The 144,179-nt window shown below is 38.4% G+C and overlaps 10 protein-coding genes and 1 non-coding gene across 12 annotated transcripts; 4 read left to right on the forward strand and 7 right to left on the reverse strand.

The window, feature by feature from the left end:
- Window positions 1-62,033: 62,033 nt before the first annotated feature.
- LOC110863912 (lysine histidine transporter 1) lies at window positions 62,034-64,855 on the forward strand. Its single transcript, XM_022113132.1, has 7 exons — window positions 62,034-62,271; window positions 62,689-63,072; window positions 63,246-63,639; window positions 63,730-63,835; window positions 64,230-64,321; window positions 64,527-64,595; window positions 64,695-64,855. The coding sequence occupies exons 1-7, from the start codon at window positions 62,102-62,104 to the stop codon at window positions 64,791-64,793; spliced, it is 1,314 nt and encodes a 437-aa protein (XP_021968824.1). The 5' UTR covers window positions 62,034-62,101; the 3' UTR covers window positions 64,794-64,855.
- Window positions 64,856-66,159: 1,304 nt separating this feature from the next.
- On the forward strand, window positions 66,160-72,170 carry LOC110865175 (DNA polymerase alpha subunit B). The gene is made up of 16 exons (XM_022114398.2): window positions 66,160-66,299; window positions 66,405-66,480; window positions 67,856-67,978; window positions 68,134-68,491; window positions 68,581-68,676; window positions 68,759-68,838; window positions 69,015-69,090; window positions 69,165-69,338; window positions 70,081-70,185; window positions 70,275-70,370; window positions 70,463-70,555; window positions 71,096-71,134; window positions 71,224-71,265; window positions 71,372-71,487; window positions 71,587-71,713; window positions 71,823-72,170. The coding sequence occupies exons 1-16, from the start codon at window positions 66,224-66,226 to the stop codon at window positions 71,967-71,969; spliced, it is 1,824 nt and encodes a 607-aa protein (XP_021970090.1). The 5' UTR covers window positions 66,160-66,223; the 3' UTR covers window positions 71,970-72,170.
- A 2,943-nt stretch (window positions 72,171-75,113) lies between these two features.
- Window positions 75,114-76,479, forward strand: LOC110865174 (uncharacterized membrane protein YuiD). Its single transcript, XM_022114396.2, has 5 exons — window positions 75,114-75,329; window positions 75,548-75,704; window positions 75,991-76,041; window positions 76,115-76,207; window positions 76,295-76,479. The coding sequence occupies exons 1-5, from the start codon at window positions 75,199-75,201 to the stop codon at window positions 76,361-76,363; spliced, it is 501 nt and encodes a 166-aa protein (XP_021970088.1). The 5' UTR covers window positions 75,114-75,198; the 3' UTR covers window positions 76,364-76,479.
- LOC110865173 lies at window positions 76,121-80,102 on the reverse strand. Of its 2 annotated transcripts, XM_035974485.1 has the most exons (5): window positions 79,499-80,102; window positions 77,891-78,322; window positions 77,541-77,814; window positions 76,645-76,801; window positions 76,121-76,227 (listed from the first exon to the last, which is right to left on the reverse strand). In XM_035974485.1, exons 1-4 carry the CDS (start codon window positions 79,922-79,924, stop codon window positions 76,650-76,652), a joined length of 1,284 nt encoding a protein of 427 aa, XP_035830378.1. In that variant the 5' UTR covers window positions 79,925-80,102; the 3' UTR covers window positions 76,121-76,227; window positions 76,645-76,649. The 2 variants fall into 2 exon arrangements, with proteins under 2 accessions (XP_035830378.1, XP_021970087.1); XM_022114395.2 differs by lacking the exon at window positions 76,121-76,227 and having other exon boundaries at window positions 76,446-76,801.
- A 3,352-nt stretch (window positions 80,103-83,454) lies between these two features.
- Window positions 83,455-86,170, forward strand: LOC118479538 (glutathione S-transferase T3-like). Its single transcript, XM_035974097.1, has 3 exons — window positions 83,455-83,959; window positions 84,049-84,547; window positions 86,119-86,170. The coding sequence occupies exons 1-3, from the start codon at window positions 83,578-83,580 to the stop codon at window positions 86,168-86,170; spliced, it is 933 nt and encodes a 310-aa protein (XP_035829990.1). The 5' UTR covers window positions 83,455-83,577.
- Window positions 86,171-86,733: 563 nt separating this feature from the next.
- Window positions 86,734-90,925, reverse strand: LOC110865172 (adenylate kinase 4). The gene is made up of 6 exons (XM_022114394.2): window positions 90,602-90,925; window positions 90,075-90,220; window positions 89,868-89,987; window positions 89,600-89,767; window positions 88,371-88,460; window positions 86,734-87,072 (listed from the first exon to the last, which is right to left on the reverse strand). The coding sequence occupies exons 1-6, from the start codon at window positions 90,699-90,701 to the stop codon at window positions 86,971-86,973; spliced, it is 726 nt and encodes a 241-aa protein (XP_021970086.1). The 5' UTR covers window positions 90,702-90,925; the 3' UTR covers window positions 86,734-86,970.
- Window positions 90,926-103,110: 12,185 nt separating this feature from the next.
- TRNAK-CUU lies at window positions 103,111-103,183 on the reverse strand. The gene has a single exon. It is a non-coding gene; the product is annotated as a tRNA-Lys (tRNA).
- A 268-nt stretch (window positions 103,184-103,451) lies between these two features.
- On the reverse strand, window positions 103,452-105,784 carry LOC110863911 (alpha-soluble NSF attachment protein). The gene is made up of 9 exons (XM_035974098.1): window positions 105,634-105,784; window positions 105,176-105,197; window positions 104,932-105,056; window positions 104,772-104,851; window positions 104,501-104,652; window positions 104,238-104,397; window positions 104,108-104,155; window positions 103,948-104,028; window positions 103,452-103,666 (listed from the first exon to the last, which is right to left on the reverse strand). The coding sequence occupies exons 1-9, from the start codon at window positions 105,782-105,784 to the stop codon at window positions 103,586-103,588; spliced, it is 900 nt and encodes a 299-aa protein (XP_035829991.1). The 3' UTR covers window positions 103,452-103,585.
- Window positions 105,785-117,052: 11,268 nt separating this feature from the next.
- Window positions 117,053-118,870, reverse strand: LOC110863910 (protein FAR1-RELATED SEQUENCE 5-like). The gene is made up of 3 exons (XM_022113129.1): window positions 118,707-118,870; window positions 118,182-118,625; window positions 117,053-117,958 (listed from the first exon to the last, which is right to left on the reverse strand). The coding sequence occupies exons 1-3, from the start codon at window positions 118,788-118,790 to the stop codon at window positions 117,824-117,826; spliced, it is 663 nt and encodes a 220-aa protein (XP_021968821.1). The 5' UTR covers window positions 118,791-118,870; the 3' UTR covers window positions 117,053-117,823.
- Window positions 118,871-124,103: 5,233 nt separating this feature from the next.
- On the reverse strand, window positions 124,104-125,207 carry LOC110944604. The gene has a single exon (XM_022186260.1). The coding sequence runs from the start codon at window positions 125,205-125,207 to the stop codon at window positions 124,104-124,106; it is 1,104 nt and encodes a 367-aa protein (XP_022041952.1).
- Window positions 125,208-132,968: 7,761 nt separating this feature from the next.
- On the reverse strand, window positions 132,969-134,553 carry LOC110865170 (F-box protein At1g67340). Its single transcript, XM_022114393.2, has 3 exons — window positions 134,333-134,553; window positions 134,075-134,237; window positions 132,969-133,981 (listed from the first exon to the last, which is right to left on the reverse strand). The coding sequence occupies exons 1-3, from the start codon at window positions 134,521-134,523 to the stop codon at window positions 133,289-133,291; spliced, it is 1,047 nt and encodes a 348-aa protein (XP_021970085.1). The 5' UTR covers window positions 134,524-134,553; the 3' UTR covers window positions 132,969-133,288.
- Between the last annotated feature and the right edge of the window lie 9,626 nt (window positions 134,554-144,179).

Below are 144,179 nucleotides of genomic sequence, written 5' to 3' on the forward strand. Positions count from 1 at the left end.
GAACCCGTACCTCAATTTCCAAACCCAGTCCTAGAACCTGCACCCCCAATGAGTGCAGAAAATGTCCAGGAACTTAGGACTTTTGGGGAGGAAATTTTAGAAAGCAGTGATAGAATGCGACAGGTGGGAGAACGCCTCGTATGGAAATACGATGAGCGTAATATGGATTTTTGGATGAATCCATATCAGTGAAGGTGATGGTAGAAACAGTAATAATAATAATAATATAATAATATATGTGTGTATGTGTTAGAAAAAAAAAAAAAACTACGGATGCATACTATTAGTATTGTAGTTTTACATTTCAGTCGGTACTGTAAATTTTATTTCTGTACTGGTGTGTATTGATGCATACTATATAAAAAGAGTAAAAGTCGCAATGCTCGACGCTTTTGGTTAAAAAGTGCGTGTCATGTGATTGGCTATATATAAATATTATTTGTGATATTAATATTTGGTAAATGTCTAAAATTCAGATGGCCGACGCGGGAAATCAAGAAAATCTGAATAACGATAACCAGAGTAACATTAACGTGGTTAATGAGAATTCGGACAATAATAACAACGGAAACCAAATGGATAATAGTGCCGTTCAGCATATTGTGGCACAGGGAATTATAGATGCGATGCCATTTATTATTCAAACAGTTCAGGAAGCGAATAATAAAAGTAAGCATAGCAGTAAGCGACCAACTGAACCAGAAAACAGCGTGAACAATGGACCCATACTTCAAGCGCCCGTTCCCAAAAGAAGAAGAACCATGCTACATGGTTGTTCTTACAAGGAATTCTGGTCCTGCAAACCAATAGAATTCTCGGGCAATGAAGGACCCATTGCAGCTTTACGCTGGATAGAGAAAACTGAGGCAGTTCTGAAAATAAGCAAATGTGCTGAAGAAGATAAAATAATGTTTGCTTCAAATCTGTTTAAAAATGCAGCCTTAGAATGGTGGAACACTATCCAGAGGAAGTGATAGAATTTATAACATGGAATGGGAGGAATTTAAGAATATGGTAGAAAGGAAATTCTGCCCTCCCAATGAAAAAGAACAGATAGCAAATAAGTTTCTGAATCTAAGAATGACCGGAGTAGACAGTAAGGGTTACACTACCACATTCTTTGAATATGCTAGAATAGTACCTACCCTTGCATCACCTGAACCGGTATTAATCTCCCGTTATATCTGGGGATTAATTGGAAAAATTAGACATGTAGTCAAGGCAGCGAGACCCCAAACCATAGAGGAAGCTGTAGAACTAGCCAATACCTTGACAGATGAGTTAATCCGTACTAGAGAAGAAGACCAGAGGAGAAACCTAACCCAAAGGCTTACTCAAGAATTCCGTTCTGGGAATTCCAATCGTAGGAATGTAGGTTCTACCTCTGCACCCTACTGCAAAGCCTGCAGAAAGAAGCATTCTGGAAGATGCTCTACTTACTGTAATTTTTGCAAGGCCCCAGGACACAAGGAAGAGAATTGCAAGAAGAAATCCAGTAATGGAATGTGCTTCAATTGTGGGGAAAAAGGTCACATTAGGACAAACTGTCCGAAATTGGCTCCAGCTGCAACCAACAAAAATCCTAAAAATGCCAGAGCATTCGTGCTAACTACAGAGGAAGCCAGGATGATTCCAGACGTAATTGCTGGTACGTTTTTAGTTAATGATATTTTTGCTAAAGTATTATTTGACTCTGGTGCAAACCAAAGTTTTATTAATACTTCGTTTTGCAAACTCCTAAATCAATCATTAACTAAACTACCACAAGAATGTCTAGTGGAAACCGCAAATGGAGAAACTGTTAAGATTTCTGAAATCTTGCAGGGGGCAAGAATAGAAATTTTTAATCAAAAATTTATGGCAAACCTTTACCTAATGAATCTGGTTGGATTTGATGTAGTATTAGGAATGGATTGGTTAATAGCCAATAAAGCCAGTATTTTATGTGATCAAAAGACAATTCAATTAAAATCACCAAGAGGTGAAAAGATCTCAATTAGAGGAGATAGACCTTTTAGATCCACTAAATTCATCTCTGTGATGAAAACTGCAAGTTGTATAAGAAAAGGATTTATAGTGTATTTGATTTCAATAATCACTAACACTAAAGGAAAAGAAGTAAAAGATATTCCAGTAGTGTCCCAATTTTCAGATGTCTTTCCAGAAGAATTGCCAGGACTACCACCAGACAGGGAAGTTGAATTCAGAATTCATCTGTTACCAGGAACAGCACCGATCGCCAAAGCACCTTACCGTTTGGCACCCGCTGAAATGCAAGAACTGAAGAAACAACTAGACGAGTTGTTAGAGAAGGGATTTATACAGCCAAGCTCATCGCCATGGGGAGCGCCGATTTTATTTGTTAAAAAGAAGGACGGATCAATGCGTATGTGCATTGACTACCGTGAATTGAACAAAGTCACGATTAAGAATCGGTACCCATTACCGAGGATCGATGATTTGTTTGATCAACTTCAAGGAGCTCGATTTTTCTCCAAAATCGATTTAAGATCAGGATATCATCAATTAAAGGTACAGGAAGAGGATATTCCTAAAACCGCATTCAGAACAAGGTATGGTCATTATGAATTTACTGTCATGCCATTTGGTTTAACCAATGCCCCAGCCGCATTTATGGACATGATGAACCGAATATGTAAGCCATATTTGGATAAATTCATAATTGTCTTCATAGATGATATTCTAATTTACTCTAAAAGTAAAGATGAGCATGCAAAGCACTTGCACTTACTTTTAAGTTTATTGAGAAAAGAGAAGCTTTATGCTAAATTTTCAAAGTGCGAGTTTTGGTTAGAACAGGTACAATTTCTCGGACATTTAGTTAACCATGAAGGAATTCATGTAGATCCAACGAAAATCGAGGCAATTACCAAATGGAAAACCCCAGAGTCACCAACTGAAGTTAGAAGTTTCTTAGGATTGGCCGGTTATTATAGAAGATTTATTCGAGATTTTTCTAGAATAGCCATTCCTTTAACTAAGTTAACCTGTAAATCTGTTAAGTTTGAATGGGGACCAAAACAAGAAGAAGCCTTTAGAATCCTTAAGCAAAGATTAACCCATGCACCGATACTAGCATTACCAGAAGGAACTGAAGACTTTGTAGTCTTTTGTGACGCTTCTAAATTAGGTTATGGATGCGTATTAATGCAACGCCAAAAGGTTATAGCTTATGCATCTAGACAGCTTAAGAGTCATGAAGGAAATTATTCGACCCATGATTTGGAATTAGGAGCCATAATTTTTGCCCTTAAGATTTGGAGACATTATCTTTATGGTAGTAAGTTTACCATATTCACAGATCATAAGAGTTTAAGATATGTCTTCGGGCAAAAAGAATTGAATATGAGACAGAGACGCTGGATGGAATTGCTTAGTGATTATGATTGTGATATCCAGTATCATGCAGGAAAAGCCAATGTGGTGGCTGATGCTTTAAGTCGAAAATATCACGAAAAGCCAAAAAGGGTACGTTCTCTTAAATTAAATCTACAAGTAAATTTAAACGAACAGATTAGAAAAGCACAAGAATCAGTAATCAAGGAGGATACTGAAAAATTAAAAGGAATGATTAAGGAATTTGAACAAGGAACAGATGGAATTTGGAGGTTCCATAAAAAGAGAATGTGGATACCTAAATTAGGAAATTTACGTCACCGTATATTAGAAGAAGCCCATAAGTCTAAATATACGATGCATCCAGGAAGTGATAAAATGTACCAGGATTTAAGGAAAAATTTCTGGTGGATAGGAATGAAAAAGGATGTAGCAGCTTATGTTTCTAAATGTTTAACTTGCTCACAAGTTAAAGCTGAACATCAGAAACCCTCAGGTTTGTTACAACAATTAGAAATACCAGTTTGGAAATGGGAATTGATAACAATGGATTTTGTTACCAAATTGCCTAAAACAAGAAAAGGTAATGATACAATCTGGGTGATTGTAGATAGATTAACCAAGTCAGCTCATTTCTTGCCAATGAAGGAAACCTTTAGTATGGAACAATTAGCCAAATTGTATGTAAATGAAATCGTTTCTTTACATGGCATTCCTTTATCAATTGTTTCCGATAGAGATAGCCGTTTTACTTCTCATTTTTGGTCAAGTTTCCAAAAAGCAATGGGAACCAGGTTAAATCTAAGCACAGCTTATCATCCTCAAATGGACGGACAAAGCGAAAGGACAATTCAGACAATGGAGGACATGCTTAGAGCTTGTGTAATTGATTTTGGAGGTAATTGGGACGAACACTTACCTTTAATAGAATTTTCTTATAATAACAGTTATCACACAAGTATCAATGCTGCACCATTCGAAGCACTTTATGGACGAAAGTGCAGAACCCCAGTCTGTTGGGCAGAAATTGGGGAAAAACAATTATCTGGACCCGAGATAGTACAAGAAACAACTGATAAAATCATTCAAGTCAAGGAACGACTGAAAACAACACGTGATCGCCAAAAGAGCTATGCTAATAACAGACGCAAACCTTTAGAATTTCAAGTGGGAGATAAAGTGTTATTGAAAGTCTCTCCCTGGAAAGGAGTGGTAAGATTCATCAAAAGAGGAAAGCTTAGTCCCAGGTATATTGGACCTTTTGAAATTATCCGAAGAATAGGACCTGTAGCTTATCAGCTACGACTGCCAGAGGAAATGGCAGGAATACATGATGTGTTTCATGTATCCAATCTTAAAAAGTGTTTAGCTGATGAATCACTCGTAGTACCTCTTAAGGATATAGAGGTTAATGAGCAACTCAAGTTTGTGGAGAAGCCTCTACAAATTGAAGATAGGAAAGTTAAAAATCTCAAGCATAAGAGATTGGTTCTGGTCAAAGTAAAATGGAATTCCAAAAGAGGACCCGAGTACACATGGGAACTTGAATCGGAAATGAAAAAGAAATATCCACACTTGTTCCAGTAGATCTCGAGGACGAGCTCTAAAACAAGGTGGGGAGGATATAACAACCCTTGGTAAAACCGACATCCTCATAATATTTCTGACACCCTAATATATATTGTAAATATATCAACTTGTCTTTATATGCACCCCGTATGTGAAAACCGAGCCCCAAGATAGATTATACTATATAAAATAAATAAAAAAACAATAATTATTAAGCTGAGGCGGGCCGCGTAGGGCCTCACCTCAAGCTTAAGTGGGCCGCGCGAGTGTGTACCAGGATATCGCCAAAACCCTTAGTTGATGCGGGTCGCGTACATGTTTGGGTAAGTGAAGGCGGGCCGCGAGCGTCCAGAATTGTGGCGCAGCCTTGGGCCGCCACGTGGCCCAACACGCGTTGAACCTAGGTGGTGACCCGGATCAGCTAGCCTAGACCCCTAGGCCATGCGGGCCGCGTAAGGCCTGGCCAAACTTCACGCGGGCCGCGAGAAAACTCGGATCAGACACTATAAATAGAAGGCAACGGCCTTCAGTCCATCTCGCTCACTTTCTTTCTTTCTTTCTAAATTTCTGAAGTAGTATACACTATACCCGGGCATTATACCCCCTAAAATAGCGAGGTTCTGCTACGATGTAAGTATTATAACCCCTGGAGACGTATTAGATACGCTGCCCGATTGATCTAGGGTTCCGTAACGGCTGTCGTGGTTCTGCCCGACGTAGTCGTTGGAATGCCGTCTCGGGGAGGGTATTACTAATGTTAAAATGGGTTATTATACTAACACACGTGCATTTGTGTAATTTATAGATTATCTCCAGGAAACCCTTATGAAAAACCTAAAACAGCAATGTGAGTGATCCTTCTTTTTATATACTCATTTTTGTGAGTAATCCTCTTTTTGTTAAATGCTTTTACAAAACCTTAAATACCTTTCCATGCAAATGACAGTTATTGAGTATTTGTAAAGAATACAATTATAGTGGGTATGTTGGGGTTTTGTATACAAAATTGGTTACTGGCGTGGTAACATCCCATATGTTGAGTATGACCGTACCACTGATGTTAATTGTGATGTCTTGGATACAAATGTAATTGCGGATGTGCCCTCAATACTGCAAATTGGTTTTTACTTAAACTTGATTAAACTGGGATTCACTCACCAGTATTTCCCACTGACAAAATGTTTTTAAAACGCGTTTCAGGTAACAAAATGTGAAAGCCAAATAGAAGCCAGCTGGACAGCACTGAAGGCTTGGAAAAGTGGCAATAAAGTTACCTAAGAATAAAATGGATGTTTTTATAAATAGGATTTATTCCTATGAAACGTGTGTATTGAAAACTTGGGTTTTTACCCATATGTTTAATGTTATAAAACATGGTGGTTTACTCTGATTAAAATATTTCCTAACTACGGTCCTGATGAAAATTTCCGCTGCCAAATTGGATAAATAAATGTGATACCACCGAAACTGGCTCACGGCCGCCCGTTCCCGGGAGATAGGGATCCGGGGGCTGTGACACATCAAACAATTCAAAAATTCGAACCAAATACAACATCGATTAATGAAAGCTATTGCTTACCGGTGATGGACATGAGTAGAATCGACGTCCTGGGTTATTGTCGGTCCATGATGTTCGAACAATGGCTAACTTTCCACATCGACAGGTTGCCATCTTCTATGGTTCCGGGAGAAACATGGGAGACAGGAGGAAATCTAGGGTTCCATGAAGAAGACGGTCGTTATTATTGAGGGAAAAGAGGAAGATAAAGTGGTTTTTATAATGGGCTCGAGGTGAAAAGACCAAATTACCCTCACGTGCTAAGCACGTGAGGGGTTTTAACAGAGAAATTTAACTTAAGTTAGGGCTGGGACCAAGCGAGTGCATTTTTGACAAGTTTTGGGACCACAAGTGTAATTAGTAAACCACTGGGACCAAGTGTGAAATTTTTGCAAATCACAGGGACCAACCAAGCATTTAACTCTAAAAGAAACTAACCAATCAAAATTACATCTAACTTCACCTACCAATCATTGTTCGCCACCTTTACCACCTTAACCCCCCTCCACGCTGGTGGAAAAACCCACGCCTACACCACCACCCACAACCACGTCGGGTCATGGAGCGGTGTGCCGTCGTGGTTGAAGCCTTCGTGCCAAAAACAACGCTCCACACGTGGAGTCTAAGGGTGATGGTATTTGGACATCTCAAAATTGTTTAGGTGTAGTATAGGTCTCATATATCATAGACGTAGTGTAACACCTTGAAAATTTGTGTCCAATAAAGTATAAACACGTGTCATAAGCTCTGAACGTGAGAAAGAATACTTTGGAGGGACTAAAGTTGACAAACGGGGAAACTATGTGAATATAAGGGTCCAAGGTGTCAACAATGGATAAATATATTCTAAAATAGCCCTACATAATGTTTATACCTTCCAACGAATAAATCATGGATCATACGAAGCGAAACATAAAGGAAAGTGAGGAATTATAAACTACAGGGGCTAAAAGTGTCAACATGTGCAAAGTTTACCTCTGAGTGACCTTTTGGCAGACCCGAAGCTCTGTAACGGTGAAATATACTCACTAGAATATATGGTTAAAATTTCATAAAGTTTCGTTATCGTATGAGAAAGTTATGATCAAATTCGTGTTCGAGGGGTTAAAAGCGTCAACATTGAATTCTATGGCCTTATGAGTGGTTACAAGGTTGGTCAAGGACTTAACCAAGTTAGTAAAAGTCCCAAGGCCCTTAAAAATAAGGTTAAGAGGTCAAAAATGCAAAAACAAAGCTTAAAACCACGTTACAAAGGACCAGGGACCAAAAGTGCAAACTTTGAAACTTGTTTGGCAGGTTATACAGGTCAGGCGGCCCGCGTTAGAATCCCTGGTAACCCCAGGCGGGCCGCATCAGACTCCCAGCATCAGAAATTCGTGGACATCTGCCATTCAGGCCTGTTAACCGACTTTAAATGCTTGTTTTCTTATACCAGAGCCTCTCCAATGGTTTTTCATGCATAGGGGGCACTTGTCTTGATCTGGAAGCACTTGTAGACCTCTTTGGCATGATCTTGTTGATCAAAGTTCACTATATAAGAACAAGAGTTTGTAACCATTTTGTGCATTCATTTGCAAAAGTTCACAAGTGCACTCCTGGAGCTCTCTGGACAGCAAGCACTCTTCCTTAGGCTCTCTAGTCTCAATTAGGACTCTTGTAAGTGTCCTTAACCCTTCCTAATTCGTTTTAGCTTACTTAATTAGCTAAAAGTCAAACCGTCGTAATTAAGGTTTGACTTCGTGATTAATTAAAATATGCTCTGTCAAATCACGAATTAAAAGTACCTTTAAGTAGGTAATTATGTGTGTAACAAACCCTTAAAAGGGTATTTCCAGATTCCCACTCTAACTATGCTAATTGTCGAGTCAAAGCTTGTTATAAAAAGTCAACAGAAAGGTTATTTGCGAATTAATACATAATTAGCAATGTAGGATGCATGCAACCTGTTTAATCATTAAAGTAACTTGGTAATTAATATAAGAATATATTCCAACATGTTCAACTCGACAATTTTCAGTTTAGGCTCGGTTTAGAACCGAAAGTCGCAAAGTATGACTTCTGCTTTGACTTTCAGTTCTGACCCGTTTAAGCCAAGATTAGGATTGCCTTAGAGCTTCTTTTGAACCTATTTACATGTTAGTATAACTCTCTGAGATTATACAACTTGGTTCATTAGATATCCTATTCACATGCATGTTTCCGTTAATCGCTTATATGTTGACCATTATGTCCATTTGACCTTAAAACGTGATTTTTGAAAATGTAAAAGGGTAGGCACCTTAGCTACTGATTTATAAACTTGCACCCAAAATTTGAAGTCAGTTTGAGGTCTGGATTAAGAGTTATGCTCAATAGCGTAATTAAGAGCTTCTTTACTAATTAAATGGCGTAAATTATGTATAGCCTATCAAAACCCGAATTTTTATACCAAACTTTTTACCCACTGATATAAAATAATATTTTGGGATTTTTGGAGATTTTTATTTATTTTTAGGCTGAGCATAACTTAGTGTTCTAAGATTAATTCGGTTTATGCCGGTTTTGCCCTTTTTAGCCATAAAATGAGTTTTACAAATCCTTTTGACCTCAAACCAATTTCTACTGATTTGTTATGATAAATAAATTATTTTGAGCTTTCTGGAATATTAAAAATATCAGCTTTTTACAGAAAACCCGGAAATGGCTCCAAATCGCCTTTTTAGGCATTTTTAACAATATAAGTGTGCTCTAGAACCTTATTAAGCTTAAAGGATTGAACCTACTGATGTAATTAGTGAAATTTTTATATTTTAAACAGTAGGCAAATTTTTTGAACTCAGAATTTCAGAATTGACCTTTTAGGCACATGTGAAATTACCAAAATGCCCATACGGTGCATAGTAAGGTTAAAGATAATAAATTTCACATAAATTTGATACCCTACTGTTATAACTTAGTAAATTAAGTATATTTACTAATTTAATCAGACCAGTAACTCAGGTTATCATTTAACCCTTTTACACCTTATAAAATGATCAAAACGCCCTTATGAGGCATAGTTTTGGTTTAAAATCATTTGGGGCATAATGGAAGGTATCATTCTGATATCACAACATATTTTAGGCATATTGACATCAGAAACTTGTATTTGACTCTTATGGTTACTCGTTACGCATATTACGCGTTCGGATCGGCTTATGTGACTAGTTTGGCCATTATAGCCGAAACGGGTTAAACCATATCTTTTTGGTCTCAAAATCCAGAATGTGATTATGTTACCCATATAAAACAAGTGTGCAAGCTTGTTGGGACAAAACCACATTCTAAAACGGTCTTCGCCTTATTGTGCACTTAAAACCGTAATCTTCCTTTATAACTAACTGGTCTAAGCTTAAGACCCGTTAGAATTCTAATAGGTTATTAAAACCTTAATTTCCAGATCTAGGAGCCCAGTAAAAGCTACGTGCACTCGTTATATTTGGTTTATACTTTGCTCAGTTAAATACGTTTAACTTATTTTCCCTATACGGGCTTGGGGTACGGTATATAAAATACCGCTTGGTCGGGGAATTGACCTTAACCGGTCTTGGTTATGCGCAGTCAAATTAACCCGTTTGAAAATGCTGTTTTGTTTGTTTAATGCCTTTGGGGGCTTAATGACCATGTCCCGGATATCCTTGGCATCATTCAAAGAATGGCCACGACCTTAGCACTCGGGTGTAGGCGTACACTCGTAGTGCTGTACAACATGTATAATCGTCGGTACGAGAGAAGTCTCGCGGCGGAATTATATTAAGTGGTGTGTCTATTAATCTTTAACCCGGCATGACCCGGGCTACCGAACACAGAACGAACATGTAATTCTTTTACAAGATTATTAAGCAAATAATTATCCCAAGTTATAAAAAGTTTTATGCCACGAGCATTTAAATCAATTTTAAACATTTTCAAAATGAGTCAGTTAAATTGTATTTACCAGTGTAAACTGACGTATTTTCCAAAAAGACTAAGTGCAGGTACTACGCTTAATAGGCTGGTCACTCCTTAAGCATCCATAGAAGTCTCGCAAGCTTAGGATGCATGAAGTCTGTTGAAATGAAGTTTCCTTTTTATTTGATTCTGCCTGTGGATTCTATTTCGACATTTTGTGATACTCGAATATTACAATAATTTAAGTTGAAATGAATCTATCTTTGCTTCCGCTGTGCATTATAATTTGTGTTGTTTGACTATGATGATATCAACTACGTCACGTTAATCCCCCACCAGGCCCACCGGTGACACGTGGAAATTCGGGGTGTGACAGGTTGGTATCAGAGCCAACACTGAGTGAATTAAACACTAGCCTGTTGTGTTTAGTCTCAGTGCACGAATTGCACATTCTTCGAGTTCCGAGTCTAGACAAAGAACATAGGACAAACTCTGTTTTGTTTTATTTTTGGGTCTTATTATTATATGTTGTTATTGTTATCAAAAACTTGTATGCAGGTCAACATGCCACCAAGATTTCTTCGCGGTCGAGGCAAAGGACCAGTCACGGGTCACGATCACGAAGCCGGGCCTTCGCACCGGCGTACCCCATCCATTACCATGAGCACTAGCCCACAAGAGCCGTGGAGGCTCTATGTCGAACCCGGGAGGCGGTCAGTCTCCCTCAGCTCTTCACCTTCTTACCAGCACTCCTTTGGGCCCCAATCGGAAAATGAGCCCAACGAACAACCACCCTCTTTCATACCTTTGCAGAGATCCAACTCTCACCACTCCTTTGGTGACCCAACCCCAGTTTTCCAAAGCCGATTCAACCCGGCCAACATTTTTCCAGAACCTGGAAGTTTTAACCCACTCGGACCGGAAGACCACTTCTCTGGGGAAAATGACATGGACGAGGATACTGATCCCATGGAGCCTGCTACAGGAACGCCGAACCACCCCATCGAAATCTCGGATGGGTCATCTTTCCACGGATCACCATATCGCGGTCCGGACAGTTACCAGGAGAGGTTCAAGCAGTGGGACTGGTACTTCACACCCTCTGAGCACTCGTCCCCATATCAGCAACAGCAGCAGCAAGATCCTTCTGAGGATCAACGATTTGTGGCAGTCACTCCGCCACCACCACCAGTGGAACAGCAGCCGCCTCCGGAGCCACCGAGGCGGAGGAGGTCAACCGCACGGATGTCCGTGCGAGGGGGTGTCCGCATCAGCACACCCCAACCATCAAGTGGCAGCCATTATCCCTCACTTCAGGAGGAAGAGGAAGAACCACAAATGGGGGGTCCATCAAACCCCATACCAGAAGTCAACTCAGTGCCTGTGGCACCTCCGTCGGGTTTTGACAACCCAATCCCTGCTTATGCCGGTTCCGCGGCATACAACCCGTTTGAAATGCCGGGCCACAACAGCTTTAACTATGCCAACGTGGACCCATATCAGGAGGCTTGGGATTACAACGCTCGACACCCTGAAGGGCCCTATGGTGGTCCTTGGACTACCGGGTACCCTCCATATGTGTACCAGCAGCCACCACCTCCTCAACCATTGTACCAGCCGCCGCAGCAGCAACTTATCCCACCAGAACGCCAGCAGGAGGTCCTTGAGAGACTGGACCGTTGTGAACGGGAAATCCAAACTGAGCGCAGACACAACAAAGGTTTCTTCAAAGGACTATCAGATTTGATCAAAGGAAAGTCCAAAAGGAGGGACCATTGAAGATCTTAGTATTTTAGTTGTAATCAGTCCCTGCGTGGACTTGTTGTTTCTGTATTCAGCTCCTGCGCGAGCTTGTCTTTTTGTATTCTGCCCCTGCGTGGGTATGTCTTTCAGTTGACCCCTGCGTGGGTTTGTTGTTTGTTAGTGTGTTTATTTGTTTGTTGTATTTCGCCCCTGCGTAGGCATGTTGTTTATAGAAGTCCCGTTTAGGGCAAGTGTTGTACTGTTGAATCTTTATTAATGAAATGTTGCATTTAAATTTTCATGATTATTGTTATAAATAAGTATATGAATAAACTTAAAATAAAAAGGTAAAAATGAAAATAACATTTCATAAAATAAAGAAGACCTACCATTAATTTAAAATGGCAAAATCTAAAAAGGGACAAGACCTAGCCACGTGTCATTTTAAGACAAGGCCAAGATGGTATCTCCATAATTAGATTCAGGTCCATAATTAACGTCTCAACTTAGGATTGATCTGCGTTATAAAGAGAATCTAAGGGGTAAAGCCTAGCCACGTGTTGTCGCAGACATGGCCAAGATGGTAGGACTTGTCTAGAAGATTCCAAATTCTGTTAACCCCTGTAAGTATGTTGACATACTGGGCAAATTGTGACACAGTAAAAGTCACATAGGCCATCATTGAAAATTGGGTTAATTTAAAATTCCCTGTAAGTAAATGTCCATTCCTTGAGAATGAAGTGCCTACGGGTAATAATTAATGTCCTAGGGACTAAGAGACAGTTTGAGTCTGCAACTCACTGTCTAGAATAAGGTAATGAACTGTGATTCAGACCCTAATACCTTGATTCTGTAAGAATCCGGGTTATAAACTAACACTGTTCTTGTGACTAAGTTATATGTTAATTCTTAACTATAATATAGGATTATAATACAGATCCTGAATTAATATTTGATTAATAAATTAACCTGCAATGGCTACTTAAAACCATGGTTAATAAAATACATAAAATACTGTATTAGCTGTTAAATAAAACCTTGCCCATTATTGTTTATATGTAGCAGTGAAGCTACATGGCTAGGTCGGATGAGGTAAATAGTCGTCCGGTGGAAAACCATGATAACGCAAAGATACAGTTAACTGGTGCGGAGTTGAAAGCACTGGTAGATGATGCGGTTACAAAGGCATTAGAAAGACAGTACAGTGAGTACAGTGGGACCCATAGTAGGACCTTGTCTACACCGCATATCAAATCCAAGACTCATTCGGAGTTACACAGCAAGCCACCTTCTGTCCAACCCAAGTCTAAAAAGGAAGAATCTAAGAAGGATGATGATAGAGATTCTTCCAATGAAAATGATAATCATTCCAAGAAGATCGTGCTTTATGATGCCCCACGTGCCAAGGGTTGCACATACAAATACTTTGTGTCTTGTAAACCCCGGGATTTTACTGGGGAGAAGGGGGCAGTGGACTGTATGACTTGGCTTGATGAGATGGAGACAGTAGTGGATATAAGCGGTTGTGCTGAAAGAGATATTGTGAAGTTTGTGACACAATCTTTCAAAGGTGATGCCCTACAATGGTGGAAGTCGCTGATTCAAGCCACCGGGAAGATACCTCTATACAACATGTCTTGGGAACAATTTGTTGCCCTGATCAAGGAGAATTACTGTCCCCAACACGAGGTTGAAAGGATAGAATCTGATTTTCTTTCCTTAGTCATGAAGAACCTGGACTGCCAGGCATACCTCACAACCTTCAATACCTTGTCAAGGCTAGTTCCCTATCTTGTAACACCTGAACCGAAGAGGATAGCCCGTTTCATTGGGGGTCTGGCCCCAGAAATTAAAGCGAGCGTTAAGGCCTCTCGGCCCACTACATTTCGATCAGTAGCTGACATATCTCTGTCCCTTACACTAGACGCAGTTCGACAGAGATCCCTGAGAGCTGCAGATGCCGAGAAACGAAAACGCGAAGATGATGGTTCGCGACGTTCAGACAATAAGCGCAAGGGCAATGACGACCACAAGAAAGGGTCGGGATCCAAGAAGGGAGATCAACAGTCGGGTGAAAAACCCAGGTGCAAAGTTTGTAAGAAGCACCATTTCAGGAAATGCAGGCAGGAGTCTAGATCCCAATCTCAGCAGAAACTATGTGGGATTTGTAAGTCCCTGGATCGTAAGGCATTAGATTGTAAGAAACTTAAGGATGCCACCTGCTACAATTGTAATGAGAAGGGACATATTAGACCCAACTGCCCGAAACTTGCCAAGAAAGTAGAAGAGGGAAAGAAGACTAATGCAAGGGTCTTCCGCATGGATGCAAAGGAAGCTATTCAGGATGATAATGTCATAACAGGTACTTTTCTCATTAATGATGTCTACGCAAGGGTATTGTTTGACTCTAGGGCGGATAGATCCTTTGTAGATAATAAGTTCTGTGAACTGTTGAAATTACCTGTTAAAACCCTAAGTATGAAATATGAAGTGGAATTAGCTGAACAATAGAAATAGTTTCGACTGTGTTAGATGGATGTGTCCTATCCATTAGGAACCACTCTTTTCCTTTGTCCTTGTTACCCTTTAAGCTAGCAGGCTTTGATGTAGTAATAGGAATGGATTGGTTATCGCGTAACCAAGCCCAGATAGTGTGCAATAAGAAGCAGGTAGTAATCAAGACCCCATCTGGTGAGCCACTCACTATTCAGGGAGATACTCAACATGGATTGCCTGAGCAAGTGGCTATGCTTAAGGCATCCGGATGCATGAGTAAGGGTTGTGTCATTTATATGGCACAAGTAACCATTAACAAGAAGAAGCCCAGGATCGAAGACATACCAGTCATTTCTGACTATCCCGAGGTTTTTCCGGAGGAACTACCTGGTTTGCCACCAGATAGGCAGGTGGAATTTAGGATTGACATCATCCCCGGAGCTGCACCAGTGGCCAGAGCACCATATAGATTAGCACCAATGGAGATGAAGGAATTAAGGACACAGCTAGATGATTTACTAGCTAAAGGCTTTATTAGACCTAGTTCATCTCCGTGGGGAGCACCAATTCTGTTCGTTAAAAAGAAGGATGGATCAATGCGTCTATGCATTGATTACCGTGAGCTAAACAAGGTTACTATCAAGAACAGATATCCTTTGCCTAGAATCGATGATTTATTCGACCAGCTACAGGGAGCGAGTTATTTCTCCAAGATAGATCTCAGGTCAGGCTATCATCAACTGAAGGTCAAGGAGGAGGATGTATATAAGACCGCGTTTAGGACTCGTTATGGTCATTACGAGTTCCTAGTGATGCCTTTTGGGCTCACTAACGCACCTGCCGCATTCATGGATCTCATGAACCGCGTATGCAAGCCTTATCTGGATAAATTTATCATCGTCTTCATAAACGATATCCTCATCTACTCGAAGAACCAAGCTGACCATGAGAAGCATCTTCGGTGCATTCTTAAGCTGCTCCATCAAGAAAAACTCTATGCCAAGTTCTCAAAGTGTGAATTTTGGCTTCGCGAGGTCCAGTTCCTTGGACATGTTGTGAGTGAACGTGGAATTCAAATGGATCCCGCAAAGATAGAAGCTATTATGAACTGGCAAGAGCCAAGGACACCTTCAGAGATTCGTAGTTTCCTAGGGTTGGCTGGATACTATAGGCGTTTTATTGAAAACTTCTCAAGAATTGCTGCACCCTTAACGTCGTTAACACGTAAGAACATTAAGTTTAATTGGGGGCCTAAGCAGCAAGAATCTTTTGATATCTTGAAACAGAAGTTGAGTAACGCTCCAGTGCTGACTCTACCTGAAGGCATTGAAGAATTTGTGGTGTATTGTGATGCATCACACACCGGAATGGGTTGTGTGTTAATGCAAAAGGGCAAGGTCATAGCCTACGCTTCACGTCAATTAAAGGTGCACGAGAAGAATTACACCACCCATGACTTGGAGTTGGGTGCCGTTGTATTTGCACTTAAGCTTTGGAGGCATTATCTGTATGGGACGAAGTGTGTGATCTATTCCGACCACAAGAGCCTTCAACACCTGTTCAATCAGAAGGATTTGAACATGAGGCAGCGACGATGGATGGAAACCTTGAACGATTATGATTGTGAAATAAGATACCATCCAGGAAAGGCCAATGTAGTCGCAGATGCTTTGAGCAGGAAGGAAAGAGTGAAGCCGATAAGGATCAATGCCAAGAGCATTGAAATTAAGAACAGTTTGAATGAAAGGTTGTTAGCTGCACAGAAGGAAGCTGTGTTGGAAGCTAACTATCCTGAGGAGAAATTAGGAGTAACTGAAGAACAGTTGTCCTACGACAAGGACGGAATGTTGAGGTTAAATGGACGAATATGGGTTCTTGTATATGGAGGACTTCGGGATGTTATCCTCAAGGAAGCCCACAGTTCCAAATATTCCGTCCATCCTGGAGCTGATAAGATGTACCAGGATTTAAAGGCAAATTATTGGTGGATAGGCTTGAAAAAGTCTATAGCTGCTTATGTAGCTAAATGCTTGACGTGTGCTAAAGTCAAAGCTGAACATCAGAAGCCGTCAGATTTGCTGCAACAGCCTGAAATTCCCACATGGAAATGGGAAATGGTGACGATGGATTTCATCACCAAATTGCCTAAGACGCCGAAGGGAAATGATACTATATGGGTCATAGTTGATAGACTGACTAAGTCAGCACACTTCCTGCCCATTAGAGAAACCTTCAGCTCTGACATGTTAGCTCAACTGTACGTGGATAAGATTGTGTCCTTGCATGGCGTACCAGTATCTATTATCTCAGATCGGGATACTAGATACACATCTCATTTCTGGAAGAGTTTCCAACAGTCTCTGGGCACTCAATTGAATTTCAGTACGGCTTACCATCCTCAGACGGACGGGCAGAGCGAGCGTACTATTCAAACATTGGAAGACATGCTGCGTGCATGCGTAATTGATCTAGGAGGAAGTTGGGACAGGCATTTACCATTGGTCGAGTTCTCCTACAATAATAGCTACCATACTAGCATTAAGGCTGCGCCTTTTGAGGCACTATATGGTAGAAAGTGCAGAACGCCCATTTGCTGGGCAGAAGTGGGAGATACGCAATTATCAGGTCCTGACTTAGTCTTCGAGACAACGGACAAGATTGTCCAAATTCGCGACCGCCTGAAAGCTGCTCGAGATAGGCAGAAGAGCTATGCGGATGAAAGGCGAAAACCTCTCAAGTTTGAGGTTGGCGATAAAGTTTTGCTCAAAGTATCACCTTGGAAAGGGGTAATGCGATTTGGCAAGAAAGGTAAGTTAAGCCCAAGGTATATAGGACCATTCGAGATCATCGAATGTGTAGGATCAGTGGCTTATAAGTTAAACTTACCTGAAGAGCTCGATGGTATTCATAATGTATTTCACGTCTGCAATCTGAAGAAATGTCTGGCCGATTAGTCGCTAGTCATACCACACTCAGATGTGCATATAGACGAGAGCTTAAAATTTGTGGAAAAACCTATGTCGATTGAGGATCGACAGGTAAAGAAGCTTCGGAGAAAGCTTGTGCCTATTGTCAAGGTGAAGTGGGACGCCCGCAGAGGTCCTGAATACACGTGGGAGCTAGAATCTTCAATGAAAGAGAAATACCCTCATCTGTTTCCTTAAATCTCGAGGACGAGATTTCTTTTAAGGGGGTGAGGATGTAACACCTTGAAAATTTGTGTCCAATAAAGTATAAACACGTGTCATAAGCTCTGAACGTGAGAAAGAATACTTTGGAGGGACTAAAGCTGACAAACGGGGAAACTATGTGAATATAAGGGTCCAAAGTGTCAACAATGGATAAATATATTCTAAAATAGCCCTACATAATGTTTATACCTTCCAACGAATAAATCATGGATCATACGAAGCGAAACATAAAGGAAAGTGAGGAATTACAAACTACAGGAGCTAAAAGTGTCAACATGTGCAAAGTATACCTCTGAGTGACCTTTTGGCAGACCCGAAGCTTTGTAACGGTAAAATATACTCACTAGAATATATGGTTAAAATTTCATAAAGTTTCGTTATCGTATGAGAAAGTTATGATTAAATTCGTGTTCGAGGGGTTAAAAGCGTCAACATTGAATTCTATGGCCTTATGAGTGGTTACAAGGTTGGTCAAGGACTTAACCAAGTTAGTAAAAGTCCCAAGGCCCTTAAAAATAAGGTTAAGAGGTCAAAAAATGCAAAAACAAAGCTTAAAATCACGTTACAAAGGACCAGGGACCAAAAGTGCAAACTTTGAAACTTGTTTGGCAGGTTATACAGGTCAGGCGGCCCGCGTTAGAATCCCTGGTAACCCCAGGCGGGCCGCATCAGACTCCCAGCATCAGAAATTCGTGGACAGCTGCCATTCAGCCTGTTAACCGACTTTAAATGGTTGTTTTCTTATACCAGAGCCTCTCCAATGGTTTTTCATGCATAGGGGGGCACTTGTCTTGATCTGGAAGCACTTGTAGACCTCTTTGGCATGATCTTGTTGATCAAAGTTCACTATATAAGAACAAGAGTTTGTAACCATTTTGTGCATTCATTTGCAAAAGTTCACAAGTGCACTCCTGGAGCTCTTTGGACAGCAAGCACTCTTCCTTAGGCTCTCTAATCTCAATTAGGACTCTTGTAAGTGTCCTTAACCCTTCCTAATTCGTTTTAGCTTAGTTAATTAGCTAAAAGTCAAACCGTTGTAATTAAGGTTTGACTTCGTGATTAATTAAAATGTGCTCTGTCAAATCACGAATTAAAAGTACCTTTAAGTAGGTAATTATGTGGGTAACAAACCCTTAAAAGGGTATTTCCAGATTCCCACTCTAACTATGCTAATTGTCGAGTCAAGCTTGTTATAAAAAGTCAACAGAAAGGTTATTTGCGAATTAATACATAATTAGCAATGTAGGATGCATGCAACTTGTTTAATCATTAAAGTAACTTGGTAATTAATATAAGAACATGTTCCAACATGTTCAACTCGACAATTTTCAGTTTAGGCTCGGTTTGGAACCGAAAGTCACAAAGTTTGACTTCTGCTTTGACTTTCAGTTCTGACCCTTTTAAGCCAAGATTAGGATTGCCTTAGAGCTTCTTTTGAACCTATTTACATGTTAGTATAACTCTCTGAGATTATACAACTTGGTTCATTAGATATCCTATTCACATGCATGTTTCCGTTAATCGCTTATATGTTGACCATTATGTCCATTTGACCTTAAAACGTGATTTTTGAAAATGTAAAAGGGTAGGCACCTTAGCTACTGATTTATAAACTTGCACCCAAAATTTGAAGTCAGTTTGAGGTCTAGATTAAGAGTTATGCTCAATAGCGTAATTAAGAGCTTCTTTACTAATTAAATGGCGTAAATTATGTATAGCCTATCAAAACCCGAATTTTTATACCAAACTTTTTACCCACTGATAGAAAATAATATTTTGGGATTTTTGGAGATTTTTATTTATTTTTAGGCTGAGCATAACTTAGTGTTCTAAGATTAATTCGGTTTATGCCGGTTTTGCCCTTTTTAGCCATAAAATGAGTTTTACAAATCCTTTTGACCTCAAACCAATTTCTACTGATTTGTTATGATAAATAAATTATTTTGAGCCTTCTGGAATATTAAAAATATCAGCTTTTTACAGAAAACCCGGAAATGGCTCCAAATCGCATTTTTAGGCATTTTTAACAACATAAGTGTGCTCTAGAACCTTATTAAGCTTAAAGGATTGAACCTACTGATGTAATTAGTGAAATTTTTATATTTTAAACAGTAGGCAAATGTTTTGAACTCAGAATTTCAGAATTGACCTTTTAGGCACATGTGAAATTACCAAAATGCCCTTACGGTGCATAGTAAGGTTAAAGATAATAAATTTCACATAAATTTGATACCCTACTGTTATAACTTAGTAAATTAAGTATATTTACTAATTTAATCAGACCTGTAACTCAGGTTATCATTTAACCCTTTTACACCTTATAAAATGACCAAAACGCCCTTATGAGGCATAGTTTTGGTTTAAAATCATTTGGGGCATAATGGAAGGTATCATTCTGATATCACAACAGATTTTAGGCATATTGACATCAGAAACTTGTATTTGACTCTTATGGTTACTCGTTACGCATATTACGCGTTCGGATCGGCTTATGTGACTAGTTTGGCCATTATAGCCGAAACGGGTCAAACCATATCTTTTTGGTCTCAAAATCCAGAATGTGATTATGTTACCCATATAAAACAAGTGTGCAAGCTTGTTGGGACAAAACCACATTCTAAAACGGTCTTCGCCTTATTGTGCACTTAAAACCGTAATCTTCCTTTATAACTAACCGGTCTAAGCTTAAGACCCGTTAGAATTCTAATAGGTTATTAAAACCTTAATTTCCAGATCTAGGAGCCCAGTAAAAGCTACGTGCACTCGTTATATTTGGTTTATACTTTGCTCAGGTAAATACGTTTAACTTATTTTCCCTATACGGGATTGGGGCACAGTATATAAAATACCGCTTGGTCGGGGAATTGACCTTAACCGGTCTTGGTTATGCGCAGTCAAATTAACCCGTTTGAAAATGTTGTTTTGTTTGTTTAACGCCTTTGGGGGCTTAATGACCATGTCCCGGATATCCTTGGCATCATTCAAAGAATGGCCACGACCTTAGCACTCGGGTGTACGCGTACACCCGTAGTGCTGTACAACATATATAATCGTCGGTACGAGAGAAGTCTCGCGGCGGAATTATATTAAGTGGTGTGTCTATTAATCTTTAACCCGGCATGACCAGGGCTACCGAACGCAGAACGAGCATGTAATTCTTTTACAAGATTATTAAGCAAATAATTATCCCAAGTTATAAAAAGTTTTATGCCACGAGCATTTAAATCAATTTTAAACATTTTCAAAATGAGTCAGTTAAATTGTATTTACCAGTGTAAACTGACGTATTTTCCAAAAAGACTAAGTGCAGGTACTACGCATAATAGGCTGGTCACTCCTTAAGCATCCATAGAAGTCTCGCAAGCTTAGGATGCATGAAGTCTGTTGAAATGAAGTTTCCTTTTTATTTGATTCTGCCTGTGGATTCTATTTCGACATTTTGTGATACTCGAATATTACAATAATTTAAGTTGAAATGAATCTATCTTTGCTTCCGCTGTGCATTATAATTTGTGTTGTTTGACTATGATGATATCAACTACGTCACGTTAATCCCCCACCGGTGACATGTGGAAATTCGGGGTGTGACACGTAGTATAGTACAATATAATATAAGCGTAGTATTGGCTGAGGCTCTGTATGGGTCTATAGATATAGTATCATGTGGGTACAAAGCGGGATTCATAAGCAAAGTTTATCCTAGAAAAATATAGGTAGTTGTTCATGTTGGGATTTGTGGTGGTTTTTTTAATGAAATGGTATTTTATTAATTTACTAATATCACATATTAATTACGGCAGAAGCGTGTACACAACTTTAATCCGATTAAACATCTCTTCAGTGATCCAATTACAATTCGTATAAACTATTATTTCAACCATAGATTGTTCGTGAAAGTCATACTTTTTTTACGAATACCGCATAAACCACATGATAGAAGCAACGGTTATCATGATAGAAAAAAAAGAGATAGGTAGGTGTTCATGTTGGGATTTGTGGTGCTTTTTTATTTTTAATAAAATATTAATTTATTTTAGTAATATCACATATTAATGGCGGAAGCGTGTACATAATTTTAATCCGATTAAATATCTCCTCAGCGATCCAGTTGTAACTCGTATAAAGTATTATTCCAACCAAAGGTTGTTCGTGAAAAACATACTTTTTGACGAATACCACATAAACCACACGAAGGAAGCAACGAACGTCATGCTAGATGACACGTTCACAAAACCAGAGCTCGCGGATTAACTCTTGAAACGAAATTCTAAGACTCGTTGCTCGAAAACCCAAAATATGAACAACCTTGAACTCCTTCATGGTTAAAATGGAAACCGGTTGAAACCCGTTTTTTCGGAAAGTCGCCAGAAGTCTGATGCGGCGATGGTGATCGCCAGCGGAGCATCGGGTACGGTGGAGGGGCAAGGTGGCAGATGAGCATCGGAACTTGTGGCGACACTGGGTGGTGCCCGATGGGTGTGTGGCGGCCCAAGGTGGCCAGGGAGTTGCAGAAGCTAAAAGATATGATCTCAAGTGTTCCAGGGGTAGTCAAGCCTATCCCAGAGATTGCAGATGGAAGCCATAAGGTATCTCGCTTTGCACCACCAATTTGTGATGCAGAGGTACCCAAAAGGTTCCATATCCCTACTATGAAGCTGTATGATGGTACAACGGATCCAGAGGAACACGTGGCACAATACAGGGAGAGGATGGAGATCAATCCTATCCCAGAAAAGTTGAAGGAAGCATGCCTATGTAAAGGATTTGGATCCACTCTTACTGGATCAGCTCTTAAATGGCTGCTAAGTCTTCCCCCTTACTCTATTACTTCATTTGCTAATTTAGTTAATTTATTCAATAACCAATTCTCTTGTAGTAGAAAATTTGAAAGATTAACTAGTGATTTATATAGGGTAACTCAAAGTCATAATGAATCATTAAGGGATTATATAACTAAATTCAGTAAAGAATCCTTGGACATTCCCAACTTGGATATGGCTACGGCTGTTGAAGCCTTCAAAATGGGACTGCTTAAGGATTCATTGTTCTATGATGATCTTGTTATGACACCATGCAGGAACCTAGATGAAGTAAGAACTCGGGCACTCAGGTTCATCCGGCTAGAGGATGACAAGAGGATCCAGGAGAGACAAGTAGGATCCTCAAAACAGGAGAAGCAAGGATCCTCCTTCAAGAGCAATAAGTTCAAGTCCTACCATAGAAATGACAACCAGAATGTGCATGCTGTTGACCAAGAAGAGGATGATGAAGATTATCCTCCAATCTCAGAATATTGTTTTTCCGTTGATAATCATGAACTAATCCTTGCAATGCAGAATTTAGGAGAAAAAGCTAGGTGGCCCAGGAAGAATGATAAACCATCCGGGACTAAAGACAAGTCAAAATGGTGTGCCTACCATGAGGATTTCAGGCATCTAACTGAAGAATGCATAGCTTTAAGAAAAGAAATTGGATATCTGTTAAGCAAGGGGCACCTAAAAGAATTGTTGGGAAGAAAAAAGCAAAGGACTCAGGATCCTGAAAGGATCCCTGAAAAGGCTCCAGCACCTCCGGCAAATGCACAAGTGATCAACTTTATTTCCGGAGGATCAGACATCTGTGGTACATCCTTCTCGGCGGCCAAAAGGCATGCAAAGGAATCAAAAATGGATAATGGAGAAAGACCTATTAGAACATCAAGTGTCTCAGAAGGGAAGATGATAACGTTTGATGAGGATGATCGCATTAACATTCAGGATCCTCATCATGATAGTTTAGTTATTACTCTCTTTATCTCTAACCATTTTGTCCGCAGGATCCTTATCGATGGAGGAAGCTCAGTGAACATTATCCAGCTTGATGTTCTGAAGAAAATGGGTATCCCAGAATCAGACATCACACCAAGATCCTCTGTGCTTGTGGGGTTCAGTGGAGAAATGAAGAAAACTCTGGGGGACATCAAACTCCCAATCTACGTGGAAGGATTACATAATTATCAGAAATTTTGTGTTATTGACTGTTTATCTTGTTGCAATGTTATCCTTGGCAGGCCTTGGATACATGATATGAAAGCAGTCCCATCCACCTACCATCAATGTGTGAAGCTCCCTAGCCCATGGGGAATAATCAAGATCGACAGTGATCAGCAGGAGGCTAAGGATTGTTATACCTCATCCATGAAGCCAACCTCGAAGCCAAGGGAGCAATAGCAATTACAGTATCCTCCGAGGAATGTCTTGGAGGCAAGGGAACAAGATGTGGATGAAATCCTCTTGGATCCTAGTGATCCTGAATCAAAAATCTATATCGGATCAGGGATCCTTGGCAAGATGAAAGAAGATATGATATCCTTCCTCAAAAGAAGAAAGTCTACCTTTGCATGGAAGCACGAAGATATGACAGGTATATCTAAGGATATCATAACTCATAAACTTGGCATTGACAGGTCTATAAAACCAATCCATCAAAAAAGGAGGAAGTTTGCACCAGAAAGGAATGCCATTATCCAAGAAGAAGTAGAGAGACTACTTCGAGCAGGTATGATCAGAGAGGTAAAATATCCAAAATGGCTAGCCAATGTGGTTGTTGTCCAAAAGAAAAATGGAAAGTGGAGGGTATGTGTCGATTTCACCGATCTGAATAAGGCATGTCCCAAGGATCCTTTCCCATTACCCCACATTGACTCCATGGTGGATGCAACGGCGGGACATGAACTGTTGACCTTTATGGATGCATCATCTGGATTCCAACAAATTCAGATGGAACCATCTGACCAAGAGGATACAGCCTTTATGACCCCAACAGGTTTGTATTGCTATATTGCCATGCCTTTTGGATTAAGAAATGCAGGTGCAACATATCAAAGGCTGGTGAATATGATGTTCAAAGATCAAATTGGACAAACTATGGAAGTATACATAGATGATATGGTAGTCAAATCAAAGAAAGCTGAGGATCACCTAAGGGATTTGGAAGAAGCATTTGATATCCTTGATAATTATAACATGAAGCTTAATCCTTCAAAATGCCACTTTGGTGTTAAGGCAGGTAAATTCCTAGGATATATGGTAACTCAGAGGGGCATTGAGGCAAGTCCGGAGCAAATTAAAGCACTAGTGAACATCAAGTCCCCTGCCAATGCTAAGGATGTGCAAAGGCTAACAGGCAGGATAGCAGCTCTGAACAGGTTCATATCAAAATCCTCAGAAAAATGTAAAGAATTTTACGATATCCTAAGGAAGAACAAGAAGTTTGAATGGACTGAGAAACATGAGAATGCTTTACAAGCCCTTAAAGAATATATGTCCTCAGCACCAGCATTATCAAAGCCCGAAAAAGGAGATGTGTTATCCTTATATTTGGCGGTATCCTCAACCGCTGTAAGTGCTGTCCTTGTTAAGGATCATGAAGGTACACAATATCCTATCTACTATGTAAGTAAGAGTTTACTTGATGCCGAATCCAGGTACTCACACCTCGAAAAACTTATTCTTGCATTAATCATGGCATCAACTAAGCTAAGGCATTATTTTGAAACCCATACTATTGTTGTTAGAACTAACTTTCCAATTAAGAATGTCCTCAGGAAACCAGAGATGTCAGGAAGAATGGCTAAGTGGGCAGTAAAGCTTAGTGCCCATGATATAAAACATGAGCCAAGAACAGCCATTAAATCCCAAGCACTAGCTGACTTTGTGGCTGATTTCAGTAGTACAAAAAGAAGCAGAATTGGAGGTTCAACAGCTGGATGAGACCAAGGATCCTTGGATACTACACACTGATGGATCCTCAAATGTCAAGGGCACAGGGCTCGGGATACTACTAAAATCGCCACAGGGGGACATAATACCCCACTCCATAGCCTGTGAGTTCCAAGCAACTAACAATGTGGCTGAATATGAAGCCTTAATTGCCGGCTTGCAAATTGCTAAGGATATGGGGGTGAAATATCTTAAAGTATATGTAGACTCATTATTGATCACCAATCACTTTAACGGATCCTATGCTGTTAAAGGTGAAAAACTAACCAAATATTTAGAGATAGTCAAAGAATTGGCATTCTCTTTTGTCTCTTTCAGCTTAACACAGGTACCAAGGGAGGATAACACGGAAGCTGATGCATTGGCCAACCTAGGATCATCCTTAAAGATTCCAGAAGATATAAGTATCCCTATCATCCATATCCTGGCTTCTGCTATTGAAAATCAGGTGGCCATGGAAATAGAAGAGGATACTGCAGTAATCCCTAGTGAAGAAGCTCAATCTTATGCAGGATCATGGATCTCACCAACCATGAGATACTTGCAATACGGGGAGATTCCGACGGGAGAAAATCCTAGAGCTTTCAGGATTAAGGTATCTCAATTCACAATCCTAAATAATGTGCTATATAAACGATCTCTTGCAGGACCATATTTAAGATGTATCGAGGATCCTGAAATTAAAGAAGTGTTGAGAGACTTCCATGAAGGAGATTGTGGAAACCACACTGGGGGCAGGGCATTGTTCTCAAGGATCCTTAGAACAGGATACTACTGGCCAACCATGAAAAGGGATGCTATAGAATATGCTAGGAAATGTGATCCTTGTCAAAGACACAACAATATCCTTCATCAACCAGCTGAACTGCTACACCCTATACCATCCTCTTGGCCATTCATGAGATGGGGGATGGATATAGTTGGCAAGCTCCCTAAAGCACCTGGTGGAAAAGTATTTATGCTTGCCATGACTGACTACTTCTCTAAGTGGATAGAAGCTGAAGCCTTTGCTCAAGTCAGAGAAAAAGAAGTTATATCCTTTATCAAAAGAAACATTATAACTAGATTTGGCATTCCCTCTGAAATTGTAAGTGATAATGGTTCACAATTCATTGGAAGCAGAACCACTAACTTTTGTGACAGTTGGGGAATTAAGATGATAACATCAACACCAGTTCATCCACAAGCCAATGGCCAAGCAGAATCATCCAACAAGATCATCATCAACAATCTGAAGAAGAAGCTAGGATCCAAGAAGGGAAAATGGGCAGAGGAGTTACCTTATGTGTTATGGGCTGATAGGACAACTCCCAAGAATGCCACTGGTCAAACACCTTTCTCTTTAGTATTTGGGGCAGAAGCAGTGATCCCAACAGAGATGGTGATCCCAACTGCTAGAACAAGTGCTCGTGATCCTGAAGAGAATGCTACAATCCTGGCTCAGGATTTGGATACTATTGAGGAAATCAGGGATCTGGCTAGGATAAGAATGGCAAGCTACCAACAAAGAATGGCTGGTGCTTACAACAAAAATGTTAGGATAAGGAAGTTCCAAGTCGGAGATATGGTGTTGAGAAAAGCATTCCAAAACACTATCAATCCTGCTGATGGGAAGTTAGCACCAAAATGGGAAGGCCCTTACTTGATTGAAGCTGAAGCAGGAAAGGGGGCATACAGATTGCTAACTATGGAAGGAAACTTGTTACCACGAGCCTGGAATGCTGTTCACTTAAAGAGATACTTTATGTGAACATGATCCTTCAAGCATGTGATCCTTACACTGAAGTATCCTCGAAGGATCCCGGTGATGTCAGTGATCCTTACTCTGGTAATGTCCTTATCTTAAAACTATTACATTTCCTTACTTTTTACCTAAGGATAAGGATCATGTATCTTTCATCCTCTTCTCACGAACCATTTGAGTTATGATAGTTCAGGTATCTTCAGCATATCGTTAAAGCTCTTCGAAAGCACCACAGATCCTTGGGTTCAACCCCAGTTATCCTTGGGATTATCCCCAGTTTCCGCCAGCAGCGCACGATGATCCTGATATAGTTCACGTCTTTGGGACCAGTACCCACTCCCGGGGCTGACAACCTCATCGTACTGGCTATACCCAGGATCCTCCGTATGATGGTAGACGTACCATACATCCGTTCCTAAGGTTTCTAACGTTTTCACGTTAGCTAAGGTTTTGACATTTTCATGTCACTAAGTTTGGATAGTCGCCAGTAAGGGCCACACTCCAGTTTACATACGATCCTTTGGGCTTGTCCCCAGTTATCCTTTGGGCTTGTCCCCAGTTATCCTTTGGGCTTGTCCCCAGTGATCCTTTGGGATCATCCCCAGTTATCCTTTGGGCATGTCCCCAGCTACTAACTTATCTTTTACATTGGCTTAGTCCCAAGTCATGTTTCATTTTTCAGGTTTTTAAAGTTAAACACATAAGGATCCTTAATCCTTATTATCCATTAAAATCTCATCTACGGTTATCTTGATTAAAGGTTAGGATCCTAACTTGGATCCTCATGTATGATCCTTGACTATTTTGATTATACTAAACAACCCTTACACTTTGACAACTAAACCTATGATCCTTGAAATTGATTGCTTCAGATATTTTCAGTGTCAGGATATTTGATCTAGGATCATATCCTAAAATTATTAAACATGGTTTGCTCAACTCTTGTTACTCTAACAAGTATGTTTCTAAAACAAACTGGAAAATAAAGAGGATAAATAAAGGATAACAACACGAGATAAGCCAGAAAGATTAAAGTTATTTTATTAACAAAAGGATCTAAAACCCTTTCAAAAAGTTGTCAAAATTGCCAACCCACATTTCTACCAGCAAAACGTGGCCCGTCCACATGGGTTGGCAAAGGGTGTCCATTGTCTATGCGGTCTTAGCAGGTGCAGGAAATTAAAGGCGGCAGGATCACAAAGGCTTCATCCCCCAAACAGAGGATCCCTCCACCATTTGCGATCCTACCTATTGTCCAAAGGATCCATGATCCTTAACCCTAAAAACTATTGTTTAAGTACAGACCATCATTGTTTGAAAACACCAGCAACCACAAAAACCACTACCAAATTTTAAAAATTGGGCTCCGGCTATGTCTAGAAATTTCCATCATTGCCCAATCCTGCAGCTCAAACTTTCGCTGCACCATCACCACCAGCTCCACTTGCTTCCCCCTGATCCTTGCCAGCATCACCACCTTCAAGCATAGGGATATCCTCAGCATCATCATCATCCTCCAACTCTGCCAGCCTTGCCTTCCAACCTTCCACGTCCCATGTGCCTTTGTCAAAGGAAGGATCCTGAGCCTCCGTAGCCATTTGCAGCTGGATCTTATACATGGTTATCGCAGCAGAGACCTTAGCATCCTGGGTGATATCATGCTTCTCGTAGTCAAACTTGATCAATGCTTTGACAGCTTCATCCTTGGTAACCCGGAGCTCCTTCTCAAGATCAGCTATCTTGAGATCCTTCAGCACACCCATCTGTTGGAGGTCGGCAATTTGGCGATCTTGATCTTCGACGTGGTTAACATAAGTCTCTATTTCAGTAAGTTTCTGCAAAAACAACAAGATATGACGTCAGACATAGGTGATCCTCAAAAACCATCAGGATAACCAACAGGGGCAGTGATCCTAACCTCGTTGACAGAACCAAGAAACTGCTGGCGGATCAGGGGAAATCCTTGAAGATCCTCAGAAGCCTTTCTCTTCTTTCCCTTACCCCTAATAGGAGCTTTAGGGGCAGAAGCAGAGGGACTAGCAGCAGGGGTCTTCTTTCTTGAAGACTTGACATTGGCAAGTTCATCAATCCCGAACTTGGAGGCAGACTTGGCAGACTTAGCAGGTTTCCCAGCGCCTACACAGTCAAAACAAGATAAGTTCCCTTACTAACTAAACAGTCTTACGTATAACTTACTCTTTAATAAGGATACTTACTTGACATAGTGGCAGATGCGGAGGATACTTCTTGTGAATCTTGGACGGTGACTTGAAAACTTCTGGTCTCAGGATCAAGCTTTTTGAAAGCTAAAACTCTCTCTCTTGCAGCAGGAGTTAACTTGAGATGAGCAACGGATATGGCTGCACAAAAGACAAAGAAAACATTAGTGATCCTCATCATGAGAGACATATCTGATAGTGATCCTTCCAGGATCCTCTATCCTACCATGAGTAGCCCACTCATTGGGCAGATCCTCCCCGTTAGGGATGGTATCTCTCCTAACAAAGAAGAATCGTCGCTTCCAGTTGGTATCATTTTTTGTGACCTTAAAAACAGGGTGATCCTCTCCAACTTTCCGTTTCAACAAGTACCGACAAGAACCGAACGTGGTAAGATCATATAGTTCGGCCAGCTCCGGCATCCCTAAGTCGATCCCCTCCTGCTCAATGATCCTCTCAAGGGTACACAGAACCCTCCAGATCATCGGCATGGCTTGGATATAGGACATGCCGGTCAGAGAAAAGAAGGATTGGGTGAAGGCTGGAAAAGGATATGAATATCCTATGGTAAACGGAGTAGCAGGAAAGGCCACCCAGGCGTCGGAAACGAAATCACTCAGAGCGGTGGGAGTAAAAGACTTGAAGACGGTATCCGCCGGAAAACAGTGACGGATCCTATCAAGATGAGCATCAGTGAAGCAGCACCTCTCCGTAGGAGAGTCTTTGACGATCCCTTGGCTTTTCAGGGGACTGCTCTTCTTGTGATCCTTGTGATGGGAATTTCGGAGCAACATACTCTCGGCAGGGTAAAAGCAGAAAACAGAGCAAGAGAGGAAAAGAAGAGAATACCTGATTGATCTTCGGTTGAGATTATAAAGGGAGTATATCTTGAATTTAAATGCAGATTGATCCTAACCCTATCTCCTATTTATAATCATGATTTGCAGGGATGTCACCTCAATGACGTAAAGGTTGCAACGGCTAGTTCGAGATTAACGGCTAGTTATCCGAGTTGTTCGTTGCAGATAAAGATCAAAGCAAAATATAACTCATTAATTTACAATAAACTCCTTATATTTTGGGGGCAATTGTTAGGGCTGGATTTTTACAATACATGATCCTCACGTGTGATCCTAACCAGTGATCCTTGTTTCTTTGGCAGATAGTGATCCTCAGCAGAGTTCCAGGATCAGGATCACGGACCATCATAGGATCCCCATGCTAACAGTTGCTTTCGTTGAATTTAATGTTGTTTTGCAGGACATCTAGCAGGATCCGCTCTTAAGCATCACAATCACAGGACGCGTCTTTACAACTATAGCATGTGCTTAATCGGAGATGGACGTTGTGAAGGATATGGAAACTTGGCATGATTTAAGGGCGATAATTTAGGCTAGATTTACTTTTGTTTCTAAAGGGGTAATAAGCTGATTATTAGTCTTTTTACCTAAAATAGGTCACCTACACTTGTATATATAACACTCTTCCCCATTCGGAAGGACACACAACACAATTCTCACACGCTTAGACACTCGAAACTATAGTGATCCTTGTACCCAGCTCATTATCATCCGAAGTTGTAACTATTTTTCTTATATAAAAGTTTGGTGATCGGTAGTTGCCATCACCCGAGGTTTTTTATGCCGGAGATCATACATTGATCAAGGGCTTTTTCCTCGTATAAATCATTGTGTCTTTGCATATTTCATAGTGAAAGTGATCCTTTACTTTTTTAACAAACCAAGCATCATACCCCGTTTACATAGAGTTTGGTTGCATTATCCTTTGTGTGATTTTTGACCAAAACAATACCTGCTCGTAGTAATCTTTCTACTTCTTCCTGGATAATGGCATTTCTTTCTGGTGCAAACTTCCTCCTTTTTTGATGGATCGGTTTAACTGACCTGTCAATGCCAAGTTTATGAGTGATAATATCCTTAGATATACCTGTCATATCCTCATGTTTCCATGCAAAGGTAGATTTTCTTCTTTTGAGGAAGGATACTATGTCTTCTTTCATTTTATCAAGGATCCCTGATCCGATGTAGATCTTGGATTCAGGATCATCAGGATCCAAGAGGATTTCGTCCACATCTTGCTCTCTTGCCTCCAAGACACCCCTTGGAGGATACTTTAATTTCTATTGCTCCCTTGGTTTCGAGGCTGGTTTCATTGATGAGGTGTAACAATCCTTAGCCTCCTGTTGATCACTATCGATCTTGATTATTCCCCATGGGCTAGGGAGCTTCACACATTGATGGTAGGTGGACGGGACTGCCTTCATATCGTGTATTCAGGGCCTGCCAAGGATAACATTACAACAAGACAAACAGTCAATAACACAAAATTTCTGATAATTATGTAATCCTTCCACGTAAATTGGGAGTTTGATGTCCCCCAGGGTTTTCTTAGTTTCGCCACTAAATCCTACAAGCACGGAGGATCTTGGTGTGATATCTGATTCAGGGATACCCATTTTCTTCAGAACATCAGGCTGGATAATGTTTACTGAGCTTCCTCCGTCAATAAGGATCCTGCGGACAAAGTGGTTAGAAATAAAGAGAGTAATAACTAAACTATCATGATGAGGATCCTGGATGTTAATTCTATCATCCTCATCAAAGGTTATGATTCTTCCTTCCGAGACACTTGATGTTCGAATAGGTCTTTCTCCGTTATCCATTTTAGCTTCCTTTGCATGCCTTTTAGCTGCTGAGAAGGATGTACCACAGATGTCTGATCCTCCAGAAATAAAGTTGATCACTTGTGCATCTGCCGGAGGAGCTGGAGCTTTCTCAGGGATCCTTTCAAGATCCTGAGTCCTTTGCTTTTTTCTTCCCAACAACTCTTTTAGATGCCCCTTGCTTAGCAGATATCCAATTTCCTTTCTTAACGCGATACATTATTCGGTTAAATGCCCAAAATCCTCGTGGTATGCACACCACTTCGATTTGTCTTTAGTTCCGGCTGGTTTGTCATTTTTTCTAGGCCATCGGCTTTTTCTCCTAGATTCTGCATTGCAAGGATTAGTTCATGGTTATCAACGGAAAAACAGTATTCAGAAATTGGAGGATAATCTTCATCATCCTCTTCTTGGTCAACAGCATGCACGTTCTGGTTGTCAGTTCTGTTATAGGATTTGAATCTGTTGCTTTTGAAAGAGGATCATTGCTTTTCTTGTTTTGAGGATCCTACTTGTCTCTCCTGGATCCTCTTGTCATCCTCTAACCGGATGAACCTGAGTGCCCGAGTTCTTACTTCGTCTAGGTTCCTGCATGGTGTCATAACAAGATCATCATAGAACAATGAATCCTTAAGTAATCCCATCTTGAAGGCCTCAACAGCTGTGGCCACATCCAAGTTAGGAATGTCTAAGGATTCTTTACTAAATTTGGTTATATAATCCCTTAATGATTTATTATGACCCTGAGTTATCCTATATAAATCACTAGTCAATCGTTCAAATTTTCTGCTACAAGAAAATTGATTATTGAATAAGTTAACTAAATTAGCAAACGAAGTAATAGAGTAAGGGGGAAGACTTAGCAGCCATTTAAGAGCTGATCCAGTAAGAGTGGATCCAAATCCCTTGCACAGGCATGCTTCCTTTAACCTTTCTGGAATAGGATTGATCTCCATCCTCTCCCTGTATTGTGCTATGTGTTCCTCAGGATCCGTTGTACCATCATACAGCTTCATAGTAGGGATATGAAATCTTTTGGGTATCTCAGCATCACAGATTGGTGGTGCAAAACGAGATACCTTATGGCTTCTGTTTTGGTCAAAAATCACACAAAGGATAATGCAACCAAACTCTATGTAAACGGGGTATGATGCTTGGTTTGTTGAAAAAGTAAAGGATCACTTTCACTATGAAATATGCAAAGACACAATGATTTATACGAGGAAAAAGCCCTTGATCAATGTATGATCTCCGGCATAAAAAACCTCGGGTGATGGCAACTACCGATCACCAAACTTTTATATAAGAAAAATAGTTACAACTTCGGATGATAATGAGCTGGGTACAAGGATCACTATAGTTTCGAGTGTCTAAGCGTGTGAGAATTGTGTTGTGTGTCCTTCCAAATGGGGAAGAGTGTTATATATACAAGTGTAGGTGACCTATTTTAGGTAAAAAGACTAATAATCAGCTCATTACCCCTTTAGAAACAAAAGTAAATCTAGCCTAAATTATCGCCCTTAAATCATGCCAAGTTTCCATATCCTTCACAACGTCCATCTCCGATTAAGCACATGCTATAGTTGTAAAGACGCATCCTATGATTGTGATGCTTAAGAGCGGATCCTGCTAGATGTCCTGCAAAACAACATTAAATTCAACGAAAGCAACTGTTAGCATGGGGATCCTATGATGGTCCGTGATCCTGATCCTGGAACTCTACTGAGGATCACTATCTGCCAAAGAAACAAGGATCACTGGTTAGGATCACACATGAGGATCATGTATTGTAAAAATCCAGCCCTAACAATTGCCCCCAAAATATAAGGAGTTTATTGTAAATTAATGAGTTATATTTTGCTTTGATCTTTATCTGCAACGAACAACTCGGATAACTAGCCGTTAATCTCGAACTAGCCGTTGCAACCTTTACGTCATTGAGGTGACATCCCTGCAAATCATGATTATAAATAGGAGATAGGGTTAGGATCAATCTGCATTTAAATTCAAGATATACTCCCTTTATAATCTCAACCGAAGATCAATCAGGTATTCTCTTCTTTTCCTCTCTTGCTCTGTTTTCTGCTTTTACCCTGCCGAGAGTATGTTGCTCCGAAATTCCCCTCACAAGGATCACAAGAAGAGCAGTCCCCTGAAAAGCCAAGGGATCGTCAAAGACTCTCCTACGGAGAGGTGCTGCTTCACTGATGCTCATCTTGATAGGATCCGTCACTGTTTTCCGGCGGATACCGTCTTCAAGTCTTTTACTCCCACCGCTCTGAGTGATTTCGTTTCCGATGCCTGGGTGGCCTTTCCTGCTACTCCGTTTACCATAGGATATTCATATCCTTTTCCAGCCTTCACCCAATCCTTCTTTTCTCTGACCGGCATGTCCTATATCCAAGCCATGCCGATGATCTGGAGGGTTCTGTGTACCCTTGAGAGGATCATTGAGCAGGAGGGGATCGACTTAGGGATGTCGGAGCTGGCCGAACTATATGATCTTACCACGTTCGGTTCTTGTCGGTACTTGTTGAAACGGAAAGCTGGAGAGGATCACCCTGTTTTTAAGGTCACAAAAAATGATACCAACTGGAAGCGACGATTCTTCTTTGTTAGGAGAGATACCATCCCTAACGGGGAGGATCTGCCCAATGAGTGGGCTACTCATGGTAGGATAGAGGATCCTGGAAGGATCACTATCAGATATGTCTCTCATGATGAGGATCACTAATGTTTTCTTTGTCTTTTGTGCAGCCATATCCGTTGCTCATCTCAAGTTAACTCCTGCTGCAAGAGAGAGAGTTTTAGCTTTCAAAAAGCTTGATCCTGAGACCAGAAGTTTTCAAGTCACCGTCCAAGATTCACAAGAAGTATCCTCCGCATCTGCCACTATGTCAAGTAAGTATCCTTATTAAAGAGTAAGTTATACGTAAGACTGTTTAGTTAGTAAGGGAACTTATCTTGTTTTGACTGTGTAGGCGCTGGGAAACCTGCTAAGTCTGCCAAGTCTGCCTCCAAGTTCGGGATTGATGAACTTGCCAATGTCAAGTCTTCAAGAAAGAAGACCCCTGCTGCTAGTCCCTCTGCTTCTGCCCCTAAAGCTCCTATTAGGGGTAAGGGAAAGAAGAGAAAGGCTTCTGAGGATCTTCAAGGATTTCCCCTGATCCGCCAGCAGTTTCTTGGTTCTGTCAACGAGGTTAGGATCACTGCCCCTGTTGGTTATCCTGATGGTTTTTGAGGATCACCTATGTCTGACGTCATATCTTGTTGTTTTTGCAGAAACTTACTGAAATAGAGACTTATGTTAACCACGTCGAAGATCAAGATCGCCAAATTGCCGACCTCCAACAGATGGGTGTGCTGAAGGATCTCAAGATAGCTGATCTTGAGAAGGAGCTCCGGGTTACCAAGGATGAAGCTGTCAAAGCATTGATCAAGTTTGACTACGAGAAGCATGATATCACCCAGGATGCTAAGGTCTCTGCTGCGATAACCATGTATAAGATCCAGCTGCAAATGGCTGCGGAGGCTCAGGATCCTTCCTTTGACAAAGGCACATGGGACGTGGAAGGTTGGAAGGCAAGGCTGGCAGAGTTGGAGGATGATGATGATGCTGAGGATATCCCTATGCTTGAAGGTGGTGATGCTGGCAAGGATCAGGGGGAAGCAAGTGGAGCTGGTGGTGATGGTGCAGCGAAAGTTTGAGCTGCAGGATTGGGCAATGATGGAAATTTCTAGACATAGCCGGAGCCCAATTTTTAAAATTTGGTAGTGGTTTTTGTGGTTGCTGGTGTTTTCAAACAATGATGGTCTGTACTTAAACAATAGTTTTTAGGGTTAAGGATCATGGATCCTTTGGACAATAGGTAGGATCGCAAATGGTGGAGGGATCCTCTGTTTGGGGGATGAAGCCTTTGTGATCCTGCCGCCTTTAATTTCCTGCACCTGCTAAGACCGCATAGACAATGGACACCCTTTGCCAACCCATGTGGACGGGCCACGTTTTGCTGGTAGAAACGTGGGTTGGCAATTTTGACAACTTTTTGAAAGGGTTTTAGATCCTTTTGTTAATAAAATAACTTTAATCTTTCTGGCTTATCTCGTGTTGTTATCCTTTATTTATCCTCTTTATTTTCCAGTTTGTTTTAGAAACATACTTGTTAGAGTAACAAGAGTTGAGCAAACCATGTTTAATAATTTTAGGATATGATCCTAGATCAAATATCCTGACACTGAAAATATCTGAAGCAATCAATTTCAAGGATCATAGGTTTAGTTGTCAAAGTGTAAGGGTTGTTTGGTATAATCAAAATAGTCAAGGATCATACCTGAGGATCCAAGTTAGGATCCTAACCTTTAATCAAGATAACCGTAGATGAGATTTTAATGGATAATAAGGATTAAGGATCCTTATGTGTTTAACTTTAAAAACCTGAAAAATGAAACATGACTTGGGACTAAGCCAATGTAAAAGATAAGTTAGTAGCTGGGGACATGCCCAAAGGATAACTGGGGATGATCCCAAAGGATCACTGGGGACAAGCCCAAAGGATAACTGGGGACAAGCCCAAAGGATAACTGGGGACAAGCCCAAAGGATCGTATGTAAACTGGAGTATGGCCCTTACTGGCGACTATCCAAACTTAGTGACATGAAAATGTCAAAACCTTAGCTAACGTGAAAACGTTAGAAACCTTAGGAACGGATGTATGGTACGTCTACCATTATACGGAGGATCCTGGGTATAGCCAGTACGATGAGGTTCTCAGCCCCGGGAGTGGGTACTGGTCCCAAAGACGTGAACTATATCAGGATCATCGTGCGCTGCTGGCGGAAACTGGGGATAATCCCAAGGATAACTGGGGTTGAACCCAAGGATCTGTGGTGCTTTCGAAGAGCTTTAACGATATGCTGAAGATACCTGAACTATCATAACTCAAATGGGTCGTGAGAAGAGGATGAAGGATACATGATCCTTATCCTTAGGTAAAAAGTAAGGAAATGTAATAGTTTTAAGATAAGGACATTACCAGAGTAAGGATCACTGACATCACCGGGATCCTTCGAGGATACTTCAGTGTAAGGATCACATGCTTGAAGGATCATGTTCACATAAAGTATCTCTTTAAGTTAACAGCATTCCAGGCTCGTGGTAACAAGTTTCCTTCCATAGTTAGCAATCTGTATGCCCCCTTTCCTGCTTCAGCTTCAATCAAGTAAGGGCCTTCCCATTTTGGTGCTAACTTCCCATCAGCAGGATTGATAGTGTTTTGGAATGCTTTTCTCAACACCATATCTCCGACTTGGAACTTCCTTATCCTAACATTTTTGTTGTAAGCACCAGCCATTCTTTGTTGGTAGCTTGCCATTCTTATCCTAGCCAGATCCCTGATTTCCTCAATAGTATCCAAATCCTGAGCCAGGATTGTAGCATTCTCTTCAGGATCACGAGCACTTGTTCTAGCAGTTGGGATCACCATCTCTGTTGGGATCACTGCTTCTGCCCCAAATACTAAAGAGAAAGGTGTTTGACCAGTGGCATTCTTGGGAGTTGTCCTATCAGCCCATAGCACATAAGGTAACTCCTCTGCCCATTTTCCCTTCTTGGATCCTAGCTTCTTCTTCAGATTGTTGATGATGATCTTGTTGGATGATTCTGCTTGGCCATTGGCTTGTGGATGAACTGGTGTTGATGTTATCATCTTAATTCCCCAACTGTCACAAAAGTTAGTGGTTCTGCTTCCAATGAATTGGGAACCATTATCACATACAATTTCAGAGGGAATGCCAAATCTAGTTATAATGTTTCTTTTGATAAAGGATATAACTTCTTTTTCTCTGACTTGAGCAAAGGCTTCAGCTTCTATCCACTTAGAGAAGTAGTCAGTCATGGCAAGCATAAATACTTTTCCACCAGGTGCTTTAGGGAGCTTGCCAACTATATCCATCCCCCATCTCATGAATGGCCAAGAGGATGGTATAGGGTGTAGCAGTTCAGCTGGTTGATGAAGGATATTGCTGTGTCTTTGACAAGGATCACATTTCCTAGCATATTCTATAGCATCCCTTTTCATGGTTGGCCAGTAGTATCCTGTTCTAAGGATCCTTGAGAACAATGCCCTGCCCCCAGTGTGGTTTCCACAATCTCCTTCATGGAAGTCTCTCAACACTTCTTTAATTTCAGGATCCTCGATACATCTTAAATATGGTCCTGCAAGAGATCGTTTATATAGCACATTATTTAGGATTGTGAATTGAGATACCTTAATCCTGAAAGCTCTAGGATTTTCTCCCGTCGGAATCTCCCCGTATTGCAAGTATCTCATGATTGGTGAGATCCATGATCCTGCATAAGATTGAGCTTCTTCACTAGGGATTACTGCAGTATCCTCTTCTATTTCCATGGCCACCTGATTTTCAATAGCAGGAGCCAGGATATGGATGATAGGGATACTTATATCTTCTGGAATCTTTAAGGATGATCCTAGGTTGGCCAATGCATCAGCTTCCGTGTTATCCTCCCTTGGTACCTGTGTTAAGCTGAAAGAGACAAAAGAGAGTGCCAATTCTTTGACTATCTCTAAATATTTGGTTAGTTTTTCACCTTTAACAGCATAGGATCCGTTAAAGTGATTGGTGATCAATAATGAGTCTACATATACTTTAAGATATTTCACCCCCATATCCTTAGCAATTTGCAAGCCAGCAATTAAGGCTTCATATTCAGCCTCATTGTTAGTTGCTTGGAACTCACAGGCTATGGAGTGGGGTATTATGTCCCCCTGTGGCGATTTTAGTAGTATCCCGAGCCCTGTGCCCTTGACATTTGAGGATCCATCAGTGTGTAGTATCCAAGGATCCTTGGTCTCATCCAGCTGTTGAACCTCCAATTCTGCTTCTTTTTGTAGATCACTACTGAAATCAGCCACAAAGTCAGCTAGTGCTTGGGATTTAATGGCTGTTCTTGGCTCATATCTTATATCATGGGCACTAAGCTTTACTGCCCACTTAGCCATTCTTCCTGACATCTCTGGTTTCCTGAGGACATTCTTAATTGGAAAGTTAGTTCTAACAACAATAGTATGGGTTTCAAAATAATGCCTTAGCTTAGTTGATGCCATGATTAATGCAAGAATAAGTTTTTCGAGGTGTGAGTACCTGGATTCGGCATCAAGTAAACTCTTACTTACATAGTAGATAGGATATTGTGTACCTTCATGATCCTTAACAAGGACAGCACTTACAGCGGTTGAGGATACCGCCAAATATAAGGATAACACATCTCCTTTTTCGGGCTTTGATAATGCTGGTGCTGAGGACATATATTCTTTAAGGGCTTGTAAAGCATTCTCATGTTTCTCAGTCCATTCAAACTTCTTGTTCTTCCTTAGGATATCGTAAAATTCTTTACATTTTTCTGAGGATTTTGATATGAACCTGTTCAGAGCTGCTATCCTGCCTGTTAGCCTTTGCACATCCTTAGCATTGGCAGGGGACTTGATGTTCACTAGTGCTTTAATTTGCTCCGGACTTGCCTCAATGCCCCTCTGAGTTACCATATATCCTAGGAATTTACCTGCCTTAACACCAAAGTGGCATTTTGAAGGATTAAGCTTCATGTTATAATTATCAAGGATATCAAATGCTTCTTCCAAATCCCTTAGGTGATCCTCAGCTTTCTTTGATTTGACTACCATATCATCTATGTATACTTCCATAGTTTGTCCAATTTGATCTTTGAACATCATATTCACCAGCCTTTGATATGTTGCACCTGCATTTCTTAATCCAAAAGGCATGGCAATATAGCAATACAAACCTGTTGGGGTCATAAAGGCTGTATCCTCTTGGTCAGATGGTTCCATCTGAATTTGTTGGAATCCAGATGATGCATCCATAAAGGTCAACAGTTCATGTCCCGCCGTTGCATCCACCATGGAGTCAATGTGGGGTAATGGGAAAGGATCCTTGGGACATGCCTTATTCAGATCGGTGAAATCGACACATACCCTCCACTTTCCATTTTTCTTTTGGACAACAACCACATTGGCTAGCCATTTTGGATATTTTACCTCTCTGATCATACCTGCTCGAAGTAGTCTCTCTACTTCTTCTTGGATAATGGCATTCCTTTCTGGTGCAAACTTCCTCCTTTTTTGATGGATTGGTTTTATAGACCTGTCAATGCCAAGTTTATGAGTTATGATATCCTTAGATATACCTGTCATATCTTCGTGCTTCCATGCAAAGGTAGACTTTCTTCTTTTGAGGAAGGATATCATATCTTCTTTCATCTTGCCAAGGATCCCTGATCCGATATAGATTTTTGATTCAGGATCACTAGGATCCAAGAGGATTTCATCCACATCTTGTTCCCTTGCCTCCAAGACATTCCTCGGAGGATACTGTAATTGCTATTGCTCCCTTGGCTTCGAGGTTGGCTTCATGGATGAGGTATAACAATCCTTAGCCTCCTGCTGATCACTGTCGATCTTGATTATTCCCCATGGGCTAGGGAGCTTCACACATTGATGGTAGGTGGATGGGACTGCTTTCATATCATGTATCCAAGGCCTGCCAAGGATAACATTGCAACAAGATAAACAGTCAATAACACAAAATTTCTGATAATTATGTAATCCTTCCACGTAGATTGGGAGTTTGATGTCCCCCAGAGTTTTCTTCGTTTCTCCACTGAACCCTACAAGCACAGAGGATCTTGGTGTGATGTCTGATTCTGGGATACCCATTTTCTTCAGAACATCAAGCTGGATAATGTTCACTGAGCTTCCTCCATCGATAAGGATCCTGCGGACAAAATGGTTAGAGATAAAGAGAGTAATAACTAAACTATCATGATGAGGATCCTGAATGTTAATGCGATCATCCTCATCAAACGTTATCATCTTCCCTTCTGAGACACTTGATGTTCTAATAGGTCTTTCTCCATTATCCATTTTTGATTCCTTTGCATGCCTTTTGGCCGCCGAGAAGGATGTACCACAGATGTCTGATCCTCCGGAAATAAAGTTGATCACTTGTGCATTTGCCGGAGGTGCTGGAGCCTTTTCAGGGATCCTTTCAGGATCCTGAGTCCTTTGCTTTTTTCTTCCCAACAATTCTTTTAGGTGCCCCTTGCTTAACAGATATCCAATTTCTTTTCTTAAAGCTATGCATTCTTCAGTTAGATGCCCGAAATCCTCATGGTAGGCACACCATTTTGACTTGTCTTTAGTCCCGGATGGTTTATCATTCTTCCTGGGCCACCTAGCTTTTTCTCCTAAATTCTGCATTGCAAGGATTAGTTCATGATTATCAACGGAAAAACAATATTCTGAGATTGGAGGATAATCTTCATCATCCTCTTCTTGGTCAACAGCATGCACATTCTGGTTGTCATTTCTATGGTAGGACTTGAACTTATTGCTCTTGAAGGAGGATCCTTGCTTCTCCTGTTTTGAGGATCCTACTTGTCTCTCCTGGATCCTCTTGTCATCCTCTAGCCGGATGAACCTGAGTGCCCGAGTTCTTACTTCATCTAGGTTCCTGCATGGTGTCATAACAAGATCATCATAGAACAATGAATCCTTAAGCAGTCCCATTTTGAAGGCTTCAACAGCCGTAGCCATATCCAAGTTGGGAATGTCCAAGGATTCTTTACTGAATTTAGTTATATAATCCCTTAATGATTCATTATGACTTTGAGTTACCCTATATAAATCACTAGTTAATCTTTCAAATTTTCTACTACAAGAGAATTGGTTATTGAATAAATTAACTAAATTAGCAAATGAAGTAATAGAGTAAGGGGGAAGACTTAGCAGCCATTTAAGAGCTGATCCAGTAAGAGTGGATCCAAATCCTTTACATAGGCATGCTTCCTTCAACTTTTCTGGGATAGGATTGATCTCCATCCTCTCCCTGTATTGTGCTACGTGTTCCTCTGGATCCGTTGTACCATCATACAGCTTCATAGTAGGGATATGGAACCTTTTGGGTACCTCTGCATCACAAATTGGTGGTGCAAAGCGAGATACCTTATGGCTTCCATCTGCAATCTCTGGGATAGGCTTGACTACCCCTGGAACACTTGAGATCATATCTTTTAGCTTCTGCAACTCCCTGGCCATAGCATGATTGATACCTGTATCCTGCATGAATCCATGGTTAGTGGTAAGATAATTATTTAAAGTGTTACCTCCCATTGAGTTCAAGTTCGTGAATCCATATTGCTGGGATTCTGGGATAATGGAGGGACCAGTGGAAGCAATGGTCTGCATTGGAATGAAGTCCCCTTGATGGACATCTAGACTTCCTGTTTGCAAACTTTTTAGGGATCCTGGCATCTGGAAGGATCCTGGTATTTGGGATGATCCTGGAACGAAGGAGGATCCTTGAACCTGGGACGATCCTGGAACAAGGAAGGATCCTTGAACCTGGGACGATCCTGGAACAAGGAAGGATCCTTGAAATTGCTGTGCTGCCGGATAGGCTCCTGAATTCATGAAGGATCCCATATGCTGGGGATAGGATCCTGCCGGCTGAAAGTGTGGGCCTGATGCCTGAGTCATTGCTGTTGATCCGAGGTGCAATCCTCTTGATTCTCCCATAATTTGCACGTCTGGAATTCCCGATGGCTGAGAAGTGATCATTGGAGTATCAAAGCTCAAGGATTTGGGCATTAGTGGGGAATGATCCTCTGCCGTTTTCTTTTGTCTTTTGAGATCTCCAATTTCCCTGAGGATCATGTCATTAGTTTCATCCTGCTGCTGTATGCGATCCTTCATCTGCAAAATCAAAGTAAATACGTCACTAGTACTGGGAGTATAAGAATTCATAGCAGAGGAAGATGGAGGTTTAGAATTAGTAGGAGTTGGTCTCTTCTCAGCATTCTTCTGGGATCCTGCCGGTGGAGGAGGCAGAGTGTTCTGAGACGAGGTGACTGCAGACATCGCCGTGGACATGTTTTTCAATGAAGAAGCCATGTAATTCTTTGAAATGATTTCAAACAAAAGGTTTTCTTATGAATGAAGCACCAATTGCCCCACGGTGGGCGCCAAACTGTTTTGGTCAAAAATCACACAAAGGATAATGCAACCAAACTCTATGTAAACGGGGTATGATGCTTGGTTTGTTGAAAAAGTAAAGGATCACTTTCACTATGAAATATGCAAAGACACAATGATTTATACGAGGAAAAAGCCCTTGATCAATGTATGATCTCCGGCATAAAAAACCTCGGGTGATGGCAACTACCGATCACCAAACTTTTATATAAGAAAAATAGTTACAACTTCGGATGATAATGAGCTGGGTACAAGGATCACTATAGTTTCGAGTGTCTAAGCGTGTGAGAATTGTGTTGTGTGTCCTTCCGAATGGGGAAGAGTGTTATATATACAAGTGTAGGTGACCTATTTTAGGTAAAAAGACTAATAATCAGCTCATTACCCCTTTAGAAACAAAAGTAAATCTAGCCTAAATTATCGCCCTTAAATCATGCCAAGTTTCCATATCCTTCACAACGTCCATCTCCGATTAAGCACATGCTATAGTTGTAAAGACGCGTCCTGTGATTGTGATGCTTAAGAGCGGATCCTGCTAGATGTCCTGCAAAACAACATTAAATTCAACGAAAACAACTGTTAGCATGAGGATCCTATGATGGTCCGTGATCCTGATCCTGGAACTCTGCTGAGGATCACTATCTGCCAAAGAAACAAGGATCACTGGTTAGGATCACACGTGAGGATCATGTATTGTAAAAATCCAGCCCTAACAGGTATGATCAGAGAAATGAAGTATCCAGAATGGCTGGCCAATGTGGTTGTTGTTCAAAAGAAAAATGGAAAGTGGAGGGTATGTGTCGATTTCACTGATTTGAATAAGGCATGTCCCAAGGATCCTTTCCCATTACCCCACATTGACTCCATGGTGGATGCAACGGCGGGTCATGAACTGTTAACCTTTATGGATGCATCATCTGGATTCCAACAAATTCAGATGGAACCATCTGACCAAGAGGATACGGCTTTTATGACCCCAACCGGTTTATATTGTTATATTGTTATGCCTTTTGGATTAAGAAATGCAGGTGCAACATATCAAAGGCTGGTGAATATGATGTTCAAAGATCAAATTGGACAAACTATGGAAGTGTACATAGACGATATGGTGGTGAAATCCAAAAAAGCTGAGGATCACCTAAGGGACTTGGAGGAAGCATTTGATATCCTTGATAACTATAATATGAAGCTTAATCCTTCAAAATGTCACTTTGGTGTTAAAGCAGGAAAATTCTTAGGATATATGGTAACTCAGAGGGGCATTGAAGCAAGCCCGGAACAAATCAAAGCATTGGTAAATATCAAATCCCCTGCCAACGCTAAGGATGTGCAAAGGCTAACAGGCAGGATAGCAGCTCTAAACAGATTCATATCCAAATCCTCAGAAAAGTGTAAAGAATTCTATGACATCCTAAGAAAGAATAAGAAATTCGAATGGACTGAAAAGCATGAGAATGCTTTACAAGCCCTAAAAGAATACATGTCCTCAGCCCCAGCATTGATGAAACCAGAAAAAGGAGACGTGTTATCCTTATACCTTGCGGTATCCTCAAAAGCAGTAAGTGCAGTCCTTGTTAAGGATCATGAAGGTACACAATATCCTGTCTATTATGTAAGTAAGAGTTTACTTGACGCTGAATCCAGGTATTCACACCTTGAAAAACTTATTCTTGCACTGATTATGGCATCTACTAAACTAAGACATTATTTTGAAACCCATGTTATTGTTGTTAGAACTAATTTCCCAATTAAGAATGTCCTCAGGAAACCAGAGATGTCCGGAAGAATGGCTAAGTGGGCAGTAAAGCTTAGTGCCCATGATATAAGATATGAGCCTAGAACAGCCATCAAATCCCAAGCATTAGCAGACTTTGTGGCTGATTTCAGTAGTGATTTACAAAAGGAAGCCGAATTGGAAGTCCAGCAGCTGGATGAAACTAAGGATCCTTGGATACTACATACTGACGGATCCTCAAATGTCAAAGGCACGGGGCTTGGTATACTACTAAAATCGCCACAGGGGGACATAATACCCCATTCCATAGCTTGTGAGTTCCAAGCCACTAATAATGAGGCTGAATATGAAGCCTTAATCGCTGGTTTACAAATCGCTAAACATATAAGGATCAGGTATCTTGAGGTATACGTGGATTCATTGTTAATCACCAATCACTTTAATGGATCCTATGCTGTTAAAGGTGAAAAACTAACCAAATATTTAGAGATAGTCAAAGAATTGGCACTCTCCTTTGTTTCCTTCAGTTTGACAAAGGTACCAAGGGAGGAAAATACAGAAGCTGATGCATTGGCCAATCTAGGATCATCTTTGAAGATCCCAGAGGATATAAGTATCCCCATCATCCATATCCTGGCTCCTGCTATTGAAAAACAGGTGGCCATGGAAATAGAAGAGGATACAGCAATGATCCCTAGTGAGGATACTCAATCTTATTCAGGATCATGGATCTCACCAATCATGAGATACTTACAACACGGGGAGATTCCTATGGGAGAAAACCCTAGGGCTTTCAGGATTAAGGTATCTCAATTCACAATCTTGAATAATGTGCTATATAAGCGGTCTCTTGCAGGACCATATTTAAGATGTATCGAGGATCCTGAAGTTCAAGAAGTGTTAAAAGACTTCCATGAAGGAGATTGTGGAAACCACACTGGGGGCAGGCCATTGTTCTCAAGGATCTTAAGGACAGGATACTACTGGCCAACTATGAAAAGGGATGCTGTGGAGTATGCTAAGAAGTGTGATCCTTGTCAAAGACACAGCAATATCCTTCATCAGCCGGCTGAGTTTCTACATCCTATTCCATCCTCTTGGCCATTTATGAGATGGGGGATGGATATAGTTGGCAAGCTCCCTAAGGCACCTGGTGGAAAAGTGTTTATGCTTGCTATGACTGACTACTTCTCCAAGTGGATAGAGGCTGAAGCTTTTGCCCAAGTCAGAGAAAAGGAAGTTATATCCTTTATTAAGAGAAACATTATAACTAGATTTGGCATTCCTTCTGAAATTGTATGTGATAATGGTTCCCAATTTATTGGGAGCAGGACTACTAACTTTTGTGACAGTTGGGGGATTAAGATGATAACATCAACACCAGTCCACCCACAAGCCAATGGCCAAGCAGAATCATCCAACAAGATCATCATCAACAATCTGAAGAAGAAACTTGGATCCAAGAAGGGGAAATGGGCAGAGGAATTGCCTTATGTGCTCTGGGCTGATAGGACAACCCCCAAGAATGCTACTGGTCAAACACCCTTCTCTTTGGTGTTTGGGGCAGAATCAGTGATCCCAATAGAAATGGTGGTTCCAACTGCTAGAACAAGTACCTGTGATCCTGAGGAGAATGATGCAAACCTGGCTCAAGACTTGGATACTATTGAAGAAATCAGGGATCTGGCTAGGATAAGGATGGCTAGCTACCAACAAAGAATGGCTGGTGCTTACAACAAAAATGTCAGGATAAGGAAATTCCAAGTTGGGGATATGGTATTGAGAAAAGCATTCCAAAATACCATCAATCCTGCTGATGGGAAATTGGCACCAAAGTGGGAAGGCCCTTACTTGAATGAAGCCGAAGCAGGAAAGGGGGCATATAGATTGCTAACCATGGAAGGAAATTTGTTACCGAGAGCCTGGAATGCTGTTCACTTAAAGAAATATTTCATGTGAAGCAGGATCCTTCTGGCATGAGTGATCCTCACATTGGAAGTATCCTTCAAGGATCCCTTATTTACATATCTTCTTATTTAATGATAAGGATCATGAATCCTTCATCCTTCTCTCACGAGATTTTGAGTTCTGATAAGTCCAGGTATCCTTAGCATAATGTTAACAATCTTCAGAAGCAACTCAGATCCTTGGGCTTGTCCCCAGTTATCCTTGGGCTTGCCCCCAGTTTTCGCCTGTAGCGCACGATGATCCTGGTATAGTTCACGTCTTTGGGACCAGTACTCGCTTTAGGGGCTGATAACCTCATCGTACTGGCTATACCTAGGATCCTACGTATAATGGTAGACGTACCATACATCCGTTCCTAAGGTTTCTAACGTCTTCACGTTAGCTAAGGTTTTGGCATTTTCATGTCACTAAGTTTGGATAGTCGCCAGTGAGGGCCATACTCCAGTTTACATACGATCCTTGGGCTTGTCCCCAGTTATCCTTTGGGCTTGTCCCCAGTTATCCTTCGGGCTTGTCCCCAGTGATCCTTTGGGCTTGTCCCCAGTTATCCTTTGGGCTTGTCCCCAGTTACTAACTTATCTTTTATATTGGCTTAGTCCCAAGTTACGTTCTACTTTTCAGGTTTTCAAAGTTAAACAATTAAGGATCCTTAATCCTTATTATCCATTAAAGTTTCACTTATGGTTATCCTGATTAAAGGTTAGGATCCTAACTTGGATCCTCAGGTATGATCCTCAACTATTTTCAATTTCATTCATTAATTGTTTAAATAACCCTTAGACTTTGACAACTGAACCTATGATCCTTAAAATAAACTACTTTGAAAATTTTCGATTATAGGATATTTGATCCAGGATCATATCCTAAATTTCTTAAACAAAATTTGCTTAACCTTTCTCACTCAGGCAAATATATATCAAAACAATTAGAAATTAAGAGGATAACAACACGAGACAAGCCAAAAAGATTAGAGTTATTTTATTAACAAAGGTTTAAAACCCTTCATAAGTTGTCAAAATTGCCAACCCACGTTTCTACCAGCAAAACGTGGCCTGTCCACATGGGTTGGCAAAGGGTGTCATTTGTTTGTGCGGTCATAGCATGCAGGAAAATAAAAGGCGGCAGGATCACAATGGCTTCATCCCCCAAAACAGAGGATCCCTCCACCATGTGTAATCCTACCTATTGTCTGAAGGATCCTGGATCCTCAACCCTAAACCTATTGTTCGAAGTTACAGACCATAATTGTTTAAAAACATCAACAACCACAAAAAAATTGGGCTCCGGCTATGTCTAGAAGTTTCCTTCATCGCCCAATCCTGCAGCTCAATCCTTCGTTGCACCGTCACCACCAGCTCCACTTGCCTCCCCAGCATGATCCTTGCCAGCACCTTCAAGCATCGGTATCTCCTCAGCCTCCTCATCATCCTCCAACTCTGCCAGCCTCGCCTTCCAGCCCTCTACATCCCATGTGCTCTTGTCGAAGGCAGGATCCTAAGCCTCCATAGCCATCTGCAGCTGGATCTTATACATGGTTATTGCAGCAGAGACCTTGGCTTCCTGGGTGATCTCATGCTTCTCATAATCAAAATTGATCAGCATTTTGGCAGCATCATCCTTGGTGGCCCGGAGCTCCTTCTCAAGATCAGCTATCTTAAGATCCTTCAGCACACCCATCTGTTGGAGGTCAGCAATTTGGCGATCCTGATCCTCGACGTGGCCAACATAAGTCTCTATCTCAGCAAATTTCTGCAAGGAAAACAAGGCATAACGTCAGAAACAAGTGATCCTCAAAACTGTCAGGATAACAAACAGGGGCAGTGATCCTTACCTCGTTGAAGTAGTCCAGAAACTGTTGGCGGAGCAGGGGCAGACCTTGTAAATCCTCAGAGGCCTTTCTCTTCTTTCCTTTACCCCTAATAGGTGCTTTAGGGGCTGAAGCAGTTGGGCTAGCAGCAGGAGTCTTCTTCCTTGCATATTTGACATTAGCAAGATCATCAATACCGAACTTTGAAGCAGACTTAGAGGATTTTCCAGCACCTACACAACCAAGATAAGATAAGTATTCTAATTAAACTTGAAAATCCTACATAGAATTACTTTTTAAATGAGGATACTTACTTGACATCGTGACAGAGGCAGAGGATACTTCTTGAGAATCCTGGGTAGCAACCTGGAAAGTTCTTGTCTCCGAATCAAGCTTCTTAAAGGCCAAAAGTCTCTCTTTTGCAGCAGGTGTCAACTTCAGATGAGAGATGGAGATAGCTGCACAAAAAATAACAGAACATCAGTAACCCTTATGCTAAAAGATAGGTCCTACGGTGATCCTTCCAGGATCCTCTATCCTACCATGAGTAGCCCACTCCTTGGGCAAATCCTTCCCATCAGGGATGGTATCTCTCCTAACAAAAAAGAACCGTCGCTTCCAGTTCGTGTCGTTCTTGGTAACTTTGAAGACAGGATGATCCTCTCCAGCTTTTCGCTTAAACAAGTATCGGTGGGATCCGAAAGTGGTAAGATCATACATCTCAGCCAACTCCGCCATGCCAAGGTCAATACCCTCTTGCCCAATGATCCTTTCAAGGGTGTATAACACCCTCCAGATCATCGGCATAGCCTGGATATAGCTAATGCCGGTAAGGGAGAAGAAAGATTGGGTGAATTGGGGAAAAGGATACGAATATCCTATCAGGAAAGGAGTGACCGGGAAAGCTACCCAAGTCTCGGAAATATAATCGCTCAGAGCGGTAGGGTCAAAAGATTTAAAGAGGGTGTTCGCCAGAAAACAATGACGGATTTTGTCAATGTAAGGATCAGTAAAACAACACCTCTCAGTGGGAGAATCCTTGATGATCCCTTGACCCTTCAAGGGACTGTTCTTCTTAGGATCCTTGTGCGGGGAGTTCCGGAGCAACATCTTTTCAAGACGATGGAAAGAAAAAGAAAAACAGAGCAAGCAAGATAGAAGGAGAAGGGGAATACCTGTTCAATCCTCTGATCGCGGTTATAAAGGGAAGAGTTCTCGAATTTAAATGCAAACGATCCTATCCCTATCTCTATTTATAATGATGATTTGTGCAGGGCTGTCATCTTATGACGTCAGATCGCAACGGATAGTTCATTCTTAACGGCTATATATCCGTTGAGTTAGTTATAGATAAGATTCGGCAAAATATAACTCGTTTATATTACATAAATACTCCTTATATTTTGGGGGCAATTGTTAGGGCTGGATTTTTATGACCTATGATCCTTACATGTGATCCTAACAAGTGATCCTTACTTCTTTGACAGATAGTGATCCTCAGAGGAGCTCCAGGATCAGGATCACGGATCATCCTAAGGATCCTCACACTAACGATTGTTCTCTTTGGATTAAATGTTGTTTTGCAGGAATTACGAGTTGGACTTGGTCTTAGCAACGTAAACAAGGAATCTGTCACGCTAATTTTGCACATGCATAATCAAAGATGGACGTTATGAAGAATATGGAAACTCAGCACAATTCAAGGGCGATTATTTAGGCTAAATTTACTTCTATTTCTAAAGGGGTAACGAGCTAGTAGTTAGGTGATTTACCTAAAATACGACCACACACACTTGTATAAGTAGCACTCTTCCACATTCAGAAGACACAACACATTTCTCACACGCTTTAGCACACGATACTATAGTGATCCTTGTACCTAGCTCGTTACCATCCAAAGTTGTAACCATTATTTGTTATATTGAAGATTGGTGATCGGTAGTTTCCATCACCCGAGGTTTTTTATGCCGGAGATCATTTATTGATCAAGGGCTTTTTCCTCGTATAAATCCTTGTGTCACTTGTGCATTTTACATTTGAGTGATCCTTCACTTTGTTCATCATACCAAGCATCATTCCCCGTTTACGTAAAGTTTGGTTGCATTATCTTTAAGTGATTTTTGACCAAAACAACAACATACACATAGGATATTTACACCAGTCCTTCCAACTAATATCTACACATGCTGATCCATTTTTATACCATCCAAAACCTTTCGATTTAATCTCCATTAAAAGATCATGCGGACTTCTCCTGATCTGATTGAAAACTAACTCGTTCCTGCTTTTCCAGATACACCAACACAAAATAATAACCAACCCTCGTATAATCTTCTTCATTTCCCTCCCCCCTGATTTGTATTATGAATATCCATAAGATCTTTGAAATCAAAAGCAAAGATCGGAGGAATGTTGCACCCAGCACTAAAAGCCGTCCACACCCGAATAGCCACCGAAAAAGCAGTAAACGTCTTGCAAGATCTAATTTGGTGTACCCACTTGTGTTATGGAGGCTAGTATTTATACTACCTTATACCCTTTGTATTTCAACTCAAAATACTAACCACTATATTTATCCAATAAATATAATAATATGATTTATCTAATACACAATATTCACAATCCTTTATATTGATATCTATAAAAATAATAATATTATTTATCTAATGAATAATCTTAATGATCATCCATTATTTAATTAACTTTTAATTAAATAATCAATTAAATAAATAATCATTTCAGAGATAATTATTTCTCATAAATATTTCTCTAAGTATTTATTTCCGTTACACTGCTAAAAACTGCAATGTGGTTGTTAGGGCAGGATTTTAATGACCTGTGATCCTTACATGATATCCTAACAAGTGATCCTTGTTTCTTTGGCAGATAGTGATCCTCAGAAGAGCTTCAGGATCAGGATCATGGATCATCCTAAGGATCCTCATACTAACGATTACTCTCTTTGAATTTAATATTGTTTTGCAGGAATTACGAGTTGGATCTGGTCTTAGCAACATTATCAAGGAATCTGTCGCGCTGATTCCGCACATGCATAACCAAGAATAGACGTTATGAAGAATATGGAAACTTAGCACAAATTACGGGCATTTAGTTAGGCTAAATTTACTTCTATTCCTAAAGGGGTAACGAGCTAGTAGTTAGGTGATTTGCCTAAAATACGACCACACACACTTATATAGAGGGCACTCTTCAGCATTTGGAAGACACAACACATTTCTCACACGCTTTAGCATATGATACTATAGTGATCCTTGTACCTAGCTCGTTACCATCCGAAGTTGTAAACATTGTTTGTTATATTGAAGTTTGGTGATCGGTAGTTTCCATCACCCGAGGTTTTTTATGCCGGAGATCATTCATTGATCAAGGGCTTTTTCCTCGTATAAATCCTTGTGTCACTTGTGCAATTTTCATTTAAGTGATCCTTATCTTTGTTCATCACACCAAGCATCATTCCCCGTTTACAAAGAGTTTGGTTGCATTATCCTTGTGTGATTTTTGACCAAAACAGTTTGGCGCCCACCGTGGGGCAATTGGTGCTTCATTCATAAGAAAGTTTTTCTGTTGGTGATCATTCCGGAGTGTTGCATGGCTTCATCGTTGAAGAATACCTCCACAGCGATGTCTGCAGTCAATTCATCTAATGGCATTCCACCTTTGCCTCCACCACCAGCTGGATCTTAGAAAAATGCTGAGAAGAGACCAACTCCTATCTTCTCTAAACCTTCATCTTTTGCTCTAACTTCTTCTGCTCCCAGTACTAGTGATATATTTACTTTGATTTTGCAGATGAGGGATCGTATGCAGCAGCAGGATGAAACTAATGACAGGATCCTCAAAGAAATCGGAGATCTTAAAAGGCAAAAGAAAACGGCAGAGGATCATTCCCCACTGATGCCTAAATCTTTGAATTTTGATACTCCGATGATTACTTCTCAGCCATCGTAGGTCCCAGACATTCAACATATGGGTGGATCAAGAGGAGTGCATTTCGGCCCAGCAGCAGTGACTCAGGCATCAGGATCATATTTCCAGCCGGCAGGATCCTTTACTCAGCATATGGGATCCTTCATGAACCAAGGATCCTCCTTCGTTCCGGTATCATCCCAGGTTCAAGGATCCTCCTTCGTTCCAGGATCATCCCAGGTTCAGGGATCCTCCTTTGTTCCAGGATCATCCCAGGTTCCAGGATCCTCTTTTGTTCCAGGATCATCCCATGTTCAGGGATCCATTCAGATACCAGGATCCTTGAAGAATTTGCAAACAGGAAGTCCAGATGTCCATCAAGGAGATTTTATTCCAATGCAGACCATTGCTTCCACTGGTCCCTCCATCATCCCAGAATCCTAGCAATATGGATTCACGTCCAATGTTCCTAACTTGAACCCGATGGGAGGTAACACTTTTAATAATTCTCTTACCACTAACCATGGATTCATGCAGGATACAGGTATCAACCATGCTATGGCCAGAGAACTGCAGAAACTGAAGGATATGATATCAAGTGCTCCAGGGGTAGTCCAACCTATCCCGGAGATTGCAGATGGAAGCCATAAGGTATCTCGTTTTGCACCACCAATTTGTGATGCCGAGATACCCAAAAGATTCCATATCCCTACTATGAAGCTGTATGATGGTACAACGGATCCTGAGGAACACATAGCACAATACAGGGAAAGGATGGAGATCAATCCAATTCCAGAAAGGTTAAAGGAAGCATGCCTGTGCAAGGGATTTGGATCCACTCTTACTGGATCAGCTCTTAAATGGCTGCTAAGTCTTCCCCCTTACTCTATTACTTCGTTTGCTAATTTAGTTAACTTATTCAATAATCAATTTTCTTGTAGCAGAAAATTTGAACGATTGACTAGTGATCTATATAGGATAACTCAGGGTCATAATGAATCATTAAGGGATTATATAACCAAATTTAGTAAAGAATCCTTGGACATTCCCAACTTGGATGTGGCCACAGCTGTTGAGGCCTTCAAGATGGGATTGCTTAAGGATTCATTGTTCTATGATGATCTTGTTATGACACCATACAGGAACCTAGACGAAGTAAGGACTCGGGCACTCAGGTTCATCCGGCTAGAGGATGACAAGAGGATCCAGGAGAGACAAGTAGGATCCTAAAAACAAGAGAAGCAAGGATCCTCTTTCAAAAGCAACAAATTCAAATCCTATAACAGAGCTGACAACCAGAATGTGCATGCTGTTGACCAAGAAGAGGATGATGAGGATTATCCTCCGATTTCTGAATACTGTTTTTCCGTTGATAACCATGAACTAATCCTTGCAATGCAGAATCTAGGAGAAAAAGCCAGATGGCCCAGAAAAAATGACAAACCAGCCGCAGCTAAAGATAAATCAAAGTGGTGTGCATACCATGAGGATTTAGGGCATTTGACAGAGGAATGCATCGCATTACGAAAGGAAATTGGATATCTGCTGAGCAAGGGGCATTTGAAAGAATTGTTGGGAAGAAAAAAGCAAAGGACTCAGGATCCTGAAAGGATCCCTGAAAAAGCTCCAGCCCATCCGGCAGATGCACAAGTGATCAACTTTATTTCTGGAGGATCAGACATCTGTGGAACATCCTTCTCAGCAGCTAAAAGGCATGCAAAGGAAGCTAAAATGGATAACGGAGAAAGACCTATTCGAACATCAAGTGTCTCGGAAGGAAAAATCATAACCTTCGATGAGGATGATAGAATTAACATCCAAGATCCTCATCATGATAGTTTAGTTATTACTCTCTTTATTTCTAACCATTTTGTCCGCAGGATCCTTATTGACGGAGGAAGCTCAGTAAACATTATCCAGCTTAATGTTCTGAAGAAAATGGGTATTCCTGAATCAGACATCACACCAAGATCCTCTGTGCTTGTGGGATTTAGTGGCGAAACTAAGAAAACCCTGGGGGACATCAAACTCCCAATTTACGTGGAAGGATTACATAATTATCAAAAATTTTGTGTTATTGACTGTTTGTCTTGTTGTAATGTTATCCTTGGCAGGCCCTGGATACACGATATGAAGGCAGTCCCATCCACCTACCATCAATGTGTGAAGCTCCCTAGCCCTTGGGGAATAATCAAGATCGATAGTGATCAGCAGGAGGCTAAGGATTGTTACACCTCATCAATGAAACCAGCCTCGAAATCAAGGGAGCAATAGCAATTAAAGTATCCTCCAAGGGAAGTCTTGGAGGGAAGAGAGCAGGATGTGGACGAAATCCTCTTGGATCCTGATGATCCTGAATCCAAAATCTACATCGGATCAGGGATCCTTGGACAAATGAAAGAAGACATAGTATCCTTCCTCAAAAGAAGAAAATCTACCTTTGCATGGAAACATGAGGATATGACAGGTATATCTAAGGATATTATCACTCATAAACTTGGCATTGACAGGTCAGTTAAACCAATCCATCAAAAAAGGAGGAAGTTTGCACCAGAAAGAAACGCCATTATCCAGGAAGAGGTAGAAAGATTACTACGAGCAGGTATGATTAGAGAAGTGAAGTATCCAAAATGGCTGGCTAATGTGATTGTTGTTCAAAAGAAAAATGGAAAGTGGAGGGTATGTGTCGATTTCACTGATTTGAATAAGGCATGTCCCAAGGATCCTTTCCCATTACCCCACATTGACTCCATGGTGGATACAACGGCGGGACATGAACTGTTAACCTTTATGGATGCATCATCTGGATTCCAACAAATTCAGATGGAACCATCTGACCTAGAGGATACGGCTTTTATGACCCCAACCGGTTTATATTGCTATATTGCTATGCCATTTGGATTAAGAAATGCAGGTGCAACATATCAAAGGCTGGTAAATATGATGTTCAAAGATCAAATTAGACAAACTATGGAAGTGTACATAGACGATATGGTGGTGAAATCCAAAAAAGCTGAGGATCACCTAAGGGACTTGGAGGAAGCATTTGATATCCTTGATAATTATAACATGAAGCTTAATCCTTCAAAATGTCACTTTGGTGTTAAAGCAGGTAAATTCTTGGGATATATGGTAACCCAGAGGGGCATTGAAGCAAGCCCGGAACAAATAAAAGCATTCCAAAATACCACCAATCCTGCTGATGGGAAATTGGCACCAAAATGGGAAGGCCCTTATTTAATCGAAGCCGAAGCAGGAAAGGGGGCATATAGATTGCTTACCATGGAAGGTAATCTGTTACCAAGAGCCTGCATTCCTGTCCACTTGAAAAAATATTTCATGTGAGCAGGATCCTTCTGGCATATATGATCCTTACATTGGAAGTATCCTTCAAGGATCCCTGAAGCATCAATGATCCTTACTCTGGTAATGTCCTAAGCTCGAACTCTTATTTACATATTTTCTTATTTAAGGATAAGGATCACGTATCCTTCATCCTTCTCTCACGAGATTTTGAGTTCTGATAGTCCAGGTATCCTTAGCATATTGTCGACAATCTTCAGAAGCAACTCAGATCCTTGGGTTCAACCCCAGTTATTTGGGCTTGTCCCCAGTTATCCTTGGGCTTGTCCCCAGTTTCGCCTGTAGCGCACGATGATCCTGGTATAGTTCACGTCTTTGGGACCAGTACTCGCTTTAGGGGCTGATAATTCCATCGTACTGGCTATACCTAGGATCCTACGTATAATGGTAGACGTACCATACATCCGTTCCTAAGGTTTCTAATGTTTTCACGTTAGCTAAGGTTTTGGCATTTTCATGTCACTAAGTTTGGATAGTCGCCAGTGAGGGCCATACTCCAGTTTACACACGATCCTTGGGCTTGTCCCCAGTTATCCTTGGGCTTGTCCCCAGTTATCCTTTGGGCTTGTCCCCAGTTACTAACTTATCTTTTATATTGGCTTAGTCCCAAGTTATATTCTATTTTTTAGGTTTTCGAAGTTAAACAATTAAGGATCCTCAATCCTTATTATCCATTAAAGTTTTACTTATGGTTATCCTGATTAAAGGTTAGGATCCTAACTTGGATCCTCAGGTATGATCCGTAACTATTTTTAATTTCATTCATTATTCATGTGAATAACCCTTAGACCTTGACAACTGAACCTATAATTCTTAAAATGAACTACTTTTTGGAAGTTTTCAACTATAGGATACTTGATCCTGGATCGTATCCTAAATTTCTTAAACATAATTTGCTTAACTTTTCTCACTCAGACAAATATATATCAAAACAATTGGAAATTAAAAGGATAACAACACAAGATAAGCCAAAAAGATTAGAGTTATTTTATAAACAAAAGTTTAAAACCCTTCAAAGTTGTCAAAATTGCCAACCCACGTTTCTACCAGCAAAACGTGGCCCGTCCACATGGGTTGGCAAAGGGTGTCCATTGTTCACGCGGTCATAGCAAGTGCAGGAAATTAAAAGCGGCAGGATCACAATGGCTTCATCCCCCAAACAGAGGATCCCTCCACCATATGTAATCCTACCTATTGTTCACAGGATCCTAGATCCTCAACCCTAAACCTATTATTCAAATACAAACCATAATTGTTTTAAAACATCACAACCATCAAACCAAAAAATTGGGCTCCGGCTAAGTCTCGAAATTTCCATCATTGCCCAATCCTGCAGCTCAATCCTTCGCTGCACCATCACCACCGGCTCCACTTGCCTCTCCACCCTGATCCTTGCCAGCATCTCCACCCTCAAGCATCGGGATCTCCTCAGCCTCTTCATCATCATCAAGCTCTGCCAGCCTCGCCTTCCAGCCCTCTACGTCCCATGTGTTCCTGTCGAAGGTAGGATCCTGAGCCTCCATAGCCATTTGTAGCTGGATCTTGTACATTGCTATTGCAGCAGAGACCTTGGCATCTTGGGTGATCTCATGCTTCTCATAGTCAAAGTTGATCAGCATTTTGGCAGCATCATCCTTGGTGGCTCGGAGCTCCTTCTCAAGATCAGCTATCTTGAGATCCTTCAACACAGCAACTTGTTGGAGGTCAGCAATCTGGCGGTCCTGATCCTCGACGTGGCCAACATACGTCTCTATCTCAGCAAATTTCTGCAAGGAAAACAAGGCATAACATCAGAAACAAGTGATCCTCAAAACTGTCAGGATACACAAACAGGGGCAGTGATCCTTACCTCGTTGAAGTAGTCCAGAAACTGTTGGCGGAGCAGGGGCAGACCTTGAAGATCCTCGGCTTCAGAGGCCTTTCTCTTCTTGCTTCCTTTTCCCCTAATGGGTGCTTTAGGGGCCGAAGCACTTGGGCTAGCAGGAGTCTTCTTCCTTGAGGATTTGACATTAGTAAGATCAGCAATACCGAACTTCGAAGCAGACTTAGAGGATTTTCCAGCACCTACACAACCAAAATAAGATAAGTATTTTAATATAATTCGAATTCCCACATAGAATTACTTCTTAAAAAGGATACTTACTTGACATTGTGGCAGAGGCAGAGGATACTTCCTGAGAATCCTGGGTGGTAACCTGGAAAGTTCTTATTTCAGGATCAAGCTTCTTAAAGGCCAGGAGTCTCTCTTTTGCAGCATGAGTTAACCTAAGATGAGAAACGGATATAGCTGCATAACAAGAAAACAACAGAACATCAGTGATCCTTATACTAAAGGATAAAGTCCTACGGTGATCCTTCCAGGATCCTCTATCCTACCATGGGTAGCCCACTTCTTAGGCAAATCCTTCCCATCAGGGATGGTATCTCTCTTCACAAAAAAGAACCGCCGCTTCCAGTTCATATCATTTTTAGTAACCTTGAGAACAGGGTGCTCCTCTCCGGCTTTTCGTTTGAACAAGTATCGGTGGGATCCAAAAGTTGTAAGATCATACATCTCACCCAACTCCGCCATACCCAGATCAATCCCTTCTTGTTCGATGATCCTTTCAAGGGTGTATAAAACCCTCCAGATCATCGGCATAGCCTGGATATAGCAGATGCCGGTAAGGGAGAAAAAGGACTCGGTGAACTGAGGGAAAGGATACGAGTATCCTATCATGAAAGGAGTGACCGGGAAAGCTACCCAAGTCTCAGAGATATAATCGCTCAGAGCGGTAGGGTCAAAAGATTTAAAGAGGGTGTTCGCCGGAAAACAATGACGGATTTTGTCAATTTGAGGATCAGTAAAACAACACCTCTCAGTGGGAGAATCCTTGATGATCCCTTGACCCTTCAAGGGACTGTTCTTCTTGGGATCCTTGCTAGGAGAGTTCCGGAGCAACATCTTTTACAGAAGGATGGAAAGAGAAAGAAAAACAGAGCAAGCAAGAGAGAAGGAGAAGGGGAATACCTGTTCAATCCTCTGATCGCGGTTATAAAGGGAAGAGTTCTTGAATTTAAATGCAAACGATCCTATCCCTATTTCTATTTATAATGATGATTTGTGCAGGGCTGTCATCTCCATGACGTCAGATCGCAACGGAAAGTTCATTCTTAACGGCTATATATCCGTTGAGTTAGTTATAGATAAGATTCGGCAAAATATAACTCGTTAATATTACATAATTACTCCTTATATTTTGGGGGCAATTGTTAGGGCAGGATTTTAATGACCTGTGATCCTTACATGATATCCTAACAAGTGATCCTTGTTTCTTTGGCAGATAGTGATCCTTAGAAGAGCTTCAGGATCAGGATCATGGATCATCCTAAGGATCCTCATACTAACGATTACTCTCTTTGAATTTAATATTGTTTTGCAGGAATTACGAGTTGGATCTGGTCTTAGCAACGTTATCAAGGAATTTGTCGCGCTGATTCCGCACATGCATAACCAAGAATAGACGTTATGAAGAATATGGAAACTTAGCACAAATTACGGGCATTTAGTTAGGCTAAATTTACTTCTATTCCTAAAGGGGTAACGAGCTAGTAGTTAGGTGATTTGCCTAAAATACGACCACACACACTTATATAAAGGGCACTCTTCAGCATTTGGAAGACACAACACATTTCTCACACGCTTTAGCATACGATACTATAGTGATCCTTGTACCTAGCTCGTTACCATCCGAAGTTGTAAACATTGTTTGTTATATTGAAGTTTGGTGATCGGTAGTTTCCATCACCCGAGGTTTTTTATGCCGGAGATCATTCATTGATCAAGGGCTTTTTCCTCGTATAAATCCTTGTGTCACTTGTGCAATTTTCATTTAAGTGATCCTTATCTTTGTTCATCACACCAAGCATCATTCCCCGTTTACAAAGAGTTTGGTTGCATTATCCTTGTGTGATTTTTGACCAAAACAATGGTGAACAATAATATTTAACTCTTAAACACTATTCCTTATTTATCGTCCAAAGTATAACTCTTTTAATCATACCATTTAATTAATCGTGATTAGGACATCTCGTATCCAACAGTTCAAGTAACCTCAAAACTAAAGAAGCAACTTAAAGAGCTCAAGTCTTTAATAACAAAATCTTTATGAAGATGTGCAACAAATGTATGTATAACTTCGTCATTTCCCGTTAAAACAATATCATCCACGTTGACAAACAAGGAAGCATCTACCTGGCTACATTTAAACCAGTGGCAGACCCAGAAATTATTGCTGGGGATGCGGATAATGTGTTCAACCATATTTTAAAGGGGTGCGGTCGGTTTTTTTTTGCCTAAAATATACACTAAATTTTTTTTTTCAAGGGGTGCGGCCGCCCATCCTGGCCAAAGGGTAGGTCCTCCACTGATTTAAACCCAAGGTGAAGGAGAAACGTACCAAGACGTTGAAATCAAGCCTTTTGGAGCTTGTTTTATACCACAAATAACTGACATACATGATTAAGAGTAAAGGAGCTTGTTTTATACCACAAATAACTGACATACATGATTAAGAGTATTCTGGTTAATAAAACCTGGTGGTTACTCCACGTATACAGTTCAAGTTTGGTTGCCATATTGTAATTTAGCTTTGCCATTATTTAATGTTATACGCAACTTTATTTATAGATTTATGAACAATATCCTTTAAATTTTCTAACCCATTTATTACAATATACGAGCACCTAACCTAGTTTGTTATATATAAGAATGACTCTCCTTTAATCAAATCAAATCTCATTTAATCTCCTTTGATTATATACCCATTTTGATATCATGTGGTTCGTGAGATTCCAACGTATATAGTAGAATGAATCTCCCATTTTGATACCATGAATCTCCTTTAACTGAGGAGATTACACAATATTTACTTGACATAAATATAGATTCTATATTTATCGGCTATTAGTGAAAAGATATGTTTGTAATTACTCAACGAGTTGTCTGAAAGTCATTACTCTCGTGGTCATGCTCATGGTCATCGTGGTCCTCCATATCAGCGCCATATCACCCACTTTTAATCCATCATCTAAAACCACTACCCTAAGGGTGCGGTCATGACAAAAACCAATATTCTCTTATTTTAATTTCTTTTTATGAAAAGATAAAGGAAATATTTAAAAAGGAATGGAGACCCACGATTGCCATGGTTTAATCAATGCAAACCATGGTGGATAAGCCAAGAGGATGGTGTAGCAATAGCTATAGGGTGTGGTCATGACCCTCGTGACCACCGGCCATGAACCTCCACGTCAGTGCCATGTAACCCATCTCTAATCCACCATTCAAAATCACTACCCTAAGGGTGTAATCATGACCCAAACCACTAGCCCCTTATTTATTTTAATTTATCTTTGTTTAAAGAAAAATGAAATGATTTCTTGAAAAATGGAAATGAGGACCATGGTTGTCATGGTTTAATCCATGCAAACCATGGTAGATCAACCAAGGGGGTGGTGCAGCCTTCCATTCATGTTCATAGGTGGCGAATCATGTCCCAACCATTGGCGAAGCATAGTGGGGGCGGGAGGGGGCGGCCGACCCCCCGAGCTTTTCGCTCAGTAATGGAGAGTATGTAGTTTTCGTATAGAAACTTTTGGATATATACGTTTTCGACCCTCCGTTTTATTGAAATATTTGGGTATATACGTTTTCGACCCCCTGGTCGGAAATCTCAAACTTCGCCACTGGTCCCAACCATGACCCCCACACCCTTTAGCCTTAATAGTTCTACGTGGTGATCGATGACCCAACCTATGCCCCACACCATTCAGCCTAAAACAAACATGGAGAAGATATCGGAAATGATCTGTCAATGTTGATCCTTTCTTTCTCTATCTAAAAACTTTCCGTTATGGATATAGGAGAGAATCAAATCATGGGTCTGTGTTTCTTTCCTATATATATCACTCCTCTATTTGCTCCATATTCCACACCAAACATATTCAAGAAAGTAGACACCAATGGCGTCTGGTTGTGATTCAAGGACTGCTGAGGAAAAAAAACTTGATGAATGGCTTCCGGTCACTTCATCAAGAAACGCAAAGTGGTGGTACTCAGCTTTTCACAATGTCACTGCCATGGTTGGCGCCGGTGTCCTCAGTCTTCCTTACGCGCTATCGGAACTTGGATGGTATGTCCTTTTCGCTTAGGCGTGTAACCGAAACAAATGTTCATGAACAATTGGTGAACTGTTCGGCTGTCTATGTTTGTTTATTTAATAAACGAACGTGAACAAAACTTTTTGTTTATTTAGTTAAACGAACCAGCATGAACACATGTCTAGTTCATATATTTATGTGGTGAACGTTCATTCTCTTAAGGAGTGAACATGAACAAGAAAACCCTATGGTTTAATTGTTTGTGTTTGATTGTTTGTTCGGTTAAAGTTAAATAAACGAACATGAACATGCTCTGTTCGTGTTCGTTAGGTTCGTTTACAAGCCTAACTTCACTTCATTTTTATTGTGCTGCACATAAGATGTTCAATAAAAATCCCAAGATAAGTCATTTCCTTTTTAAGACTTTTATGTGATTTGATACGACGCAGGGGGTTTGGAATCACGGTGCTGTCCATGTCTTGGGTTATCACATTGTATACATTGTGGCAAATGGTGGAGATGCATGAAATGGTTCCTGGCAAGCGGTTTGACAGGTACCACGAGCTCGGCCAACATGCTTTTGGTGAAAGGCTTGGGCTCTTTATAGTTGTTCCTCAGCAACTTGTGGTGGAAGTTGGTACATGTATTGTTTACATGGTTACTGGAGGTAAATCTTTGCAGAAGTTCCACCAATCGGTTTGTCCCGATTGTAAACCTATCAGGACAACTTACTTCATCTTGATTTTTTCGTCGGTTCACTTTGTGCTTGCGCACCTCCCCAACTTTAACTCCATCTCCACAGTCTCGTTGGCAGCTGCTGTCATGTCCTTGAGGTATAAAACAATTCATAATTTCTAATTTCAGTTTGTTATAACACTAAAAAAATAGAAAATAAACACTAAAAAGACCTAAATTATTTACATGAAAAAATAGATTTATATTTAAATAATTATAATTTTTTAGTCTAGACACGTATCGCTTGCTAACTGTTCATGGTGGATTGCAGTTATTCAGTAATTGCTTGGACAGCTTCTTTGGGTAAGGGGACTCAAGAGGATGTGGACTATAGCTTGAGGTCAAAAGACCTTGTCGGACAAATGTTTGGCATGTTCACCGCTTTGGGAGATGTGGCTTTCGCGTATGCTGGTCACAGCGTGGTCTTGGAAATCCAAGCAACCATCCCTTCGACTCCTGAAAAGCCATCAAAGGGCCCAATGTGGTTAGGTGTTGTCGTTGCATATATTATTGTCGCCGTTTGCTACTTTCCTGTTGCGGTTATTGGATACCATACATTTGGCAACCTCGTTGATGACAACATCCTCATCACTCTTGATCACCCAAGATGGCTTGTTGCCATTGCTAACATGTTTGTCGTCTTTCATGTCATTGGTGGATATCAGGTATGACTAAAGACTAGACGTCTTAAGTCCATTTCCCTTAAATCTAACATGTTTTTTCTTTCTTGGGATGACCGGAATTTCTGTTTCTAGATTTTTTCGATGCCGGTGTATGACATGATTGAAACCTTTTTGGTGAAATCAATGAAATGCAAGCCAAGTGCTACCCTTCGATTCACCGTTCGTACATCATTTGTTGGTAAGACTTTGATGCCATTTTTAAGTTGTCCAAAAATGGGCGGATTGATCATTGGGTTGGGTCAGGGAGACCCAAATTGCTTTCTATTCAAATACTTTGTAAGTTCTATTTGTTCAAAAAATATATAATTGCTATAGAAATGTAATATTTTAAATAAAGCAATTTAGGAGGTTATTTGAATTGCATAGACATTTTGGGAGACTTTTGACCCGTTTAAACTAGTGTCATTGTTATTTTTTTTTTACCTATTGGACCAAGGACAGAATAACCCAAATCGACTGACTCATAAATAAATATGTCAAGATGGTCACATCTACTATTTTTTTGAGCAATATGTTTTTTTTTTTTTTTGCTTGTGGGATACTTTTCCATTCATCTATTGGGGCATTTGCAGCTATTACCACTTTTATTGCAATCACATTTCCTTTCTTTGGTGGTCTTCTTGGATTCTTTGGAGGTTTTGCATTGGCACCAACAACCTATTATGTAAGTTCTTCCTTTCAAGTAAATCATCATACCATTAAAATCATTTCATCCTGCAACCATGTTAGAGTAAATGTTAAAAACCAATCCGGATCATTCTCAAAAACTAAATCAACGGACCCGTTAAAACCTATAACCGTTTAACTTGATAACCCAAAGAGATCTAGAAAGTGCAAGATTTACGCATAGTGTTTTCTGTTGCTTGTAGCTTCCTTGCATAATTTGGCTAATAGTCAGGAAGCCTGAAAGGTGGAGCATAACTTGGTGCATAAATTGGGTAAGTCAAAACAAAAACTTTTTTCTTTTAAACAATTTATGCACATATATATGCAATGTATTATTATGAGTTTCCTGATTGGTGTCACTAATGTTATAGATTTGCATAGTGATTGGTGTTCTATTAATGATTCTGGCACCCATTGGAGGCCTAAGGTTAATCATCAAGTCAGTTGGGAGCTACCAATTTTACTCATGAAAGTTGAGATTAAGATGGATGTAAGTGTGATACATCCAATTGGTGGATTGTTAAGAATTTGATGTGGGCATCGTGTATATTTTAACTTTGTTATTGATATTGATGGGATTTGATGATGATGATAATGATAATGATTGTGTATATTTTAGATGCATGCATTTTAATAACTTATTTAGTTTTTTGTTATCCTTATATCCGTGTAATCTGAACACGACCCATTTAACCTATTTATCTCAGACAAGCCAAAGGGTTAGCATGTTTTAAATTGTTTTGTGGGTTGTAAACAAGACAAGTTGTAATCGAGTTGTTAACGTGCTCCAATAAATGTGTTAAATAGGAAGACATATTGAATGCGTTAAACATTGCTTTAATAAAACGAGTTAAATATACCATCACGGACTCTAACTATTTACGAAACGGATAATCTTAAACTTGATTACTGTGTTTGAGAAAACTATGTTAACAATAAGATTGTTAGGTGAGGGGCCATTTTGTCCTCCAACCATCTTCATTCGTTTTATTTTTATTAAATCCTTAAGAACTAAAAAAATTGTTAACAAACTCGATGATTCCAAGCCCAAATCGTACCGTCAAATCTAAGCACGTTCAAACTTAATGAATACTTCTTTTAGAAGCCCCAAACCCACAACTCCTAAAAGCCCATTTCATAATATAAGCACGTTAGTTTGTAAACGATTGACAAGTTGTAATTGAGTTGTACGCGTGTTGCAATAAAATAAGCTAAATGGAAGGATAGATTGACCTATCAGACATATGTATTTTTTTTATTTTTCTAATTCTAGTTTCAAATGTGTTAACATTTTTTAACGAAACGAGTTAAATATATCAACACGAACACTAACTGTTTATGAAACAGATAATATAAAACTTGCTTATTTTATTGAGAAATTATGTTAACATTTAGATTGTTTGGTGAGGGTTTTTTTTTGTCCTTTCATAGTCTTCATTCGTTTTACTTATTTAAACTTCTACATATATTCTTTCGTATTGTAAACTACTCCTATTACCACTAGTGTATCGATACCAATGTTGTACAAACAGCAAACCAAACCTGTGCCAACAATCAACCGAACAACATCGCTATTGGTACCTATATTCATATTTATGCGTCTTGGTTTGGTACGACCCGGCTTATGTAATTTTCAGTATTTCGAACTACCGTACCGGACCGGATTTATACTCATTAATACCTCCAAATTCTAAAATCCGTTAACAAAGTTGATGAATCCAAGCCCAAAACGTACTAGACTTGTCTAAACAGGCCCACAACTTAATAAACACTTCTTTAAAAGCCCAAAATCCACTCCTTATAAAAAAGCCCATTTCATAATTTACACAAACACCGGACCATTTTTTCGCGCCATCTTCTTTATTCATTTCCCTCCAACTAGCAAGAACCCTAGATCGCCATGGAAGACCAAATTAGAGCTGAATTCAGAAAGAACAACTTCGTTCTAGTCGAAGAAGAAGCAATACTGCAGAAATGTAACACAGATTTGCACTTATTTCCCTGTATTTTTTAAAACATTTTTTTATTTTTATGTTTCGTGATATTGATTACTTTTCAATTTGTTTAACTGCGGTTCTTAGGTGTCACGTTTTGCATAAATTACAATCTCAGTCCGTCGGACCTTGTTTCGAGCTGGGATCTGTACTCTATCAACAGGTAATTATGTGTTCGATTTCGTTAGCTTCTGTATATGATTTCTGAATGTTAGGTGTTAGTTTTTTAGGCTTTTAGCGAAATTTGCTTCGTCACTGTTATTTAATAAGTTAGATATATTTTAACCTTGCTGCTATATGCAGTGATTTGAGCTTGTTTGACCAGTTTAGGACTTAGGTATAACACTTAGGCTGGAGGGTGTGGGAGGGGCTTTATCAACGCCATGTCACACAGGGGCTTTAAGGCCTCTCCCCTTAACTTGAAGGGTGTGGGATAAAGCCCCTTCAAGCTATAGCCCCCCCCCCCCCCACCATTTAACCAATCCTTCATCGATAAAGCCATTCAGTCTTCGTTACCATCTTGGTGAAACGACCATGGCGCCCCCTCCTTGAAGACAGCGGTGTGGGTGGTGGCGCCCTCCAGGCGCTATGGGAGGTGAGGTGGCCGCGGTGGCGCCTTCACACCCTCCGGCCTAGCTTAAAATCACAAAACTGTGTTGTATAGGTATAACATTTTCCATTTGGACATTTGGTACCACAAAAATTTGTTAAGTTTGAGATTCGGGGGGTCGGCCGCCCCCTCCCGCCCACTAGAAGCTGCGCCAATGGGTAGGTAATACATGGAGTTTGACTGTGAGGGGGCTTGGTCTGTGTGTCAGTTTGTGTTTGTGTTAACTATAGTTTGAGCATGCATTATTAAGAACGGCAATATGGTTGACGTTTTATAAGTAATTTAGATAGATGCCTGAGACGTCGAATGCGACCTAATATTTAAATTTTTGTATTCAATCAGTATGTTGTTAAAAAAACATTTGTGTAACATCATTGTCATGTCATTGACAATGTACACTTGTAGCGTCATGTATATTTTGATAAGCGGCCATTTGAATTTTTTAACAGAAACTGATGGTGGTGGTAACTGTTAAATTACAGTGAGTTGATTGTTAAAGTACGGAAAACACAATTGGTTTTTATTTGTCTTGCTATATGCATTTGTTTAAGATTCTACTCAGTTAAAGAGATTTTTTCTCTACTAAGATGTTAGATTTGTATCACAGGGGATTAAACTAGTGCAGAAAAATGATGAAATCGACAGTCGTATATTACAAAGGACTGTGTCATTGTATAACCGTATATTCATCTTCAATGTTTAACAATGTAATATATGTCACCTGGGAGGCTGCCTTAACAGGATTTTGTTTAAACAAGTTACGTTCTGTATTTTTTTTATGTTTTAAGATACTCTATTTTTGCTTATGGGTACAGTTCCTTACATGCCTGGAATTAAGATCGTATTTATGTTTATGCCTTTTTACCAAGTTAACCAAGGAAGTATGTCTCTTGAGGATGTTAAGGTTGTATATATATGTTTTTGACAGACAGCTAGAATTAATAGTATCAGACGCTCATATGGATGCATTCAGACAGCAACTACAAAGTGAACAGAAACAGGCTATTATTGAAAAAGAGCAAGGGCTACACTCATACACAGATGTCACGATGTAAGCTTTTTATACAGCCTGAATCTTGTGCTTCTTATTTGATTGTTTTTCTTTTATACTCATTAATATCTGGACCTACATTATAGCCTTTTCTTGTCGTTTGTCAAAAAATTGTGTGAATGAGATGCAATTAACAACCTCGAGTTTTACCATAGGGAGATTGACGATGATAATGAAGATGCTAAAGAGGTGGTCCCCGCTTCTCCAACTGTTCAAAAAGACGTTAATTTAGATTCTTTTGACGTGACGCCTCTCACAAATGGGAAAATACATTCTTTGGGGAGACCTTTAGAACTAGTCACGCCATTTGGGCAACGAAAGGACAAATTTGTGGTACACTCCACACTCAATAACCTACCCACAGTCGATGATATTAAAAAGGAACACGGTGAAGAGAATTCCGACGATGATGTCATCAAAAGGGTACAACCCATCAAAAGGTGTTCGCTTGAAATTATTGGTTCCCAGCCTGCACGGGGATGTAGGTACATGTATGACAGGATAGAAGATAAGGTAAAACCGTAAATTTTAATTCATTTGATTGCTTTTGGCCACCTTGTTCATAAATTTTGAGGACTAATTATGTTGTTTTTGGCAATTAGTTCAATTATCTTGAAGATCGGATCATGAAATATTCAGAAGCACTGGTTGCATCCCAGCTTTATGATGAACTTGTGGATCCTTCTGTTGCTTCACAAGTAATTCTTTTCTCTTTTTTTTCAATCAATTTAGCAGTTTTTAGCTGTGACACATTTCTTGTATTTGTTATAATCTTTCCAGAAAACTATATTCTCTGTTGGCATGATTTGCTGTGAAGAAGAAGGCCGTTTAAAGGAAAAACCAATCATGCTCCAAAGCAGGTACATTTCAACTTTGAGACACATCATTGCGATGTATCTTTTTCTCTTTTGTTCAACTTTTCGGAGGTGGTAAACGGGTGGGTCGGTTCATGGTTTGAAGTTTGAACCGATTATCCTGTGCGGGTTGATCATATCATTCATATGGCCTCTACTTTGGTTTTTACCTGTTTAAACAGTGTTGAGCATTCCGGAGGACAACGTGTGCGTCTTGAATTACAAAAATTGGAGCAGTTTTCTATTTTCCCAGGCCAGGTATACAGTACCTTATAACGGAAAAACATTAAACTGAAACATATTAAAATAAATTCAAATGGTGCATTTGACAGGTGGTGGGTGTTGAAGGTCATAACCCCAGTGGACACTGTCTGATTGCAACAAAAATCGTAGATTACGTACCATTGTCGGTTCCTGATGATACTTTTCGTGAAACGAAGAGACAAGCTGTGGATCAGGATAACCAGCTTGTTGATCCATCTGATGTGTCATCAGATCTATCACTGGTGGGTAAGCTTGTTATTCAGGAGACTAATTGCCTCTTCTGACCTGTTTGGCGTTTACTTATGAAGGGACTGATTTGGGTTGTGTTTTATTAACACGTCAAATGGGTCGAACGGGTTGATAGTCATCAAAAGTGTATTCTGATGGCATAAACTTCCTACATCATTTATGCAAAAAGTTATGTTATTATTAAAATATTTCAGTTTTGAAATCATATTTGACACTTTGATAATATATTTTTGAGGAAAATGTCATTTTTCGTCCCTGAGGTTTGGCTACAATTTTCGTCCAATGGTTTGTTTTTCCACATCCAAAAGGTTTAAAATCTTGCCAGTTTCATCCAGCTCGTTAACTCCATCCGATTTTTTCCTTTTTTGTTAACTTTTTAGGGGTATTCAGTCTTTTTACATAAAGTGAAAAAGACCAAATTGCCCTTTAAATTAACAAAAAAGACGGAAATACCCTTGACTTAATGGAGAAAATGGATGTTGTTAACAAGCCGGATGAAAAAGGCAACATTTCAAACTTTTTGGATCCAAATACGGAAAAACAAACCTTTGGACGAAAGTCGCAAAACTGGTCAAACTTCAGGGACAAAAATGACATTTTTTAAAAACTTTGGACAAAATATGTAACCCAACATGTAATAAAATTTTATCTGTATTGGCCCACACATTTTTCACCTCTACATAAAACTTTCTTCTAGGGTCTGATTCTGTAAATTTTACTTGTCACTTTGATCAGATTATTGCTTCGGGTCCTTTTACCACAACTGATAATTTATTCTTTGAGCCTCTATCTGATCTTCTAACATATGCACGACGAAAGCAGCCCCAGTTGCTTGTACTGGTGAGAATTAGCAACTTTTTTAAATTTAATCGTGTAATATCTCGAAGTTCTTCTCAAGAAGTTAGCCCGATATTTAAATTTCTTTACAGTTAGGACCGTTTATCGATTCTGAACACCCCGAGATCAAGAAAGGAGCTTTAAACAAGACCTATGATGAATTATTCCGTCTTGACGTTCTTAAAAGGGTAAGATTGTCTAAATTGCTTTCCTGTTTTACCCCTTGAGAATTTTATTGCTCGCTTTAACTTGCCTTTATATGATAATAATACTTCTGTAGCTACAAGATTATGTGGAATATATGGGTTCTGCTGCACGTGTGATTCTGGTGCCATCGGTACGTGATGCACATCATGATCATGTTTTTCCTCAGGTGATTTATAGCTAATGAAATATTTTAATACTTTTATCAGAGTAAAATGCCATTTTCTTCCTTGAGGTTTGGCCAGTTTTGTGACTTTCGTCCAAAGGTTTGTTTTTTTTTGAATATGGATCCAAAAGGTTTGAAATATTGCCATTTTCAGCCGGTTCGTTAACTCCACCCATTTTTCTTCCTTAAGTCAGGGGTATTTTCGTCTTTTTTGTTAACTTAAAAGGCAATTCGGTCTTTTTCACTTTATGTACAAGCATTTAGCATAATGTACAAGTATTGAAAAGACCGAATTGCCCTTTAAGTTAGCAAAAAAAAAAATGAAAATACCCGTGACTTAACGGAGAAAAATGGATGGAGTTAACGAGCCGGATGAAAATGGCAAGATTTCAAACCTTTTGAATCCAGACGTGGAAAAACAAACCGTTGGACGAAAGTCGCAAAACTGGCCAAACCTCGGGGACGAAAATGGCATTTTACTCTTTTTATCGTTTAGAAATTTGTCACTAAAGTCTTGGTTATGGTATCGTTCTCGCTCTGCAGCCCGCCTTTGATATCAATCTAGCTGATATAAATGATCAGGTACAATTTCTATTTCTTTTATGCACGTAAGTTACTTTGGGTGGCTATACTAAGTTACTGAATTTCATGTTCGTTATTATTTTACGCAGATTACTTGCATTACAAATCCCGGAATCATTTCAGCAAATAAGGTAACTCCATGTTTATGAACACTTTATTATAACTTATAAGCAAGTGCTCTCAAGGCTTTTTTTTTTTTTAAAATTCAATTAAACTTACCTTTTATTGATATAAAAGGTGAAAGTAGGCTGCTGCAGTGTGGATGTACTGAAACAACTTAGTACAGATGTGGTGTCGCGGGGGATCAAGAATCGAATGAATACGCTAACAAACCACCTTCTGAGCCAACGCAGGCACGTTTTTTCGATATGACAATTTACCATCGAGATACTTTTTTCTCATACTATATTTACTAGAGGCTGCAATTTCGACTCATTTACTTTTGAATACAGTTTCTATCCGCTATACCCACCTGCGGAAGACACTCCTGTGGATTTATCACTCGCCCCAGAAGCTTTTCAAATGTCGGTTATTCCAGATGTTCTCATCGTCCCTTCAGACTTGACGCAGTTTGTGAAGGTAATTCACCAAACCATAATCACAATATCGAAATCTCTTTATTTATTTTTTAATATTTCTTGCATCTTTAATAATTACTGTTGATGTATACAAAAAAACGTATGTATAGGTTTTGAGCCTTGAGGGAACGAGTGAAGTGAAATGCATATGTGTGAACCCAGGAAGATTAGCTAGAGGTGAAGGCGGTGGTCATTTTGTAGAAGTTAATTTCCATGGTAGTCCTGATTCTTCGTCTGCTTCGGTTATTCGAATATAGAAGAATCCTCGAGCAAAAGTCAGCTGAAAGTATTACAGTTTCGGTAGCAAGAACATCAATTAGTTCCAGAATGTTTTTAAATTCTTGCTATTTTTTAATGTTTCCAGGACAACTATTTTATGTGTAACAAGTTAGTATCAAGTTGTAATTAATATTGCTTGAGTAAGTTATACTGATTGTGTTAAGGCCATAATTCGCTTCTGTTCTCGACTATTTAGAAACTTTGGATATGTCTCAACTATTCTCTTTTGACTATTAGATTTGGTTTTATGGTTACTTTCTGGTTACATACACACTTGAGAGTTCCGTACATAACTAACAATGAGTATATATTGAGTACAGAATTTGTAAGAATAACATTACATATAAGTATGTACTTACTACTTTAAACCTGATATAAACATTTTTTTTACAAAAAAAAACATAAAATTGTATACAATTGTTTTTTAAAGATGATGGGGCTTGTTCACGGTTATGATATATTCTGATAGACAGCGATGAATTACTGGATAAATTATAGGAAATCTAATAATTAGGTTGATTACTTTTTCTTTATTATTTATTTGTTTCCTTTTTCTGTAATGTTCTATGTATAGAACTTTATGTTTTGTATTTCAATTCAATCAATAACAATTCAAATTCTGTGATTTATCTTTGGTATCAACGCCTTTTTTTTCTAACCCTAAAACAACCTGCAGCCGGCTCCTTTTCCTACCCCTACCTTCCCTTCCCCTCTTCTTCTTTCAATCAACAACAAACCACCCAACTACCTTCATGTAACGCTCCGCATTTTTGTACTTTTCGTATTTATAAAGTGTAATCGTATTTTTATTTTTTTGGAAACTTGTAATCATATTGTATTCGTATTTCGTTTCCAACTTTGTAATCCGAGGCTTTGATCATAATGAAATTCGCCAACTAGATGTTCAAAATTCTTTTCTTCACGACGAATTAAAGGATGATGTTTATTTACGCCAACCACCTGGCTTTATTGATGCATCCAAACCTGATCATGTCTGCTTGCTGCATAAGTCCCTCTACAGACTCAAACAGGCACCACGCACATGGTTTGAACGCCTCAGTAACACTTTGCATCATCTGGGTTTCACTGGCTCCAAAACGGATCCCTCACTCTTTATTCTTAACAATGGTGGAACTTTGGTTTATGTTTTAGTCTATGTAGATGATATTAGCAACAGCACTAATGCTATTAATGATGTTATTACAAACTTGGGCACCTCCTATGCAATCAAAGACTGGGAGACCTGCACTATTTTCTGGGTATTGAAGTTATTCGTCATGGCAGCCACTTAATTCTCTCCTAGCAAAAATATATTTCTGACATGATCCAGAAGGTAGGTTTGTCAGATTGCAAACTAGTTCCCTCTCCTATGAGTACCTCTCAGATTCTCACTCACAATGACAGTCCAACTCTTGCTGACCCAATCAAGTATCGTAAAAAGTGGGGGCTCGTCAGTATGCTTCCTTATCCAGACCTGACATTAGTTTTGTTGTCAACAAAGTATGTCAGTATATGCAAACTCCCACTGAAAACCATTGGTCGGCTGTTAAGCGGATATTACGCTATCTGAAAGGTACTTCTCATTTTGGCCTTTTTATTCGTCATGGTTGGGGTTCCACCTTACATGCCTATACCGAAGTCAACTAGAACTCAACTTTGCGAACCTTTTCTGATGTTGATTGGGTTGGCTGTCCCGATGATCGTCGCTCCACCGGGGGGGGGGGGGGGGGGGGGGGTTGCCATATGCTTGGGATCGAACCTCATCTCATGGAATGCTAGGAAGCAACACACAGTATCTCGCCCTTCTACCGAGTCTGAATATAAAGCCATGGCTGACACTGTGGCTGAATTAACATGGCTAGAGGCCCTTTTACAGGAACTTGGAATTGCCTCAACAGTCACTCCTACGCTTTGGTGTGACAACTTAGGTGCCACGTACTTGTCTGCTAATCCTGTTTTCCATGCTAAGACAAAGCATGTTGAGTGTGATTATCATTTTGTTGGTGTGACAACTTAGGTGCCACGTACTTGTCTGCTAATCCAAGTTGCAGGTCGTTCCCCGCCCTCAACTTGCGGGAGGATGATAGACAATGATGAATTACTGGATAAATTATAGGAAATCAAATGATTAGATTGACTACATTTTCCTTATTATTTATTTGTTTCCTTTTTCTGTAATGTCCTATATAGGACTTTATGTTTTGTATTTCAATTCAATCAATAACAATTCAAATTCTATGATTTATCTTATTTACATGACTTTATATTCCTAAAGTAGTAAAATTTAAAAATACGTGTTATACGACTCGTTTCAAGTTTTAAACTATAAACCGAACTGTGAACCGTCAACCCCAAAAAAACCGAAACATGTAAGCGAATCAGTGGATTGTTCTTAAGAGTCTAAGCGAAATGAAAGGATAAGAGTTTAGAGTGAGAATGAGAGAAGTGGACTTACTTTGGGCTGAACAAGACTCTCCTTTTATAGGCAGATTGCTCTGCCCAAGGGAGCCTTGTGTCAGCTGGTACCTTCTAGTCTTGGTAAGCTTATCCTCCCCTGACGTTGCTTGCAGGGTTAGCCTTGTCTCTTTGGGTAAGATTCAGGTTTGTGTGTCTCGATGACACCTTTATGTGCTTTAGGGAGAAGTCTAATCAGTTTGACTTGCTCATGAGTTCAAGTTCCAAGATTGTACAGTAACTTTAGGTCCCTGTCACCAACCGTTGGTGCATTAGTTTCTCGCTGGGAACTTCCAGTTCCTGACTTTGAGCTTCTTGGTTTCAGTTTATGTTTAGTATTCTTTATTGTTTATTTGCGATTGTTATTAACCTTGGTTTTGCTGACTGTGATCTCCGAGTACACACGTCATCATATATATTTACAAATTGTGTTCGTCATTAAAAAAAATAATTAAAGCGGAAATACTGTGTTTTTGAACAAATATTTAAATTGGATTAAAACTATATGTTTATGAGAAAATAAGTTGTCCCTAATTAATAAAGAACATATATATTTAATAACTTGTGAATTGGTTAGCATGGCTTTGGAACGTCCTTCCGGCAATGAGGCTGGTATACGTGGAAATGAAATGAAATGAAATTGTATTCTCTTTTGTTGCTTATACACTGAAACCATCATCCTCTCCTCCTTCCTTTGGCTTTATAATATTCAGATCTCAATTCAATTCATTTGATTATCTTTCTTTCAAAAACATGAGATTGATGGGTGAACGGTCAGGATCCACATCAACCGGGGATTCATCAAATGTTCACATGAATTACCCTCTCCTTTCTGCCCTTCTCGCCTTCGCTTTCGCCCAGTCCATTAAGGTCTTCACCACCCGGTAATTCTCATCTCTCATTATTGTTTTTTTTTTACATTATTTACGGTTAGTTTGAATGTGTATGATTAGATCTTTTGTGAATCGGATGACGTCATTGGTGTTTCTGCATGCATGATGATATTGCTATGTTTTGAAAGACATTTTGTAGTACTTATGTAGTTGTTAGTTTTATTATTATTATGTTTCCTAAGAATGTTAAAACTGTCGTAGATATGCAGGTATAAGGAAAAACGATGGGACGTTAAGCAACTTTTGGGATCAGGTGGCATGCCGTCATCTCATTCTGCAACCGTCTCTGCTCTTACTGTTGCTGTTGGATTTCAAGATGGTGTTGCTGGTACTACGTTTGCAATTGCCCTCATATTAGCTTGTGTTGTACGATCTCTCTCTCTCTCTCTCTCTCTCGTTTTTATATATGCTATTGTTTATAATCTACAAGTATTGTTACCTCAAAAAAATATGTTAATTGTTATGTTCTGGAACATAGCTTAGTCAGTCGTCATTGATCTTGTAATTTATTATTATCAAACGAAATATAAAAGGCGAACATGTCTCAACAAACAAACAAACAAACTCCCATTACCTTTCTGCTATTTGTTTGATGAAAAAGATATGATGTTACAGCTAGTAATCTCTTATGAAACGGATCGTGTTGTGACAGGTAATGTATGATGCAACTGGTGTACGGTTGCAAGCTGGACGCCAAGCAGAGGTTTGAACCTTTTATGCATTAGAAGAACAATGCCATAATTACTGTAATAATTTTTTATGCATTAAACTGTCAGCTTTTGAATCAACTCGTATATGAACTTCCTGCCGAACATCCATTGGCTGATACCAGACCACTGCGTGAACTTCTTGGTCACACCCCTCCACAGGTCAGAAAAAAAAAACATGCCTTAAATAGAAACATTTAAAGTTATAAAACATTTGTGGGGTTGGATTATAATGATGTTTCTTAATAGGTTGCTGCTGGTAGCTTACTGGGACTTGTTACAGCTGGAATTATTCACTTAATCTCACATGTTAATTGACCTCTGCAGTGTTATTGTTCTCTATGATGAACAATACATTATTCTTTTTATATCCTTCATTCTTTTCATGTACATTCTTGACGATCGGAAAAATAATGCTATATTATTTTTTAAGCATCATGGTTTTTAAGAAAACAATATAAATAAATTCTTCCTATAACTTCTGAGAGCAGGCCACTGCTTCGCTAATTACAAAAGTGGAATGACAAAATTACCCTCCTAACTTGGATTTAAGGCGTATATCTAACTAGATGTGATAATCCAACTATGAACAAGCTTACAAGCATCATGGCAATCTCTCGTATGTAAATACTGTTGTTCGGCCCAAAACAAAGAGAACGAGAGACAACTCGATAAAGAAAATTGTGTTTATCAGACTGCGATCCACGGTCCAACCGTACAAAGTAATCCCTCCAGGATTGTTCTGCAGATACATCACTGCACAAAGTTCAATATCATATATCAGAAGGTGTGAATTTAAGAACTCTAAATCAAAAGTTTGGCCTAAAAAGTCAACCATTGTCCCCTCATTGTCAACTTTATGCCCAGAAAACAATATAGAGTAAGACAAAACCGAGAATAAAGTACAGTTAGTGTTCGATTCGTGTGTGTTAATGTTTGTCTTTTATACTTGGCTATCCATAGATGTGGCAACTTTGACCTGTTTACTTATGAATGAGTTGATTCAGGTCATGTTCTTATCTCTAATGGGTCAATCGGGTTGAAAGTGGTCCAAAGTGTATTTCTAATGTATATCGCTTCCTAAATCACTTTATTAAACGAAACAGATTAATACCGTAATAATATTATGTGTTGTAAGTAACTAATATTATGTATTGTTAACAGGGGCGGACCTAGGTGAAGCCCAGGGTGGGTGGGCGGGCGCACCCCTTGAAAAAAAGTTAGTGTATTTAAGGCAAAAAAACCCAACCGCACCCCCTGAAAATATGCTTGAACCACTCTTCCGCACCCCCAACAAATAGTTTCTGGGTCCGCCATTGATTGTTAACACAAATTATTTAGAAAAACCGGTGTTTTGGGTCATAACACTTACTAATCTTCATTTTGAAATTCAAGACCATGCCTCTATCCGCCGAGGTCTAATTGTGTTCATCAATCAAACATATTGTGGTGTTTGTTTTTACGGTTTAGGGTTTAGGGTTTGTGATATGCTTACCAAATGCTTGTCTCCTATGGTACGAAGACAAATAAGAAGCCAGTTGCGTGCTAGTAGGAAGTGAGCTATAGTTCATCGCCTCCAAATCACTTTCCGAAGAGACATCACTTATCGGTACATTAGGAAGTCTCATGTTTGAAGTATCATCCAGACCACACGATGCCAAAGCATGCCACCTAGTTGCTAACGCCGCAACGCCTTGAGCTCGGTGGGAAATCTTCGCAGCAGCGTTTAAACAAAGAATCAACCCCACAACTTGTGCGATAGATGACACCTGGCATACACAAAGATATACTCAAAATATGTAATATTGAATAATCAGAATGGTTCGGAGTTTTCTTTAGACTTACTGCAAAATCGCCGCCATTTATGAACGTTACTTTATTACCGAACTCAGTGATTTGAAATAGCATTGCGAATTGGCTGGATGTGACAACGGAAAACACAAGAAGGAGATAAATTCTGAACCTATGACTTATCTTTGATAGATCATGGCGTAAACGGGCATGTTCTTCTATTAATACCAAAACATCGGGTTCTGTATCCAAGAGTCTTCCATAATCGTCAAAATGAATAATTTGCAAATAACAGACCAAATGGAAGACTAGACATGACGATAAATAGATGAAGTTTACGTATGCCCATGAAAAAGTCAAGGCTACTAGAATGCCGAAAGACTTCCACCATGATTCTTGGTGCATGTATGTCACACGAATGAATTCGCGTGTAATCTTCAAGAACAGACATGGTAGAACCCACAGTACAAACAATCGTATAGACTCCTGTCGGAAAGAAAAGATTTTTTTAAATCTCTTTAGTTTATGATTGCTTAATTTTGATTGTTCAATATCAAACAATCACTATTGAAATGAACATCCAAACAAACCCCCCCCCCCCCCCAAAATGCTAAAATCATCATTTCCATCTTCTTGCCAATTTCCAAAAGATCAACAGTTTTCAAGTGCAAAGTACATTGGTTTTATACTTGGTATTACAAAGCGTGTGGTGCTCCATTGCGTTTTGATCCCAAAAGCCGATGGATGCTCGAAGACCAAGCATCACATATGCAAGGCATTCGTTATTAAAAAAGATACTAAAATAAATATTATTAGATAAAATTTTAACTTTTAAAAACCAAAATACAAGATATTCTCATCATCTTGGTGAGATTTGTTCACGCGATGGTCTAATTTGTTCAAATACGCAAACCCATGGCTTAATCGATGGTCGGATTTGTTCAATCTAGCGTCTGAATTTTTCAATTATATTTGAAAAACTCATAGACCCGTTGCAATCAATATTCTACTTTGTTCAAATACTAGTAAACTGCATAAGTCACCGCATAAGACAACATCACGCATCAGATCGCATCACATGCGCACGTTGTAGCGATGCGATCTCATCACCACATCATGTGATGCCCACACTATGCCAGGGCCGGCTCAACCATTTTGGTGGCCTAAGGCGAAGTAAAATCTTGTGGCCTTTTTCCCAAAAAAATGTATGTAATTGAAAGTTAAACTTGAAGGGCCCAAGTGTAATTGTTTGAAAGATTGTGTTAAAATTTAAAAACAAGGAAAAAAATTACTAAACCAGGGATTCGAACCCAGGTCTCACCAACATACATACACAAAACCACTACACTACCAACCATCAATCTGTTGGTAACCTACACCCTAAATATTTTATAAATGAACTGTGGTTTCATCAAATTATGAAGGCCCTATAGTTTTGGTGGCCCAAGCCTCATTTGGCTTACCCTTGGGCCGGCCCTGCACTATGCGCTTCTAATGCGCGCATTTTAAAACCAAGGTTATCTGAATGGCTTTAATCATCATGAAAACCAAAACAACCAAACTTTGTGCCAAAAACTCTTCATGTCATCATCAAATTACAATAAATACAGCCTATATATACACATATAAGTATGTGTGTGTTGGAATTGGGAAATTACTTACAGAGATCATCTGAATATACTCCTTTGAAAACCTTTCAACATGCCCATTATACTGATCAACAAACAGAAACTTTCTAATCCCATACTTCCTCAAATTATGTGAAAGACAAAGCAGAGCAACAGCTGCCAAACAAGCATGTGAAGCCACAATAACAAGCTCAAACCCTTTGATCTGGTACTGATTACAACTCAAACAGTTAGCAGTTAACAAAAGTATAACCACAGGAATCACAACCCCAATCACAAAAAACACCACCCAACAAATCCCACATCTCAAAACAGAAGATTGATCAAAACCCAATGAAGATAAATAAAGTTTTAAGCTTTGAAGGCTTCTATCAAGATGGGTTTCTTGATAGGTTACAAGTAGAGGGGTTTCTTGTTTGGATTCCTGTTGTTGTGTTTGGGTTGATGGATGGTTTGACATTTGATCTTGAAAGAGGGAACAAGATTTGTTGTGTTTGTATGTATGTATGTATATGATGGTTGATGATTTTGATTAAAAGGGAAGTCATTTGGATTATGGATGGAATGCTTTTAAAGAGGAGAAAGGTCGCTGCTTCAAGTTTCTATGTTGAATCTTATTCTGACAACTTTTTTTTTTCATAAGAATCTCGGGACTTTTGTTCACTTCATATTTAATGCCATTAAAAATAATATAAATAGGATTAGGTAACATCACACCCAATTTCCCGCAAACATATACACATTATATCCGAAACTTTTATAATTTTTATTTTATATTCTATTAATACTATAGTAGTGGTTGTATGTAATAATATTTTTAATTTTATGAAGTTAAGAAACACGAAATCACCGTCACAGCTTTTCAACCTAAATCTGTAATGGAGAAGAGAGAATACGGGGATGTAGAGATGACCGGTAAGAAAAAAATCTTTTATTTCTAGCAACAAAAGTGTGGCAGCTTCATATTTTGTGCCCTAATATCTCTTTATATAGGAGATCTGGGCCTCCCCTAACCTCAATGGGCCAAGCCCAGTTAGGGGTTATCTTTACAAGTGCCCAACCCATTGTAGTGTAAACTACATCCCGTTGGGCCTCGCGGTTGGGTTAGTAAGCAATAATAATAAATATTAATATAAAAAGCGATAAGTAACGGAAATGTCCGATCGTTCAGGTCGGGTCCAATACCATGCCCGATCAGAAGTTTTAATTTATTTTGTGAGATTTAAATTATAATTAGTTTAGAAAATTTTAACCTTTGTAGCGTAGTTATTGATAGCGTTGGCAGGGGAGGAGCTTAGAGGAGGCCGGACAGGGCCTCGGCCCGTGCGGTTTTTTCGCTCAGTAGTGTTAAATTTCAGGTTTTTGAGAATTTTTTCAAATGTGTATTGGTTCGGCCCAGGCTGATTTTATCTCCAAAAAACATCAGCCCATGCTGAGTTTTAGGTCAAGATCCGCTACTGAGCGTTGGTAAAGTTAACAGTGAAGTCAAGAATTATCTCTATCTCACGAGACAAAGAGGTGTTCTTGACGAGACAAACGAATTGAGTTAGTGCAATACATTTCTTGTCTCTTCATAATACAAACGATTAAAATGTTATGCCGGTGCCATTTTAATATTTTTTTAGTTTTCAAGGTTTCGTCCTTCAAGATATAAGAATCTCTTTTTTAAATCCACAACACCTCCCTACTAACACTCCAGCCCTTCAACTATGTCGGTGTCCTATTTTATAATCCTCACTGTATCGTTATGACGAGCTTATTCTGAGTATAACTTTTCGCTTATAAGAGAACAAATACCGAACACAGAGCTTGAAGAATCTCTCTGGTTTGTACTACAAATTTAGAACAATTCATGCCTTTTTATGGAATTTAATGTATTAAATTAGAGAATATCAAGCTTTTCAAAAAAGAAATCGTACATACATAATAATTTTAAATCATTTTTCTGATTTCCTTATTACCATGAAAATAATGTTAATGATGGCGAAGATCTATTTGCTAGGATATGCCAAAAAAATGCTCCTCCACAGTGCATATTTTCATTTCCAAAAATGTCCATTGTCCACTATAATAAATTAATTTATATTTGGACCCTTTTAATAGTTTCCTCACCCTTTTTTGCACAAATCTGTCTCAATAGAGGTTACAAATCATCCTTTATTACGGGCCGAAATAGTGTTATTGAGCACTTTTTTTTTTCAATCGTTTAAATCTTTTATAAACCATTAATGGATTATATTACAAGACAATGTTATTATATGATGATCATACAATATGCATTAAAAATAGAAGTTGAAATGAACCATTACTCCATTTTACGGGATAACATGTAAATGGGATGGTGAGGTAATAATACCTATTATAGCATCGCTATCTAGACCGGATTAAATACAAGAGAAAACTTCATATATCCTCTGCAAACTTCATTAATTTCATATATACGTACCAAATTACCAACCCAAAATGAAAATTACATACATCACTTTCTTTAATGTTAAAAGTATCATATTAATCTGTTTAAAAATATTTTTAAAATAAATTTCACAATGTTAAAAATATCAGGTTAATCCATTGCTACTTATTTTTTTAACATTTTTGCGTTTTATATGTTTTTTTTTTTCATTTTTAAGGTCTTTTATGTTTTTACTTAACTTATTTCGAATTAGAGTCACAATCACCAAGATGTAAAAAAATGCTACTTTTGAATTTTTGATGTAGAAAAATTAACTTTTGGTGCATTATTTATTCTTAATTAAGAACCAAATAATCCAGCTATGGTTCTTTTTTCTGATTGTAGATCAACTACTTTTTTGTAGGTATTGTCAAATAATACTACAATACAACTTAAAGTGTCCAGAGTAAAATCTTTCAAGTCAAACAACAAAGTCGACAAAAAGCATCTATTTAGATTTTTTTTTTTTTTAGAACTGCAGCAACAATATATTAAAAGAGGCAAAAAAACTTCCAGCGAAAGGCTGGATAACATGACAGAAAATGCAAGACACAAAAAGCAAAGAGCAAGCAAAAAACATAAGAAAGAAAAACAAAACAGACACATCACTAACAAAAACTATTACAAGGGTCTGTTTGACCCAGTTGAATAGAGTCGAAACAATCTCTTCCATGATAAAATCTGCACTTCGAGTCACGCCTTTAAAAATACGATCATTTCTAGCTTTCCAAAGACACCACATACCCGTATAGATAATCCCCAAAAATAACTTGTGCGTCAGCGACGTTTCCGCATTTTCCGCTTGTAACCGCAGTTGACCAACACTCATCAACCCGGTGAAATCCCATTGCACCCATACCGAAACCTTCCTCCAGACTTGCTTCGCTGTCTCGCAGTCAATGAAAACGTGATCAGTTGTCTCCGGCACATTCGGACAATGAGCGCAGTCACCCGACACAAGACACACCCCCCTCACCATAAGATCAAACACAAAAGTTTAAAATCAACTAATGACAAATGGATTAATGAAGAGAAACATCATTTGACCGAGGTTTATAAATCAAAATGACGTTTTATACAAACTTAAGACATTGAACATTTTTATAGAAAAAATATAAATTTTATAAATTTATCTATCGACAGCTTACCAACCGTTGTCATTTACTCCACTTTTCATCTTTGTTATTTAATTTTATATGAATATGAATTCAATAATCTTGTCCCTAGTAACACGATAACCTTTAGGAACCAACAAACAAAATTTCAAACACTAATATATGCTTAAAATCAAGATGTTGAGTGTCTGTACAATCCATTATAAGACCAAGCGTAATGGGGCGTTTTTTTTTTAAAAAAATTGCGCGAAAACGCCCGAAAACGCCCAACCCCCTATTACAGGGGGCGTTTTACGGCGTTATTTTCGAAAAAAATCCTCTCCGGCGTTTTTAATATAACGCTTAAATCGTGTGGGGGCCACCATTTTCGACCGTTTTCAAACGGTCAAATTCTTTTATTTTTTTTTTTAATTTAAAATAATCCCCACTATATATATTTACCCCACATTCACACCATTTTTTATACAAAAACTCACTATCTCTCCCACTTTCTTCCAACTTTTATAAAAAAAAAAAAACCCACTTTCTTCTAATTTTTATACAATCATGCATCCATTCCGCCCTCCTTTTGGTGTCCCCGCTAGACCCGCAAACCCGAACACAACCCAACCGCAAACCCCATACAACCTTCAAGACATGGACCCGAGCTTTTTAACTTACGCGGCTTACTTGAGTGGCGCCCCTCCGTTTGTTCCTCCCACTTTCGGTGGGTCTCAACCGTCACAACCCGAAGCCGAACCCGATGTGGAAGTCGTACCGGAGACGCAACCCGAACCGGTGCAAGAAACATCGAAACGCGGCAAAAGGTCGCATAAAAAGAAAGATAAGGACGCACCGCGGCGTACAAAAAATATAATCAAATGGACGAAGGAAGAGGAATACGCGTTGACTCGGGCGTATGTCGACATTTCGGAGGACGAAGAGACCGGTAACTATTTTATATAAATATTATTTTACTTATTTTGTTAATTTATTTTTTAACAAACAACTTATTATTAATTTTTTTTTTTTTTGTAGCAAACTTTCAAACGGGCCCGGTTTTTTGGGATAGGGTTCGTGCACTCTTCTTTAGCACGTGGGGTCAAGGCGAACATCGGGACAAAGACTCCATTTCTAGCAAATGGACCGACATCAACAACAAGTGCCATGCGTTCCAAGAATGTTTTCAACGTAACTACGATAATCGGCCGAGCGGTGAAGGTGACGTGGGGGTTTTAACGAAGAGTTTGGAGGAGTTCGAGAGAACAAAATGCCCTTTCACGTACTACAAGTGTTGGGAGCTACTACGAAAAAGTCCAAAGTGGGCGGTAGTTAACCCAATGACGTCTAGTAGTAGACGTCGGGCTAAAAGGTCAAAAACATCATCATCCGTTGACCCGTCAACTCCGACATCGGATGCCCGCAATGTTGATTTAAATGAGGCGGTGGACGAGGACATTCAAGAAGAGTTGGTCCGACCCACCGGTAGAAGAAAGGGAACCGGGAAAAAAACGGTCGAGTCGTCTTCCGATCTCGAGTTAAAGGATGATTTCGAGGAGATGAACCGTCGTCTCCAAGACATTCGAGATCTCGGCCACCAACGTTATGAGATTATGAAGGAACGAGTGGCCGAAACAAAAAAATTTAACGAGATGCAAGAGGCGAGGCAAATGGAAAAGGACATCGAGTTTTTGTCCAAACCTATCGACCACCTACAAGGCGATGCGTTGATCCTTGCGCAAATGCGTCGCCAAAAAATTAGAGAAAAATATGGACTCTAGATCATGTTATTTTTTTATGTTTTTTTTTTTATTTTTTTCAGCTTTTTTTCTGTTTTTTTTTTATTTTCTGCTTTTTTTTTATTTTCGGTTTTTTTTCTGTTTTTTTTTTATTATTTTTTTCAAGTAATGTAATTTTATTTTTAAATTAATGAAGGTTATTTATGTTTTAAATTAAAAAAATAATTGTGAAATGATTGTAAAATGATTGAATGGGGCATTATACCCACTACACCACTTTTGCTATAATGCCCCCTTGCTGACTAGGACGTCACGTGTCGTATAATGCCCCATGGTGGGGGCATTATAAGCTTCTACCACTACACATGGTCTAAGACCATGTGTAGTGGAAGGGGAATATAGTGCCCCCACCCTAGGGCATTTTACGCCATGTGGCAGTCCAGTCAGCAAAGGGGCATTATTGGGCGTTTTCTAAAATGGGGTGTAATGGGGATGGGGCATTATTGAGGCATTAAATAAAATAAAGAAAAAACCCCTAAAAAATCTCATTGGTCAGTCAACCCTCCCACAATCCCTTTAGGCGTTTTATATATCACGCCAAAGCAATTCTTTTTGAGCATAATGTCCCAAAATGCCATAATGCCCTATGTAATGGGAGTGGGGGGCGTTTTTTTTAAGCATAATGCCCACATAATGCCCCACTATGGGTGGTCTAACGATATTACCAAACACCTACTTTTTCATTATCTAATAATGACTCATTTCATTCCACCTCTCATTCCTACGCACTACCTAATAGTTAATACCACATAATTGCTACATCAAAAACTATAAATAGAGAAAATAAATAGTAAATGAACTGAACCCGAGCTTGAGAAACTATTGGGCTCATGTGTCATTTACACCCAAAGCTAATGGTTTGTATTGTACGGTGGTCATTCAAGGCATCCAAAACACATGATACTCTTATACTAAACACTGTAGCAACCTTGGTTGTTGCAAGTAGGGCTGTCCAAACTGCTCGACGATCGAAGATCGCTCGACGATCGCTCGAAAAATGCTCGAAAAATGATCGTTCGATTCCCGCTCAGTTTGTAAATGAGCCGATCGGATCGGTTCGATTCAAATTCAATCCGAGCATGAGCAAAGCTCCGCTCGCTCGACGATCGCTCGGTTTCGCTCGAATTATTTTTATTAATAATTAATATATATATATATATATATATATATATATATATATATATATATATATATATATATATATATATATATATATATATATTATAGATTTTATAGATTAAAAACCCAAAAAAATATAATACCCAAAAAAAATATATATTATGGTTTCGTTTAATGCTTGTGTTTATAGGCTAAATGTTGATTTGAAGTTGAATTTTGTGGATGAAGATGATCAAGCTTAAAGAAGAAGTTTATGGCTTTTGAACTAAATGACAATTTATATTCGCACTTTATTTTTAGAACATTTTTAGAATCATGATTTGAGTTATGTATTGCTTTTGTTAGTAAAGTGTTGGACATGTTTTAATTAAGTTAGAATTTGTTTTTGTTGAACGAAGCCTTATCATTCAATCGAGCGAAAACGATCCGCTCGATTTTTTTTAGGATTTGATAAAAACCGAGCGAAACTGAGCCGATCGATTCAAATTCAATCCGAGCATGAGCATCACTTTTGCGCTCGGTTTTGCAAATTTGATCCGCTCGGATCGGATCGGTTGTAAATCAATCCGAGCATGAGCATACCCTCGATCGGATCGGATCGGTTCATGAACACCCCTAGTTGCAAGGTGCAATAATAAACACCCAACAATTCAACTGTATGCCAACCTAGATTCTGGATTGGTAAATTCCGATAAGTTGGCCCATAAACCACCAATTAAAGCCCGGCCCATGTTGACGACCGTTTGCAGAAACCCTGTAGAAAGTGTATTCCGATACACCAAAAAATAGTTCTTTATGCCAAACAAAGTTGTATTTTACCGGTTTATTATCATATAATAACCAGAAGAACATTCAGACAAAAAACATGAAAATGGGTTTTATTCTGTTACAGTCTAAGTTTCTGTGGCAACTCAACTCAACTCAATCCATAGTTCTTGGAAAATGAAAATCGTAGCGGGCTTCAATGTTGAAGCGCTCCAACATTGTATCGTTAGATAACGTCAAGGAAATCAAAAACGAAAAAAAAAAAAAAAAAACAGCATCAACTCGACAAAACTTTCTGAACCTCCACAGTCACCTCCTTTGGTGGTTTTTCCGCAGGTAACTTTGCAACCACGCCCTTCTTGCTGTAGTAATCTATAACCTGCAGTTCAGACACACACACGACATATATTTGAGTTCTAATCTTTATTCCTATGTACATTTATCAGTTACATCCATGGCTTTAACCTTTAACGTATCAGTAACAGTTTAAATCCTAATAATGATAACGGTAACTAGTTACAGCTTACAAGTGTTAAAACAGAAAATTGGTGAAACTTTTGAGTTTGAAACTTATATAATCCTCCTATTTCAACTTAAGCACCATATGTGTTCAATAATTTTATTATGAATTTGATTTAGGTCATGTTTTGATCTCTAGCAAGTCGAATAAAAAATTTAGCTTAAATAGAAAATGGGTTGTAACGGTCCAAAGTAGCCCAAATTAGTGTTTATAAGCATACGAATAGGACTGCAAACGAACCGAATGAACACGAACAAGACCTTGTTCGTGTTCGTTTGTTAAGAAATAATGGTGTTCACGAGCTGTTAATGAACACTTATCAAACAAGATTTTTCTGTTCGTGTTCGTTTAATAAGGAAATGAACGTGTTCATGTTCGTTCGTTAATTTTATGTAACAAACACAAACAAATGTCATAAACACAAACGAATGTTCATGAATAGAAACAAACATATATTAAAAGGTAGGTAATATGCAATACACTAATATTTATTAAACATTTTATTAATGGGAATTTTGAAGTATTTAACTAAAATATAAAAATTAAAAACCCTAATGAATTGTCGAACACAAACGAGCAGAAAAGAACATAAACATAACCGAACGTTTACGAACATAAACATAAATGAACGAACAGGGCCTCTGCTTGTGTTCGGTGTTCCTTCATTTTAGTTAAACGAACAGAATCTCTAGTTTGTGTTTGTTCATTCACTAAACGAACGAACACAAACGAACATCCCGGCCGAACGGTTCACAAACCGTTCGCTGAAAGTTCGGTTCGTTTGCAGCCCTACATACAAAGTCTAAAGTATGTATGCATGCCAAAAAGTGTAAAAAAACTCATATCTGACTCATATAATTATTTATAATATATGTATGCATGCCAAAAAGTGGTTGCGGGTTAATAGAACCCATATTAAAAAAAAAAATTACCCCTAGACCCATTACCCAACCCTTTTGGTGAGATGTTTGATGTTTCAAGTTGAAATGGCCTACATACCAACTTTCATCACCAGAAATAAAATGATATGTATTATTAGTATTAATACATACTCGACAGGGATTATTGTTTTGTCTATTGTGGAAAGGTATTATAAATATATATGTTACAGCCATTTAGAAAATTTTTGGATATTTAACAAATAAACGAACACTTACAGGCTCTGTTTGGCGGTGAAAAGCTTCCAACCTTGATTTGAGAACTGCTGCAGTATCATCCTTCCTTTGCATTAAAGGCTCTCCAGTAACCTACAAAAATAAACAATTTGATGCATGTATTAGGTCGGGTCTTATCATTAAGCACACCCAAAGTGTATTTTTAATGCAAAAACCTCCTAATTCACGTTTAAACTAATATCACAAATAAGGATGATACTCATGATAGGCAATTACACATTTACAAATTTTCCTTTTCAGTACTAAAGGGTTATTTGAGATATATGATTAATAATCAAGTATTTTTCTTCTAGTAAAAGAGCAACTATGCTGTCAAAGACACAAGGTGTAGGCGAGGCGCATCGGCCCCGCCCGGAGCCTAGGCGCAAGGCGCAAAAAAAAGCATGGGCTTTTTTAAGAAAAGCGCACATAGAGAAAAAAAATATAAAAAATATGTTATGCTTTGAAAACAAATAAGATTCCACATATATAAAAAAAAAAAAAAAAAAAAAAAAAAAAAAAACTATTATATATGCCATTTAAGATCATGTAGCTAATAGTTAGTAGCAAAAGTTTAGGACTTATACACACGTAGAGATACCAAAAGCTACTAGGACAGTAGGACTTATACAAACGTTTGCGGTTACTAAAACATCTAAACTTATAGTTCATCATCAATCATCAAGACCATCATCAAAGTCATCAGAACTTCCATCAACATCAATTGGATATTCAGCTTCGGCTCGCCTCACTGCGCCCGAGCGCCTAGGCGCGCGCCTTTTGCGCCTGAGCACTGTTTTTTACAAAAAAGCACATTTTTGCGCCTAAGCTACCACCAGGCGCTATAGGCGCACTTCGCTGCGCCCGAGCGCCTTTTGCGCTTTTGACAACTATGAAGAGCAATACTCTGTAACATCTTAACATTATTCATAGTCATTGCACATCTTAAAACTATTCATATACACACACACGAAGTAAGAAATCTTGTCAGATTATTTATTCAACAAACACCTTCAAGTTGAGAAAAAGGAGTGTGCATGCTACTAATCTCATTAAAACTGCAACGTTTGATTATAAAAATAACACCTGACTTTCAGAAGTCTCGATTATTTGTCGAAAGGCCTAGAATACCCTTCAGGGATGACAACATGAAGAGCTTTCTAGGCTTAAATCAACATCACTAATGTTGACAATCAACATATAGAGATGAAATCACAAAACGAGAAGCTTACATCATCAATGCCGGGCACCTTGGGAGGTGCAAACTTTGTGTGGTATGTCCTACCACTTGAAGCATGGATCCAACGGCCGGTAATCCTCTCTTCCAAGATGGAGTCATCAATTGCAAAATCAAGCACTTTGTCAATCTTCGTTCCTTGCTTCGCAAGCATCTCATCAAGCTGTAATCAAGATAATATTCATTTAAACTATGTAACATGTCAATATTTCTATCCTCTTATAAGATGTGAACAATTACAGATCGTTAAATGATCACGAAACCTTCTCTGCTTGGGAAACTGTTCTAGGAAAACCATCAAGAATGAATCCTTTTTGACATGATGGCTTCTTCATTGCTTCATCAATGATCCCAACCACCAAATCATCAGACACTAGTTCCCCCTAATTATAATCAAAAGGAAACAACTCAAAATCAAGACCATATGAATCAAACGAAATGACGATACGTTAACTCGGTGTACAATGTACCTTCTCCATGGTTTCCTTGGCTTTAATCCCGAGTGGAGTTTTAGCCGCAACAGCCGCTCTCAACATATCACCTGTTGCCAAGTGGCACAGGCAGTATTCATCCTTAATAATCGGCGATTGGGTACCTTTTCCCGACCCGGGTGGACCTACAATTTCATTCAGTTTCTCAGAGACATTTCATCGAACACATGGACTGCATTACCCAAGTCGATCTTAACAGCACAACAAAACTCCCACTAAATCAAAACCAATCAATGTAGCCCTTCTTAAGATAACAAATTAAAGATTCACAATTGATTCCAACTATTAACACCTAATGAATAATAGAGTCTCGTTTAACTATCAATCTATACAATAAAGTAACAAACTTGAAATCAAAACTCATGTATTTATGAAACATAAAGAATACCCAAATTGTAAAACGTAAAATTAACAACTATGGGACCTCAATTCACGGAAACAAATACAGATCTCAAAAAACAAAACCCTTAAACCTGAAAATATAATAATAAAGTTAAATAAATTACCAATAAGAATAAGGCGTTTGTCTGGCTTGGAAGAACACTTGAATCGGCGAAGGAGTTCAGTCATCATATCCACCGAAGGTACATCTTCCAAAGAAGCCATTTTTTTGCCGATTTGTGGTGCAGATGAACAACGGTTGACGGAGGTTTTTTTATAGAGGGGTAGTAGGTACACCCACCACCTGGAATAATAAAGAAAGAAAGAAAGAAAATGTGGAAGGTGGATGATGTAAGTCAAGAGATATAGACGTGGAGGAAGAAGAAGGCGGGGTTTTCAAAGCATTGGTTGATCACTCCTTTTGCTTTTTCTTTGTTTGCACTCTATACAAGATTAGATTAGATTAGAGCCCTTTTTAGTTTTGGGACCAAATCCCTGATCCCGAAAATTTTGATCCTGAATTTCACTAAAATTGGGTACCGATACCGATGTGTTGGTACGGTAGTGGTATATTAAGGTAAAATTCGGTATTTTACCGGTATCGTCTCGATACCGCCCCGATCCTGAAAATGCCAAAAAATGGATACTGTTTCCGGTACCGAAAAAATTCGGTACGGTATTTTCGGGATCGGTACGGGATTAGAATCGGTATTTGATACCAAATGCTCATCCCTAGTTTTGCCGATAATTTTTCTTTTGAAAAGCTAGCTAGGGTTTTTAGAAAGGTTTGTTTTTTTGTTATCATTTTGTGATATTTTATACAAGAGGCCTAATTACAATTTTGGTATAATAGTGTGGTGATAAATTTGGTAAAAAATTGGAGTTAGGTTGCAATAAGTTAGAAGCTAAATGGGTTGTACTAAAAAGAATGTTATTTTGTTTGTGTTAAAATAGGTTTCAATCAAATTGGAGTTGGCTCAAAATTCTTAACAGTTGATGAAATTCAACAGTAAACAAACACGAGTTTGGTTCACTAGGATGACCTTTTTTCTTCATGTATGGATGTATGTTTAAGGAATGAAGTTTATGAAACGAGTCATCATATAATCATAACTATAATCATACTCAGTAAATGCTACCAATAGCAAAGTTAAGGTAGGGTCTGAGAGGGTAAGATGTAGACAACCTTATCTCTACCCCGTAGGAGGGGCTGCTTCCAGTGAGATCCCCAGCTCGATAGTAGTTTTGCATCAAGCCTTGGACATAAGGCACATAACACTCAGCAATTTGGACAAAAGCCTATTAGTGCATGTACCTCTTTGTCTTTCGGCTATCAACGCCACCACATGATACATGATTAACCGTCCCTCGTTTTTTAACGTTAATTTCATGAAATTAGTCAAATAATGTTAAAAATTAGTGTACTTTCACTTTTGCCCCCCCTAGGGCCCACACATATAAACATTATATGCACATACTGCAAGCGGAGCGTCATAATTCGTAATTCATAATTCATTTAAAAAGATAGAAGGGATACATAGGAAGAAACAAGGTTAGATATTTTGTTATGATTGTGATCTTAACTCACTAAAGGTCTATAGTAAGGCAATGTTACAAAACATTTTCACTTTATCAAAAAGATGATAGATATGAGTGGTTGTGACACCATACAACAAAGGGTTGAATTCATGACTAGCTTAATGTTCGTGGGGTGGTTTGAATTTGCACTGCCCTTTGTGTCCAAACACTATCACAACTTATCAATTTATGAGAGCAAGACTTGTATCACTTGGTATAAGTTAGTATTTATGATATATATAGGAAAAGGGTGGCTCTACCTCATGTTTTCTCATTTACAAAAGAGGTGATTATGCTAATCTTTTTAGTGAATACAAAATTGCACCATCTCTTTCATGAGATTATTACACAAGATATAGTCTTTATGTCCTCTTTAGTATCCTTGACAACTTCAACATACGGGGAATGGGGATTGCTGCCACACGTTGTCTCCTATTGAAGTTTGCCATCATGACTACTGTTAAACCTGAGTACGAGATCAAAGATAATACAAACGAGATTTACAAATTACTTCTACTATTTTTTTTGTGAATGAATAAAATTACAAGATTCAAGTACTATAAATACTGAAAACAATATAATCTTATTAGGACTCGTATTCTTGTTGATACTGATCTTAAACAATTAGAAACTAATTAAATATAATACAAATGACAATTCAAATAATAATTAAATACATTTAATTACTATTTTACTCGTTTAGTCCTTCGACTTTAGATCTCCTACATACCACCCTTTTGAGATCATCTGAACCTCCCTGTTGATGTTGTAATTTTGTCACTCTCTCTCAACATCAACTTCTGTAAGTCTCTATCTTAATCTTGACTCATTCTGCCTCGATGTGTTGCACCATCATCGGTAAATACATAGCCTCCACTAACATCTTCAGTAGACACACAACATCATTATCGGTACTAACATTACTTCTTTTGATAGTCACAACTAAAGAGCCTGAGCGACACACGCTTTGCCTTGACCGAAAAATGTGTTTTCATCTGAATTCGATCGGTAGTCACTGACTATGTGACCCTTTTGATAGGACTTCAAGAGACCCTCGAACGCCTTTCAAGTAGCCCTCAAACTATTCTTCAAACCCACTTCAATCGAACCTTTGAACTTGACCAACTACAAAATTCAATTAACCGAAAAAAAAGGTTAACCTGCCAACTGTCTTCAACCGAATTGAATCAAAAGGTTCACCAAGATCTAATCAGGATCTTTTACTACTGCCTTTGAACGAGTTTTCTTGTTTTAGTAAGCCTACTAAACCACCCCAACACAGGGAGATTTAATCATCCCGACACACGATGATGGCATATCATCATTTAAACCTGCAACATCAAACATTGATCTTGATAACTAGGAGAGCCTTAACCGATAGAACTTGTAACTAATAGAAGGGTAAACAATTGCGACAGTCTTCACCGTCACTGGTTCGCCATTGACCCACTGCTGCTCCGACTTTCATCGTCCAAAACATCATAAAAATTAACCATCTATAATGAAAATTTTGTCATCCACCAAGAACTAGGGGTGTGCAGGTTTGGTTCGGTTTTTGGGCAAAACCGAAACCGAAATCTCTGTTTTTGGTTTTTGAAAACCGTTCAGTTTCGATTTTACACCGGTTCGATTCGGTTTTTCAATTATTTCGGTTTTTGGAACAAAATTATGTAAGATTCAAAAAATAAAAAATATAATTTAAGAATTTTTATTTTATGTTTACATTTATGTCATTATATTTAACCTTTTTAATTAATATTGTTCACATAAACCAAACTTTCTAATATATTTTTACTAGGTTAGAACCCCGTGTATTACACGAGTTTAATAAATGTAATTTTATATACTAAATAAAAAAACAATATATTTTTATAAACCTCATTATTACACCTGTTGAATAAATATAATTTTATACACTAAATAATAAAAAAATATTTTTAAGAATCTCGTGTATTGTGCGGTTTGAATAAATGTAATTTTATATACCAAACAATAAAAAAAATATTAAAAAAACCATGTGTATTCATGGGTGGAAGAAATGTAATTTTATATGCTAAATAATAAAAAAAATTATATTAAAAAATCCGTGTATTATATGGATTGAATAAATTTAATTTGATATAGCAAATAATAAAAAAATGTTATACCTTTAAAAACCCTGTGTATTACACGGGTTTATCTATTGTTTAAAAAAATCTTTCTAAATCAAAATGGATTTTTTATTATTTTTTAAGTTAGGTTAATACTATTTTAAATTTTTGGTTTGATTAATAAGTTGTTTAATATAATTTCTCATAGTTAACAATAATAACATTAACTGTAAATAATATGCATATTTATCTACTGGTAAGTGAAACAATGCTTTTTAGTTTAGATAAGTCTTTACGATTTGAAGTTTTAGTTTAGATAAGACTTAATTATTTGAAGTTAAGTTTATGCCAATGATTTAGAGTTGATAAGATTTGTATTTATTTAATTAATATTTAATAATTTAAATTAAATAATAATTATCTACAATTAAGGATGGTCTAGAATAATGACAAGTGTCCCTTTATTGGTTTCTTTTATTATATAGTACTAGCGGTAAGACCCGTGTGCAAACACGGGTCGTTTCTTAGAAAACCATGCATAACACATATTGACAGAACATATAGATATGTGTATAGGTATTGTAGCAAAACGTGTTATCTATTATAACTAAAAAACAAGTATAAGTAAATATAAAAGATATTTAACAAACTTAATAAAAGATGTCTAAAGGATGTCTAACAAACTTAATAAAATTCATCAGTTACATATGATTATTTCAATTCTCTTATTCAAAAAAGAGAGTACATATGAAAGATGTCTAACAAACTTAATAAAATTCAAATACAACTTAACTTTAACAAACATTAACTAAGAACATACGATCGCCTGCCTAAACAACACACATCAAACCTCATTCAAGAATTTGTTACGCAGCAACATGTCCTTCGCTACATGTTGTGATCTGATTAAATATAATCTCCCTATACAACAGATGATATGAAAACCCTTCTTTATTACTGATTTTTATTTCTCATCAACATCTCCCTAATTTGTCCTTTGAATTGTAATTCAAAGTTCAAGGAGAACATGTCTTCTTCATCATCCCTCTCAAGTTGAAGGTCCAACAAATCTTGGAGATCGTATGCATTCAGATTATATGCACTATCCATATTAATCTCTTCAACACTACCATCTGATCTGATCAAAGTCAATACTTGGGTTTTTGAACATGACTTCCACTTTAATATTTTTGGATCAGTTGGTTTTCTTGGGCAAAAAATTATTGAAGATGAGTTTAGTGATTGTGTTCTGCTAACTAAATTTACAATTGATTCAGACAAATCAGATGATGAGAGAAGGTTTTTTGGAGTACCGATTTTTGGAGACAGAGCAGCAGTTGTAGGATACACTGACTTTTGAAGAACATTTGAATGTTCAGCTCTATCTTCTTCCAGCTTTTTGTAGGTCTCAACAATTTTCAGTTTAGACCATCTGGCAATGGATCTAACTAGACCATAATCAGCAGCCACAAGCTCTGCTCTCATTCTTTTAAACTTCAATACCTCATCTGAATCCACTGTTTTGGCTTTCTTCCAATTAGATTGAGTTGGCTTTACCAGAGGATCATTGTTCATTTTTGTGATTCTATCGATATGAGTTTTTATCTTACGTGTGGAGATGATTTCTGGTGAAGGGTAATGTTTTGGTAGTGAAGATGACTGTATGGGAAATCTTTGTGACGTTGGAGATGCTTGGATTGTGGTTGGTGTAGTAAAAATGATCATGGCAGATGTTTGAGAAACTTCTGCTGAAACAACTGGTGTCTCAGCAGCTGTTTGGTAAACATCTGCTGATACTTTTGTGTTCCCAGCATCTATTGACAAAATGGGTGATGATGGTGTGGAAGGTATTTTCTCCTTCTTTTGTAGTGGTTTTTTAGGTTGAGCAGGCAATACAATTTCTGTAGGATTAGCTTTTGAATCTGGTGGCAACTTTCTCGATGAATCTTTCTTCCCCTTTTTGGGATCATTATCATCATCATCGTCTTTCTCAAAGATTGATGTAGAAGTGGAGCCAGTAAGTTCCAACAGATGTTCCTTAATGTTCATAATGTCTGCTTGTGTGTCTTTATACCTGGCATCAACCAAATTTCTGATAAATTCCAAACTGAAATTGCGGTTACTTTCAGCCAAATTCTTCTGAACTTGAAAGATGGGTTGCATAGAATTCCAAAGCTCATTGGCAATTTCCTGTCTGCTAGGTTGACTTTTAAAAAGTTCTATCATCTGCTTAATCAATTCTTTCATTTCAGCAACATCTGTTTCGATGTTAGACACTCTAACCGTCAAATCCTTATAAGTAAATTCATCACCTACTTTAATAGGATCATCTGAACTGCCACCTGTAATGATTGTTTTTATTTTGATAACAGGAGAAGTCTCCATATCATCAGAAACATATGCGTCTTTTTCTTCGTTGTGGGGACTTCCCGGTGAAGCAGATATTACAGTTGTAACCTCATCAGTAGTTGCCTTCAAAGGAGTCTTAATGATGTAACCACTGTCCAACTGATCACCAATGGGTTCAACAGTTGTAGTCGCTGCTCCACTTAAACTACCACCAAAAGTTTCGTAATACTCAATAGAGATAACATCCTCAACCGTTTGTAGAATAGAAGATTTAATTGGTTCAGACGCAGTCATTTGTTGCGATCTACTATCAATAATGTGTGCATTAGAGGAACTGTTTTCTTTCTGAAATTCAATTGCTTCTAACAGAGGTAATATTGTTAATGGAACTTGAGCCGAGGGTTGTGGTGTAGAAAGAGTGATTGCCCTGGGAGAGGGACTTTTAAACATACTTTCATATGAAAGCTCTACTTCATGTTGTGGTGTCCCTGTACTTACAACATGATCCTTTTGTGACGATACATGAGGAGTTTGGATGGGTTGAGATCTTTCCAATAACTGTGAAAAAGTAGCAGCAGTGGTTTCAAGTGACATTTGTGTTGTCACTGCATTAACCTCTGGAATCTCATCTTCCAGAGGAACCTTTTTATTTTGTTTGGTTTTGATGGACTTTTTGGATGTAACAACTTTCTTTTTGCGTTTTCCTGGTGTGTGTTTCACAACACCAGTTGTGGTGTCATGATCAGCATGAGCAGTTCGCTCACCAACAGAAGTTTGAGCAACTGATGCAGACGCATCTAAAAGAGGCTCGTCTCCCTTTTTTACAGTTGTTGAAACTTTTGACTCTTTATCCATAAGTTTAGTAAAAGTTTTACTTGTAAAACTATTTATTTGAAAAGCTACACCTTGTTCAAAATCTATTTGTGACACTTGTTTTCGTAGGTAGAAGCTTAGAAGTCTGGAATACAACAAAAAAACATTACTATGAACACATTTTTTCAATTTTTTCACATTTTTCACATTATTCAACAAATCAGAAAATAGTGCTTTTGATAAATTGTAATCAGATTTTGTTAAAATAGCATAACCCAAATACTGAATGTTCAAAGGTATCTCATTAAATGCGGTGGTCTTGGCTGAGAGACAAATTAAAAGAGTATGAAACAAAAATTTCATTGGCGGAGGGAAGTTTCGTTTGTAGATAGTAACTTCCTTTAATTGTGCATCATACCCTCTTTTAATGAACTTTGTATGAAGTTCACATTTTTCAAACTTGATCTTACCTGCCAAGTCGTCCAATTCAAATGTAGTGGAAATTGTAAAGGGACAAATTCGTACCACACTTTCCTTGACCTTAGATGTGATGGCAACTGGATTATTGTCTTCAGCCTCTATTTCAGCATTAAACCAAAATTGTCGGAGTGTTTCTTTATGAACCGGAGCATCAGCAGTAAGAATTGATTTGTATTTTGATGACGTTAAAAGGTCAATTATTGAGTGATAGCTGGTATTTTTGCTAGTTTTCTTGAAGATGGGGAGGTACTTGTGAGGGTTTTTGATGTTCAGAGACATGATCGGAAAAGAATGTGATTTGGGGATGAAACAGGATTTAAATTGGAGGATTTTTAATATGTTGGAAACTGTTTTTAAGAATTTTGAATTCGAGACTGCAGTGGTACAACCTCGATTTAGGGATGAAACAGCTTTTATATAGAGAGAAGAAGTGAATGCTGATGTGGCGGTAATTACAAATATTTGATGGCTAAGATCTGTCCACGTGAGAAGCTCTCTTGCGCCAACCGATGACAGTTGTTTGGAAACCTCTGTTGGTCGTTGGGAACAGTGTGAGTCAAACAGTCGTTAGATAAACAGAAGTTATGAGAACAGATGATAACTTTCAGCAGTTGTTTTATTTTTAGCTAACATCTGCCCACGCCAGAATCTCTATTGCATAATAGATGACAGTCAGCAGTTTAGTAAATCAACAGTCATTAGCATAAACAGAAATTATGACAACAGACGGTAACCTTTAATAGTGGATGTATTTTTAGGCAAGCAGAAGTTTCAAAAACAGTTTTTTTTCAATCGGTGTAACTCAACAGTTGTAATTCTAACATCTGTTATTATCCCAACCATTGTTAGTGTCAAATCCTCTGTTAAGCATTTTAAGATTGAATATCATTTGTTGTTCGTTAACATCTGTTGACCCATAGCAGACCTTTGCATATTCAGACATTTATTCATCAGCAGATGCTCTCTTTCGTCAGACTTTAGACACAAATACACACCTTTATAACACAAAAATATACGGTAAATCCTTCCAAAAAATTGTTGTTGATAAAAAAAACTATATAATAATACTTATAGCAGACGTTATATAATAATACTTATTCATCATTTTTATCAACCACTGTTGATCCATAGCAGACCTTTGCATCTTCAGACATTTATTCTTATGCAGATGCTCTCTTTTGTCAAACGTTAGCTACAACACACCTTTTATAACACAAAAATATACGGTAAATCCTTCCAAAAAATTGTTGTTGATAAAAAATTATATAATAATACTTATAGCAGACGTTATATAATAATACTTATTCATCATTAGCCCAACCACTGTTGGTATCAAACCCTCTGTTAAGCATTTTCAGATTTAATATCATCTGTTGTTCGTTAACATCTGTTGAACCATAGCAGACCTTTGCATCTTCAGACATTTATTCATCAGCAGATGTTCTCTTTTCTCAGACTTTAGGTACAACACAAATTTTATAACACCAAAATATACCGTAAATTCTTCCAAAAAACTGTTATTGATAAACAAAATTTTATAATAATACTTAAAGCAGACGTTATATAATAATACTTATTCATCATTAGCCCAACCACTGTTAGTATCAACAGTCGTTAGAATACACAGTTGTTTCATCATCATCAAATGTTCTCTTTTGCCAAACTTTAACTACAACAGACCTTTTACAACTCGAAGTATTGACTCTCTGTAATTTTGCAGGAGCACAAATTCTACAAAAAAACTGCTATTTCTGATCAAATTCTAAACATTTGTTTTATCTTTATATCATCTGTTCACCATCAAACCAACCCTTCATACTATTAAACATCTGTTGACTTACCAAACAGATGTTCAAACACAATTCAACATGAACATAATCTAAATCTTACTCAAACAATAAATAACTAAAAAATAAACACAACTTGTTCAAACACATTTCAACATGAACATAATCTTAAATTTATTCATTTATTCATAACATTAAAACTAAAACTCCAATACTGAACAACATTAATTTTCAAATCTAACAATAACAACAAGAATTAAGAAACTTTAGCTTCAACTCCATCGATTGCTGAACCTCTCGATGTATGTCCTTCAACATCACGATGAACTCCACGTCTCTATCACCGCACTCTATATTACTGACAACACAAAGCTCACGGATAGAGGTTGAAGGCATCCGCATAAGATCTCTTGAAACCTGCTCTCTAGTGAATAGGCCAACGTGCAATCCATCAAAACATCTCTTCAACTCTTGAAGAGTAGCCCTATCTTCATACACCTGTTCCTCGATTTGCCTGACAAAATGCTGCTTGAAATCATCTGATTTTGTATTTGTGAATGATGCCATTTGAATAAACTATATTACTCGACTTTCCTGAAATTATGATATCTTCGTAGGAAACGTGATGAAAAACAGGTAAAGTGACTATGAGTTTGTATACTGAAATTTGGTATTATGAAAACGTGTACATTTAATATAAACATATTAATTAATGTATATTTTCAAAACAACAATCTTTTAATGCAAACACCTTTCCAAACCCCAACTTTTATGGGAAAACTGTAAATTAAATACCAAGAAACCCAAGGGACAAAATTTCGAAGTTCAAAGAACTAAAACATATTATCACAATTACAATTAAACTCTTCATTTACCATGTAGACGCGTTTTTAAACTCTATAAAAGACCGATGATTACTTTTGATTCAAAACATCAATAAATTGTCCTACAAATCACTTTCTGTCAAAAATTGTTCCAAATCAGAAAACCAACAAAAAATCTACATGGCAAACTTCGGCTTCTACCACTGGTCAGACACCAGCAATGTTAAAACACACTTCTCCATGTGGTCACTCAAAGAACAAAGAACAGACGAAGAACTAAACAGGAAAGTCGACATAATAAATGACACTAATTACAACAAAACCTGGAACAACATAGCATTGCTCGATGAAGTCCTCCACTCTCCTCCATCAGATTTCCAGAAGAATGCAGAGGAGTTTCTGACACAACTTCTGAAACAGGATCAGAAAATCTGCAACATGCTAACTGACCTGAAAATCAAAAGAGAAAATGAAATCACATGGAGAAAGGCCAGAGTCTATGAAATCCTAGCAAGTGTTAACTCTAGCGTGTAATCCTTTATAAATATTTCTTTAAATTTGTATTTTTCTATGTAATAGCTCATTTTAATGATATAAACACACATCTTAAAATATTCTAAAATTTCAGTGTCTATAAAAAACTCTGAACATCATCAACAGTTGTACTACATCTTAAAATAAGAAACAAACCTAACATGCAAAGGGCGAAACAGAACTGTTGTACTACATCTAACTTTTCACGATATTGCACGAATCTATATATACTTTCTATAAAACCATGGAAGTCTCCCATCGAAGAAGATATCACATGCAACTAAACACGATGTTGCAACAATGATACTGCAACATCGATACTGAAAGGTTGATGTGTGATGGGAAAGTTTATTGAAACAACGATGTTGGAACAATGATACTGGAACGATAACATGTAAACATAATCACTAAACATTCGAACAAAAAACTGTAATCGAAGATTAGCGGCTGAATCACGAGAAAAATGCATTTGAGAGGCAGAGACAAGCTCATAGATGTGACCGGGAGAGATTTGAATGTCGAGCCAGATTATTAACCCTTATTTATAGAGTTAGAATATATAGGGTTTGAATTTTGAATTTTGAATGTGGAGCCAGAATTTTGAATCTCAACAGATGTTTATTGGCGAGTGACATGCATTAATTGAAAATTACATATCCCCATGCATTTTAAAATTCAAATTACAAGCAATTTAGATACATCTGCTGCTAGATATACGTTTACCAAAGGAACCATCTGCTACTACATTGTATCTGGGCAGTGGTTTGCCCTTTGGAATGTGGGCCAGACCTTTAACACTTGAATACAGAAGGCAGTGGTTTGATGTGGGCCAACTTTGAATTATAAAGTCTTTTAATATTAGGCTTTATGATGTAATAATGAGATAAGAAAAGCCTTGTTGGACATGCTCTCAAGCTGACACATCAGCTTTTCTTATGTCACTTGGATTTCTCCTTTTATAGAATGTATAGATAGATGTTTCTCCAAAGTTTTTATTAAGACATTTTCTTTTATAAGACTTTGATCATTTAATTTTTATATTAAATTTTGTTATTGCCATAAATAAATCATTTCAATTATAAATAAACGTGTTACTATTTTTTTATAAATACTTAACATTCAAGAATTAAATTAATAATTTCTACTATCATGGGTTAAACATTTAAAAAACTTAAACTTAAACATAAAATATATCTAGTCTACTATTGTAAAGTATCGGTTCGGTTCAGATTTTTTCAGTTATTGAAAATGGTTATCCGAAAATCGAACCGAAATTTTCTGTTATTAAAAATCCGTAAACCGAACCATCAATTTTTGTTTTGGTTCAGTTTTTCGGTTATAATTCGATTATTTCAGTTTTCTGCTCACTCATTTGCAAGAACCAATCTCTCGTGTTCTCCTCTTTTTTCTTGCGTTGACCAAAAACTTCCAAATTCAAATCTGAATTTCACAAATTAATTCAAAGTGTCACATGGAGTGGTTTGATCTTTCCACCGACTTAACCTATTCCAACTAGAAAACTAATAAAAACTAAATTCATAATTTAACCATCCTAACCCAACACCTTGATCTCCTCTAAGCCACCTTATGAGACCAAAATCGAGCCACCGTTATACTTTCACATTAATCCAACCATCATAAATTTCTAAGTGTTTATTATACCTTTCCAATATCGTTTTACATTGGATATGTTTTTAACATTCATACTATATTGTCTTCTCGTAAGTTGATAATATCTATAAGCCACGTTAAGCCGTTAACAATATTTATCTAGCGATAGTTGTTAACAATATAACGGGACACTTGTATCTTATAGTGCTTATTTGCAATTTAGTTTTTCTAGTATAGATGTGTTGGGGAAGAAAATAGGATATAATAACTTTACTATGAGTTTGTACGTTGTTAAAGTATACTCCTAGAACACATAGTAAAGTGCTTCTCTAAGATCTTCTCTCAAGAACACGTCGTTTTGCCGTAAATTATGAAATTGTCTTGAGCCATGTTATGCTACCAAAAGTCATACTTTTTGTTAAAACCTATCGATAAATTAATAAGACTATAACTACCTACAGATGTGCTCAACAAATGTTGTTATTGCATGCTTAGAACAAAAGGGCTAACTTGTTACTATTGATATTGTTCAGGGATAAAGCATAAACAAAAAGCAGAAAAAAACTAACGCCCACCGTGGGGCTCGAACCCACGACCACAAGGTTAAGAGCCTTGCGCTCTACCAACTGAGCTAGACGGGCTTGTTGTTATGAATTCAATCAAATAATATCAGATTTATGTTCTAACGTGAAAAGATTTGTAATCTGGTCATTTGTTAACAAATAGAACCTCATAATTAAGTAATTAACATATGTTTGGAGTATTATGTAACTACCATGTTATTTTTATGTACTTAACCCTTTTACTTACACAATAATAAGATTTATTTATAGAATTTTTTCTTTTAATATTTATCTTTAAAACAGTTAGTACTCATGGTTAATGCATTTCAAACAAATTTGAATCACCAAGTGACAAAGTCCCCAAATATTCAAGGGAACATAAAATCATACTATCAACAAGGCTGCAATATTGAGGCCTCACAGCAGGCAATAAAAATGGAACCATGAATTAATAATAAATAGTTTGAAGATATTAGAGATTTAAGTAAGATCATCATCCTCCATCTCCTTAGCCTTTAGCATTTCCTTCACTCTCAACAAAAGGGTTGTCTTCCATGCATCCTGTCACCAAATATCACACACAACTCTTAAATAAATAAAGAGTTCGTTAAGTTTTTCATCCCTGTGGTTTGTCAAAAATCACTATTCCAGTCCATTAGTTTGCCAAAACAGTCCCTGTGGTTTCACTTTTGTAACTATTACAGTCCACCCTCGCTAACAGAGACAGATCTAAAATAGTGATTTTTGAGAAACCACAGGGACGAAAAACGTAATTAACTCATAAATAAATAAATAAAAGAATGGCGAAAGTTAATTATATAAGCCGATCACACAAATCTTACCAGCTTGGTTATGCTATCGAATTCCTTGATTGCATCAGTAAACTTTTCCACGTCTTCCTCATCAATCGAAGCAGCCAAAGCCTGCCATATATGAACTGGGTCAAAACGGGCCGCTTAAATAAAAGTAACAAAATGGGTTCACCCGCTATACAAAACATACCGACAACAATTTGTATTCACGTGATCCTGAAAACGTTGGATCCAAATCCTGAAGAAACAAATATATTTTCAGATGACATCCATAACCACGAAGGCACAAAAAAGCTTCTCAGTCGAATCAACTAACGAACCTCGTATTTTTCCAAAGCGTTTGTAATCGCAACGACGTCACCTTTACAAAGTTGGCATATGCCAGCATTGAGTAGATGCCCTCTGACTCCATATTTAAGCAGATTATTGTTAAGTGCCTGTTTTGCTATGTCTTCATAAATCTCAATTGCTTTCTGATACCTGACACATAATTTGGATATATATATATATATATATATATATGTAAATTAAAAAGGCCATTTGAGTAAAATATGTAAACGGTTGAAGTCTTGAAGCCACTTACTGTTCAAGTTCAGCAGCATATTGAGCAATTTTCAGCCTGCATTGATTTGCAGAACTGTTGACTTCTTCTCCTTGATAAAGATCAACCGCTTTATCGTAGTAAACCATCGCTTTCTCAAGGTTTTGTTCCTGCTCGTATAACTCAGCTATTTCCTGAAAGAACACACAAATGACAAACCTATATTAACTGTCAAGATTCCATTTTTATAGTCTTGAAACAACACAAATGAAATGACAAACTTGCACTCTAAGTAAGAGTTTCAAAATTGTACCTTGCAGTACCTTGCTGACATACCGAGCCGCCCGATTTCCATAAACAAATCTAGCGATTGCTCCAGGCGAGTTATGCATTCTGCAAAGTACCCGATGGTATGAAGATAAACATCCTTATAACGAATGGTGAGGGTGAAATTTAATTGAAAAGATGGATACCTGTGGGGTTTGTTTTCTTATAGCAATGACCTGCATCGGCAAAAGCATTAGCAGCTTCGTGTTTGCTATCTAACTGCAAATGAAAAACAAATATAAATAGAGGATTTTTGTTAATGTATGAGAGCCTGTCGTGAATCGTCAATCAATTACCTTCAAAAAGCACTCGGCCAATTTGACATATACCGCCCCAGCTTGATCCCCTGCGAAAATGTCTCGAGTTAGGAAAAAATACATATACATTTACATGTGCTTGTTTGTACCTGCGCCTGAATAATCATGTGACAAATTTATCCTCATGAATAGGCTTGTAAAGGAACCGAACGAGCACAAAAAGGGCATGCTCATGTTCATTATATTGAAGTTTAACTGGACAAACAACGATCGAACACGAACAGTTAAATGAACAGGGTTTTTTTTATTCATGTTCGCTCATTAAAAAAATGAAGGTGTTTGTGTTCGTTTAGGTTAGCTTGGTTAACAATATAAACGAACAATTCACGAATGTAAATGAACACAAACGAACAATTCACGAATGTACACCAATCAAAAGTAAACGCAAACATCACAGCCGTATGTTAAGAAACATTTGGTCATGTTCGTTCATTTAACCACATAGAACAAAGAATGTTGTTCGTGTCCATTCGTTTAAACAAACATAAAAAGGTTCAGCATCGGATCAATAAGATTGGAGGGGGGTCTTACAGGATTTTCCGAGTTTATAAAAATTGGCAGCCTTTTCGTATAAGTCGGCGGCGTCTTCATGCTTGGAACCGAAGAAAGCCCAGCCTTTAAGCTTTTTCTCAGCCTGTTTCTCAAAATCTTCACCTTTCTTTATTTGATTTTGATCAGACATTCTCTTTCTTTCTTTTTTCTGTTTCCTTCAAGGAACAGGGGAGGCTGGTTGGTTGGAATACAAAACCGTAAAATGAGGATGCTTTATTTTTCCTTGTTAATTTTCTTAAATTATAGAAATCTGAATATATTATTATCTTATATATACTTTATTTATCTCACTAGGTTAGTTCCCCGTGTGTTACACGGGTTGAACAATTTAAACTATATAGTATAGATATTTTCTGTAAATGTAAAACAAAGACAGAGACATTTACATACCATATTGACATAAATGAGTTAATATAAATGTAACCCATCAACTCGTACATATTAATTAATGTTGTAGAGTTCGATAAGACGGCTCTAATTTCGGTTGAATGAGGTCAATCAGAGTCTATTTGATACCTTTTGTTCGACTTCTTATTTTTTGAATCTTTGTATTTGATTCTAAACCTATTATTAATATTATTGATAATAATTTTAGTTATATATATCAATAATATATATATATATATATATATAGGACAAGGATAAATTGAAAACCCGGTTGAGTTGACTAAACCCTGAAAACCCATTAACCACCATTGATTAAGCTTGATGGATGGCTGAGATTCATTTTGGGCCATTAATGGATTTTGAATCCCTTTGTCTCTATTTTTTAATATACTTCATGTACGTAGAGGGCAATATGAAAAATGCCTAATATAATCTCTTAGAAGAGACAAAACTCTACATGGGTGTAAGAAGCTTTACATGAATCAGCTACATCATTACCCCTAATCCTAAAACTCTACATCAGTCTACAAAATTTTAAAAAACACAAAAATTACCAGAGACTCACAGACCCTCATAGTCTTCAAAATTTCGTAAAACTCTCTCATAGTCTTCAACAACCCCTCTCAAATTAACCCCAAAATCACCGGAGAGTCACTCTCTCTCATCATCTTCATCGGCTGATCCTGATTCAACAATCACCGAACTCTCACTCTCTCATAATCTTCATCAAACCCCCTCAATATGCAGACAAAAAGCATAAATCGAGTGAAAAAGCTGTTAAGATATTGAACAATCGACGCAGATATTCAACAATCACCGGAGAATTTCAACGGTCACCGCCGGGAAAAAATCAGGCTAAAAACGAGAGGGTTTCAGGTGCGTCGCTTCTTTGTTGACTAAAATCATCAACTTTGTTTTAGCTATTCAGAATTAGGGAGTTTTACAATAGAGATTATAGGGTTTTTTAAGACTTTTGAAAATGCTGGATTGCTTTATACCCATTTGGGTTTTCTTAATGACAGGTACCGTTAGGGTTTTTTGTTTGTTTTAAATAATCTCACTTGTTAAAAAGAAAGTTGAAAATTTTAGCTAGTTATGAATTTTCTTTTAGAGATACAGATTTGGGATGTGTGAAAATAAAGAATATAAACTTTTAAACAGTTTTCAAAGTGCTCGGTTTCTTCATACATCTGGCTTTTTGTTAATGACAGGGTAGCATTAGGGGTTTTTGGGATGAACACATGATCAATTGGGGGTGGGGGTGGGGGATCTGATTTGTGGGTTAATTTTGATTGAGAAAAAAAATTACACTGATAGTGTGTACTTGTTCATTCTGAGAAAAAAAAACATTTGCTTGCTATAAATTGATCTGGGCCATAGTGATCTACTGGTGATTGGGGTCCTATATTTGTTATCTACTGGTGATTTGTGTCTGTTAGAAAAGTCATGTGGACCATATATTGACTGCCTCTTTATCTCATACTTTGCAGTAATCCGTTGAAACAGCTAAGGATAACAAAAACAAATCCAACCAAAAAAAATGACCACATGTGCTTATAAATTACAAAACCTGTGATCAACTATGCTTACAGATTAAAATCCATTTTGTCTTTATTGATGTTGATTACAAATAAAAAGTACGGCTAAAAAGGTTTGTGATACCCTGGTGCTTGAGAAGCGCAAAAACAGGCAACAAATATGTACGTAACTACTTTGAATTCATTACATGTTTGTTGTCATGTTATTGTCTAATTGCCATAAGCTTTCTAAAAACAGTGACACCGGATACTAATACATGCGGACCAGCAATGCGGACAAGGGGAGCTAAAAAAGGTTTAAATTTAGTCTTTTTTTTTTGTTAAGAAATATTTGCATGAAGTTGGTGTGGTTCGACGGGATCCAAGAAAAACTGAGTTACATGCTAATGATGAAGTTCTGAGTGTAAGATTAATAATTATAACCAGTTACAAAATAATTACGTTCTTTCGAAAATTAGTTAAAAAACGTATTTTATGACTTTGTTTGTAGAATGAGATTGCATCGATAGAAAAACATTTGGATGTGATGGAAGCGAAAAGAGTTACGGTGGAAACAAAATTGGATGTGGTGTTCAATGCTCATCCACACAACGAGCAAGTTAAAAAATTGATACAACGATTTGAGAAAATTGTACACTAAAAAAAAAACAAGGATATGGCTGTCGCCTGATTCCCCAAGGAAAAAAATTGCTGGGGTCCTCATGTCTCTTAACAAGACAGTCCAAAACCCAGATAATGATTACACAGAAGGTACAATGGATAACGGATATAAATCACTACATTGAATATGTATTAAGTTTTTCTACAAGCTGTAACTAATTTGATTTTTTTTTTTTTGTAAATGCAGACCCTGAAGATGATGTGGCAAACGCGGCTGAAGTGGCAAAGATCAATGGTATGACCTTTTTTACAAAACATATTTAGCTTTTTTTGTTTGCAATAATCGTTTACACGAAAAAAGTATTCATATGTATTTGTAGCTCAAAAATATAGAGTGCGAGATAACTTTTTTGGTAAGACTTACTGGAACAAGAATGTACTTATCGTACTTCGTTCAGATTCGTTGAGCCATAAACTGTTTTTTACGTTCTTCGTATTCAATCAATTTACTCCTACACGTTAACATTTAATTTAAAAGATGGATTAACAAGCTCCATTTTGATTACATTTCCCCGAAAAAATAACAGTACCATTAAAAACGCCTATGTATAGTAGTTCAAAACCTTAGTGTACATTTAATGGATCATGATCATGTACTGACTCTTTAAAACCAATCATTTCTAACACAAAATAATGATAATTGACAGATTCGAATAAACACAATCATGGGAAAGTGCGAAATAAAAAACGCAGTGCGGCGACTGATAATTTACTGAAAAAAGGTAAGGTGCAAAAAAATATCATACATGCGCGTGTGATAATAAACTGATACTATTTTTTTTAAACGTATATAGCATCTGGCAATGATCGGGGGAATGGCGATGGCAAGCGAAGGAAGAATGATGTGTCAGCAAAAGGTAACTTTAGTGATGACAATCCTAACAAAAACGTTATGTGAGGAAAAGCTAACTTTAATTTCTTTGTTTGAAATAGAAACTCCACTATAGAAACATACACGACAACATACACGTGCAGTAATTGTAGATACAAAAATAATAAAAAAAAAATAATGACATCAATCTTACATTTCTATACAGATAAAAAAATGTAAAATGTTTAACTAACAATAAAGTAAACCACCTTATGTATGTCCTAAATTGCAAACTAAGCGTAACATGTGTGTATGTGACCACATTTAACTAAATAGATGGGGGTAAGGCTGACAAAACACAAGAGATGATACATGGAGAAAGGTGCGGAGATGCCACTACAGAAAAAAGTGCTACATGTGGAGTCATAGGCAATAAGAAAATGAGGCAGAACATCAAGAGACGATAACTACAACAACAAGTAAGTTTTACATCTTACATATAACCCTCACATGTGTAGAAAAATCAAGAAAACCCGATCATACACAAACAAACTAACAGGTATGTCTCTGTGTACATGTGAATGAATATAAATAGACAAGAACAACGAAACACAAAACATGCAAGGATTGTTTGATACGCCTACCTTTCACCTGCTCACACAAGACACCGAATTAGGTAACTCATGATTCCCAAAAAAAAAATTAACATGTGTTATTTCTGTACACAACAGATAATCCGACTTATCAAAACCAAAAAAAATTACAGGTGATGATGTCGATGATACGCATAATACGGAAGCTTCCGTACCAACTATGATACAAAAAAGTGATGACAAAAATCAAGAAGGTGAGTTCTACATGTTTTTTTACTTCTTTCAAAAATTATAATAAACTTGGCATTTTTTTATTAAATACTAACGAACAAAAACTAAAATTGAGCAGGGAAGGGAACGGCTGAAAATGATATCACACGTAATGCTTGGGTAAAGGAACTTGAATCAAGGCGAAGAAAACCAGTTGGTAGGTTCAACCGCTCATATGATGACCATGAACACGAAATGGAAATCGACATTACAACGGAAGAACAGCGTATTTGGGAGTTTCTATTCGATGTGAAGTACTCAATGTAAGCTTCAGTTTAAAAATATTAAAAATACTAGTTGTTGCATTATGCAAAACTTTGGTCCTCTGATAGATTATGGAATGTTTTGCTCCAAATAGTATTTTTTTTTTTAAATTAGTCTATTATGTTTTAAATGTATAACAGCATATGATTTTTCACAAAACAGGACACGGGAAATGGTCATCTCCTTGTCTAGCGGGGTAACAAAAAAATTTGGTCAATCTGCTGGGTAAGTTCAGCTATAAAAGATATACGTAAAACATAATAGTCCTAGTTTCTTGATATCCAGAATCTAATTTACATATCTAACATTGTCTTACGCAGAGATGTTATCTTCGAGAGTATATACGGCTTGGAACTCACAAAAACGCTGATGCGCACATTGAGGGAGGAAGTGAAGGTCTGCTCTGATGTAGTTGATGCTTGGGTAGATGTGATGAATTATGAAGAACTTGATAGAACCGACGGCTGCCCGACGCGGGTTTATTTTAGCACAACTGTGATAGTAAGTATTCATACTATATTACTTGATCTTTGTCTGTGATTTTGGATTTATTAAGTCTTTTGGAACGTTGTAAGTATGTCTATCTAAATGCATCTTTTGAATTATTGTAATTTGGGGCTTGCACCACCTTATTGACACATCTTATTTGAAAAAAAAAAATAGGACAGCTGGTTATTGACGGATTCTACTTGTGATGATGATGAACGTATGAAAACGTTCGGCGAAAGGATGGTCGTAGGCGGCGCATATGATTTCATTGGGATGAAAATGGTTTTCTTTCCAATCCTGGAGAATGATGAATATTACATGATTGTTTTCGATCTGGAAAACGGTGAAATAACCGTCATAGACCACAAGCCTGATCGCACGCCCTTAGCTGGCATTAGGGATCATCAAGACTACTACAAAAAAGATACACCATACAAAGTGGTTAGTCATTTTCTTTTCTCATAAAACATTACGATGAAAAACAGCAACTCATACAAAAACTGATTAGTTTATCGTTTTTTTTACAGAAGCATATGCTGGAGGCTTATTTGGAGCATTCCGAACATCCGTCAAAGGATAAATTGCGCCAGCCAAGATTAAGAGGTGTGATATCCATTGGGCGACAATTGCACATCCAATGGATAGTGCAGTATTCCTTATGCACCACATGCAGAATTTTAACGGCATTAGTAAACACTTTGAATGTGGTTTTAGTAGCAACTGGAAGCAAAAGCAAAAACAGATTCTTACCCTCCGAAAAAAATTCGCTACACGCATACTACTCTCTGATGTGAATGTAATGAAGGGAAAGGTTCGCGATGCTGCATTATCAGTGTAAGTTGCTGCTCCGTAAGGTAATGTTATGTTTTTTTGTGGATGGGCCTATTGTGGACAACTTAAACAATTTAAACTCGTACTTTGTCAGTTGCCTATATGTATCTAACTATTAATGTCTGTCGTTGATCTGGACAACTTTATGTGTACGTTTAGTGTTACATTTTGGTGAACCATAAGTAAACTACTGGAAAGTTTGACTAAGATAAATATTTTCTTTTGACAAGCATACAATAAGATGATGTAAAAAAAGGTGTTACAAAGCAATATTTCCTTTTGATAACTTTTTTAATCAATATGTGTGTTCTTTGCTATAATAATTAGCGTTAGTCAAGCGGCCATAACTATCATTACAAATTACTTTGTTACAAAAAAAAAATACCTTTCTTTGTACAAAAAACAGTACCAAAAAAAATGTAACAGCATATATTAAATTGAGGGGCGAGTTACCTGCTATGCAAAGCTAACTACTCGTTATAATATATTTTCATAAAGAAAAACAACTATAGTCTTACAAAAAAGAATGGTGCCAGCTTTGAATTGTCAAATCTGCAAAAAAAGTACACGCATGTACCCGCACCATATCCAAGAAATATATGATAGTACCCATTATTATAATAATATATATAAAGTACAATCTCATATAAATGCCACATTATGGGGAATCTAAGATGGACAAAAGGGAAGGACAGTTCTCAATTGTACTTATATCTTATCTCAGATGTAATACTCTTATAGTATTTTTTATAAAGAAAAAAAAGTGAAGTCTTACAAATTAGTTGTGCCAACTTGGAAGTGTCTAATTTGCATAAGAAGTACATACATATCGAACACTATATCCAAGAAATATATAAAAGTACAGTCTCATAAAATGCCCCATTATGGGGAATCTAAATTGGACAAAAAGAAAGTTTATCACTCATTAATGTTTACACCAAGGAAAAGGCATAAATAATAAAAAGGAAAATATGTGTACTTCTATCTCTATCTTATGTCCATTTAAAAAAAAGAAAAAATGACTACTTCTATCTCTAACGATTAGGGCTGGCATATCGTGTATACCCGTACACGATAAACACGACACGATAAGACATGATACACAAAATCCCATACACGAACACGAACACGACACGATATACACGAAAATTACCTGTTAATACCTGTTAACACGATTGTTCGACTGTTATACACGAAAATTACCTGTTAATACCTGTTAACACGAACAAAAACACGGACACAACATGCTATCTGAGAGTTACAGAGGGAGTTTAGGGTTTTATTTTTTTTTTTGAATTGAATGAGGAATGAAAATAGAAAGGAATTAAGGAACCCACACGCACATGTCTGATGAGTTTTATTTAATTTAATTTCTTATTGTGTACTAACGAGTATTAACAGGTATTAACAGGTAAACAGGTATTTAACCTGTTTATACACGAAAATTAACAGGTAATATCGTGTCTACCTGTTTGGTACACGATACCTGTTAAGGCCATACACGATACCTGTTAACTTCGTGTAGGTTCGTGTCGTGTATTCGTGTAAAATTGCCAGCCCTACTAACGATATGCATTGTTAATGTATCTCTGTCATGATTTGATAACTATAGTACACGCATTTAGTAAATCCCAATTGACTCTTTGCGGTGTAATAATAAAAATATAAAATATATATACACCTATCACATTTGGGTAAACAAAAACGAGGGAAAAATCAAAAGTTCAAAACTTTAAAGAAACTTGTAACTCGTTAAATCAAATGTAAATCTACTAATTGCTTTCAAACAAAAAGAAAAAAGTAAAAAAAAAATAATAATAATTAACTTCTATGCTGGTCAGTGTAGTACATTTAATGTTGATGTAAACTGATTTAAACAATCTAATTAATTTATCCACCTAACATCATTTGATTGTCTATAAATTAAGGTGAAATGTAAAACATTAGTTTCATCACTTATTCACCATAAAGAACTAAAAAAACAACCTTATTATGTCTAGTCCATCATCACCAGCTAACTCAAAACGGGTTACCAAACGATTGCGGAGAACTCTTTCATTCGAACTCCAAACTCCAAAATCGGATTGCAACCCAGAGTGTTCTCAAATCACAAACACCCGTTCTATTCCGTCAACGCCGCAAACTGTTGAAGAAAATCTGGATATGGATGCTAAGCTTATAAGTGATCTCCTTACTAACACTAAACCTGAAGTAACAACACATGATGAGATGTCGCTAGATGAGGCACTTTTTGATGTTGACTGGGGATCATTTTACTTCACCACACAAGTTACCCCTGTCAAAAACTCTTCATCTGTGGTGCTCGCAGACCAAGCAAAACCAGTCAACGCCACCCAGGAGACCTCCCCGGCAGTTGATCCAAAGACTATCGATGATCCTGAAGATGATCCTATAGATGATGATTACTCTTGTTACTCTCCAAACACCCTTATCTCGTGGGCCAACCACAACCCGTGGGAGAGTGAGCTTAGCCCAGAACCACTTAGCGCTGAAATTAAGTATGGCACTCCAAGATCGTTTCTTGACTAAATAGTGGTGTTTATGTGAACTTACTAGTATGTGTGTGAAAAAGAAAGTACCCCCATTTTCCCTCTAATATATAGGGGCTACTTTCCTTATCCTATGTTATCCAATGTACTTTACCATATCTAGTGTTTAAGTTATTATGTACTCAACTAGGGCTACTGAACTATTCTGTTAAATCTATGTTATTAAAAAAATCGTGTCATTATTATATGATTTCAACAAATACTGACTTCTAAACATAAAAAAAACTTACATAAGTTACACCCTTTAGGAAAAAAATAATAAATGAAAAAGAGTAACATGATCAAATCTAAAAAAGAGATTCAAGCAACCGTCAACAAAAGCACATAATCAAAAACACACATACAGCAAAAATGTACAAAAACCTTAGAGAAAAAAAAATGTAACATGGTACGTAAGCACGTGCACACATACAACAAAAAATGTACAAAAATCTCAGAGAAAAAAAAAATGTAACACGGTACGTAAGCACATGATCACACACGTACAGCAAAAATGTACAAAAAACTAAGAGAAAAACAAAATGTAACATGGTCAAAACAACCAAATTATTTCTTTCAACAAAGGAAAAATCTACAAAAATCTAAGAGAAAAAAAAATGTAACATGGTAAACCCAAAACCAACAAATCCATAACGTAGAAGATTCTCGTGTTCAACCAAACATCAATAAGTATATACTACCCAGGATAATCCAACTAAGTACCACATATTTCTTAGTCTCAACAAACAATGGCAAAACCCTCAACAAACAATGCTAACAAGTAAGCTGCCAATCACTAACGCTAATATCAGTAACCATATAACCCTCTTCTTCTTCCGGATTTCTTGCTCACGGGCAAAGAGTTCAGCTTGTAGGTTATTGATGTTCCTCAAAAGACCTGGTATGATCCTAGTTGACCTTAGGCACATCGGTGGGTCGACCCAACCAATGAAAGGGCAGTTGCTAGGCTACATTAAAAATAATGGGCATAAAACCCGATTAGAACATACATTTACTTATTAAAACAGGGTTCGAATTTTTTACCTTAAACGGGCATGAATAGAACCTTCTTCCTGGGTTGTCATCTGTCCATGATGTCCGGATGGTAGCAATCCTCCCACATGAACACCTTTTCATGTTTTTTTTTGAGGGGTAGATGAGGCTCAGATAGATGAATTGTATAGAAAATAGAGAGATAAGAAAATGATATATTTGAATATAGTTAGAGTAGTTGTATATGTAGATAGTTGGAAACCTATAGTTGGAATGATGATCTATGACATCCATCTAGAACAAAAGATATGTACTAAGGATTTGTGGGCCCCACTATAAACATACTCTTTTGTCATTACCCACATCCATACACTTCTTTCTTTTTCTACTTTTTATTACTTTTTTCTTTTGTTAGCATGTGGCCTACCCATAGAAAGAGTTTACGACCATATTTGTACTTGTATAACCAACCAACAGAAAAAAAATTCATCCCAATAAAGAAGTAACAACACACAAACTAGAGAGTTTTTTTTTTCATTATATATTACACCACAAAAAATTACAAAATCATTAGACACATAAATTACTCCTTAGTTAATGTTCATAACCTGCTACTTCACCTAATTTCTAATTAACCTAAAAACAAACATCTTCAAAAACAAACATAATTAGAAAAACACAACACCACCACCTTATTTCTACTTGAGCTCCTTCATGTGAACCACTTTTTGCACTTGCATGGGTTTGGTGGCACGGGGGAAACTGATATGTTTATTGGGAAATATGAATCCCACTCAATTTCACTCATCCACGAGACATCATCAACCCAATCGCTGTTTTTGGAATCATCAACATGTCTCTTTGTTGGGTATATTGTAGGCTCATCATTAGGCATCACATCAACGGTAGTGTGTGTATCAAAGCCAAAGGGTTCACCCTTGGGCACTACATTTGGCTCCAACTTAACTGTAGGCTTAACACTACGCATGTTTTTCGGTATTGCTCGAGCCATAGGCTTCACATCGGGTTCCACCTTTAGGATCGAACAAAAGCTACTCCTCTTTCCGCGGGGGTGCCCATCAATGGTAAAAATCTCCCTAAGCGTGTGTGTGGACATAGGCGCTAAAGGGGTTGCATGCATATCGCCAACACTAACTAGAGTTGATGCATACTTTCGAAGTCTCTTCCCGACATTAATGAACTCATTTTTTTTCCAAGATTGAGATCGATCACCTCAGCATCCGGGACTTTGTATCCCGCGGATGGCCTCTTGTGCATTGTTATGCTTTGGGTGTGATTAGTAGTTAACAATGGTTTGTGGATGTACATATTATGTATGCTTAAACTATTTATAATGAAAAAGTAAACTTTTGGGGGTGGATGGTGGTGATTAGATATGAAAATAAATGAAAAATTAAATGCATCACCAGATAAAAAGGAGAAAGTAACAAAAAGATACATCTTGTTGGGGCAGCCCATCTTGTTGTATGTATTTTATATAAAATTTGTATCTACAACTTGACCATATAAAAAGATGTTACTTTATGTATAATATATAAAATTTGTTACAATAACAAGTAATATTCATCCAACCTTCATCCAGATATATTATCTCTTTAAGAAAAAAACGGCTTGTGTTTTATAAAATAAAAAACACAAAACAAAAAAAAACTACAAAATACTATATGTGTTTAAATTTTTTTATTTGATTACTATTTTTTGTAACGAAATGGGTCATTTTCTGACTAATTATATACATAACTTGGAATAAAAACAAAACCAGAAATCCATAAGATAGAAAATTCTCAGATTCAACACAGCAAAAATCTACAAAAATCTCAGGGAAAAAAATGTAACATGGTGAAAAAAAAACAAAAAAAAACCATAACATAGAAAATTCTCAGCTTCAACCAAAAATGTCGACAAAAAATGGCAAAAAACTGAACAAACAACGTTTAGTTTTCACGCAAACATTGTGCATATCATTTCATAATGCAACTGATCAATTAAACCATAGTCATTAAACTGAAAACCGTCCTACATACCAAACCCACATACATCCTAACATGCAAACATATGCATGTGCATCCATTTTCAGATAATCTACACATGCAAACATGTGCATCTACAAAAAGGCAACCCAAAAAATACAAAAGGGATCATCAAAGTTTAGTTCCGCTCCACTAAAATGGAGACCAAAAAGCTGGCGTCATACAAGTTTTCAAAACACGCACAACACACACATCAAAATAAATACCAAATCAAGTGGACTCCTCACTCGCAGAGCTTGAGTCCTCATCCTCGTTACCCGATTTATTCTTCTTCTTTTTCTTGCAATTTCTTGAATCATGCCCAATCACGTACTTCATACATGTTCGGCAAAGCCTTGGTGTTTTGGGAGGTTTGACAGCAGAGTTGCTCGTTCCATCCTGCGATGCTCTAGACAATCGTCGACGTTTGCCGCATCCTTTGTTCCTGATCCCGTCTGGATTGTTGAGAGTTACGTCCCCATCTAAAGAAACACCAAGCAATTCTTCAACAGCAGCATAGTTATCATTCTTGGCTTCGTCATCAACTGGTCCTCCATTTAGTAACTTGGATTTCAGTTCCTTTATCTACTCAGCAAAAGTAGAAAGTCCTCCAACATCACTTCTTAATGCGTCTACACATTCGGTTACAATCTCAAGAATCTGACTTCTCGCAGCAGCTTGTGGACGGGTGTCAACGTCGTATCGACGCTCAATAGAAAATATACTTTTGGGAAGCACATCCCTAGTCCAACGCTTAACAACAAACTGGGCAGGGATTTTTTCGATTGTTTACCCGGTAAACACAAAAGATGTGCCTACACAGATATCCAATATGGATGAAGTTGTTGCATGAACAAGAGACCGACTGATTTCTCAACTCAAGTTTAACCTACAAAAACACCAAAACACATTATTAAGCTTCTGTGAAAAAAAGCATAATGAAAGCTTAAACAAAAGATGTCATCATAAGGATACAACACAGTTAACGTGAATGTGTTGGTTGCACTGCTTCGCTTGTCCAACTGATTCACATAGTAAACACGAACATCATCACAATCCTCCGTGTTTAGAATGTAACAAAACAACTTCCCCTTGTGTATCTCTTTTCTTACCTCTGTGAAAATTGCATGTGTGTACAGCTCAAAAGCGTGCTTCTCGATAGCTAAATCAGTACTGTCCATGAATACACTAGATGAGGTTTTAAACTCTGCAACACGTTGCCTGTAACGCTGATTGTCTATCCTAGTTTCATAACATAGCATGAACTGAACTAGTGTGTTAGCACTAGTAGAGTTGACCTTGAAGCTTGAGTTAGAGCTTTCACATCTTGATGTGGTCTTCATCAGACAACACATTGGGATATCACGGAAGTAGGCAGGTACCCATTGGTCCCTAATTGAGTACATATCATTCAACCAGTCGTGATCTTGTAACCCATATTCCTCCATCAAAAGTTGCCAACGCGTCTCAAATGTAGATGGTTTCATGTGAATACTCCACACCAAACGATGCATCAATGCCATTAACTCAGAGTTTTGTAATAGGTCTCCATGAATCTATAAATAACATGACCCCAAGCTGTTAAAAGAAGTAACAAAATAAAAACTTCTCAAACAAGATTGATAAATTAATAAAACCTTGGTTGGAAGTTTTTTCATAATATGCCACATGCAAAGGCGGTGCCGAGCGTTTGTGAAAACCTCTGAAATGGCAGCTTTCATTGAAGGGTCCTGGTCCGTCAGAACTAACTTTGGTTGCTTCTTGTGTGCCTTCAGAAATGATTCAAGTAACCACTTGTAAGACTCGGTGGTTTCATTGAATAGCAAGCCAACACCAAATGTCACACATTGTTTATGATTATCAACACCAGTGAAAGGAACAAAAATCATGTTGTACCTGCATGACAAAGAAAAAAAACAAAAGGTAATAATATGTTAAAGGGGGAAAAAAGTGCCAGTTTGCAAAACCTTACTTGTTAGTGTGATAAGTCGCATCAAAAGCTAACACATCACCAAACACCTCATAGTTTATCTTGGAAATTTCATCTGCCAAAAAAATCGACCTCAGTTGCCCTTTCTCAACCACAAACTCATAGTAAAAGTCTGGTAAGCTCTCCGATCTTTCTTTCAAACGATCTATAACAAGTTGCGCATCACGGTCACCAATATAAAGCCTAACCGACTGGCTCCAGTTCTTAAAATCAGTTGGCGTCCCACGTACGTTGTGATGTCCACCCATCAGGGACACTAAAACTCTGTGAGAAACAATTGGACCAATTCTGTTCAAACTCATGTTATGGATAAACTGTTTGGATGTAAAGGGTAGTTTCCTTGAAATCCTACTTAGGTCACGATTAAAACGCTCAACAAAGGGATGATTATGGTGCTCATGGAACCCTACCACTGTGCACATAGAGCTGCCCTCAGAAAACTTAACCAGTATACGAGCCTTGCAATCTGTCACTGAAATTACTTTGCCTAATAGTCAAGGTTGACTGCTCCAAGGTATCAATTTTACGCCTAATTTGTGGTTTTGAATATTTAGTACACCTTATGTACTGGTGAGTGACAAAACCCTTCCATCTCTTAGTTTGCCCCTTACGAATAAAAAACCCAGAATACACAGCATAGTCCTTGTACATACTGAACACGTCGTTCCACGTTTCATATACAGAACCAACAACAGGCTTTAAAACAATAGGAACATTAAGACACCACATTCTAGTGCCATTGGGTGTGTGGTGAACATAAAACTCCTCGTTCGCATGAATACCTGCAAAAAAGGTCACGAGTCTTAGAAAACATTGTATTGTTTAATAAATTTTAAAACGTATAGGTTGAAAACTTTTTTTTTACATGTAACATTGTATTCTCAAAAACAAGTTTAACACGTTTCACTAAAATGCAAAAAAAAACATGGTAGTACATTTTTTTATGTCACCAAAAAGTGTAGATGCTGGTGGAATTTTTTATGTAGCCCAAAAATGTAAACTCGAATGTTTTCCCCAGCCTGTTTTCCCCTTCCAATAAAAATATAAAAACTTCATACAAGTCCAACCACACATGTTTTTACCTCCTACAAAATATATAAGCTTGTTTCATAAAAACTTAATACAAGTGTAGCCACACATTTTTTACCTTCTACAAAATATAAAAGCTTGTTTCATAAAAAACAAAATACAAGTCCAACCACACATGTTTTTACCTCCTACAAAATATATAAGCTTGTTTCATAAAAACTTAATACAAGTGTAACCACACATGTTTTTACCTTCTACAAAATATAAAAGCTTGTTTCATAAAAACTTAATACAAGTGTAGCCACACATTTTTCACCTTCTACAAAATATAAAAGCTTGTTTCATAAAAAATAAAAATACAAGTCTAACCACACATTTCCTCCTCTACCAACAAAAGAAATAAAATAAATAATAATAATAACAAACTACGAAGCATAAAACTAAGGGTATGTTACAATAACCCTATAGAAAAAAAATCATGGTTTCACATAAACAAAAATGACCTGTTGATAGCAACTGTGTAAAAGTACAATTCTGAACACTATCTTCATCATCATTTGTGGCATTTTGATTCAGAACTACACATACAAAATAAAAAACAAAAAAAAATGAATCAAGAACAATCCAATGAAAAACTAAACAAGAAATCCTTAATTTACAAAAGTACTCGTATGCATTTAAAGCTGTACATTTAATAAAACAGAAAAAAAAAACTCACCTGGAAACTCTGAAGAAATAGGTTCAGGTTCTTCAACAACCCTACTCTCAAACAATGCATCTTCATCTTCATTAAACGCAAAAACAGATGAAAGATTATGAGGAACAACATTTAAGGGTGACCCAGGATGATCAATGAGTGTCTCCGTACCACCGGCAACGGTCCGATGGTGTTGGCTGTTCGAATCAGCCATGTTAAATGCAAATAGCCTTCAATGGTGAGTATGTTTTCTTTCTCTCACTGCACTCTCTCTCTCTGGTTCGAAATAAATGAGATGTGAGACTATTATATCCATGAATATGTAAGAAGAACAAAAAGAGAAGATATTAGAAACTTTTTTTAATATACAAAAGTACAAAATGTAATTAATGAAACCCATGACAAGAACAAGCAATGTTTGAAAGGGCTTGAAAGGTCTGCGTGTGCAGACTTACACATCAAAAAGGATCACACAAATCTCAAAAGGTAAAGAGGGAAAAAGACGGTTATGCCCTTGCCTACTCTTAATCTAAGTTCATACGTGGATCAATCCTAGCCACATGTGTGAGTTTTCAGGGTTTAGTCAGCTGGAGTGGGTTTTCTCCTTATAATTAGCCTATATATATATATATATATATATATATCAATAATATATTTAGTCTAACATATTAATATTATTATGAATTTCGAAACTTGTTTAGCTAGGATTTAAGATTCTATTGAAGTTTTAGTTTAACAATAGGTTATTGAATTAATAATAAGAATTTGTATTAGATTAGATTAAATATTATTATTATTTTTATTAGATTAGATTAAATATTATTATTATTAATAATTTTAATCAATTAAATGAGAGAATGACAAGTGTCCCAAAATGGGTTTCTTTTATTATGTAATATAGAAGATTTTTAGGTTTTCATAATTGATATGACTAGTAATAGTAATATGACCCGCGGACATTCATATGGGGAATGATAATTATACCAAATACTGAAACTAGTAAAGCTATTATAGACACATGGTTTTATAGACTAGTGGTATCTTGGGGGTGAGATAAGACTTTGGACCAATAGGTCCTGGGTTCGATTCTCACAAGGGGGTTTTTCCCATATTTATTGGGTTTCCTCCTGAATTGGTGTATAGGCCTTATGCCTAGTGGAGATGGATATGATCGGGTGGTTCCGCTCGTGGCACGATGATACTCCAGTGGTCCGTCAGTGATCCAAATTTACCGTTCAAAAAAAAGTAAAGCTATTATACACGTCATTCGTGCAGTGGGTGCGGGAAGGGTGCTCGGGTATCACTAGCCGCATCGGTTTGTTCCTTTTAACCCCTCCACAATGCTCATTACGAAGAAGGCGCAATGGCACGGGTTCATGGAACACGGCCACAAGTGGATTTGGGTTCCAATGGGTCCAAATAGATTAGATGATGTTGCATAGCGTGATTGGGTGACAGGGTCAGTTATTTACAGGTTAGGGAGGTTGCACTGTGTTGGGTGTTGAATCCAACAAATAAATAAATAATAAACCTACTTGATACATTATAAATAGTATGAATGGAAGTCAAGTTCGTGTCCTTAGGATACAAATTAACTAGTTATACCAAAACGATTTTTTTTCAAATACGATTGTTTTGAAAGAGGGTATTTTGATTTTAACTTAGAATTAATGAAAACGAATATTATATAAAAACGTCAATTAACATGGTTGGGTATATTCATATTTTAAAATCTAATTTAAACAGCAGGGCAATTTCTTGATTCGATTTGATTCGACTTACGATCATTAACGGTCACGGTGCAATGATCCTTTTAAATAATAGTTTGTATCAATACTAGACGCATGCCGTTCAGACATCCACTCCATCTAATGTCTAACCAAGTGCAGTTCGTCAGTTAGAGCCAACCCGCTACTCTAAGCTCACACCGTTCGGATCTTAGCGTGCGGGTTGCATGATAGAAGTATCGATTATAATTAAGCACTCACACCGTTCGGAATGTTTAATGAAATCATATGAATAGTTTTGGGTTCATAGACAAACTCAAAATATTATTTGTTCCTTGTATAAAAAAATTAAAACTTGATTAGGGTTTTAAAAAGTGTTGAACTTTATTAGAAAATTAATAAGATGATCAGGTTTATTAACAGTCTAATATTTTTCCGGATTGAAGCTATATTAAAAACAAAAATCACATAAACAAACCACTAAAATAATTGGATCTAATGTGCTCGTTTCACATAAGTTTATGAACCAAATCAAAGAAAATAAACCCCAATGTTGAAACTATAAAGGTCTAGCCGGACGTAATGGCTAAAACAATCAAGTCGAATATGAAACAAATCATAAACTAACAAACCAAAAGTTATTAGTCTTCAAAAACTCCAATGGCTTCTTGCTTCAAAAAGTGCAGCCGTCGAAGTTGTTCAGGTTGTTCGTCCCAGCCTCCTTTTTGTTCCCTCATAACATTCACCGACACCATTTATTGGGCTTCTTTAATTGGGCCAACTTAACTCAATACGAGCCCATATATGTAGTTCTTCAGATCTTGTTCTTGATTTAATCTGGACCACGTAGTCTTTTAATATCTCAAATTCATGTGCACTTCTAATTAACCCCATGTTGTAATTTGATTATTGTATTTGCTTGTAGAACTGGGTGTCATGAAAGATATTCAATTTTCTGCATAATTTATCTTTCAAAATTGCATAAGAAATTGATTTTCCTATTTCTTTTATAGTGTTAGCTTTTTCTTGTCTTGAGATTTTTGTCTTCAAAATTCCTTCCAACTCTTTCCAATATCCTTAGCAATCGCTCCACACCTAAAAAACAACAAAGATGTTGCCCAGAATCTTCTTAATGAACAATGAAAATCACAATGAACGAATAAACATAAACTAATCTTGATTGAAAGAATAATGATTGTGAATATGTACAAGTGTTTTTACAATAGAAATCTAAACCCTATTTATACTAATTGAAGAGGTGCGAATCCAATAGACGTGTCCCTTGTTGAACGGTTGCGTCTCTAGAATCTTGTGGTTGTGATTTGAAGATGAAGAGGTGTGTCTCCTTGAAAAGTCACGTCCCTGTGTTTCCTGTCTCCTGATGTTTGCCGCCAAACTTGAAGGGGTGTGACCAAGAGATATGTCGCATCCTTTGTTTTTGTAGGTTATTAACTTTCAACTTGTCACCTTTAGTCCCCATACTTCTATCACTAATCTAATTCTAACTATTACCTAATTACATAACGAACCCTTATACTTATAGGATGTGAAGGAGATTATGATTTCATTCACCCCCTAATCTCGAACATCCTTAAGTTGCACCTTGATCTTTCTCCATGTCTTGCTTGTCATCCTGCGCTTCTCCATTTTTATCATGAGCTTGTTGTAGTAGATCATTGCAGTCTTCTTTGATTGCCATTAGGAGAGTTGGTTCCCCGTCTTCCTGCACCAGATTTGATTCTTCTCCTCTTTGATTTGATTCAGGACAATCTGAGGCATAATGACCAAACTTTTGGCAATTATAGCATTTAATCTTGCTTAAGTCCTTCCCAAACTTCCTTTGGTTGCTTCTATTCTTGTAAGCATTCTGTGGGGAATTCTCTTCCCTTCTTTGTTGTCCATAGTTATCATGTGAAGGATCTTCCTCATCTTCTTCTTGTCTGAACTTTCCATCACGCCACTTGCCTTGTGATGAATTGAACCTTCCTTGTCCATTGTTCCTAAAACGCTTTCCACGACCATAGTTCTTGTCGCGTCGCGTATACATAAGTTTTTCTTGATTATATACCGGGTTTTCATCCACCAATCCGGTCCTTTCTTCATAGGCTTTCAACCTTCCAATTGTCTCCTCTAGCGTCGTTGTTTCTAAATCAGCGAATTGTTCAATGATTGCAACAATTTGAACGAACCTTCTCGGTACAGAACTCAGAAGTTTTCGTACTAAAGTAGGTTGATCAAAAGTTGATCCAAGACCACTTGCCCTCGTGACAATACTATTTAGTCTTGCAGTGAACGAATCGATAGTGTCTTCCTCCTTCATTTTTAACATCTCAAACTCTGTTTTGAGCGTTTGAAGACGTGCCTTTTGCACTCGATCTGCACCGACGTGTCTTGTCTTAAATGCATCCCAAATTTCTTTTGCACTCTTGCAACTTGCAACTTGTATTATCATATCTTCCGGTAGTGCTTGATATAAGTAAGCGGTCGCCATCATATCCTTCTTTTCATCCGCTTGCGTATTTTCTTTTGGTTCTATCATTTCCCATAATCCGTTTGCCCTCAAAATGATTTTTATACGGATTACCCATACCGTATAGTTTGTAGACTTTAAGATAGGACACTGAAACTGGGAGAACGAACTACCATCTTTAATCATTACCGCGTTTGACGGAGAGGCTTCTCCTGAATCCGCCATAATTTCTTTTCCAACAATTTTCACTTTCTAAACTTTGGTTTTCTCCTAAAACCGAAGTCTATGATTCCAAAAATTCACACTAACTTTCTAACGTGGAATCAAACCAATTTCTAATCCTTATATAAATTCCAGAAAAATAGAACGTAGAACCTGGAATTTGCGAACCGACCGACTTCTCTTATTGTGATTCTCCGCACGGTTTTCTGACTTTTCTTAACAACCCTCTTGGCTGCGTTTTTTTTTCTTCCTGCTTGATTCGCGACTCTCTAAACACAAACCAAAAATGAGCCCCAAACCCGCTTGATTTGCGACTAAACTTCTCAACCGAACACCCTCTTGATGCTTTGATATCACAAAACTTCTCAGATTTTGTGTTTTTTTGCAAATTTCAAACAACCCAAACTTCTCAGATTTGCGATTGCTTCTTCAAACCGGAATACAAACTTCTTAGATTTGCTTCCGTCTTCTTAACTCGAACCGTAGCCTCTTGCCGTGATTTGAATTAACAAAAAAAACTCAGAATCCAAACACCCTCAGTGATGATCGGATCAAAAATCGAACACCCTCCTGATGACCGATTAACGAACGAACAACAATCGTACCCGCTTGATGCGATTGGTGTTAAAACTTAACAAAAACAACCCAATCAACGCCTCCTGCGTGATCATAATTGTTAGGGAATTCAACCACCCGCCTGATGATTGTCTTCCCGAAACGAATTTGAGCCCTAGGCTCTGATACCACTGTTGCCCAGAATCTTCTTAATGAACAATGAAAATGACAATGAACGAATAAACATAAACTAACCTTGATTGAAAGAATAATGATTGTGAATATGTACAAGTGTTCTTACAATAGAAATCTAAACCCTATTTATACTAATTGAAGAGGTGCGAATCCAATAGACGTGTCCCTTGTTGAACGGTTGCATCTCTAGAATCTTGTGGTTGTGATTTGAAGATGAAGATGTGTGTCTCCTTGAAAAGTCACGTCCCTGTGTTTCCTGTCTCCTGATGTTTGCCGCCAAACTTGAAGGGGTGCGACCAAGAGATATGTCGCATCCTTTGTTTTTGTAGGTTATTAACTTTCAACTTGTCACCTTTAGTCCCCATACTTCTATCACTAATCTAATTCTAACTATTAGCTAATTACATAACGAACCCTTATACTTATAGGATGTGAAGGAGATTATGATTTCAAAAGATGATCCAAAGTAGATTCGGTTCCACGAAAACACATGTTTCACAAAATAATGAGTTATGGCTGTGATATGTGATGAAATTATATTAAAGTGTTATAAAACGTGACTAAAAATGCAATACGAGAGAACTCAACCCAAAAGATTAGTCTGGTGGGTGAGAGAGCCCATTTGGTATATAAACCCCACATTGGTTGCTCATACCTTGCATTATATAGATGGCAGTTGCTATGGAGGTGACTGGGTGTTTTGAGTTAGAGTTCAATCTACGCGTCTTTCCTGAAATTGTTTTCTATTAGCATTAAATAAAATAGATGTTATGGTTACACCGTACGGACGAACAAGGCTGCACATATTTTCTTTTTTGTTGCTGGTGAGGGTCAAATTGCTTTAAGCTTGGATAAAAGTGTCTCGGATTTTGGGACGGGTTTGGGACAAGCTAGTCTAACCGGGTTTGGGGTTGGGATTACCTAAACCCGTCCCAAACCCAACCCATTACCATCCCTAATCAGACAAGATATCCCTTAAGAGAAGCTCTTGTTTCTTACTGTCCCTTTCTCATTATTTTAGTTTACATATATAAATTGTGATAGGGTTAAACCCTAAAAGAGAAGAACTAGGAGAATATTTGGAGAAGATAGGAGAATTTCAAACTTCAAATCTGATTTCCTTCCTTCATATTACGTACATAAATAAGTAAATAACCCAAACAATTACATTAGACTCCCTAAACTACTAATAATTAGTAAAATACTCCTAAACTATTATTCTTCACGTAACAATACTTCCCTCTTAAAAGATTCTTGACCTCAAGAATCACAAAATAAAGAAAAAGAAAATGCAGCATCCATGAGTTCTTTTGGGTCGACTCATTCCAGGGTGGACGCCATTCGGTCCTTCTGATTGCAATCAGATAAATCCTAGCGATGCGCCATGGTAGGCGCCAATCATTTACGAAACTCGCCTTTGCCTTTAAACAGACACCAAAAAGATTGTTGTTAACAACGTCAATTATATCATCATCTGGAAGGGTATCAAACTTCCTACCATATTTGACATGAAGACCTTGACGAACAGGAACCGCATCACTGTTCGGAACCAGTAGGCCAGCCTTAACAACATTGTATAGTCTAGTTTTGGGTTCTTCGCAAGCGCCATTAGCAAGGATTATGCAAAGTGTGTCTCTATGTTTTCTTCCTTTATGAAGAACGGTGTCTTCATTGAAGGGCTGAAGCTTTTTCACTGTCTCATGTAGTGCAACAATGGAATTATCATTGTTAATATTTTCATCAACAACAATTATGTCTTCTGTCTTCCGAGTACCCGTCCGCGAATCATCGCTAAACAGCCCTTTATCAGGGCCGCCTCCGCCGCCGCTAAAACTGCCACCGCTTGAATACTCCTTGAGTGCTCGTAAGATATCTTCTTGTTGTTTCATCGATTGTTCTTGTTGTTTCAACATGGTGGCTAGGGTTTCTTGGAGATTTGAGATTGCCTTGCCATGTTCCTTGAGAGTGCTGTAAATTTCTTGATTGCGAGTGTTAGTCATGATAATCGAAAGTAATTCCGACGGAGATCGGAACGGCTCTGATACCCTTGATAGGGTTAAACCCTAAAAGAGAAGAACTAGGAGAATATTTGGAGAAGATAGGAGAATTTCAAACTTCAAATCTGATTTCCTTCCTTCATATTACGTACATAAATAAGTAAATAACCCAAACAATTACATTAGACTCCCTAAACTACTAATAATTAGTAAAATACTCCTAAACTATTATTCTTCACGTAACAAATTGCCTTAATTAGTGAGTCATTACTCATTATTCTATTATAATGACTCCTTAATTAATATGTGTTATGTGCAGCTTGATACAAAATCAGTAGAAGTTGGTAAAAAATACATTGTGGTTATGTGAATATCCTTTAATTGATGTATGCATACATCCGTTAATTTAGGTGTATCCATATATTATAAACATCTTCACACGTGTAGATTTATTACAATTTTCTGATCTACACATGTGTATAAATGGTTCAGATTAGTTCTCGCTATGTGTGGGATTTTACTAGGTACGTTTATTTGTTTGTTTGTCTATGATCATGAATCTGCATATTTTTTCCAAACTATAAATCTACAATCTTATTACAAATAGCCTTGTATTTTTCAAAAGTTCGTCATTCGTTCTGATTATTTGTCGCGTACAGTTGTGAATGATCCATATCAATGTGTCAATTTAGCAATAATACATTATACATGTATTTTTTTTTTTTTTTAATTTGCATTAGGAAGGCATCCTACATGTATTTACATTCACCATTTTCTACCTCTGTAATAAGGTTAATATCTGTAATCCAATTGTATCCAACCGAAGTGAATAATTATGTGTAATAATGCAGCGTCAGTCTGATGGTGATTCAGTATTATACTTGCCAGCTGAGCTGTATGCTGCTGTTACAAGTCGCCCATACACATATTTCCTTGGATATTATTGCATACTGGTTAGATCTTCTTAATAAGGTTAGTACTTGTACATCATAGAAATCTATACTTATAACTCGGTACCATAAGTGATGGAAGTTTGTAGATATGTATTTTGTTAGGTATGATTGAATAAGTATCCCCTTTTTTAGTCTTTTCTCAATCTCATATGCGTTTACTTGTTTTCCAGATGCATTTCGACAAAGATTATGGAGCTTACTTTGTTTATGGAAATCACACTAGGAATGGTAAGCTGTCTCACTCATATTCATTAAGTTTCTCATTCAACAAAACATTCATTATATTATTTAGAATCGTTGTTCATAAGACATGATAATATATTCTATGACCAATATCGAACACCTTTCGGTTTGCTTAAGGCGGCAGTTAGTGGAGAAAAATGGCAACCAACCAAGTCTAGAGCTTGTTAGAGAAGTTTTTAAGGAGCCAATGTTAAGGCTAGTTCCACATGTTGGATATGCCAGTCTTTTCCCGTTCATCTGGAAGATCATTCCATCTGTAAGTGTCATCAACATGATTGAGTTCCGTTCATTTATGCTTATCACTAGAGAGGGCAATTCCGATGATTTACTTAAAAATATGTTGATTTAGGTATGTTTGATGTTACAAAGGAAATAAGTCGAATGGGTCAAGAGTCATTGAAAACCTACAATTGTCACAAAAATTAATAAAAAGATAGGAAAAAAGAGGACAAAAGCATTTAAGGTCAACCTGACCGAAACAAAGAATTGCCCGTAAAGACCCGTTACCCAACCTTCTCATTTATGGATCCTAAATAGCTACACATCATTCAAACACGAGTATCTTGTGGACTAACGTTGGACTACGCTCACTTTTGAACAAGGTGAAACAAACAACTTATTATGTGTGTTACGCATAACCGCGACTGTTATATTTCTGAAGTTTTTTTTTAATTAATTTTTGCAGCTCAATGTACATAAAACACAATATAGAGCGTGACCCGCCTTATTGAAGAGGCCCAATTTGGATGAACGAGAATTACTTGATCCTTTCGTCTCTCCATGTTGAAACCGACCAAATCATCCAAACCATAACCAGTTTGAGATTTACAAAGTTGGTTTGCATTGTTTGAAGCCGTACTTAGCGGTTTCAGTCCAGAATTCATTTTAAAATCGCCGAATCGGATTGTAAACAACCTAGAACGACTGCCGACGAGATATCCATATGTCCAAAGAGGCATTCAAACGAGTATCATCTATTTTTAAGAAAATATTGATATGAATTATGATAGTGATACTTTGATTTAGAAAAAGATCTACATGGGTGTGCTGATGTTTGGACTTTGGTGAATCCCATACCCAAAGCACTATGCTTGGTGGTGACGTTACCCAATATTGAATGAACATAGAATATGTATACCTTTAAATGGAGTGGAGTTGTTCAACTATGGACTTACCTTTTTTTGTATCATGTCTACAATTATTGTTTTGGAATCATTTAAGCCCAAAAGAATAAGAAAAGATTCAATTGCTTATTATAATTCTAATGGTGACTGATAATAATTTTAAGAAGGTACTTTTCCATACCATATGCTTAGTTTTTTTTTTTTTAAATTCCTATACTCTTGTTTGCTTTAAACGTAGTCCTAGGGTTGTCTTAGCGTATAGATTTTTTAAGAAGTGTACAGATACTTTCGGGGGGTTAGTGTTACCTTTTCTTGTCTATTTGCTCTTTTATATATCGCTATTATACTAACCTCTCGAAAGTGTACAGATACTTTCGAGGGGTTAGTTTACTGTTATCATTTCTAATCCTTTTTTTATAGTTGTTTCTTTGAGTCACATAGCCACATTTTATTTTACCTGGTTTACCATCTTATACATAGCAAAAAGGTACATAGTAAAAAAAAGGTTTTCGAAGCCATAAGACTTAATGGGAGCAACATCTCTGCCTCTATTATAGAGGAAAATGTTTACCTTTATTCCATCTCTCTAGACCTTACCAATAGCTCTGCTATGTGTGGATATTACTTTGTAGGTTTGTTTGTTATACCTAGCTTATATGTCGAGGGAGGGAGGGAGGGTGTTCAGAAATGACAACGAAACATTGAGACAACGGTGGGTATCGAGGTGTGAACGAGAAAAGGAGAAAAAAATGTTTGAACTAACATGAAAGTTGATATATTTCTATGTATTACAAGGGGTATAAATATCCTAGTAACCTTCGAACCCATATGGCACTTTAGCCTAACGCCTAACACACTAATGTACGTGGTAAAATCAACTATACAGTGTTATACAATATTTTTATTCAAACGTAAATTATTTCGATATACATTCACTTGACCTCGATGTAAGATGCGAATTTGAGATTGGATGAACGTATTTACATATTTTGGTTTTTGTTTAGAGTTGACTACTTTATAAAAAAGCATTATGAATTCCTTTAAAATTTAAAGCTTTTGTTGCCCATCGAAAAAGAAAAGGTATGGAATTGAGATGGGGAAAATGATAAATAAATGGCATAGGATGCCTTTTGATCGTGCTAAGTTTAATGCCTTTGCCCTTTTTCACTGCAACCAACTACAAAAAAGAAAAGAGAGATTTTATATTGGTGTTTTTTTATTTACATAACATTGATCTAGGTGATATACTGCTTTACAAATGAATAAATATGAAATTTGTAAGTATAAGTTAACAGAATATTAAATACAATCATTATAAAATCATCAAACGATTCAAGCAACTCAAACTCTCTCTATACTTTCCTTGAAAAAGATAGGTGGGAAGCCTAAATGATTAGTGACATTTTGTACCAATAAGAGTAATCTATAGTATGATCTATGATAAACAAATATGTTAATATATCTATTACTTTTAAATTATATTGTTATTACTAAGTGTTGGGAATTTCGAGTTATAAACCGATTTGGCGTGAGCCATAATTTTATAGTCGATTGGGACTTGATTAAGTTAAAAAATTTAGTGGTTTCTAATCTTTTGTATTTGGACTTACGGTGAATGAAAATTGTTTGAAACAAATGGATAATTTCATGTATCTCTTTCAAATAAACATAGGGCGTGTTTGGAATTGTTTTTTCAACCTGATTTTTTGATTATTGTGCTTTGAAATCGTAAAAAATCTATTTTGAGTGTTTGGCAAAAAATTAATAAAAACTGATTTTTTACTTTTTGTAGATATCAAAACGTGATAATTCAAAAGTAGGTCACCTCTTACTGCAGGAAAACGTGATAATCCAAAAACTGATTTTTTACGTTTTGATTTGATGGTTAATGTCTTTTTTTGTCATTTCACTTATTTATTTTTTAAAATATATATATTTGTCAAACACTCAAATAGTTGATTATCTGATTATTGTGATATCAAACAATATAATGAAATCCAAACACTATCTTTCTACAGCACGTTTTGTTACAGCTAATTATTTGATTCTGATTATTCAAAACACATAATCTATTTTCAAAACTCAACCCCAAACACCCACTTTATATCAACATACTTACTTTTAAATTTATGGCATGTATCATTTTTTTCAGGGCCGGCTCTGGGCCCGGCAAACCCGTGCCGACGCCCGAGGCCCAAAATTTTAAAGGGCCCGAAAAGTCTTAATAAGCTTGTATATATTTATTAAATTATATATTTAGTATATTTATCCATTTATTATGCAAAAAAGTATTGGTGGTGTAGTGGTAAAAACCATCTTAAAATAAAATAAAGGTCTCAAGTTCGAGTCTTTGCTCCATCATTAAGTTTTTATATTTGTAATTCATTTACCATTAACCATAATTTTGGGCCCAATTCTTTTCGTCGCCCGAGGCCTAAATTTTTTGAAGAGTTTTCGGGGACGGCTCTGATTTTTTTAAACTTGCATTTGGATATTAGAGTGTGTAGTGTATAGAGGTATTAAAAAATACAAAAGCATAAATAAATGAGCAAATATAAATTTTTAACTAATAGCATAAAATAGAAATATTTGGCATTAATTCTTTGTTTCTATGAAATTGTGACGGGCCGGTGACCTTTTACCATTGATTTTACCTGAGTGATAAGGCTTTTGCTATTAGTTAAAAAACAATTAATATAATCATCCTAAAATAACAATGTATCAAATTTGGTAGTTATTACTGTTTTCGTATAAAAACAGTAAAAATTTTAATACATGATCGTTTGCCAAAAGGGACAAACAAAAAGGAAGCTATATCCTCGATACAAAATTGCTACCCTTTAACTAAAAGAGATTTTTCTTGCTCAAGATTCCGGCCACCGGAAAAGCAAACCTACCTTACCAAATTCCATAACTACCCTCACCGGAACCTTTTAGGTTGACTTTTTTTTTTCAACCCTTCTCTCTCCGTTACATCCACCGTCTCCTGCCGTTAGTCACCAGTACTCTTCCAACTTTTATCTCCCACCGGCGTTAACATTCTCAACCCTCACCATCGGTCTACAATCCTTATTATGCCCCATCGTCCAGTCACGTGCCTGACACCCCCGAGAACAATAGTTCATCACACCACACACCGAACACCGCCGGAACTCGTGCATCCTGGTCTCGGGTCGCCCGCACCCGCGATAAGAACAAACCCGCAATAACGGATCCGGTACCCGGTTACCAAACCAACCGGTGAGAAACCGGTTAGACGGATGAGATTTTATAGACGGTAAACTAATTCCGAAATCACTAATCAGTTGAGAACAAATAGCTGCAGAGTTTGCATTTCCACCCCGTAAAAACGGTTGCAAATTCACCCGGTCACCGGACATAAGTTCCGGTGACCGTATCGAACAAACTGACGCAAGTTCACGTGCGTTAGCTTCGATTAAAAACCGCTGGCCTTCGGTAATATTTTTACCGATACCGTAACCGTCTTTAAGACAGTGTCCTAGCTCCCGTAGAGCGTCAATGTGGCCGAGAAAAGCTGCACGTGCACAGAGCGTGACTCCACCTATAAGGTCTTTCACGTTCTTTGTACCTCCACTACCGTTGAACTGAATTATAGCGAGCGAGTACAGTGATGGAGCGTGTGATCTAATCGCGGCTTTCGCCATTAGAGCCGCTCCGTTTCTTCTGTTTTGGAAACAGTAGAACTGAATCTGTTTGTTCATCAAAATATTAATAAAAGAATGTGTGATAGTTGTAATAAATTAACAAAAAACAAGCAAAATGTGTTGCAAATAATGACTGACCATGCCTAGTGTGTAAGCAGCTTCTACATTTCCGGCATCCGAACACCGTTGAAAAAACCGGTGAGCAGACGGTGACCATTTCTCAGCTTTTACAGCGAAAGTTTCTGCTGAAGCTTTGGATAAAACAAGCGGGTTAAGCCCCAAACAATTGAATCTTCTGCATCTGTTTCACACAATCAATTATATATTTCAAAATCTGTTCACAGCTAAAACTCAATAATACAAACTAACAAGTGTTGTTAACCTCCGATTTCTTACGTTAATAAAGCGGAGATAAAATCAGCCGGAGAATCAGCAGTGGAGCTAACTCTTACAAGAATCGATAACACGATGTCATCCGGTAGCACATTAAAGGAATTATTACGAATAAATGACCGTTTTACCCTTTTCCGGCTGCTTGTCATCGGAGCTCCGGCAGCCGGATACATGTTTCCCCGTCGTGTTTTCATTTCAGTGAAAGAAAGTGATGGGCATTGACGAGTGGACTTGGTGTGATTATATAATGGGTGGTGAGTATATTAAAATATTATATCATATATTATATTATATTATGTTATATAATATTACAATAAATGTCCTTGGGTTAACTAATTTTTTTTGTTTTGTGAAGGGATTTAGACAGCTAATTTCTTGTTATATATAGCATTTGCCGTTTTAATTTTGTTTCTTGATTTTGCCGTTTTAACTTTGTCCATTCTAAGGGTGAACGGGGCGCAATCGGTGAGGTGATCGGTGAACCATTTCCCCGATCGGGAACACCGCCGCCATCCCCGCGGGGTCCCGAATCGGGGGTGAAGATGGGCATGGACTCACCGATGGAGGAGGGGGGAAGTTTGGTGGGCCAGCCTTGGATCCATCCAATCATAGATTTTCTTTGTTTTTTTTTTTTTTTTTTTTGAATAAAAAAATAAGGGGAGTTAAGAGGGGAGTGGCGCCATCAAATGGGGGTGTTAGGGGAGTTTAAGAGGGGAGTTGACGTGGCACACGGGGATTGGTTTGGCGTAAGAGAGGGCACTCACCTATTAGGTGTGCACCCCCTTCACCCTAATGGTTATAATATATTATAACTTGACAGTCAACTCTTTATTAATTTGTTTTTGTTAATTAAAAATATGTAAAAACTGAAATGGACAAAATTTAATAGATTCTGATAACATACAAGGTTAAATAAATTAGTATTAATACTGTTTACATTTAATGATTTAACCAACTAAAAAGTTAATGGTCAAACTACGTTGACTGGATCAATTGGCCCCTCCCAATGTTGTCCCCTATAAGGTTTGTCTGTTTGTATGTACATACAGCTGAGAGCAGTATACGCAAGGAGGCCAAGAAGTCAAATGTCAGTTTTCAAATCTTGTTTACTAATAACCGAAATCCAAAAAACTTATTTGTATCATAAATAAGTTAGGGGGGGACGTGTGATCTCGGTAAGTGGCTTCAGGGAAGAAGTTTACCGAGTGGGGAATGATCGCCGGCCCTAATTCGGTGAGTGGGGAGTTTGGTTTTTGGTGTATAGTCACCGCAGCGGGGAAGAGGAGGGAAGGAGGAGAGAGGGGGTTTAATGGTGGGTCCTAACCTCTTTCAACCAATCGCAATTTTTTTTATTCTTTACCACTCTCTAGGTGTTTGAATTATTGCTAGTGTTTGTGTAGAAAATAAGGAGTGATGGGGGGACTTGACATGACATGATATTATTGGATAGAGAATGACTTAAACACCTTAAAGTGTTTGAATCATACCCTCCGCCCTTAATGCTAAGTGAAGGAAACCTAACCTGCGCCTTGCGACATTATTAGGATTTGTAATTAAGGCTTGATTTCGATAATTTGTATGTTAGTATTAGTCATGAAAAAAATATCAGTTTTGACGACTTGCATATTATATTCACACCGAGAGAAAAAGTGGGCACTCACTACTTTGAATTCAACTTTGTTTTCAACGATATCGGAATTTCAAGTAAAAAAATTAAGTATGCACGTGCATTAACCTTTTTTTTCAGTTAACGAACACAAGTTATTAAAGAAAAATCAAATCAAATGGCAATTAAACGAATAAAGTCGTATAATTTATGTGTATTTTCAAAGAGAAAAAAATTTATTACCACCATTCGGTTTAGTTCATGGGTTCAACCTATCCAACCAGTTTAAAGCTCTTGTTTCCCAAAGTATTCCGGCTCGAGTTGGTTAAAAACTGCAGTGTGCGGGATCGTTTAGAGGGGGCGGTCTCTGGTTATGGAGGCACGATCCAAGCACTGCCGAAGAAATCAATGAATGGGATAACCTCTGCCGGCAACTGAGTTCGGTTTCGCTCTCAAACAGAGAGGACTCCTGGCGCTGGATTGGCAACGGCTCTGTGTCGTTTAGTATCGCGGCGGTTAAAAGTCTGATTAACAGCACAGGAGACTTCGGTTCCAGGTATGTTATGGATTGGGTTAAATGGGTTATGTTAAAATGCAGTATTTTTGCCTGAAGAGCTGAATTAAACAGGATTCGTACGGTGGAGGCGCTTTCGAGGCGGGGGAATAATTTTGAAGACAGCTAGTGTTCTTTTTGCTCGGCCGAAGTGTAGTCGGTGGACCACTTGTTTACGACGTGTCCTTAGACTACTGTGCTGTGGCAGAAGATCGGAGCGTGGTGTCGTGTGCCGCAATTTTTATGTTCATGTTTAGAGACTTGCTTGTTATACAGAACCACTGTGGGAAGCGGGATGCAGAGAAATGTGCTCTGCAAGGTATGCTGATTGTGTCTTGCTGGTGTCTATGGAGAGCCAGGAACAACACTAGATTCGCTGGGAAACAGTTCAAGGTGAAGGAGGATTTTAGTGAAGTTAAATCTTTGGGTTTTGTTTGGTTCAAAAATAGATCTAAGTATAGCTCGATAAGTTAGTCGAATTGGTGTAAATTCGTTCTCAGGCAGGGCCCGCTTTGGGCCCGGCAAACCCGTGCCGACGCCCGAGGCCCAAAATTCAAAGGGCCCGAAAAGTCTTTATAAGCAGTGGCGAAGCTTGACCATGAAAACGGGGGGGTCGAAAACGTATATACCCAAAAAATTCTATAGAACCGGGGGGGTCGAAAACGTATATACCCAAAAATTTCTATACGAAAATAACACTACTGAGCGAAAAGTTCGGGGGGTCAGGCACCCCTCCCGGCCCCTCTTAAACTACGCCCTTGTTTATAAGCTTGTATATATTTATTAAATTATGTATTTAGTATATTCATCTGTTTATTATGCAAAAAAAATATTGGTTGTGTAGTGGCAAAAACCATCACAAAATAATGTAAAGGTCTCAAGTTCAAGTCTTTGCTCCATCACTAAGTTTTTATTTTTGTAATTCATTTACCCTTAACCATAATTTTGGGCCTAATTCCTTTCGTCGCCCGAGGCCTAAATTTTTTCGAGAGTTTTCGGGGACGGCTCTGTTCTCAGGTAAGTTCTCGTTTTGGTTGTTGTCCGTCCCGGTTTTCGGGTTTGGTTGTGTTCTAATGAAGTATACGTTTCAAAAAAAAAAAAAAACCAGTTTTGCAGCTACTTTTTTATCCAGTTTTGAAAACAATTTATTAGATAAATAATAAAGTATGAGCAATCTAATACGATGGATATTGATGAAACAATGGTTAACCGGGCAGGGTTAACACACTGGTCTCGTCAAGAAGGGTTAATCCCTTCCTCTCGAGGATCGCTGGCTGGATCACCGGTGGTTGATCTCCTGCACAAGGAAACAAGCCGTGACTCGTAACAAGGAGGATGGGGTGGGGGGTGCTCCTTGTTACCACTCTCCGGCGTGAGAATCAGTAGTTTGCTTGGGAAGCAAAGTAAGATAGTAGTAGTAGTGAGAAAGTTGTGAGAAGATACCTCAAACCTGGTTTGGGGTTGGTAGTTATAGCCGAGGAGTGAATGAGGATGATGATGGATGGACTGACGACGTGCTGCCCCTTTTCAGGTGTGTCAGGCTCGTCGGTTATGGAGGTTATGCCACGTCAGTCCATTGCTTACGTAGCTCTGACAGGTAACTGCCATTGGTGCCACTTGCACTGTGGTGTCAGTACCACTTGCTTGAGTACATAGGATGCGGTGCAAGCCGCATCGCTACGTGCGGTAACATCTGAAGTTACCGCGTCTCCTACTTGTGATCAAGGAATACGCGAGATGCGGTGTTAGCCGCATCGTCGTCTTGCCTGCATCCCTTGTCGTGACGAAAATGCCCGTATGGTGCGGTGTCAACCGTACCGCTACGTTCATCTTCTTCTATGCCTAAGGTAAGGCTTTCCTGTATTGGTAGAAGTGTTCACTGGATGCGGTGCGATGCCGCATCGCTGTGAATACTTCCGTTTTCATACACCAGATGTGATGCTATGTCGCATCACTCTACCGTTCTCATGTTCCATGTAAGTCCTTCTTTGTTACTAGATAGATTGGATCAACCCTTGTGTCGACGCGTTCCCGCATGAGCACAAGTAGGTTGTTAGTTAGTGGGGGTTTTGATAAGGGTAATGGTCACTCGCGGTCCATGCTGACGCGAGATCTGGGACCATACCCCTTCAAGTCCCCCCAGTCTAGTGTTGCTGCCACATACAAGGTGTATGTGGGAGGAGTACTGGACTATGGTGTTTGGAAGGTAGTTTGGAGTCTGGAGAAGATCCTAGACCATGTGTGGTCTTTTCTGTATGTAAATGAAGCTGGAGGTCCGGAAGGGTCATCTGACGCCTCTTCCGTATCGGTGAAGGAATCTCGTCTGATGCGAGATTCTCAGCCGATTTATGTCACCAGGTGGTCTGCCACCTGTTGTTGTGCCGAAGGTCTCTTGGAGACCTTGTTAGTAATGCTGCACAAACTTCGAACCAACCTCTGAGATGGTGGTTCGAAGGTATGTGGAGGTTTCCCATCCTTTAAAGGTGGGCTTTTCTTCATACCAATTGTTGAATTGGTGCATGAAGAAGAAAAGAAACTTTTGGACCAATCTTTGAGACTGGGATCAAAAGTTGTTGATGCTTGCAAGTGCTTTGCTCGAGCTCTATGTTCAGCATCGAGTTATGAGACGACGATCCCTTTTTTGTGGGGTTTTCGTGTTTATCGTCATAGCTCTCTAGTAACCGCACGTACTTTGCGGTTACCTCGTTGCGTCATTGTTGGCCATGTTTGGTCGAACAATGTATATTCATACTATGGGTAAATAAACATGGTCATAGGCAAGGGTATGCCCACCATTGTTTATTCTATGCGGCCCATAGTCGGGCTAACAAAGTCATAAGCAGACTTGTTACCGCTGTTCGGACGCTTGTTGTTCGACGAGGGTTTATTTAGAGCGCTGTTCTGCGTTCGTTTTGGAGCCACTTACCTTCCCGCTCCAATACCGAGTTTGCCATGCAGTAGCATTGTTCGGTGATGTGGAGTGAGCTTGGCTCTTTCGTAGCAACCACTCTGCGGAAGCTATGGTTATGTCCGTAGCTCCTCGTGAGTGTCTGTGGTTTTGTATTACCACATTTGCTCGAAGCGGGTGTGGGTCGGATGTAGCTCTTGAAGGTTCAGGAGACAGGGTTGCTGATGTGCGTTCGCGTGCATACCCTTCCTTCCTTTTGTTAAAGAAGGTGTTCATGTACCCTCTGCGGTTGTGAATCGGGCAGGAGGGATTTGAAGCTTGAAGAGAATGAAGGCAATCCGGTTCTCCTGTGTCTGAGATGCGGTTCAGTCCAACGGCCAACGCTGGTTCTGAGCATCTGACACACCTGAACGGGCTCGTGTGTGTCATGTCCGCATATTCCACGTGTGCTCGTGGGTAGTGCGGATAGGTATTATACCCCCTTATAGTGTAGAGATATATGTTTTTACCTATTTTTAGGGGTATGTTAAAAAACGACATGCGGTATGGGTTATGGTGCGGTATACCAGAGAAACCGCATGCCGCTTATAATTGGATAATGTAGTCGCTTTTTGTTGCATACGTGGCTGGACGCACGTGTGAGTTGGTGGAAGTTGGTGAGATCTTCCTGGCATGTGCTGAAATGAAAGGACGTTTGCACTGCCCGAGGCATTAAATGCACTGTAGCGAAGAGTGTAAACGTCTCTTGTGTCAGGCGCGTGGGCGGCCACGCGCGCGTGATAACCGTCAGCGGAAACGACGCTCGACACGTGGTGTCCTATGATTCGCTCTTTTTGAACGTGATCATTTGTTTTCTCCCTCCGCATTAATTGCGATGGGTATATAAGGGGAAACCGTTCGTGGTTTCCCCTCACTTGTTTGAAATTTCAAAAATTTTCCGGTGAGAGAAAACCTGTTCTTTGTCTTCTCCGACGAAATTTCTTGAAGTTCCAGTGAGGGTTTCTAGTTTTTCTGTTCACCATATTCTGTTTCTTTGATATTCTTGATGGCTGAACCATCTAATCCACACAATGTGGAGTAGGGGTGTTCAAGATCGGATAATCCGGTTTTCGGATATCCGAAAATCGGATATCCGAAATTTCGGATAGTGAAATATTGACATCCGAACCCGAATCCGAAATTTCGGATATCCGATTTTCGGATATCCGAAATTTCGGATTCGGGTTCGGATATCTAATCGGATATCCGAATTTCCAATTTTTATTTAATGTTTATTTTTTTTATTATTTTTAATAGTTGGAACCAGATTTTTCGGATAGTTTCGGATATCCGAATATAAATTTCGGATATTTTTCGGATATTTCGGATATTTTTTCAGATATTTCGGATATTTTTCGGATACTTCGGATATTTTTTCGGATATTTCGGATATTTTTCGGATACTTCGGATATTTTTTCGGATATTTCGGATATTTTTCGGATACTTCGGATATTTTCGGATATTCGGATATCCGAAAAAAATAAAAATTAAATTTTCGGATATTTTCGGATAATCCGATTATCCGAAAATTCTCAAAATCACTATCCGAATCCGAATCCGAAATTTCGGATTATCCGATTTTCGGATATCCGAAAATTCGGATATCCGAAAATTCGGATATTTCGGATACGGGTTTTCGGATATTTCGGATTCGGTTTCGGATTCGGATTTTTTTGAACACCCCTAATGTGGAGGGTGAAAACCCTGAACAGCCGGTAGTATCGGCTGATGAAGACGAAGATGATGATGTTGACGTTCCCGGTGGTGGGTTACCGGTGTTGAAGTGGTCAAAGGGTAGTTTTAAAACCCTGATGGCCACTGTGCAGATGGCCAAAGACTGGAATGCTACTTACCCACAAGTGGGGGACACCGGTGCCGATGCTCCGGCCGGTTATATAACCTTGTGGGCGGATTTTTTCAACCACGGCAACCTTAGGTTGCCGGTGACGGTGTTTGTGGCGGAGGTATTGGAGTATTATCACCTCCATATCTCCCAACTTAGTCCTTTCGGAATGTTCCGAATTCGGAATTTTGAGTACACATTCCGTGCCCATGGCCTGCCCATTACAGTAGAGAATTTCCGGCGGTTCTACCAGTTGACGGTGAACACCGGTTTTTTCTCGTTTACTCAAAGGCATGGGAGTCTGAAGTTGATGACACCCCCTAAGGGTGTGACAGGCTGGAAGAAGAGGTTCTTCTATGTGAAAGCCTGTGCGGTCTATGCTAGCATGTCTTTCAGGAATGTCGATGTTGGAGTTTCTGATGAAGACATTCCTGTTGCTTCCGCAAAGACCGCGGACTGGTTCTCTAGGCTGCGGCCTATTGAACTCAAGAAGTTGGATAATGATCAACTGTGGATATTGCGGATGATGCTCTCCAGACCGGATAGGAAGGAAAGGCCCGTGTTGCGGGAACAGGGTGGTGGTAAGCACGTTACCCTTTGTTATTTTCCTTATTTCCTAAGCCTTTGTAATAACCTGCATGCATGTATCAGCGGATGCGGTTGGCTTGTGGAGGATGTTTGAGCCTGATTTCAAGGGCCAGGTTGAACTGATTGCGGTTGAGCTGAAGAAAGGTTTCAACCTTGAAATTCTGAAGAACTTCCGCGTGCCGTCGAAAGCGGTGCTGGATGCCCCGGTTCCGGGAGACGCAAGAGGTACGTCTTACGTGGCATTAGTTTTTTCAGTTTATCTTTTTGACTGGTTCTGTTGATTGTGTGAATCCAGGTGTCCTTGCGGATTTGGGGAAGTTTGAGAAACGCGTCCCCAAAAAGACTGTGGAGAAGAAAACGGTAAAGAAGACCGTGCGGGGTCGTGGCAAGGGGAGTGTTGAAGGCTCAGCTGCCCCTTCTTCCGTTTTTGAAGCCGCAGGTACCTATCAATCTTGTTCTCGGGGATATACCGATTACGTCGTAGTATCTGACACCCTTGAGGGTTTGGGTGTTATAGGTAATGGATTGGCCGCGGGTGGAACTGCTGTGGTTCCCCCCGTTGTTGGAGAGAAAAGGGGGCCAGAGCAGAAAGCTGCTGGTGGTGGTGAACCGAAGAGGCGGAGACTGCAGACCAGGAGAGTTGCTCCGGTGCAGAAGAAACCTGCAGTTGCTGCTGGTAAGTATATCCCTTTTCTTTGTTTTGTATGTACAATGGGTGGGAAATACTCATTGAATACTCTTTGTATTGCAGAATCCCGAGATGCGGGGTATTCTTTTTTCGACATCCCTGCGTCTCCTCCGCATACCGCTGCTGCGGGTGCGGGTGTATCGAAGGAGACGGTCGCGCCCAAGGAGGCTGCGGCCCCTTTTGTTGGGCCAGTTGGTGATCCCCCTTTGGAGAAGACGGTGGAGACGACTGCTGACCGGATTTTTGACACTGTGGACTCCTCGGACAATCTGATCTCTCCTGATGAGGGTGATGGATTGAACTTGAGGTTTTCAGATGCCGGTAAGCAGAAGTCTGATGCTGAGGTGCGGCAGCAGGATGCTGAGCCGCAGAAGTCTTCGGTTGATAAGGGTACCGGCTCGTCTGCCGGTGGTGCGGGTTATGACGGGCCTCCAATTCAGCCTGGGGAGTCTGAATTGGAGTATTACTACCGCACGTACTCCCCGGGTCGCAGTATGGTGTATCACCGACCCCCCTGGACTGTTATGCAGGGGGATGATATTTCTAACGACCCTGCGGCATGCAAGGAGATCCTGGGTGGCCTGGGCACCCCTTTTGAAGTCGAGCGTGCCCGTGCCGCACCCCGAGAGCTGCGTATAAACCAGCTTTCATCAATGCTGGTAGGGACTTCCATTGTGGCTAATGCCATTTTGGAAGATTATAAGGTGCTGGGTCGCCGCGAGGAGGATGCTGCTCGTATGCGGGCCGAGGCAGAGAAGTTGGTTGAGGCTGCTCGTGCGGGTGCGGAGAAGCTCGAGAAGGACAAGGCTGCTTTTGAGAAGCAGAAGCAGACTTCTGAATGGGTTGCCGCTGCCCAGCTGAAACAGGTGCGTACCCTTGCTAAACTTCTTGCTGATGAGCGCAAGAGTTGGAATGAAAAAATGTCCAATGAGCGCAAGAAGTGGAATGCATCGTGGGCTAAGCAGAATGACATTCTGTTTCATGCTCGGCAGGAGCTGACAAATGCCAAGGCAGCGAATGCTACCTTGAGCCAGGAGAAGGCTGCGGCTGAGGCCATATCTGTTAAAGCGCTGCAGGCGAATGCCGACGCCCTGAAGGCGCTTGGAGAGGCCAAAGAAGCCGGGGCTCGTGCCTCAAAGGCCCTTGAAGAGGCCGCAGAGAAGGAGAGCCGTGCTTCTAAGGCTCTTGAAGAGGCGAATGCGGAGCACATTCGTTTAGGCAAAGTTGTTGAAAGCCTGCAGGTACGTTTCTTTAACTTTGTTGCTTTCGTCCTTTATTGTTTTGAACATATTTATCGAGTGAACTGTTTGCTGTTTTTGTAACAGGCTGAGGTTCAGGCCCGGGAGGTCGCGGTTACGGACCTTACTGCCCGCGTGACTGCTGCGGAGAAGCGGGCTGACGCTGCTGCTGAGGCCAAGGATGCCTTGGTGTCCTCGTTTAATCAGCTGGAAGCTGACCGTGAGTGGTTGCGGACTCACGGCATCGCGCGTGTAAGTATCCGTTGCCTTTACATTTGCTTGGATTAGTATTCAAGACTTATGATCCTTTTATTGCAGATTGTCGAGGCTATCATGAACGCCCCTGAGACCGCATCTGGTTTGGACCTGGTTAAGGAGCGTGCGCG

This window comes from Helianthus annuus, chromosome 6 (assembly GCF_002127325.2).
Source record: "Helianthus annuus cultivar XRQ/B chromosome 6, HanXRQr2.0-SUNRISE, whole genome shotgun sequence".
Classification (NCBI taxonomy): domain Eukaryota; kingdom Viridiplantae; phylum Streptophyta; class Magnoliopsida; order Asterales; family Asteraceae; genus Helianthus; species Helianthus annuus.

Excerpts from the sequence above, each read along its gene's own strand:
- LOC118479538 (XM_035974097.1), top strand. The coding sequence starts at position 83,578 with ATGCATCCATTCCGCCCTCCTTTTGGTGTCCCCGCTAGACCCGCAAAC. Across the intron at positions 83,960-84,048 it reads TTCGGAGGACGAAGAGACCG|CAAACTTTCAAACGGGCCCG; the intron begins GTAACTATTTTA and ends TTTTTTTTGTAG. Across the intron at positions 84,548-86,118 it reads GAGTCGTCTTCCGATCTCGA|GCTAAATGTTGATTTGAAGT; the intron begins GTTAAAGGATGA and ends TTGTGTTTATAG.
- LOC110865170 (XM_022114393.2), bottom strand. The coding sequence starts at position 134,523 with ATGAAAACACGACGGGGAAACATGTATCCGGCTGCCGGAGCTCCGATG. Across the intron at positions 134,238-134,332 it reads TTTATCTCCGCTTTATTAAC|ATGCAGAAGATTCAATTGTT; the intron begins GTAAGAAATCGG and ends TGTGTGAAACAG. Across the intron at positions 133,982-134,074 it reads CTGCTTACACACTAGGCATG|ATTCAGTTCTACTGTTTCCA; the intron begins GTCAGTCATTAT and ends ATGAACAAACAG.
- LOC110863911 (XM_035974098.1), bottom strand. The coding sequence starts at position 105,784 with ATGTCTGATCAAAATCAAATAAAGAAAGGTGAAGATTTTGAGAAACAG. Across the intron at positions 104,852-104,931 it reads TAAGAAAACAAACCCCACAG|AATGCATAACTCGCCTGGAG; the intron begins GTATCCATCTTT and ends GGTACTTTGCAG. Across the intron at positions 104,653-104,771 it reads TGTCAGCAAGGTACTGCAAG|GAAATAGCTGAGTTATACGA; the intron begins GTACAATTTTGA and ends GTGTTCTTTCAG.
- LOC110865172 (XM_022114394.2), bottom strand. The coding sequence starts at position 90,701 with ATGGCTTCTTTGGAAGATGTACCTTCGGTGGATATGATGACTGAACTC. Across the intron at positions 90,221-90,601 it reads CAAACGCCTTATTCTTATTG|GTCCACCCGGGTCGGGAAAA; the intron begins GTAATTTATTTA and ends ATGAAATTGTAG. Across the intron at positions 87,073-88,370 it reads TTCACCGCCAAACAGAGCCT|GTTATAGATTACTACAGCAA; the intron begins GTAAGTGTTCGT and ends TCTGAACTGCAG.
- LOC110863910 (XM_022113129.1), bottom strand. The coding sequence starts at position 118,790 with ATGAAAGCTGCCATTTCAGAGGTTTTCACAAACGCTCGGCACCGCCTT. Across the intron at positions 118,626-118,706 it reads TGAAAAAACTTCCAACCAAG|ATTCATGGAGACCTATTACA; the intron begins GTTTTATTAATT and ends TGTTATTTATAG. Across the intron at positions 117,959-118,181 it reads CACATGCAATTTTCACAGAG|GTTAAACTTGAGTTGAGAAA; the intron begins GTAAGAAAAGAG and ends GTGTTTTTGTAG.
- LOC110865173 (XM_035974485.1), bottom strand. The coding sequence starts at position 79,924 with ATGTCAAACCATCCATCAACCCAAACACAACAACAGGAATCCAAACAA. Across the intron at positions 78,323-79,498 it reads AGTATATTCAGATGATCTCT|GAGTCTATACGATTGTTTGT; the intron begins GTAAGTAATTTC and ends TCTTTCCGACAG. Across the intron at positions 76,802-77,540 it reads CCATAGGAGACAAGCATTTG|TGATGTATCTGCAGAACAAT; the intron begins GTAAGCATATCA and ends AACTTTGTGCAG.
- LOC110944604 (XM_022186260.1), bottom strand. The coding sequence starts at position 125,207 with ATGGCGGATTCAGGAGAAGCCTCTCCGTCAAACGCGGTAATGATTAAA.
- LOC110863912 (XM_022113132.1), top strand. The coding sequence starts at position 62,102 with ATGGCGTCTGGTTGTGATTCAAGGACTGCTGAGGAAAAAAAACTTGAT. Across the intron at positions 63,836-64,229 it reads CGTTCGTACATCATTTGTTG|CTATTACCACTTTTATTGCA; the intron begins GTAAGACTTTGA and ends GGGCATTTGCAG. Across the intron at positions 64,596-64,694 it reads TAACTTGGTGCATAAATTGG|ATTTGCATAGTGATTGGTGT; the intron begins GTAAGTCAAAAC and ends CTAATGTTATAG.
- LOC110865175 (XM_022114398.2), top strand. The coding sequence starts at position 66,224 with ATGGAAGACCAAATTAGAGCTGAATTCAGAAAGAACAACTTCGTTCTA. Across the intron at positions 70,371-70,462 it reads GTCTTGACGTTCTTAAAAGG|CTACAAGATTATGTGGAATA; the intron begins GTAAGATTGTCT and ends ATACTTCTGTAG. Across the intron at positions 70,556-71,095 it reads ATGATCATGTTTTTCCTCAG|CCCGCCTTTGATATCAATCT; the intron begins GTGATTTATAGC and ends CTCGCTCTGCAG.
- LOC110865174 (XM_022114396.2), top strand. The coding sequence starts at position 75,199 with ATGAGATTGATGGGTGAACGGTCAGGATCCACATCAACCGGGGATTCA. Across the intron at positions 76,042-76,114 it reads AAGCTGGACGCCAAGCAGAG|CTTTTGAATCAACTCGTATA; the intron begins GTTTGAACCTTT and ends TTAAACTGTCAG. Across the intron at positions 76,208-76,294 it reads TTGGTCACACCCCTCCACAG|GTTGCTGCTGGTAGCTTACT; the intron begins GTCAGAAAAAAA and ends GTTTCTTAATAG.